Below are 144,179 nucleotides of genomic sequence, written 5' to 3'. Positions count from 1 at the left end.
TGACAGAATGTTTACCATTGATTTGGTGTTCTACCTGCCAATTGCTCAGACGGAAAACGATTGCAAAGAGTGAACATTATATCCAGGCACTCTGAACAATGATCGTGACTACGTGGATTGTATATTGCTGGGCAAGTGGAAAAATACACGGAGCAGGTTGTTCCGTTACCATCGAACAGATTGATGAAGTGAAAACTGGAGAAGTTGAAGATATTATCCCTGGTGGAGATCAGGCACAACGTGTCAACTGTCAAAATACTTCAGTTGCCGTTGTGTCTGTACAGGAGCCTGAAGTTGGAACCGAAGAATCAGACGCTGAGGATGAAGAGGAGCTGAACCTCCAGGCCCTCGTGTCAGAGATCGAAGGTCAGCTGCTGTGGAGGAGGGCGATCCTGGTAACCAGCGTACAGAATGACCAGCAGGATCTGGCAGTTTCCCTGGAGATCAGTGAAGGTGTGAGAGACTGTCAGATGATCGAGTGGACAAGCAGCTCACCTGAACCAATGTATCAATCTCTGACTCCAGCTGTTAGTCTTGATGACATTGAGGTCCAAATTGTGAGAGACTGTAACATGATCGAGTGGACATTCAGCTCACCTGAACCAATGAATCAATCTCTGACTCCAGCTGTTAGTCTTGATGACATTGAGGTCCAAATTGAACAGCAGGAATATAGCGTCAATGGCAATAGTGAGGCGGAAGTCAAATCTGCCGGTGAGGTCTCCTCTGCTACCATCGAACATCACCCAGAGGACCAAACCTCACTGCTCAGCAACACTGAGGGAGCCATTGTGGACAATACCCCAGCTGGAGCATTTGCAAATTTAACAGCTGATGAAGAAATGGAAAACATCGACGTAGAATCCTCATCGGACTCCGGGAGCATTGACTCATTCAGAGCTTCATGGTTGCCGTACCTGACCATGGGACATACTGAGTACAAGCCAGTTCTCTCAGCTAGAAAACCATCTCTGAAACAATCTGTTGAGAGAATGCAGTCGTGGCTGGCTGACAAGAGAGCTCAAGTGAAGAAGGGCCTGGAAAAACGTCAAGTCGCTTCAGACACCAGGAACATCGTTGAACGCTCGGCAGTGCGCATAAGAAGCTGGAAGGCAGAAGTTCAAGAGAAGATCCGCAGGCGGCTGGGAAGAGGACCGTCGAATTAGACTCATCAGAGGCTCAGACTGGAACGGCGAAAAGACAAACAGGGAAGTTATCGTGAATTTATCTCTCTTCTTTTAAAGTACTTGTATAACTATTGTAAATTTATTCTATTTGCGGAATGTTGCCTGAGTATGGAACCTTGGCAAGTTTGGTGGGGTTTTTCCCGTTGGCAAGTTTGGTGGGGTTTTTCCCGTTGGCTTTTTGTGTGAGACCCAGATTGGTATTCACCCAGACTTAATCATTTTTTTTTGTGCCTTAGCGAGTTTCTCCCTGGTCTAGCCCTCAATTTTTTCATCAGTGGAAAACTGAACTCGGCAGCGAGACTGGCTCCTGGATTAGATCGCCATTCTGAAAGGGTGCACAGGTGTTGATGTGAGTTTGAGGGTCTGCCACCACTCCCCCACTGATGGGTAATGCCACGCCCCACTGATATTGGCATTGCCAACACCCGCACCCTCCACCCGAAATGAGGACACCCCACGAGGGGTCACTGAGGGACCCCACTTTTCAGGCCACCCCATGCCCCTCTCAGGCTTCCCCCATTTCATTACCCTCCCCTTCACCACCCCAACCTTTTTGAGGGCCTTCATACCCCCCTTCACACCCTACCTTTCATAACATCCCTTTACCCCTTTTCATGGGCATGGCCCGCCTTAGGCTCTGAACTTGTCAGTGCCAATCTGGCACCTGGGCACCCTATCATTATCAGCCTGGTATCCAGGCTGTGTCCCTGACACACTAACAGTGCCCATTTGGCACTATGTACCAGATGGAGTGCCAGGTACTGCCCTATCCAACCTGGATGCTCCAGTGGACTACGAGACAGCCGATAGCCATCATGACTGGTCTCCACACCCCTTAACAGTAACGGAATCTGCCCAGGTGCCTTCTCCTGCATGGGGCGGCAGGGGGAGGGGCGAGCACAAACAACGATGTTGAGCTCCCAGGATGATAAAGGAACTGAAGTGTAAGATGAAGCAGAAATAGGGTGACTAACGTCAGCTAAATAATCAGGTGAGAAAAAAGCTGAATGAAGAAAATTCAGGGGAATTGATGGAAGAAATAAGAAGGGTAAAGCAAAACTATGAGAAGAAACTGGCAGCCAAATTCCCATTGAATTCAAAGACCGTCTGTGGTAATGTGAATAGGAAGAGGTAGAGTGGAGCTGATTTGTATCAAATAGGGGATTAATGCATGAGAAAGGACATGGCTGAGGTACTAAATGGGTGCTTTGCATCGGTCTTGAACAAGGAAGAAGATGCTGTCGAAACCACAGTGGAAGAGGAGGCTCTTAAGTCACTAGATGAGCTTAAAATTGTTGGAGGAGATTTTTGACAGGCTGGTTGCACAAAAGTTGATAAATTACCAGGATGCACAAGTTATGATTTTCCAAAGTTCCTTGGACTTGGGAACCGTCCTATCAGATTGGAAGTTTGCAAATGGTAGACTGCTGTTCAGGATGAGTAAACAGTGCTCTAGGAGGCCAGGCAGCCTAACATCATCCAGACATATGGACACATGAATTAGGAGCAGCAGGAGGCCATTGAGCCTCTCCAGCTTGTTCCGCCATTCAATAAGATCATGGCTGATCGGATTGTAACCATTTTCTGGAGGACAAAAGCTCACTTTGTTCATGCTTTTAGTTTTCAAATATCTGTCGAAGCTGATTCTAAAGGTTTTTAGATTTCTGGCTAACTTTCTCTTTTTTTCTAATCTTTTCCTCCTTATTTTCACCTTTGTAGGGCACGATCTAATGGAATTCGATCTAAACGTGGGTGTGAGCGGGAATTGGCGGGTGTTTCATGATGGACGACCCAGCGGGACCCTCAACGGTACCTAACATTAATTAGGCCAATTAATGATGCCCCACGGGCTTCACGTCGCAACTGACTGTCTACCAGCTGATTCGCCAGGAAGAGTGGCCGTAAGATGCTCAATGAACTCCATGGGTCGCGGGGGTGATTTAGCACCTGCCCCCTCCACTGCTCCCTGGTTGACCCCTTTCCCCCCACAGCCCTGCGGTTGGCACCGCAACCCCTCCAGCACATTACTACACCTTTGCCCCAACACCCCCTCGTACCCACCTATGCACCCTACCCATCATCAGCAGTGGTGCCAATGCCTGTCCGCGCCCAACCCCCGCATACCCCGCAGCCGGCGATGCATGAAGGGTGCAGCTCACAATGCTCTCTCTCTGTGCAAACAGGAAAAATTGGCCTATAACAGGCGGGAAAGGGCCCAGATGTTCAGTGATCTTGATTTGAGGGCAGCATGGTAGCACAATGGTTAGCACAGTTGCTTCACAGCTCCAGAGTCCCAGTTTCGATTCCCGGCTTGGGTCGTTGTCTGTGCTGAGTCTGCACGCTCCCCCTGTGTCTGTCTGGGTTTCCTCCGGGTGCTCCAGTTTCCTCCCTCAGTCCAAAGATGTGCAGGTTAGATAGATTGGCCATGCTAAATTGCCCTTAGTGTCCAAAAAAGTTAGGTGGGGTGACTGGCTTATGGGGATAGGGTGTGGGCTTAAGTAGGGTGCTTTTTCCAAGGCCCAGCGCAGACTCGATGGGCCGAATGGCCCCCTTCTGCACTGTAAATTCTATGATCTATGATCTTGCGGATTTAGTAAAGAAACATTACGATTCTAGTCTGTCCATAATCCTGCAGCATTACTGATTCAACACAGCTGGGAGGAACCCTGGGAAATTCAGGACAGAATTCCTGTCTAGATGAAGGAAACTGGCCAAATATTGCAAGTTTGCCCCACCCCTGACCAAGATGCTACATGATTCATGTGGGATCTATAATGTCACCATACAAAACAAATAGTTGCCAGAAACCACCCGAGACCTCAAAACGGTGAGAGAATTAGCACTATCCCTGGAGAACTACAAGAAAGAGGCCAAGAACTCCAAGGCATGATGGACACTAACATTGTCAGCTCGTGGGGGTAACAACCCTCATAGAGAAGAGCCAGAATTCCAGTGAAAGGTCTCATGTGCCTCACCCACCATCAACTCAACATTCAGCAAGGACATTCTGGCATCTCAAAAGACAGACACAAAACCCTAGGGGCTGGATTTTCCGATTTTGAGCCTAAGTGCAGACGCCAGCGTGGAAACAGTGGTGTTTCACAACAGGAAATACGGCACAACAGCTGCACCGATTCAGCAACTTGAAATGGGCTCGCACCATCGCCACGTGGAACTCAACCAGTTCCATGCAAAACGGCGCCGTATTTGCCAGGTCCGTGATTGCCGCACATGAGGCTCACATGTCACAGCCGCACTTAAACGATCCATTCGCCACGCACACCGTCCCAGCCAACAAGAATGCTGTAAGGAGAGCAGTGTCACGGTTCACGGACGCTTAGCTGGACATCTTCCTGGGACACCGTGGAGGAGAGGCGGATGACCCTGTACCCTGGCCCGGGAAGAAGGCAGCCAGGCTCCGCCGTTCACCATGCCTGGGTGCAGGTGGCAGAGGCTGTCAGAACCATGGGCTGGGACTGGGCAGCAGTGCCAGAAGAAACTCCAGGACCTCCTCAGGATGCCCAGGTTGAGTAGGCAGCACTGTGCCCCTGCGGGGGGAGGGGGGTGATGTTAGTGCCAGGGGCACAACACTGCCTACTCACCCTGGGCACATGAGGAGGTCCTGGAGTTTCTTCTGGCACTGCTGCCCAGTCCGGGCACCGTTGCCCATGGCGCTGACAGCCTCTGCCACCTGCGCCCAGGCATGGTGAACGGCGGAGCCTGGCTGCCTTCCTCCCGGACCGGGGTACAGGGTCATCCGCCTCTCCTCCACGGCGTCCAGGAGGGTGACCAGCTCAGCGTCCTTGAACCGCGACGCTGCTCTCCTTCTACCCATCTTGTTGGCTGGGACGGTGTGTGTCGGGGAAGAATCGCTTAAGTGCAGCTGTGGCGGGTGAGTCTCCTCTGCGCCAATCACGGACCCGACAAATACGGCGCCGTTTTGCATGGAACCGGTTGAGTTCCACGTGGCAATGATGCGAGCCCATTTCGAGTTGCTGAATCTGTGCAGTTGTTGCGCCGTTTTTCCTGTTGTAAAACACCACTGATTCCACGCCGGCGTCTGCATTTAGTCTCAAAATCAGAGAATCCAGTCCCTCGGGATTTGAGTCTGTCTTTTGAGATGCCAGAATGTCCTTGCTGAATGTTGAGTTGATGGTGGGTGAGGCACATGAGACCTTTCACTGGGACTGCCGGCTTTTCTCTATGAGTGTTGTTACCTCCCACACCCCGCGCTGAGATTGTTAGTGTCCATCATGCCTTGTTGTTCTTGGCCTTTGTCCTATTGTTCTCCAGGGAAAGCGTTAATTCTCTGCCGTTTTGTGGTCTAGGGTGAGATCTGCGAACAATTTGTTTTGTATCGTGACATTTTAGATCCCACACGAATCATGTAGCATCTTGTTCAGGGGTGGGACAAACTTGCATTGTTTGGCCCGTTTCCTTCTTCTAGACAGGAATTCTGTCCTGGATTTCCCTGGGTTCCTCCCAGCTGTGTTGAATCAGTAATGCTGCAGGATTATGGACAGCCTCGGATCGTAATGGTTCTTTAGTAAATCCACAAGATCATTGCACATCTGGGCCCTTTCCCGCCTGTTATGGACCAACGTTTCCTATGGCGACAGAGAGAGGGCATTGTGAGCTGCACACTTCATGCATTGCCGGTTGCAGGGTATGCGGGGTCTGGTGCGCGGATAGGTACGGGCACCGCTGCTGATCTTGGGTAGGGTGCACAGGTGGGTACGAGGGTGTGTTGGGGCACAGGTGCGATAATGTGTGGGGGGATGTACGGTGCAAACCGCAGGGCTGTGGGAGGGAAGGGGGTCAGCCAGGGTGGCAGGTGAGATCAGTGCCAGGAGGCGGATGCTAAATCACCCCTGCGACCATGGAGTTTATTGAGCATCTTGCGGCACTGGGTGACACTCTTTCTGGCGAATCAGCTGGTGGACAGCCAGTTTGACGTGAAGGCTATAGGACATCATTAATTGGCCTAATTAATCTTAGATACCATTGAGGGTCCCGCTGGGTCGTCCATCGTGAAACACCCGCCAATTCCCGCTCACTCCCACATTTAGAACAAATTCCATTAGATCGTGCTCTACAAGGACGAAAATAAGGAGGAAAAGATTAGAAGAAAAGAGAAAGTTAGCCAGAAATCTAAAAACCTTTGGAATCAGCTTCGACAGATATTTGAAAATTAAAAGCGTGAACAAAGTGAGCTTTTGTCCTCCAGAAAATGGTTACAATCCGATCAGCCATGATCTTATTGAATGATGGAACAAGCTGGAGGGGCTCAATGCCCTCCTGCTGCTCCTAATTCATGTGTCCATATGTCTGTATGATGTTAGGCTGCCTGGCCTCCTAGAGCACTGTTTACTCATCCTGAATAGCAGTCTACCATTTGCAAACTTCCAATCTGATAGGACGGTTCCCAAATCCAAGGAACTTTGGAAAATCATAGCTCGTGCATCCTGGTAATTTATCAACTTTTGTACAACCAGGCCGTCAAATATCTCTTCCAACAATTTTAAGCTCATCTAGTGCCTTAAGAGCCTCCTCTTTCACTGTGGTTTCGACAGCATCTTCTTCCTTGTTCAAGACCGAGGCAAAGCACCCATTTAGTACCTCAGCCATGTCCTTTCTCATTCATTAATCTCCTATTTGATACAAATCAGCTCCACTCTACCTCTTCCTATTCACATGCCCATAGACGGTCTTTGGATTGAATGGGAATTTGGCTGCCAGTTTCTTCTCATAGGTTCGTTCGCTTTACACTTCTTATTTCTTTTATCAATTCCTCTCTGAATTTTCTTCATTCAGCTTGTTTTTCACCTGATTATTTAGCTGACGTTAGTCACCCTATTTCTGCTTCATCTTACACTTCAGTTCTTTTATCATCCTGGGAACTCAACGAGTTGTCCTGCTTTTCCTTCTTGTACAAATAAACACTGTCGGTATTTCATTTCCAATTGGGACTGCAGTTCTGTTACAGTTTTGTTCCCAATAATTGGTTCAAATTAATCCGGCATAGATTTATTCTCAATCCGCTGAAATTGGCCCCAAGTGTTTTTATTCTAGGTTGTTTATTCTTCTTTTCCAGAGTTTATTTAATTATTATATGTTCTTGTTTTTACTGTTCCCTGAATGTTGAGGAGACCAGCAAGAAGCATAGAGAGCGGCGAGAGCAGGGAACGCTAGATCAGCGGGGATGGATAACGGAGCAGCGAGACCAGCGAGCGTGAGACCAGCAGCGCGGATAAATGGGTGGTGACGGCAGCGAGATGGACGCTAAGATCATCAGAGACCTGGTGCGATGCTTCAGAGCCCACCCACCACAATCACCGAGTGAAGACGCTCCACCTAAACGGACTGTTTGCTCAAATTGAACTTGTATTTCATCCAATTTCTTGATCCAGATATAGCTGTATATAAACTAATTTAAAATGTTTACTGATGTAATATGCCTTTGTTCGTAGATATACCATGTGTAAAATAGAAATCTTTATGTTATGTATTTAATTAAGTTCACTTTTTAATTAGGTTTACTTTATTGTTTTTAAATAATTAATTAATTGATCTAGCTTCTATTAGAGGTGTTTATATTAAATTTATAATGTTTACAGATTTAACCCTACACGTCTCTTTGTGTTGTGATGATCGATGTGAATATTTCTTCCAGCTCCAATCACACACTCACAGAGAGGGAAAAATGAGAAAGAGAGTGAGAAAGAGGAAGAGAGAGTGAGAGTGTGGGAGAAAGACTCAAGGCCTCAGGCCCTATGAACAGAACACTCTGCTCACAGCCTCAACCACAGTGTCCGCTCCCTCATGGCCTCTGTTTCAGTGCCCCTCCACTCAAATTCTCACCCACTGTCACCACACCACACCGCTCACAGACTCAGACTTTGTGAATGCTCCACTCACTGCCTCAGCCTCTGTCACCACTCGGTTCAGGACCACGGCCTCTGTGGCTGCACTGCTCCCATTCCCCCCATCCCATTACAGAGACACTCACAGCCTTGGCCTCTGTCACTGCACTGTTTGGGGCCTTAGCCTTTCAGACCGCACTACTCTCAGCCTTGGTCTCAGAGAACATTCCGATCACTGCACTGCCGTCTCTCAGACCATGATGTGGAGATGCCGGTGCTGGACTGGGGTGAGCACAGTAAGAAGTCTGACATCACCAGGTTAAAGTCCAACAGGTTTGTTTCGAATCATTAACTTTCGGAGCGCAGCTCTTTCCTCAGGTGAATTCACCTGAGAAAGGAGCTGCGCTCTGAAAACTAGTGATTCGAAACAAACCTGTTGGACTTTAACCTGGTGTTGTCAGACTACTTTCTCTGAGGCCATATGGGTTGAATATAGAGGAACAGAAACGGGTGTGTATGACAGATATCAGGTGGACCACACAATTGCGATTTAGCCTGAATATGGGAGGTTCAGAGCAGAAGCGAGAAAACAAATAAGAGAAGCAAAATACTGTGGGTGGAGACTGCCAGTTAGCAGATAAATGAATACAAAACACTTCAATTAGAATATAAAAAGTGACAGGGGGGTAAAAGGAGGATGGAGCTGATTATGGAACTGAAAGGGGGTTTAGACATGAAGGGAGGCAGAAGAGTACTGAATGAGTATCTGTCTATGGTATATGGTATCCAAGTCACAGTGAAATAGGAGATAGTCGAGACACCTGATGTGACTGGGGGGCTGCATCTCGAATGAGCGGGAACTCTGATGCCCCCTGTCTTTATAGTGTGTGTGCTCTAACTGGTGATTGGCTGCAGTGTTGTGTGTGTTGATTGGTCCCGCTGTGTGTCCATCAGTGTGTGTGTATCTGCACCATGATATACTGATGTATATTATGACAACACCGATGGGTTAAAAATTGGCAGTGAAGTATTTGATAGACTGACTTTACTTAAAATTGGTTCGTTACCAGAACCGGATGACACAGATTTCAGGATACAGGGTGGGATTTTCCATCAGCCGGTGCCAAAATCAGGAAAGCCGATTGGGCGGAGAATTGGTCCTGACGCCGAAATCGTGGCCAGGTTGGTTCACCCCAAATCGCAATTCTCCGTTGCTTAAACCAGTGTAAATACGTTCCATTCCGCACGTACACTAAACGCCATTGGCATATCATCAGAGGGCCTGAGCCGGTATTCTCCACGACCTCCTCGGTACTTCACCTCCGCCGGGGCGAACTCCCGAAGGCGAGATTTATTTGTGCTTTTACAAATTGGGAAACAGGCGCCCTGGCTGATCATTGGGAGAGAGAGGAGTTAGGAGATGGACAGGCGCGAGCGTGGGCTGCCGGTCCTGACACTCGCCAGGCTGGCCGGGGGTGGGGGGGTGGTCCTGCCAGGTCAGGAGGGTGGGGGGGCGGGGGGGGGGGGGGGGGGCATGGTGGATGAACAGGGGACAGCCGTGGGGCTGGAGGCTGGAGGGATCTTCATGTGGTGGTCACACACGAGTTAGACATCAGGCAATGGAACCTCTCTGAATGATGGGCGCTCTCGGACTGCAAATGCATGCAAGGTGACGTGTGTGCCATTTATTACCCCTTGGACCTGGGGCATCCCGGCGATGGAGGTGAATTGCTGCCCAGGCACCTAGTTTGGCTTGGTCCAGGTCAAAGTTTATATAGCCGTCTGCCCGGGCAAACAGAGCATCTGTGACTTCCCGGATGCACTTGTGGGCTGTTGGTTGGGAAATGCCGCACAAGTCCCTGCTCAATCCCTAGAATGATCCTGAAGCACTCCCTCCCTGGTCCACATACTCACCCTCTGGTTGCGGGGATGGTCCCAGTGCTGTAGCCCAACTCCTGGGTGTAAGAATGCTGGTTGCTGCCTCTGTGGTGTCGAAACCTCTGGGGTGCAGGCAAAATGTCCAGGCCTCACAGTGTGATTGGGATGCTGGGCAGCAACAACCACCTGCGGCATGACACGTGTACCCACGGAGATCCACTTGGGAATTGTGAGGTGCTCGCATTTCTAGAATTTCCAAATCCCTATTAGCAATAGCCTTCAGCTGAGCGGCCAGCAGCCGCCACGGTTATTGGGAGTTAAAGCGACCTTAACCATATTACCACGGACGGGGCTGTGTTCAGTGGGACAGAGAGGCAGCAGCTGGAGCTGCTCCCATTCTAGGTATCCACAATCCCAGGGGTGGAATACCAGACCTGCAGCTGCAGCGTCGCCCACCCCCAGAACAGGGGTGACCTCCTCAATGATGGCGGTCCAACTCTAACCAGCCACCTCCCCCCCAACCCCCACCCACCGGGACTTGGGCTCTCCGCCCCCCACCCCAAGCACTGTACCCCCGGGCTGACTGACCGATTTTGAAGATAGCTACTCACCTCCTTGGATCCCCACATCAGCCATTCTGCTAGCTCCACGTTTTTAAATGGGTGTCCTAAACGGCGCCCACGTGACTACTCGCTGGGGAGGCGGTTAGATCACGGGAGGCTGTTCGATAGGGGGTCCTTCCAGTTAATGGGATGAAGATTAATTGAAGATTATTGTTATATCACCATGCCATGGCAGGATCCGGATGAGGCCAATGAGAGTAGGCCGGTTAAATTGGAAACCATTGGTGCCTGGTGTGGTTCCCGATTTCGGCCTCTCTTGCTCTCCAACCAGTCCGCCCGCCCTCTCGCCTGCGCCGCGTGGCTGGTAGATCGTGCCCCATTTTTTGGAGTTTACATTTTCCAGAAATGTGCAGTTGCTCTTGATAATTTGGAATACAACTGGGAAGCACCAGTGTTTTTATGCTTTGTTAGAAATTTAAAATATATATTTATGTATTTTCCGCAATATGTGGTGAAAATGTAAAGAATGTATATGCTGAAATCCCCCAGTCCGGAGCATTTGTCTAGTCTTACGAGCAAAATGTTGGCGGCGCCCGGCTCCACTGCTCTGTCCGGTGGAAGGCTAGCAGCCGCGCCACATAAAGCTCCCAGCTTTACCTGCAGATACGGACAGAGAATTGCTGGGTCCGTGGCCGCGCATGCGCACGGCGGCGATCTGCGGCGGTCACGCCGTACAACATGGTGCGGCCGCGCACGGACCCGGCCTGCAAGATAGTGCCCCCCCCCCGTAACCTCCCTCGCCACCCTGGACCACCCCCCACCAGTTCCCCCAGCCTATGCCGAAAATTCTGAAACATGGAGGAGGTACATGCTTGGCACTGCTGAACGTTCTCATATTGCTCATCTGCCAAGAAGTATGCATGCTGGGGGATCTCAGGGATACTGTGATCATGATTATATTCAGGGAAGTGAGACAAGTCTGAAAGAGCTACCCCTAGAGCAGTCTCCTTGTTGTCTGCCACAAGGAAGGTCATTGCAAGAATTCTCCTCAATTGCCTCCACCCAATAATTGAAGAACCCTTCCCCATTGTAGTTTCCATCTATTGAGAAGCACCACAGACATGGAACGGGAACTTCCGTTCCGTCACACCCATTTTCTGATGTGGCCCGCCCCCACCAGCAGTAGGTTTCTCCGTCCGGCAACTGGTTAATGCGGATTGCCATTGTGGTCACCATCTACCCCGTCGGGAAATCCGTGGGCATGAGCTTGCGGCCGGCGAAATGGAGGATCACGCCGACGGAGAATCCAGCCCACGATCTTTATTACAGGGCAATTTCAAGAAAAACACGAAGAATGGAACAATCACTGTACATGATCTTTTGCAATCTCATGATAGCTTTCAACTCTGTTGACTGCAAAGGCTAATGGATCATTCCCCTCAAACTCAGTCATCCTCAAAAATGTGTCATCGCCCTCCACCTACGCCACGAATACCTGCAAACTGCGATCCTTACCACATGCACTGCAGCGATTCAAGAAGCAAGTTCACTACCCTCGTCCCAAAGGCAATTAGGGATGGGCAATAAATGCTGGCCCAGCCAGCAATGCCCACATCCCATGAATGAAGAAGAAAACGCAGGACCCTTTTCAGTGAAGACTGAGGTCAAACAACATTGTGTTGCTGCACTAACTCACTTCTCGTATTTACTGTGCTGCAATACTGCATCTCCAACAAATTATCTGCAGTGTGAAGATAAGACCATAAGACCATAAGACATAGGAGCGGAAGTAAGGCCATTCGGCCCATCGAGTCCACTCCACCATTCAATCATGGCTGATTTCAACTCCATTTACCCGCTCTCTCTCCATAGCCCTTAATCCCTCGAGAAATCAAGAATTTATCAACTTCTGTCTTAAAGACACTCAACGTCCCGGCCTCCACCGCCCTCTGTGGCAATGAATTCCACAGACCCACCACTCTCTGGCTGAAGACATTTCTCCTCATCTCTGTTCTAAAGTGACTCCCTTTTATTCTAAGGTCCTAGTCTCCCTGCTAATGGAAACAACTTCCCTACGTCCACCCTATCTAAGCCATTCATTATCTTGTAAGTTTCTATTAGATCTCCCCTAAACCTCCTAAACTCCAATGAATATAATCCTAGGATCCTCAGACGTTCATCATATGTTAGGCCTACCGTTCCTGGGATCATCTAGAGTCTAGCTAGTCTAGAGAAGAGATGGGAGGTGTTCAACCTACGCCACCTTCAATCCATAATCAAAACCATTCCAACCTCAATTCTTGAGTTTCAGTTTGCAGATGATACTTGTGTGTGCTTTCACTGAGAAACTGAGCTCCAGGTGTTTGTCGACTCCTTCTCTGAAGCATATGAGAAAATGCTCTTTTCATTAACCACTGGGTGACCAATCTCACTTGGCTGAGTTGTCTACTTCTTTGCCTCTGAGGTCCGGACTCAGGGCTGCCTTCTTACCCGCTGATTGGCCCTGCGGGTTTTGCTGCTGAGGTTGCTAACTTCGCTCTTTTTATCCAATTTTTTCCAGCATTCAGCCACATACACCGATGACCTGTTACCTGTTTTTCTATATGCGCACGTCTGTTGGCCTTGCTTTCCTTATCAACCTTTGTTTTAGAATTCTCAATTACCGCAGTGATTTCATCTTATCAGACTTGCTTGCAGAATCAATTGTGTTGTCTAAGGTTGGCTAACCTTCCCATCATGCTTTGCATAGGTTTAGCTATTGGCCGTACGGCTACACTCAGAACAAGTCCTGTGAACAAAAACCTGTCACTTAGACAAGGAAACCATCTCTCAGTATTTGGGACTTGAGCCCTGAGAATCTGCTACCAAATCTACCATGGTTGGCGCAAAATAAAGAAATGGTTAAAGGCAGCAAAAATGCAATTGATGTAGTCTGTTTTTTATAACCTCTGAATGATTAGCAAGCCTTGACACCTAATTAGACTGGACACCCCACACAGTAGTGGTACATGATAGAATAATGGAAATCAGCGCAGTACTGGCAAGGCTCCAAATAAACATTACAATGAACCATCTGCCCTTTTCAGTTAGGTGCTTCTGCTGCTATTGGTATCTGGTTAACTCAAATATATCCCCAAAAAGCATGAAAATAAAGGCCTCAGAATTCCTGAGTCGGGGGAGGAACTGTAACTTTGAGGAACCAGGGGCGAAATTCTCCGGAAACGGCGTGATGTCCGCCGACTGGCGTCCAAAACGGTGCAAATCAGATGGGCATCGCGCCGCCCCAAAGGTGCGGAATGCTCCGCATCTTTGGGGGCCGAGCCCCAACATTGAAGGGCTAGGCCCGCACCAGATGAATTTCCGCCCTGCCAGCATGCGGAAAAGGCCTTTGGTGCCCCGCCAGTGGCGCGGAAATGACATCTCCGGGCGGCGCATGCGCGGGAGCGTCAGCGGCCGCTGACAGCATTCCCGCGCATGTGCAGTGGAGGGAGTCTCTTCCGCCTCCGCCATGGTGGAGGCCGTGGCGGAGGCGGAAGGGAAAGAGTGCCCCCACGGCACAGGCCCGCCCGCGGATCGGTGGGCCCCGATCGCGGGCCATGCCGCCGTGGGGGCACCCCCCGGGCCAGATCGCCCCGCGCCCCCCCCCAGGACCCCGGAGCCCGCCCGCTGCGCCTTGTCCCGCCGGTAAGGTAGGTGATTTAATTTACGCCGGCGGGACAGGCATTTTAGCGGCGGGACTTTGGCCCATCCGGGCCGGAGATTCGAGCGGGGGGGCCCGCCAACCGGCGCGGCGCGATTCCCGCCCCCGCCGAATATCCGGTGCCGGAGACTTCGGCAACCGGCGGGGGCGGGATTCATGCCAGCCCCCGGCGATTCTCCGACCCGGCGGGGGGTCGGAGAATTTCGTCCCAGGTACTTCTAACCTCATTGCTGTTGAGATTCTGTTGGAGAAATGCGCTGGCAGAAATGTTTTTTTCTGCATCCAGTTGGCTGAGGAAGCATGAGCATAACTGTGGAATTCAGCTTCAAGTAACAGATTTCGGACGACACAGCATCAAGCATACTAAGGGTGTCATTCAATGGAAAGATTTCTCAGTGACATTTCTGGCGCATTTAACTGGGTGTTCCTCGACGGCCACGTTGGCTAGATCACAGCCTGTATTCAAAGGCATGTTGTGCCAAAAATGAGCCCCTCACGAGATTCTTGTCATTACTGGCTGTCTCCCCGTCTGATTTGCCAGACCCGCACCTCTGCTTCTCGCCGCTAACAATGGATAGCTGCTTTTAAATGTTCCCTCACCAATCACTCCCGCTCAACACACATGTTTGGCAGTGCACAGACCTGCTCCTCGCTTTGGAGATGCCGACCTGGCCAGGCTTCTTGACAGTGTGGATGAGAGGCGGGGCATCCTGTTCCCCCGAGGGGGACGGAGGACCAGCAGCAGGGTCAGCTATGCCGCCTGGGAGGCAGTGGCAGCAGCTGTCAGGTCGGGCAGCATGACCAGGAGGACTGCCGTACAATGTCAGAAGAAGACCAACGACCTCCACCGAGCTGCAAGGGTAAGTTACCACCTCTCTCCTGGTCTCCATCCGCCACCCCTCAAATATCAAATATCCCGCCCCACAAATCACTGGCTGACACCGTGCACCCTCCCCAGTTCTGATATTCGTGCTTGTTCCTCAGAACTCCCTGGCACCCACTAGCATAATCTCTTCATGTCCAGGTACAGTGCCCTCACATGTCACCTGCTCTAGACCCCAATGACCCATCAAGCGTGTGGCTCACAATGCCCTTCTCTTTGTCCTTGCAGCAGAAGATAACCCATAATAAGCGGGAAAGGGCAAAAACAGGGAATGGAGTCTCAGAGATTCAAGTCCTCACCCGCTATGAGGAACGTGCTCTGGACATTGCGGGATTGACCGAGGAGAGAGGAGTCACCAACAGTGAGGTTGGCCTGCGTCACAGAGGTGACGATCCACTGTCCCTTGAACCAGATAACCTGTCTCAAGAGAGAAGTTCATGTCAGACAAAATGATCCTTCCTCTCACTGACCCCATGTCCATTCTCTCGCAGTATCTCCATCTGATGAGGCCGGGCCATCCAGAGTTGTTTCCCCCCACCCCTGCCACCCAAGATACTACCTCGGAGGAGGCCTCCAAGGAGACTATCATTGACGCGTCACAGCTATCACCCCAAACTTCCACCAGCACAGAGACACACTCCTCGGTGGGTGACAGACATCTGAGGCATAATCTGGTGAGCACCACACAGTTGCTGAGTCACATCAAGTGGAGACAGGAACATCCAGGGAGTCAGCAGTTGGAGGTCTGTTGGATCCCAGCACTCAGGTGGGTCCCAGCCAGATGCAGAGCTTCTGGACAAGGTTCTCCCAGAGCTGATTCAGATGATAGGCCAGAACCATGACATTCAGGAGCGGATGTCAGGCACATTCCAGTGACTGCATAGCTGATTGGAGGAGTCCCAAAGACTTTGGGCGGAGGAGATGCTGCCAACAATGCATGGCACTGAGGCCAACACTGCTAGGGTGGCGACCACAGTGGAAAGCTTGGAGAACGACGTCCGCATCTTGAATAGTGGTTCCCAAGGCATGGATCAGTCTGTGATGACCATGTCTGAGGACCTTGACATCATGTTCCAGTCACTGAGGGACATGTCCCAGATGCAGGTAGACATTGTCAAGGCACTCCTGAGCATGGCCCAGTTACTGGGGACCATTGCTGAGGGCGTTGACACCATGGTGCAGACAATGGGGAGCCACCAGGACTGGCAGAGCCAGACGACTCAAAGTCCTCTGGAACTCACTCCAGCTGCCTCTCAGTCCCATGGAGTCCCCCACGGCCATATGGCACTGTCCTCTGGAGAGAGGAGGAAGTGCTGGAGGCCAACACGGGGCCTGCCTCCAAGGACACAATGGTCTCATCTCCAGTTCCTCCGAAACCTTCCTCCTGGCACAGGTGCATCTCAAGGGCAGTGGGCAAAATAGGGTGGCACGACGACTGATAGTTCGGCCGGGTCCCTCCGGCTCCAGGCCCTCCAGAGCACGTCCGCCAAGAGAATCAAAGGCCAAAGGCACGGAATGCAGTATGCTGCCTTCACCTCCGATGTGAATTCTGGGGACATACCTAGGTACAGCAGTGGACCACTAAAGACAAGGAGATTAAGAAGCACTGTGTGGGCACTGGGGGGCTCACTATCTGTAGCGAGGGAGAATTAAAATATTGAATGTTCCCGATTAAAACATGTTACACCTGATACATGTGAAGCCTCTGTCACGTTAATCTACACAGAGGGCCTGCCTGCACCCCCACCCCAGTTGCCCTCCACTCCCCCAATCCTCGCCCTGTACACAGTGGTCCAAGATCAAACGCCTGCGATGCAAACCCCAATCAGAGGATGTGTTTGAGCATGTCGACACCATGTATATTGTATATTGGTGCGCTGGCAGTGCCACTACAGGCTGGAGCGATGTTACACAGTCCCTTGGAAGGTGGAGCTGAGTGGTCTGTGAGGGGGCGGTGTGATGGGGGGATGGGGAATGGGGGGAGGGGGAAAGACGGAAATGAGGGTGTTGCCATGGAGGGGGAATGGGGTGAACTGAGGGATTGGGGGAAGGAGGGAAATGGAGGTGAGGGGGGAGAGGGGGAATATGGGGAGGAAGGAGGGAAATGGGGGAAGGAGTAAAATGGGGGGAAGGAGGGGAAATGGGGTGAGGAGGAGGGGAAGGAGGGATGGGGAGGGAGGGGAATTGGACAGGGGGTTGAGTTGACGGACATCGCCTCGACCACTGAGAATTGAGTGATAATGAGGGCCCCCCATGTCCTCCGGGCATTTTGGACCCTTGCTGCCGCCTGTCCTCCATCCTCTGGCTCCTCCTCTGGGATGGTCCTCCGCCCCCTCCTCAGACCAGGACGCATGTCCCTCCTCTTCCTCCAGCATTTCGCCCTGCTGTTGTGCTAGGTTGTGAAGGGCACAGCAGACCACCACAAAGCGGGAGACCCTCTGGGGGTGTACTGCAGGGCACCACCAGAGCGGTCCAGGCATCGATGCATTGCTCACTGACAGCATGGGTGGCAGCATGGGCCTCATTCTAATGGGTCTCCCCATCGGTGTCAGGCCTCCACCACTGCGTCATCAGCCAGCACCTTCGAGTGTCCTAGAATGTAGTTCCGTGCATGCTCCTTGGGTAGCGGGCACACACGTGCAGGATACGGAGGCATTGGTTTCACACTCTGAACATTCAAGGAGTGGAACACCTTCCAGTTAATAAAGGGCACCCCCTGGTGCCCCGATGCACATAGGGCTACATGCCTGCCATCGACTCCCCCCTGGAGCTGGGGCACACCAGCGATGACGGAGAACCCTGCAGCCCGGGTATCCTGGGCCTGGTCCAACCCACAGAAGATACAGTCTAATGCCTGGGAATATAGAGCACCCGTGACCTCCCGGATGCATTTGTGGGATGTAGGGTGTGAAATGCCGCACAGTCCCCCGCTCGAGCCCTGGGATAAACCAATGGTATAACAGTTGCGGGCTGCAGTAACCTTCATGGCCACCGGGAGTGGGTGTCCACCTTCTCCCTGGGGTGCCAAGTCCGAGAGAACATGGATCAGGTGCCACACTGTCTCACTCCCGAGACGGGTGCTTCCACGACACATGCTGTCTGGCATCTCAACTTGGGCCATCGCTGGCCTCCCCCTCTGGGTTCCTCCTCAGCCTGATGGGTGGCCAAGTCTTCAGGCCGTGCTGCGGCCCTCTGGACATGGGGTGCAGCTACCAGCCTGCCCCAACACTGCTGCCCTCTCCAGCATCTGGCCATCTGGGCTGCCACCAGCAACATCAGGGCAGCTGCCGCTGGACTGACAACACCATCCATTTTGACATCTGTAAGGAATTGGAGAAAGAGTTAGACTGACAATCAGTTAGGGCTTCAAGTTTGAAACCCTCAAATCCCACAAGCCTCCCACACCCTTAACATGACTGTCCTGCCTCCTCCCAGAGCACCATCCAGCGAGCCAGTTTTTCTGGCAAACCTCACTCTGCATACGCCCTGCCACATGAAGAGCCCCTCGACCCCAGACCTCTGCCGGGAATATTAGGTAGACCGTGATCAGGTGCTCTCCCCTGATCCACACACTTGGCCACAAGAGGATCCCCAGTGCTGATTCCCTGCTCTTTAGTGTTTGTTTGTTGGCAGTTGCCTCTATGGTGCTGATGCTCCTAGAGTTCAGACACACTATTCAGCTTTAAAGTTTGCGCCAAATGCACTATTTATCCTCTGAGTCAGGGCATGTGTACCTGTGATGAATGATAACTGTATCACTGTACCTTTAATGTGATGATCCCTTTAAGAAAGGGTTTGGAACCCTGGGAGACTCCGCCTCCGGCTCCGCCCCCCGGGAACTGTATATAAGGTAATGTTCAGTGGGCGGTGTGCAGTGAGCACACTTCTCGGCAGCTGTCTGGTTCTCTGCTAATTAAAGCCTTTGAATTATCAATCTTCTCTCTCGAGTCGTAATTGAGGGTATCTCAATTTAATTAGCAGAATACTTCGAGATGGACAGCGGACTAAAGCCGGAGAAGCTCAATCTGGACTCTCGGCCGCCGGAGGCCACTGAAATTTTTAAATACTGGCTCCGGTGTTTTGAGGCCTATCTGAACTCCTCAGAGACTGCAGTAGATGGACCTTGCAAGCTGAGCTTACCACATGCTCAGGTCGGCCACAGACTCTCCTCCGTGATCGAGAAGGTTACGACGTACGAAACAGCGGTCAAAATCCTACAGAAGCGCTTTGTTAAGCCGATAAACGAGGTACACGCCCGACATTTGCTCTCGACCTGCCGCCAGCGTTCCGGGGAAACGCGAGACGAATATTTGGAGAGACTCACTGCTCTCGCCAGGAACTGCGATCATAAAGAGGTGACAGCAGAAGTCCATATGAACTTACATATTCGTGATGCGTTCGTGTCCAGTATCCGATCCATGTACATCAGGCAGCGGCTCCTAGAAGACAGGGCAAAGGATCTCCAAGGCACGGTAACGCTCGCCTCTTCTCTGGAAGCGGCCCACCATAATCTCCGCACGTACTCCGCGAACCCCTCGCGATCCCCTCCAGACTCGGCCACGCTACAGGCCTGTGCCGCACGGCAACCCGCCCACACCGAGGGCACACCGTGCTATTTCTGTGGGCAAGGCCAAAACCCACACCTGCGTTGCCCAGCCCGCTCCGCTATCTGCAACGACTGCGGAAAGAAGGGGCACTTCGCAAAGGTCTGCCTGGCTGGGCCCAAAGGCCAGAAACAAAAGTCTCATCGGGCCAAGAAATTGAACTCCCGGACCCACAGGCCCCGCAACGCGGCTGTGCGCCGGCTGGACACACCCACTTCTGACGCGTCATCGGCCTCGTGCGAGTCATGGGGGTGGCCATCTTGGCGGTGGCCATCTTCAAAATCCGACACGTGCGACCGACGGTGGCGGCCATTTTGTGACTCCCGGCGGCCATTTTGTGAATCCAACTCAACCGAGGACTCTGACTACCCGCAACTGGGAGCGATCACTCTCGATCAATCACGGCCGAAGCACCCGCAGAACTCAATGATGCAGGTCCAAATCAACGGTCGCGACACCCCCTGCCTATTTGACTTCGGGAGCACGGAGAGCTTTGTTCACCCAGACACGGTAAGACGCTGCTCCTTGCGCATCTATCCCGCCTCCCAAACTATCGCCCTCGCACCTGGGTCTCATTCGGTCAAAATCACGGGGTATTGTGTCGCGGACCTCGCTATTCAAGGCGCCGAATACTCCCGTTTTAAACTTTATATCCTCCCTCACCTCTGCGCCCCCCTGCTGCTCGGTCTGGACTTTCAGTGCAGCCACCGAAGCCTGACACTGAAGATCGGCGGACCCCTGCCTCCACTCACGGTATGTAGCCTGGCGACACTCAAAGTTGCACCACCACCCCCTCTTCACGAACCTCACTCCTGACGAAAAGGCCGTCGCCACCAGGAGTCGGCGGTACAGTGCCCAAGACATGACTTTCATCAAGTCAGAGGTTCAGCGGCTACTAAAAGAAGGGGTCATAGAGGCCCTTTTCAACAGCCCTTGGAGAGCACAAGTATTGGTAGTCCGGTCTGGGGAAAAGCAACGAATGGTGGTGGACTATAGTCAGACCATAAACCGTTTTACGCAACTCGATGCATACCCACTTCCCCGCATAGCAGAAATGGTGAACCAAATCGGCCAGTATTGAGTATTCTCCACGGTCGATCTAAAATCCGTCTATCATCAGCTCCCTCTCCGCCCGGAGGACCGCCCCTACACGGCCTTCGAAGCAGCCGGTCGGCTTTTTCACTTCCTCAGGGTCCCTTTTGGCGTCACAAACGGAGTCTCAGCTTTTCAAAGGGCGATGGATCAAATGGTGGACCAGCATGGCTTGCGGGCTACATACCCGTACTTGAACAACGTCACCATCTGCGTCCATGACCAGCAGGACCACGACGCAAACCTGAGGAAGTTCCTCCAGACCGCCCGGGCCCTCAATCTGACATACAACAAAGAGAAATGCGTGTTCCACACAACCCGACTAGCCATCCTCGGCTACATTGTGGAAAACGGGGTCCTAGGCCCAGACCCTGACCGCATGCGCCCCCTTAAGGAACTTCCCCTCCCCCGTAGCCTCAAGGCACTCAAACGGTGCTTGGGGCTCTTTTCCTATTACGCCCAGTGGGTCCCCAGATATGCGCAGAAAGCCCGACCACTCATTAAAACCACGGTTTTTCCCCTGACGGTTGAGGCTCAGTCGGCCTTCAGTTGTATCAAGGCCGATATCATCAAAGCCGCCATGCACACGGTGGATGAAACCATCCCCTGCCAAGTAGAAAGCGATGCATCAGATGTCGCCCTGGCTGCTACCCTCAACCAGGAGGGCAGACCAGTAGTGTTTTTCTCCCGAACCTTCACCGCCTCGGAAATCCGGCACTCTGCAGTCGAGAAGGAGGCACAAGCTATAGTGGAGGCCGTGCGGCACTGGAGGCACTACCTAACTGGTAGGAGGTTCGCCCTCGTCACTGACCAACGGTCGGTCGCCTTTATGTTCGATAACGCACAACAGGGCTGTGGTGGTATGTATTAGGGGTAATGTGGTACCTGTGAAGCCGAGAGGCTATTGGCTGACAGGTCCCGGGTCCTGGTTGGATCTGCCGACTTTTAAGAGCCCGAGCTTCTTCCCGCAGCCTCATTCTGTTGCTGAGCTGCTGGGGACAAGTCTCGCTTAATAAAGCCTAGATCGACTTCATCGCTTCTTGTCTCGCGTAAGTCATTGTGCGCTACAAGGGCAAAATAAAGAATGATAAAATTCTGAGGCGGAGGATAGAACTCTCCACCTATACGTACGGTATTACATATCGTCCGGGGAAGCTCAACGAGTCCCCAGATGCCCTGTCCCACGGCACGTGCGCCAACGCGCAGAAAGACCGCCTGAGGGCCAGCCACGATGACCTCTGTCACTCGGGGGTCACCTGGCTTGCTCACTTCATCAAGTCCCGAAATCTACCTTACTCCACCGAGGAGATGAAGGCCATGACCAAGGCTTGCCAGATCTGTGCGGAGTGCAAACCGCACTTCTACCGACCAGACAAGGCTCGCCTGGTACAGGCCTCTGGGCCTTTTGAGCGACTAAGCGTGGACTTCAAAGGGCCCCTCCCGTCCACCAACTGCAACGTTTATTTCCTCACTGTCATCGATGAATTCTCCCACTTCCCGTTCGCTGTCCCCTGCCCCGATATGACCTCGGACTCCGTAATCAAGGCACTGCACAGTATCTTCACCCTGTTTGGTTTTCCTGCTTATATCCACAGCGACCGGGGTGCATCGTTCATGAGCGATGAGCTGCGTCGATATCTGCTCAACAAGGGCATCGCCTTGAGCAGAACGACCAGCTATAACCCGCGGGGAAATGGGCAGGTGGAGAGGGAGAACTCGGCAGTTTGGAAGGCTGTCCTTCTAGCCCAACGGTCAAGAAGTCTCCCAACCGCCCGCTGCCAGGAGGTCCGACCCGATATCCTACACTCGATTAGGTCGCTCCTCTGTACGGCCACGAACGAGACTCCTCACAACCGTTTGTTTGTTTTCCCCAGGAAGTCCACCTCTGGGGCCTCGCTTCCACGTTGGCTGACAACTCCGGGACCAGTTCTACTCCGGAGGCACGTGAGGAGCCATAAGACAGATCCACTAGTCGAGAGAGTCCAACTGCTACACGCAAACCCTCAATACGCCTACATCAAGCACCTCGACGGCAGGCAGGACACCGTTTCCCTGCGAGACCTGGCACCCGCTGGCTCTCCCACCGACGCCCCCCCTTCTACCGACGCTCCCCTCCCTGCACCGGCTGCCGACTCCGACAGCGCCCCCCCATAGTGACCCCTTCCCCCCAGCTGGCGTCGGCACCAATCACTCTAGTCACCCCAGATACCCCCCTGCTCCAACACGGGCAAAGGCTCAGACAACCGTGCTCCCGGATATACCCCCACCGAGTACGACCATATCCGCCGCACCACCGCCGAAGCTGAGAAGGTCGACACGGGCAATCAGACCACCCAAAAAACTGAACATGTAATTCCACTTCACCCCCGGCGGACTATGCGCTTTTTAAAACGGGGGTGAATGTGATGAATGATAACTGTATAACTGTACCTTTAATGTGATGGTCCCTTTAAGACCGGGTTTGGAACCCTGGGGGACTCCGCCTCCCCAGGGAACTGTATATAAGGTAAAGTTCAGAGGGCGGTGTGCAGTGAGCACACTTCTCGGCAGCTGTCTGGTTCTCTGCTAATTAAAGCCTTTGAATTATCAATCTTCTCTCTCGAGTCGTAATTGAGGGTATCTCAGTACCCTCAAGGAGGCACTTGAGAGTTGTGAATATATTGTTTATAAAAAGATCAAAGATTTGAAAATCAAGCACATAACATTCCACATATCACACTAACCATTAAACAACAAGGAAACGTCGCCGTTCCATATTGGTGCCAATACAAAGCTATATCAGCTCATTTTCACACAAAAACCCCCACTGTATCACCCCTCGCAGGTTCCTCAACAGAAATGGAAGATAAGCCTGAGAATGTGTCATCATGTCGAGAACTTTGTGGTAGAAATGATCTGTCCATCAATGTGTTACTTGTTCCACGTATCACTGCCATTCTCCATCCAGGAACCGCAGCTGTGCAGGCCCTCCCACACGGCCCAATTTCACGGGAACAAAATCCTGGCATCCACATATTCCACTGGTGTTCAAGGTGCTGTTGACTTCCAGCGTGTTTAACCCATGGTGACATCCCAGTTACATGCAGAACTCTCCAAACCAGCAACAAAAGCATCAGCAATTCTGCAAAAGCATTTCTTCAACGACGTTATCAGGTGGCCCATTTGGATCAATGTTGCGCATCAGGTCCCACAGCACCTTCTTGCTTCAAATCGGATTGCCTTCTGGCCCCATACGTCCCCTTGAGCCTGGTGTTATCAGACCCAGTTACCTTAGAAAAAGTTATCCTTCTTCCTGGCTACAGAAAAGGAAGGAAACAGCAACAGCGGCCTCCAGGCATCTGCGGCCACCAGCAGGAGCAAGCAGCAAACACAGCCTGCAGCTGTGACCTGGTCTCACAACTAACTAGGCTATGTCATCATTTGCAATAGCCTTGAGCTGTGAAACTGGAGGCTGGTCACAGTCAAAGGGAGTGTAATTGACTTTCAGCATAGAAGCCACAGCAGGGCTCTGACCTGGAAGCTGTGGTTGCCCCTGTTGTGGGTCTCCACCATATTTAAAGATGGTTTGAAGGTCTCACAGTCGCAAAGTCAATCAAGGCCACCCCCCCCCCCCCCCCTCCACCCCCAGGGGCGACCCTTGACCTGGAATGCTTCAGCCCCCCGACAAATCCTGACCCCCCTGAGGGGTCTCCTGACTAAGCCCAACCTCCCCAAGAGGTCCCCCGACCTCACCGAGCACTGCCAGCAGCTTCAGTGCCCTTGAGCTGCACACTGGAAAATGAAAATGGCTACCCCCCTCCTCACTTCCCCTCCGCAGTCATTGTGCCAGCTTCACGTTTTTGAGAAGGAGTGCTAAACAACAGCCCCGTGACTTCAGGCTGAGGAGTCAGATAATTCCCGAAGACTGTTGCATTCGATTTCAATTTCGCTAATGAGATTCAAATGAATGCAAATGAGGGTTAATGATATACATGCCATTTTGGGGCGAGATCTGGAACTCGCCATTGGGAGCGGGCCAGGTGAATTGTAAACTGGTTCGCGCCAGGCACAAATATCGATTTTGGCCATTCCTGCTATTTACTCGGCATATCCAGATCTGTGCTGGGTGTAATACAGTGATTAAATTGCGTCCTACATTTTGGGAGTTCACCTCCCCAGCCTCCTTTGGGAATTTGTGCCACTGTATCAATATCAGTTTGTCAAGCTTCATTCATTAAATAGGAACATTCTCCCCTCTAAGGCAGATAACTTGGGTTCAAGCCTCAGGACAGAAGCCTCTAACCTAGGATGACACTTCGGTACAGCACTGAGAGAGTGCTAAACAGCCAGACATGCTGGCAGGATTCTCCGCCCCGCCGCACAAGTTTTCTGAAAAATGAAATGAAATGAAATTGCTTATTGTCACAAGTAGGCTTCAAATGAAGTTACTGTGAAAAGTCCCTAGTCGCCACATTCCGGCGCCTGTTCGGGAAGGCTGGTACGGGAGCGGTTCTCTGTCCCGGCAGCCGGCCAGTGGGGGTTCCCGTTGTGGGCACCCCCACACCATTGGGAAATCCGCGGGCGTGAGTGCTCTGCCGACATAACGGAGGATCCCGCCGATGCAGAATCCAGCGCTCTGTCTTCCGAATGAAATGTTAAAAAATTTGTTCTCCAAATTGGAACTAAAAGATCTCCCGGCAGTTTTTGAAGAGGAGTCAAGGAGTTTCCCTTGTGCTCTGGACAGCATGTATACCCCAGCGATCATGCCAAATGTAGACCATCCAGTCATTTATCACATTGCTCTCCGTGCAGATTCTCGTGCTGAGATTATTGGGCAGCACGGTAGCACAAGCGGATAGCACTGTGGCTTCACAGCGCCAGGGTCCCAGGTTCGATTCCCTGCTGGGTCACTGTCTGTGTGGAGTTTGCATGTTCTCCCCGTGTCTGCGTGGGATTCTTCCGGGTGCTCCGGTTTCCTCCCACAGTCCAAAGACACGCAGGCTAGGTGGATTGGCCATGATAAATTGCCCTTAGTGTCCAAAAAGGTTAGGAGGGGTTATTGGGTTACGGGGATAGGGTGGAAGTGAGGGCTTAAGTGGGCCGGTCCAGACTCGATGGGCCGAATGGCCTCTTTCTGCACTGTATGTTCTATGTTAAAAGAGCCTATCCCCGTCTAAAAGCTCCCCATTACAGAGACCCCTGCCTGGAATCTAGAGAGCAGTCCAGACAGAGACAGAGAAGAAAATCACTGTTTTAAAACTCACCACTAAACCTGCTGGATCAGGCAGAGAAAGCACCACCTGTAAATTCCTAGAAAGGGAAAACCACATCAGCTTGGTTTAAACCCCCTCAGATATTTGACCTGCAAGACTTTCATTCAGTTTAACCGCAGTGATGGAGGATCTTCTGGAAACGATAATTTGGGACGAAATTAACAGTCTCTTGGGTAAATGCAGATTCATGAAGGAAAACCAGCATGGATTCAGCTATGATTGATAGCTCTTGGATCACATCACAGACAGTTAAGACCATAAGTCCATAAGACATAGGAGTGGAAGTAAGGCCATTCGGCCCATCGAGTCCACTCCGCCATTCAATCATGGCTGATTTCAACTCCATTTACCCGCTCTCTCTCCATAGCCCTTAATTCCTTGAGAAATCAAGAATTTATCAACTTCTGTCTTAAAGACACTCAACGTCCCGGCCTCCACCGCCCTCTGTGGCAATGAATTCCACAGATCCACCACTCTCTGGCTGAAAAAATTTCTCCTCATCTCTGTTCTAAAGTGACTCCCTTTTATTCTAAGACTGTGCCCCCGGGTCCTAGTCTCCCCTGCTAATGGAAACAACTTCCCTACATCCACCCTATCTAAGCCATTCATTTTCTTGTAAGTTTCTATTAGATCTCCCCTCAACCTCCTAAACCCCAATGAATATAATCCCAGGATCCTCAGACGTTCATTGTATGTTAGGCCTACCATTCCTGGGATCATCCGTGTGAATCTCCGCTGGACCCGCTCCAGTGCCAGTATGTCCTTCCTGAGGTGTGGGGCCCAAAATTGCTCACAGTATTCTAAATGGGGCCTAACTAATGTTTTATAAAGTTTCAGAAGTACATCCCTGCTTTTATATTCCAAGCCTCTTGAGATGAATGACAACATGGCATTTGCTTTCTTAATTATGGACTCAACCTGCAAGTTTACCTTTAGAGAATCCTGGACTAGGACTCCCAAGTCCCTTTGCACTTCAGCATTATGAATTTTGTCACCATTTAGAAAATAGTCCATGCCGCTATTCTTTTTTCCAAAGTGCAAGACTTCGCACTTGCCCACGTTGAATTTCATCAGCCATTTCTTGGACCACTCTCCTAAACTGTCTAAATCTTTCTGCAGCCTCCCCACCTCCTCCATACTACCTGCCCCTCCACCTATCTTTGTATCATCGGCAAACTTAGCCAGAATGCCCACAGTCCCGTCATCTAGATCGTTAATATATAAAGAGAACAGCTGTGGCCCCAACACTGAACCCTGCGGGACACCACTCGTCACCGGTTGCCATTCCGAAAAAGAACCTTTTATCCCAACTCTCTGCCTTCTGCCTGACAGCCAATCGTCAATCCATGTTAGTACCTTGCCTCGAATACCATGGGCCCTCATTTTACTCAGCAGTCTCCCGTGAGGCACCTTATCAAAGGCCTTTTGGAAGTCAAGATAGATAACATCCATTGGCTCTCCTTGGTCTAACCTATTTGTTATCTCTTCAAAGAACTCTAACAGGTTTGTCAGGCACGACCCCCCTTACTAAATCCATGCTGACTTGTCCTAATCCAACCCTGTACTTCCAAGAATTTAGAAATCTCATCCTTAACAATGGATTCTAGAATCTTGCCAACAACCGAGGTTAGGCTAATTGGCCTATAATTTTCCATCTTTTTCCTTGTTCCCTTCTTGAACAGGGGGGTTACAACAGCGATTTTCCAATCCTCTGGGACTTTCCCTGACTTCAGTGACTTTTGAAAGATCATAACTAACGCCTCCACTATTTCTTCAGCTATCTCCTTTAGAACTCTAGGATGTAGCCCATCTGGGCCCGGGGATTTATCAATTTTTAGACCTCTTAGTTTCTCTAGCACTTTCTCCTTTGTGATGGCTACCATATTCAACTCTGCCCCCTGACTCTCTGGAATTGTTGGGATATTATTCATGTCTTCTACTGTGAAGACTGACGCAAAGTACTTATTCAGTTCCTCAGCTATTTCCTTGTCTCCCATCACAAAATTACCAGCGTCATTTTGGAGCGCCCCAATGTCAACTTTTGCCTCCCGTTTGTTTTTAATGTATTTAAAGAAACTTTTACTATCATTCCTAATGTTACTGGCTAGCCTACCTTCAAATTTGATCCTCTCTTTCCTTATTTCTCTCTTTGTTATCCTCTGTTTGTTTTTGTAGTCTTCCCAATCTTCTGACTTCCCACTACTCTTCGCCACATTATAGGCTTTCTCTTTTGCTTTGATGCATTCCCTAACTTCCTTTGTCAGCCATGGCTGCCTAATCCCCCCTCTGATAACCTTTCTTTACTTTGGGATGAACCTCTGTACTGTGTCCTCAATTACTCCCAGAAACTCCTGCCATTGCTGTTCTACTGTCTTTCCCACTAGGCTCTGCTCCCAGTTGATTTTCGTCAGTTCCTCCCTCATGCCCCTGTAGTTACCTTTATTTAACTGTAACACCTTTACATCTGATTCTACCTTCTTTCTTTCAAATTGGAGATTGAATTCTACCATATTATGATCACTGCCTCCCAAGTGCTCCCTTACTTTAAGATCTTTAATCAAGTCTGGCTCATTACGTAACACTAAGTCCAGAATGGCCTGTTCCCTCCTGGGCTCCATCACAAGCTGTTCCAAAAAGCCCTCCTGTAAGCATTCAATGAATCCCCTTTCCTTGGGTCCACTGGCAGCATTATTTACCCAGTCCACCTGCATATTGAAGTCCCCTATGATCACTGTGACCTTGCCTTTCTGACATGCACTTTCTATTTTGTGGTGCATTTTGTGCCCCCGGTCCTGACCACTGTTAGGAGGCCTGTACATAACTCCCATTATGGTTTTTTTGCCTTTGTGGTTCCTCAACTCTACCCACACAGACTCCACATCATCTGACCCTATGTTGTTTAGTGCTATTGATTTAATTTCATTCCTAATTAACAAGGCAACCCCACCCCCTCTGCCCACCTCTCTGTCTTTTCGATAGGTTGTGAATCCCTGGATGTTTAAATGCCAGTCCTGAACCCCCTGCAACCATGTCTCTGTGATGCCTACCACATCATACCTGCCAGTCACAATCTCGGCCACAAGCTCATCTACCTTGTTCCGTACACTGCGCGCATTTAAATATAGCACCTTTAATTCTCTATTGACCGTCCCTTTTTGTTTTCTTAGTGTGGTGCACCTTGGTTTACTGAGCCTTTCCATACACTGTGTCATATTTTGTTGGATGGGGACAATCGTAACCACTCTTGAGTTTTGTCTGTTCGTGTTTTTTTGTATTCCTAAGCAGCTACGCTCCCCGCTGATTACTTCACCTCTTGGTTCCCTGACTTTCCCTTCCCCCCCAATCTCTCACTCTCTCTTTTTCTCAGCAGAAAGCACTTAACTGCCGTTGATGTGGTCCAAGGGCTGTCATTCATAGCTAAATGGTTAGTTTCACAGCTGGCTACTTGAGATGCACTCAAACATGAAGGGAAATGAGACTAAACAATCCAGACAGTGGTTTTGTGTGCAAACTGTCAATCACAACCTCATAAAATTAATTTCTTATCTTTCCTGAATGTTTCCAGGAATATTTAACTCCCAGGTCTTCCCTTCTTTGAGCCAGGTTTCTGTTATAACCATAACATTTCCACATGTCAACCTACACTTGTAACTCATCAATCTTATTTACCACACTCTGTGCAATCACATACATGCACAGTAACACTAATTTCGACATTATTATTTTCTCCATCACTTTGAACTCACCTTATTAACTTACGATTACCTCTCAGACTGTTCTTATCTAATATGGAACTATTTCCTTCTCTAGCACTGCCCAATATTCTACCTTCATGCACCTTATTCACCATATCTCTTTCTATGTACTGGTGCACCCCTCCTGTGAATTTTATTTAAACCCTCCCCAGCCATACTAGTGAACCTTCCAGTGAGGACATTGGAGGTGTAATCTGTCCCTTTTGAATAGGTGCTTTCTACCCTGGAATGCCCCAAGAATCTGAAGTCCTCTCTCCTGCTTCAAGCCATGGATTGACCCTCACCATCTGTCAATTTTTAGCCACTCTATCGTGTGCTACTGGGAGTAATCCTACCTTTGAAAACCGTCATGAGGTTGCAATTTAGAATTTTTTTTTTTTTCAAAATTCAACTGACTGGAAATTTTGCAATTTGAAATGAGGCAGAACAAGCTACTTAAAAATGTAAGGTCACCTTCCAAAGTGAAAGTGAAAAAGCAAACAAGACACTCTCAGGGGAGTGTGAAGAGAGAGACATTTCCTACAATTCAGAACTCACCACAGTCCAAGGAAAAACATTAAAATGCTGGATATTGAAACAATGGCTGCAATAGGCAGGCTTACCCCAAACCCCTTGAAAATACACAATGGGTGAAGTATAACAGGCCAGGCTACAGCCTCTCTCTCCCTCTCTCTCTTTTGGAAAAAGTGCATTAACCAGTTTGGAAGCCAATCTACTAGTAATCTACCAGTAAAGTGAGGTCTCACAGCAATTGCAACAGCTTCTACATCTGACTGCATCCAATAAACCAGTTAACCCAAATCGGACGCAGTGTTTAAAAATCCATGCCTCAAGTTAAAGCAAGGGACACTTATCTTTTGTATTGGACTTTAACTTCCTTGGTGTGTGTGTATATATATACGTGTGTACAAGCGCACGTGTGCATGCAGACATGCGTAGGTGTGTGGCAGCCCAAATGGCCATTATTTCTTCTCGTGTTTTGTGATAAATAAGTTTGCTTTTTGCCAACTCAAGAAAATTTGTTTGATTGTCTCCTTGCTGCTTACTGTATAAATAGCTATACCATTTGGATTCAGAAAAGGTATATCCTCTTGAAAAAGAAACTTAAACCTTTGTTGTGACCAACCGAGGTGGTTGGTTAAAGGGGAGCCAGTTCACTCCTTCTCACCTTCTCATTACAAGCCCTACTTTTTAACTTCCTTCATAGTCCCTTCTATTCCTGCCCTCCCTCTCTCTCGCTGGTACCACATAATGTGCACCACAACTTCCAGCTCGCACCTCTGCCCCTGCAGAATACTGTGCATCCTCTAACGTGATGTTCTTTATCCTGGCCCAGGGAGTCAATACACGAGTTGGAACTCACAATGACGGTTACAAAAATGTCTGTCTCCCTGACTATGAAAAGTCCAATACAACCATATTTCTATACATTGCTGCTCCCACCTGTACAGTTCCTCAGCCATTGGTGCCCTGGTCTGAACTGCACCTATTCAGAATATCATGACTCCCAATCGCCTTCAATGCAGAATATCTATTTGAGAGTAGCAGCACACATTCCAAAGTCTCCTGTGCTTCCTGCCTTTTCCCATTCTTCCCGAAGGCCACCTTCCTACTATTTTGAACTCTTACTGTCTGTCCGGTGGCCACCTCCTGAAACATTTGATTCAGGAAACACTCATCCTCCCAGATGCTCCACAGTAACTCCAGTTGCCCCATAAGCCTGGAAATCTTGAGCTGGAATCACTTTCTACACACATGATCACCTAGGACACGTGAAGAGTCCTGATGTTTCCATCTGGCACAGGAATTGCAAGCAACAGGCTATCGATATCTGCCCACGATGTAAAAAAAAACCTTCATTCACAATCTAGCTAGTGCCCTGGTTGAAATATTAATTTCAATTAATACCTCTAGACCTATTTTGTGCGTATAATCCTTAGAGGGCACCATAATTCCCCAGCTCTGGTGAGCTTTGGGGTTAAACGAGCCTTCCAACTTGAACAGCCAGCCAGCCATACACAATCTCTAGCAGCCTGGCCTCCATAACCAGTGTTCTTGAACTTGCGGACATGTCATGCCCTCGGGTTCAAAGTACAGCCTGAGTGTGGCGGTTCATTCTGACTACACTCGTCTTTCCCACTGTGTGAGGGTCTTTAGCCCTCATGAGGCTGGAAAACACTCCTTGCCAGAGTTCTGCACTCTGCCCATGCAGACAGACGTCTCACAGGACCCCACCCAGGGAACTCACAGGCACCCCTGAGCTGACCATGTGAATTCATCTTCTTCCACCCAGTTTCCAACATCCACTCTAGAAGGCCAATCTCTCAGTGGTGATATTGCCACAACCCAGCAAAGAGGACATGGGAAGTGATGTTTCCAAACCAGCCACCGGACCCTTTGAAACATTGAGGCTCAAAGCCATGTAGGGCTGCTGGGGCCTGTGACTCATCCAAACCCCTGAGATGCTGGGACCGAACCTACGAATCTTGGTCATGGTATTTACAGCAGAGAAATAGTTAATTCTACAAAAATGGTCGATGCTGATCTTTATGCTCCACATGAATCTCTTTCCATTAGTCTTCATCTCACTCTATCAGCATATCCTCCAAATCATTTCCGCCTCATGTGCTGATCAAACTCCTCCTTAAATTGATGTAAGCTCTTGGTCGCGACAATTTATTGCAAGTTTCCCACAGTCTTATCATTCTCCGAATGAAGAAGCTTTTTGTGAATAATAATTATTTTCAAATTTTAAGTTATAGCTATCTGAGTCATGAAGATCAGTCCCAGAAGACAGAGCGATGCCTCACATAGACAGCAGTTTCTTTTTGATGTTGTTCTCAAATAAAATTTTAAATTAATGTTGTGGAAGTATTCCATATCATAAAAAAAAAATTCTACTGAACACATGACCGTAATTAACCAATTAATTAAATGTGTTATATAGAAGTAGTGAAGAACATTCCTCATCTTAGCTGATCATTAGCCATGATCTTGCCACATATAGTGAATAGGGAAAATCTTCCTCGTACATATAACTTCAAATCTATCCATCAAAATAACGATCTATTAGATAATCACCGTGAATGAAAGTTATTTGGAATTTGACACAAAACTAGTTATTTCTTGGAATATTTTTTAAAGAAAATTGTGTAAACTGTTTGGGAAATAGAATACTGTTAAGGTAAAGATCGGTGACTTTGATTCCTGTACAGAATTAATTTGTCCAGTTGAAAGTGTATAAAATCAGTTGACTTGCAACAATCACATTAGTGTCTTTGTCGTCATTAACAAGTGCATTAGTGGCATGAAGTAGATATGCAGAGTCTCCTGAGGCAAAGTGAGCCTGCTTTTGTTGCTTACTAATTACCAAGTCCTTGTTCCACTTTACCGATCCATATTTTCATAGCGTAGTTGACACCCATGAAACCAAATACAGTCGTTAGAAATGCATTTACTGTCGAGTGCCACACTGAGTTATTTCCTTTGTGGATCATGTAACTCACCTTTCCTGATCACACAAGCCTGAACAGAATAGAAGTGTTATGATCCCTACATAGAACTACAACTTTAAACAAGAGATTTGAATTCCCCGGGACCAAAGTAAAGGATTGCATGGCAAGATTTCAGGTTTTAAGAGTTCTACTGTAACAGTCTAAACGTTACTTAATCAGCAACTAATATTATAAATTACAGGAATGATGCTCCCTATTAATGCCTGAAGACAACCGATAATACCACACTGTATACATGCACTGTACAGCACATTCTCCACAGGATTACAGTCTTTACAGGAAACAGTCCGGTATTCACTGTCAGCTTCCAATGGGTCCATGGTGTCTCCCCGTTTCACGAGTCGTAACATCCAGCAGCTATCAAAGGTCCTCTCCCTCAATTCTCTGAGAATTTCTGAACCACCTTTCACCAGTAAGCCCTACTCGAGTGATTTCTTCTCTGGGCCTCATCAGAATAAATCTTCCAGAGCCTTTACATTGCCACAAATGCGTTTCTGTAACCAGAGGATAAGACTGCCCACAACCACAGGGAGCGGGAGAGAACAGGAGGGGGGGGGGGGCACCTGTACTGCAGATGCAGGTGCACGCAGAACTAAGTCACACAATGAGCCAGTGGAGCTTGTGAAATTCAATTTTCAGCCATAACCACCTGCAATTATGTAGAGCTTCGAGTTCAATGTGAGAGTTCATGCTCTCGGAGAATCTATTGCTACTTTTGTAGCAAACCTGAAACAGCTTACCGAGTACTGTGAGTCTGGGGATGTCTTGAATGATATGCTGTGGGACAGGCTGGTAGTGGGGTGAATGATAACACCATACAGTGCTGTTTGCAGAGACTGTAACCAGAGACTATCCTCCCTCTCATATTCTGCCAGGTAGCTCACAAAGGACCAGCAAACGTCTCCTCTCTGTTGACCACATCAGCTGTAGCCTTTGTATCTATGGGCCTTTCTTTTTCTATCCAAAAAACTCTTGAGGCAGAAAGGCAGCCCAGTTAGTCCTGCCTTTGTTTCAGGTGTGAACCTTTTGCTCCTCGCTCTCCGCAGACTCAATCTGGGCCCCCGTTCTCCAAGGTAAACAGGCTTCTTCTCTGGCAGGACTCATAATGGATTATATGGCTGTCTTCATAACAGAATTTTACTTTGAATTAAAGAGACAGTTTAAAACACAATATTATAAAATTGCACCTTTGTAATTGTATCTTAAAGTTCTTTATTTTGCGCAAAATAGTTGTTGGCTATTGAACTAAAAAAATCGGTTATTCCATTGTTGTGCCTTTTAAAACAAAATTACACTGACCAATGTCCTGCAGAGGTTGATAAAAGCAAAATTCTTGGGTCGACTCATTTCATTCGCGCAAAGCTGGTGTAAAATGGGTGTAAATACCTGACCTATCCACAAACTTTCTTCCGTCTTTAAAGCATTATTCCCACCTGTATTCTTCAGTAGCAGATTGGGGGACAAAGAAAAGGGGGCGGGATTCTCCCGAATCGGCGCGATGGCCTGACGCCTGCGTAAAAATCTGAGTGAACCACTCCAGCGTCGGGCAGCCCGGAAGTTGCGGAATCCTCCGCTCCGGAAGATGCTGGAAGTGGTGTGACGGCAATCGCAATGGCGTCACCAGTCACAGACGCGCGCGGCATCGCTTCACAAAAGATGCCGCCGCCGGAGACTCGGCAAAATGGCCGCCCGCCGCGCAGCACCCAGGTTCCAGGAGTGGGACATCGAGGCGCTCCTGGACGCAGTGGAGTAGAGGAGTGTGGCCCTGTACCCCGGATATGGCCGCAGGGTCGCACCACATGTCAGCCGCACCTGTGGAGGGAGGTGGCAGAGACCGTCAGCGCTGTGGCCGTAACAGCCAGGAAAGGCAGCCAGTGCCACAAGAAGGTCAATGACCTAGTCAGGGCAGCCCCCCCCCCCGCCCCCCCCACCCCGCCCAAGATGGACGGCACAGCCCTAGCTGAAACCGACATGGCTGCACCCACCAATGCAGGCTGCAGTGGCAGGATGGGCTGTGGACCTGTCCCGAATTACACAGAACCACTGGTCTGCAAGTATATGTCTGCCTAACACTGTTGCCTTTTTTCTCTGTCACCCCTATCACCCACAACCCCCCCCTGCCCCCCTCCCCCCGCCCCAGGTGAAGCGCGCCCATAACAACCGGGAGCGTGAGAGGACCGGAGGAGGTCAACCTGAATTGCGCTCCTTCACCATTCATGAAGACCTAGAAGGCGGACCCGCGGACCGGGAGGCTGCGGAAAGAGAGGTCGGGGGCACAGCACCGAGTGAGACCCCCCCACTGCCTGCCCCACTTCCCCCTTCCCCTACCCCCATCCCCCCTCCCCCAACCCCCCTCCCCCCATCCCCATCTCCCCTTTCCCCCATCCCTCCTCCCCCTTGCCCCCATCTCTCCTTCCCCCATCTCCCCTCCCCTTCCCCCATCTCCCTTCCCCCATCTCCCCATCCCCCCCACCCCATCCCCCTTCCCCCCCCACTCCCCATCCCCCCTTCCCCTCCTCCCCCCACCCCCCATCCCCCCTTCCCCCATCTTCCCTTGCCCCCCATCCCCCCTTCCCATGTGGATGTGCAATGGAGGGGTGTTGTGCATGCAGGTGATGCGGTGGTGGGTGGGGTGAGGGTGCTGGGTTGTTGGCGGGGTGAGGGTAGATGGTGGTGGGCAGGGTGAGGGTGGTGGGCTGGTGACGTACTGTGCTGTCTGTGCCCATACTCGGTGATTCCCACCTCTCCCTAGTCTGTGAACCGTGCGGCTACCAACCCGTCCCGTGCCCGCTGGCCCAACCGGTGACAGTGGGCAGCCTCCCGTCCCTGTCCAGCCTGTCTGTCCCATACATTGCCCCCACCCTCCTCATCTGGGAGGCCTGCCCTTTGTCGTGTTGCGCTGCCCCCTCCTCTGCCTCCAGCACATCGCCCATCTGCTGGGCTATGTTGTGCAGGAAGCAGCGGACCACAACGATGTGCTGACCCTCTCCGATGGGTATCTCCGACAGGCACCTGAAGCACATCTTTAGCAGCCCAAAGCACCTCTCGACCACACCCCTGGTCGGTGCGTGGGCATCTTTGCAGCGGTTCTCTGTGTCAGTCTGTGGCCTCGCAACGGGTAACCCTTGTCGTCCAGCAACCAGCCCCTCAGCCGGGTGGGGGGGGAGGTTTCCCTCGAACATGACAGGGATGAACGATTGTGCCAATATGAATGAGTCATGCACACTGCCGGGCGCAGACGTGCAGGATCTTCATGCAGTGGCCACAGACCACCTGAATGTTCATGGAGTGGTACCCCTTCCTATTCAGGAACACGGCCCTGTTATCCGCTGGTGGCCACATGGCGACGTGCACCCCATCGATCGCCACCTGTACCATGGGCATCCTGGCCACGGCAGCAATGCCCGCTGCCCGGGCATCCTGATGGGCGTAGTCCACAGGGAACTGGATGTAGCAGTCCGCGATGTAGCGGTCCGCAGTGATGCACCGGTGCACCGATGCCTGGGAGATACCAGACAGGTCCCCATTCGGCGACTGGAACGACCCCGTGGCGTAGACGTTCAGGGCCACCGTCAGCTTAACGGCCACCGGGAGAGGGTATCCACCCCCAGTCCCACATGGTGCCAGGTGTGCCACCAGGTGGCAGATATGGGTGATGGTTTCCCGGCTCATCCTGAGTCTCCTCCTGCATGCCCGGCCCATGAGGTCCTGGTACGACGAGCGGCGCCAGTACACACGGAGCCTCATCGGGCACCTCCGTCGCCGTGGCACCATCACCCCCTCCTCGTCTTGTCGGGCGGGCGGCTCTCCAGCCTCGACGGTTGCCACTTGCCCCTCTGCGGCATGCTCCTCTGCGGCAGCCTCCGCTGCCTCCCTGGCACGCTCCTGCTCCAGCTCCCATCGGGCGACATGTGGAAGGGCGGCTCCTGCTACAGCGGCCAACATCGCTGCGTGATGCCCAAACATAACGATCTGCAGGGAGTGGGCGTAGACGACATGTCATCATTGTACATACCCCCTCCGCAGCCAGGTGCCAATGGCTGTATGGTTGCGACTGTTGACAGCTGGCACCTGGCCAGGCAAACCCCTCCCCCATCCCCGGCACTCCCATCCCCAGCAACCCCGATCCCCATCCCCGCCAGCCCCATCCCTGGCACGCCCATCCCCGGCATTCCCATCCCCAGCACCCCCATCCCCGGCACTCCCAACCCCGGCACCCCCATCCCCGGCACTCCCATCCCTGGCACTCCCATCACCGGCACCCGCGATACCCATCCCCGGAACTCCCAACCCCGGCACTCCCATCCCAAGCACTCCCATCCCAGGCACTCCCATCCCCGTCACTCCCATCCCCGGCACCCCCGATCCCCATCCCCGGCACTCCCATCCCCGACACTCCCAGCCCCGGCACCCCCATCCCCGGCACTCCCATCCCCGGCACTCCCATCCCCGGCACTCCCATCCCCGGCACCCCGATCCCCAGCACCTCCATCCCCGGCACTCCCATCCCCGGCACTCCCATCCCCGGCACTCCCATCCCTGGCACTCCCATCCCCAGCACCCCCATCCCCAGCACTCCCATCCCTGGCATCCCCGATCCCCAGCACCCCCGTCCCCGGCACACCCATCCCTGGCACTCCCATCCCTGGCACTCCCATCCCTGGCACTCCCATCCCCAGCACCCCCATCCCTGGCACTCCCATCTACAGCACTCCCATCCCCGGCACTCCTAACCCGGCACTCCCATCCCTGGCACTCCCATCCCCGGCACTCCCATCCCCAGCACCCCCATCCCCGGCACTCCCATCCACGGCACTCCCATCCCTGGCACTCCCATCCCCGGCACTCCCATCCCCAGCACCCCCATCCCTGGCACTCCCATCCCAGGCACTCCCAGCCCCGGCACCCCCGAAACCCATCCCCGGCAGCCCCATCCCCAGCACTCCCATCCCCGGCACTCCCATCCCCAGCACCCCCATCCCCGGCACTCCCATCCACGGCACTCCCATCCCCGGCACTCCCATCCACTGCACTCCCATCCCCGGCTCCCCTACCACTGGTAACAACACTGAAACTTTATTTCCACTGGCAAAACTACAAACTTTGGATTTCTTGTCCGCTACCCGTTTCATCACATTTTGTGCAACTTTCAAATGTTGTCTAGCCAAATCACCTGCTCTATTTAATCGTTCCCTAAAATTTGACACGTAACCCAATAGTGTAATTTCCGATTTCTCACCCACCAATTTTTCCTTAATCAATTTAAGTGGTCCTCTTACCTCATGACCAAAAATTAGTTCAAAAGGACTAAATTTGGTAGACTCATGAGGTGCATCCCTAATTGCAAACAGTATGAATGGAATTCCTTTATCCCAATCCTCTGGATAATCTTGACAATACGCCCTCAACATTGTCTTTAATGTCTGATGCCACCTTTCTAACGCTCCCTGCGATTCTGGATGGTACGCAGTTGATTTAAATTGTTTTATTCCTAAGCTATCCATAAAATTTGATCCTTGATCCCATTGAATTTCTATGGGTAGTCCCTATCTAGTAAAGAATTTAAGTAACTCCTCCACAATCCTTTTAGCTGTAATATTATGTACTGGAATGGCCTCTGGAAACCTAGTAGACATATCCATTACAGTCAAACGATAATGATTCCCACTTTTTGTTTTCGGAAGCGGTCCTACACAATCGATTAGGACCCTTGTAAAAGGTTCCTCAAATGCTGGACTGGGTATTAAGGGTGCTGGTTTTATCACTGCTTGAGGTTTCCCTATCACTTGACATGTGTGACATGATTGACAAAATTTAACTACATCTTTATGTAGTCCAGGCCAATAAAAATGTTTCTGGATTTTAGCTTGAGTTTTCCTTATTCCCAAATGACCTCCCACTGGTACCTCATGTGCAACTCGCAACACCTCCTTTCTATACCCTACCGGCAATACTACTTGATGAACTTCTGCCCACTTTTCATCCGCCTGCATATGTACAGGTCTCCATTTTCTCATCAAGACATCATTTTTACGGTAATAACACTCTGGTGTACTCTCAGATTCCTCTTCCGTATATGCTTTCTGATATATCCATTTTATTTCTACATCTTTCTGTTGTAACTCCACCAATTTTCCTGAACTAAAAATATCCACCTCATCCTCCACCTGTTCTTGTTCTTTTTCAACCATCTGATCAAAAATCGTTTCTGATAATTGCACTTCAACTTCATCTTCACTCTTTGATTTCTCCTCTTGTCTTAACCTGTGACTTTGCGACCTTGTTACTACACAATCCGGAAAAATCCCAGGATATTTGTCCTTCAACCCTTCAGTTGTCTGATTTTCCACTGGCTTATCAACCACAGTAGGCATCACTCCCACCTGCGATCCAGCTATATCATTACCCAAGATAAGCTGTATTCCTGGACAAGATAGTTTATCTATTACTCCTACTACCACTTCACCACTCTTCACTGGACTTTCCAACCTTACTTTATATTATGAAATGCGACTCCTCTCACCCTGAATTCCACATATCACCACCTTTTCTGGCAACATTCTTCCCAAACTACATAATTCCTCATCTCTTACCATTAAAGATTGACTAGCCCCTGTATCTCTTAAAATTGTGACTTCTTTACCTGCTCCTCCTGATACACATGAGTAAACTTTACCCACACAAGTTAATTCTTTAAAGACATCTGGCACCTTCTTAACAATTACTTCTTGAACAGGCTGTGCCATTGTTTGCACCTCCTTCGCTTCCCTTGGGCTTTCCTTTACCACTCGAACAAACCCCACTGTCTTATCCTGTTTTACCACATCAGCCTTCCCAGTGCTTTTCTTCAACCACCAACATTGTGACTTTACATGGCCTAGTTTATTACAGTGAAAACATCTGAAACTTTTCATTTCTTTTTCACCCTCCTGGATTTATCTTTTAATCTGAGGTACACTCTCTTTATTGTCTCCCATCAGATCACCTTTACCTTAACTGTCGTGTTGGGTGCTCTGCTACACAGATGAACCAACATGGTTGCGGAAGGTACAACTCAGTTGTATTACTAACTGTATTAACATTCGTAAACTGGTTACTGTGGTTCGTTCATTACCTGTGGACCCAGCCCTAACACTATCTTGGAGAGGAACTCAGCACCTGGTGAATGTCTGAGTGGCTTGCTGTGATCTCTGTGCCCTGAGCTGTCTCCTGCTGGAATGAATCAGAAGTGGCGTGTTCCCCGTTTTATAGTGTGTCTGCTCTTGCTTGTGATTGGCTGTGATGGTGCATGTGTATTGATTGGTCCATTGATCTGTCCATCAGTGTGTATGTGTGTTTGCACCATGATGTTTATCTGAATATCATGCCATCCCCCCTTTTTTACAAGAATATGTGCCTATGTGGTAATAAATATGGATGTGTACTGAGTGCAGCTGAATGTGTGTGTGTGCAATATCTACAACATGTACATGAGGCTAAACTATATACATAGGAAGGTGTCAGGTGCAACATAACAACGGGGTTGTACCATTAACAAAACAAGTGTAAACATCAGGCATCAAAAACGAACTCCTGTAACGACATAGTGGCATAAAACTTTTAGTGAGTCCAATGTTCAAACAGACTCATAAGTCCAACCTAGTAGGTGGGCGACGAATTTGGGTTGACCGCCTCAAGGGTGGGTCAGGAACCACCGGCTGAGGAATGGGCCTGGCCACAGGCAGCAGAGGAATGGGCATGGTGGCAGGAAGCTCCACAAATTCGACATCAGGAACAGCAGGAGGGCGTGGCACCGGCATATGATCACGTAGCGAGCGCGGAAGCAGACGAAGAGCCCGGCGATTGCGCCGGTGAATGGAGCCATCAGGCATGTGAACCAGGAACCAGCGGGGAGCCACGCGTCGGAGAACCTCGGCAGTTGGCGACCAGCCACCCTCTGGCAGGTGGATGCGGACGTTGTCTCCAGGCGCCAAGGCAGGAAGATCGTGTGCCACCTTCTGCTGAGCACGCTGCTGTCGCATCCTTTGCAGTACTGGAATGTGGTCGAGTGTAGGGACAAGAATGGATGGCACAGTGGTCCTGAGGGCGCAACCCATCAACAGCTGGGCTGGTGAGAGGCCAGTGGATAGTGGGGCCGAGCGATAGGCCAGCAGGGCTAAGCAGAAATCCGATCCAGCATCAGCAGCCTTGCAGAGGAGCCGCTTGACGATATGAACGCCCTTTTCCGCCTTGCCATTTGACTGGGGATGCAGAGAGCTGGACGTCACGTGTGTGAAGCCAAATGAAGCAGCAAAAGAAGACCATTCTTGGCTTGCAAAACAGGGCCCATTGTCCGACATGACAGTAAGCGGAATGCCATGGCGAGCGAAGATGTCTTTGCATGCCCTTATGACAGCGGACGATGTTAAATCGTGCAGGCGTATGACCTCTGGATAATTTGAAAAGTAATCTATGATGATTACGTAGTCCCTGCCAAGCGCATGAAAGAGGTCCACACCCACCTTCGCCCAGGGGGACGTTACCAACGCATGGGGCTGAAGCGTTTCGGGGGGTTGCGCCGGCTGAAACCTTTGGCAGGTGGGGCAGTTGAGCACCATGTTGGCAAAGGCATCGCTGATGCCCGGCCAGTTTCCAGCTTCTTGGGCCCTCCGTCTGCACTTCTCAACCCCGAGATGGCCTTTGTGCAGTTGGTCGAGGACCAGCTTGTGCATGCTGTGTGGAATCACAATCCGGTCCATCTTTAGGAGGACACCGTCAATGACGGCCAAGTCGTCCTGAACATTGTAGAATTGTGGGCACTGTCCTTTGAGCCACCCTCCCGTCATGTGGCACATCACACGTTGAAGAAGGGGGTGAGCCGCAGTCTCCCGGCGAATACGGGCCAGACTTGAATCGTCAGCTGGCAGATTGGCCGATGTGAAGGCCACATGCGCTTCGACTTGACAGACGAACCCCTCCGAATCGGGCGGTGTGCTTACTGCTCTGGATAGGGCATCCGCAATGATGAGATCCTGACCCGGGGTGTAGACCAGTTGGAAGTCGTACCTCCGGAGCTTGAGTAGGATGTGCTGGAGGTGAGGGGTCATCTCGTTCAGGTCTTTATGTATGATGCTGACCAGGGGACGACGGTCGGTTTCCACAGTAAACTGGGGGAGACCATACACGTAATCGTGGAACTTGTGTATTCCGGTCAACAAGCCCAGGCACTCCTTCTCGATCTGCGCAGAGCGCTGTTCTGTGGGGGCCATGGCCGGCGAGGCATAGGCGACTGGGGCCCATGATGCAGTGTCGTCCCGTTGCAGGAGCACTGCCCCAATGCCGGACTGGCTGCCATCAGTCGAGATCTTCTTATCCCGAGAGATGTCGAAGAACGCCAATACCGGGGCTGTGGTGAGCTTAATTTTGAGTTCCTCCCATTCCTTCTGGTGTGCGGGCAGCCACTGGAACTCTGTGGACTTCTTTACTAGGTGGCGAAGAGCCGTTGTGTGGGAGGCAAGGTTGGGAATGAACTTCCCCAGGAAGTTGACCATGCCTAGAAAGCGTAGCACTGCTTTCTTGTCTGCCGGCTGCGGCATGGCTGTAATGGCGCTCACCTTGTCTGCATCCGGACGCAGTCCCGACCGGGATATGTGGCCCCCTAGAAACTTTAGCTCAGTTTGGCCAAAGAACACTTGGCTCGGTTGAGGCGCAGGCCGTGTTCCCGTATCCGCGTGAAGACGCGCTGGAGACGACTGATGTGCTCCTGTGGTGTGGTGGACCAGATGATGACGTCGTCGACGTAGACGCGCACCCCTTCGATGCCCTCCATCGTCTGTTCCATGATTCTATGGAAGACCTTGGATGCCGAGATGATGCCAAACGGCATTCTGTTATAGCAGAATCTGCCGAAAGGAGTGTTGAAGGTGCACAGCTTTCGGCTGGACTGATCAAGTTAGATCTGCCAAAAACCCTTCAAGGCATCAAGCTTTGTGAAAATTTTAGCCCGGGTCATTTCGCTCGTGATCTCTTCCTGTTTGGGTATGGGGTAGTGTTCCCTCATGATGTTGTTGTTCAGGTCTTTCGGGTCGATGCAGATCCGGAGTTCGCCAGAGGGCTTTTTAACGCACACCATGGAGCTGACCCATGGTGTGGGCTCCGTGACCTGGGATAGCACTCCTTGGTCCTGGAGATCCTGCAGCTGCTGCTTGAGGCGGTCCCTGAGTGGTGCTGGGGTTCTATGAGGTGCGTGAATGACCGGGGTGGCATCCGGTTTGAGCCGTATTCTGTAGGTATAGGGCAGTGTGCCCATGCCTTCGAATGCCTCCTGGTTGTGGGCGAGGAGCGAGTGGAGCTGTGTCCTAAATTCAGCATCCGGGAAATCTGATGTGCCTTCTGGAGACAGAGCGTGTACCCGCTGAACGAGGTGGAGAACCTTGCATGCCTGTGCACCTAACAGGGAGTCCTTTGATGAACCAACAATCTCGAAGGACAGTGTGGCCTTATACGCATTGTGCGTCACCTGGAGCTGGCAGGATCCCATGGCCGGGATAACGTTTCCGTTATAGTCGACCATCTTACAACGGGATGGCCGAATTGGTGGTCTGACCTTCAAGGCGTAGAAGGCTGACCATGCTATCAGGTTGGCGGAGGCACCAGTGTCCAGACGGAATGTGATTGGTGATCGGTTGACCGTTAGGGTGGCACACCATTCATCACCCGGATTGACAGTGTTCACTGGCATCGGCTGGTGGGTCCTGCTTGGAGACATCCGGCTCCTGTCGATGACCGCAACGCGGAAGGCTTCCCGGTCGTCTGTATCGCTGGTCTGTATATCACCCGGGTATGGTTCGGAGTATGGAGGCTGAATGGTCCGCACGTCCCTGCGAGGCTGTCGGAATTGGGGAGCGTTGGCAGGTTGATCTGCTCGGCAGCAGGCAGCGTAGTGGCCCATCTTGCCACAGCAGAGGCATTGTCGGTTCTTTGCTGGACATTGCCGCTTTAAATGTGCGGATCCACAGTTGCCGCACGTTGTGATGTCATGGCGTTCGTTGCGCCATCGCGCAGTTCAGTCCTGCGTAGAGCGTGCCTGCGCGTCACATCCCTCTGCGTCGACATCTCTTTTGGCGCGTATAAGCGCGGGAGGCTGCGAAAAGCACGCAAAATGGCCGCCCCCGTCTGGGCCGCGGGCCGGGAGGAACTCGATGGACTGGACCCGCTCGGCCTTGTAGGACCCCTGCCCTGCCGATTCGGCCGCGTAGGACCCCTGCTGGGCCGATTCGGCCGCTTGGAATTGGGAGTAGCGGCTGGTCGCGTTTTCATGGAGGACGCAGGCTTCGATGGCGGTGGCTAGGGTGAGACTTTTTATCTTGAGGAGCTGCTGGTGTAGGGCGCCCGAGGTGACCCCAAAAACTATCTGGTCTCGAATCATGGAATCGGAGGTGGCCTCGTAACCGCAGGAATGCGCAAGGATACGGAGGTGTGTAAGGAAAGATTGAAAAGGCTCATCCTTACCCTGCAGGCGCTGCTGGAAGAGGTACCTCTCGAAACTCTCGTTCACCTCAACGCTGAAGTGTTGCTCGAGTTTGAGAAGGACCGTCTTGTACTTCGTCTTGTCCTCACCTTCCGCGAACACCAGGGATGTGTTTGTGGATGGCGTGTTGCCCTGCCGTGGAGAGGAGGAGGGCGATTTTCCTGGTGTCTGAAACATTCTCCCTTTCTGTGGCTTCTAGGAAGAACTGGAAGCGCTGTTTGAACAACTTCCAGTTAACGCTGAGGTTTCCAGCGATTTGGAGCGGCTGCGGCGGGCTGATGGTGTCCATGACGCAGGATGGCGGATTCTTGAGGATGCGTCGGTAGGTCTCACAAGTACTGGGTTCCAATTTTGGTACTATGTCGTGTTGGGTGCTCTGCTACACAGACGACCCAACATGGTTGCGGAAGGTACAACTCAGTTTTATTACTAACTGTATTAACATTTGTAAACTGGTTACTGTGGTTCGTTCATTACCCTCTAACCTGTGGACCCAGCCCTAACACTATCTTGGAGAGGCACTCAGCACATGGTGAATGTCTGAGTGGCTTGCTGTGAGCTCTGTGCCCTGAGCTGTCTCCTGCTGGAATGAATCGGAAGTGTCGTGTTCCCCGTTTTATAGTGTGTCTGCTCTTGCTTGTGATTGGCTGTGATGTTGCGTGTGTATTGATTGGTCCGTTGATCTGTCCATCAGTGTGTATGTGTGTTTGCACCATGATGTTTATCTGAATATCATGACATTTACCACTTGAGTATTTCTCATGTCCCCAGTTTCTATCCCTCACCGGCTGAAACTGATGTCAGAAACCAATCTTTGATTTATGAACTAATTCATAATCATCTGCCATTTCCGCTGCTAATCTCGCAGTTTTAACCCTCTGTTCTTCCACATGAGTTCTCACTACATCAGGAATTGAATTTTTAAACTCCTCCAAAAGTATAATATCTCTGAGAGCTTCATACGTTTGGTCTATTTTCAAAGCCCTTATCCACCTATCAAAATTACTCTGTTTGAGCCTTTCAAACTTCATGTATGTTTGACCAAATTCTTTCCTTAAATTTCTAAACCTTTGTCTGTAAGCTTCAGGCACTAGCTCATATGCACTTAAGATGGATTTCTTCACCTCGTTATATGTTCCAGATACCTCCTCCGGTAGTGATGCAAACACTTCACTCGCTCTACCTACCAGCTTTGTTTGAATCAGTAACACCCACATGTCCTGTGGCCATTTCATTTGTTTAGCTACATTCTCAAATGAAATGAAAAAGGCTTCCACTTCCTTCTCGTCAAACCTTGGTAATGCTTGGACATATTTAAATAGATCCTCACCACGTCTTCGACTATGAAGCTCTGTCTCACTATCCTCATCCATCTCCTCCAACTGTACGTGTCCCTTTACGTCTGCCAATTTTAACTGATTGTCATGTTTTATGGCCATTTTCTGAAGTTCAAACTCCCTCTCTTTATCTTTTTCTCTGACCTGTATCTCCCGTTTTTTTTCCTTTTGTTCTGCGAGGGCTATTCTTCCTTTTCTCCTTTCTTCTCTCTACTTTTCTTTTTCCTCTCTCTCTCTTTCTCTTTCTTTTTCCTCTCTCTCACTCTCGTATGCCAGCCGCTTTAATTCTTTCTCATGTTCCATTTGATTAATTTGCAACTGAATTTTTGCCATTTCCAATGAGTCAAACTCTATCTCAGGCAACTTTAAATGCTTAACCACCGCCATAATTACCTCATCTTTTCGCATTTTCTCAGGTAATGTTAACTGCAATGTTCTTGCCAAATCTAACAGTCTGCTTTTCGTGTCTGTCCGTAAAGCACTACGTGTGACATTCTCCACCCCCAAAAACTTCTGAGCCTCTGAAAGAGCCATTGTTCACAACACACTCCCCATTTAAACTAAAATACCACACCGGAAAAGCAACAATCCTTCACTGTCTTTAAGTTCACAAAAGCCAATCCAATAGATAGACTTTTATCTCCCTCGAGCCTCCAATTGTTATGGGCGAGGCTTTTCAGAACCCCAAAATGTATCATGGAGTTCAACCAACCTCACCCTTTAATGGATTTGTTGCTTTTCTGAGCACACGGCTTTTTCCCTAGGTGTGGGATTACAATTATGGACACGTGGGTTTTTAAACACAAAACACTGTTTATTACATGAACTCAACTTAACATCTTAAATAACCATTGGATCTCTTAACACCCCTTACTTCAAAGATAACTCAGAAAATATTGCAACAGTAAATACTTCCTTAAAATGTTCCTTCAAACTTCCAAGAGACTTAACACCTTTAAACAGTATCACATCAGGTTCAAGGATATATATATTTTCTGTAGAATGGCAGAGATATATTAGCTTGGTTGCCTTCAGCTCCAGCAAAACAGACAGGCACTTTCAAACTGCTCTCAGCAAAACCAGCCAGACACTTTTTAGCTGCTCCCAGCAAAACCAGCCAGGCACTTTTCAAATTGCAAAACCAAACTGCAAAACTTGCAGCTCTCTGGAAACACACAGACACATACACACTGCTTTTTAAACTGAAACTAAACACCTGTAAAATGGCCGACCTGAGCTGAGCTCCACCCACTCTGTGACATCACTGTTTTCTTAAAGATACATTGCTTAAACATCCAGTTCTTAAAGGCACTCTCGCATGACAAACTCTATTTGGATAGAAAGTTTGCAACAGGCACAGCAGATTCCAATTTGGACCTTCCAGCAGATCCCCTCCAGATCTGTTAAGTAAAATCTCTCTTTCAACACCCTTCTCCTTCACCAGGCAGCTGGCTACGTTTGTCTGCTGCTGCTCAATGCATTCTGGGTATTCCACCATGGATGCAGACATTTGTAGATTTGGTTTGCTTACTTGAACCAGGGAGGTCCAATAAATAAGCGGATGTGAGTGGGGAATGGTGGGGGGAAGCTATGAGGCAATTTGATGGATATTCGGGTTTGATGTGGAAGATTGTTCGATCTGGAAATTGAAGGTTTGAACATCTGTTGCTACTCTTGCTCTGAACCTGTGATCTGAGTCCATCCAGCAAATAATGGTCTAACCAACCCTTAGTTGGTTTCTGGGATGGCAATTATGCAGCAGCTGGTCTTAATGGGATGACATGATAGCATAGTGGTTAGCACTGTTGCTTCACAGCGCCAGGGTCCCTGGTTCGATTCCCGGCTTGGGTCACTGTCTGTGTGAAGTCTGCACGTTCTCCCCATGTCTGTGTGGGTTTCCTCCGGGTGCTCTGGTTTCCTCCCACAAGTCCTGAAAGATGTGCTGTTAGGTAATTTGGACATTCTGAATTCTCCTTCCGTGTACCCGAACAGATGCCGGAATGTGACAACTCGGGGCTTTTCACAGTAACTTCATTGCAGTGTTAATGTAAGCCTACTTGTGACAACAAAGATTATTATTATTAATGATCCCCTGCAGTTTAAATGAAACACAATACACCTAAATTATACTGGCAGCAGATCTTGGGTTCTAGTTCTGAAAATCTGCCTGTCAGGTCTCCAATTGGGTAGACAAGCCCGAGATTCACAGGTGAAGCTGGTACAAATGCTTCTGGTCCCAGTTAGGGAAACATTGCTTGGTTTAGAGCAAAGTCGAACCTTAAAGAATGTAGCAAAATAACTTTTACACTTGGTGACCAGGACAGCCTGTGCCTAAGGGGGCAATTTTCGTTTGCCTCTGCCTCCCCCCCCACTCCATGTTAAAACATGTGATGGTGAAACATTAACCTATTTTGCATGTCTTCCAATTCTTAGGTCCCCTAGCTGCGTGTTCTTGGGTGGCGGACATTCGTTGGTGGCAGGATTCTCTACTCCCACCATTGTAAATGGAATTCCGATTAAAGTTGCCCCTTACTGCCGGGAAACCCACAGGCAGGGGTGTGCTGCCGGAGGGAACAGAGAATCCCATCGACCAGAGAATTCTGGCCTATAATGCTGATGTCTGCAATCATTTTCTGTTTAAGTGCTGCACTGTTCCCCATGACATGATACCCACAGGGTATGACTTCTATTGAACAATTTCTATTTTGTGCAAAGTTGATGGAATATGTGCGGAGCTTAAATATTAAAGTGTATTTTTTTCAGCAACATACATTAGTAATCTTCAGACTAAGCACAAATATTTTCTCAGCAGACACTCACAACATTGTAATTTCGGTGATATTGCTAGGGGCTCACCTGATGGAACATTTCTCCTCATATCACTTTTGCTTCTTTTATCAATTACTTTAAACTCTGTGCACTTTTATTCTTGATTCTTTCCCAAACGGGAACAGATCATCCTTAGCTACTCTGTCCAGGCCTTTCATGATTTGGAATACCTCCATCAAATTTCTTCTCAAACTTATTCTCTCGAAGCAAAAGAGTTCCAATTTCTCCAATCTATCTTTATAACTGAAGTTTCTCATCCTTGGAACCATTCTTGTGGATCTTTTCTGCAAATACCTTCACATCGTTCCTCAGTTGCGGTATCCAGAACTGGAAAAATTTATTTAAATTCTTTGAGGTGGAAATGAGCAGGTTGATAAAGGGGGACCAGTAGATGTAATCTACGTGGGTTTTCAAAAAGCAATCGATAAGGTATCACACAATAGGCTACTTAATAAGAAAGGAGTTCATGGTATTGGGGGTTGTATATTAGCATGGGTAGAGGATTGGCTAATTGATAGAAGACAGAGGGCTCCCCGATCAGCGAGGTGGCCCGACGCCAGTGCAAAAAGCGGCGCGAACCATTCCGGGGTCGGGCCGACCGGAAGATACGGAATTCTCCGCACTTCGGGGGGCTAGGTCAGCGCCGGAGGGGTTGGCAACACGCCAGCCGTTGCTGAAGGGACTGCGCGAGTTAACGCATGCGCAGAACCGCCAGCATGGTTCGGCGCATGCGCAGAGCGGCTGGTGTATTCTGGCGCATGCGCAGGGTGGTGTCATCTCCGCGCCAGCCATGGCAGAGCCCTACAGGGGCCGGCGTGGAAGGAAGAAGTGCCCCATGACACAGACCCGCACGCAGATCGGTGGGCCCCGATCCAGGGCCAGGCCACCGTGGCCCCCCCCCGCCCCCCCCCCGGGGTCGGATCCCCGCCCCCCCCCCCCCCTGAGGACTGCACCAGCCAAATCACCTGCCAGGTCCCACCATGAGGGACCATGTCCAATCCACGCCAGCAGGACTGGCCAGAAACTGACGGCCACTCAGCCCATTGGGGCCCAGAGAATTGCCGGCGGGGGGGGGGGGGGGGTTGCTGCCAACGGCCCCTGACCGGCATGGCGTGATCCCCGCCCCTGCCCGAAAACTGGCACCAGAGAATACGGCAGCCGGCGTCGGAGCAGCGGTGCGGGATTCATTTCACCCCCCCCCCCCGAGATGGGCATTTTCAGGATGGCAACCCATAACTATTGGAGCGCCACAGGGATCAGTGCTGGGCCCACGATTATTTACAATATATGAATGATTTGGACGAGGGAAGTGAATGCACTATTGCCAAGTTTGGGAATCACATGAAAATAGGTGGGAAGACAAGTGGTGAGGATGGCACATAGAGTCTACTGAGGGATATAGGCAGGCTAGGCAAGTGGGCAAAAACTTTGCAGATGGAATATAATACAGGAAAATGTGAAGTTATGCACTTTGGTAGGAAGAATAAAGGAGCTGAATATTATTTAAATGGTGAAAGACCACAGAATGCTGCAGCACAGATGGATTTGGGGGTCCTCGTGCATAAAGCACAAAAAGCTAGCAAGCAAATTCAGCAGATTATAGGGAAGGAAAATGAAATGTTTGTCTTCATTTCGAAGTGAATGGAGTATAAAAACAGTGACATCCTGTTAAAACTATGCAAGGCACGAATTAGACCACTCCTGGAATAATGTGAACAGTTTTGGTCCCCTTATCTAAGGTGGGATATATTGGCATTGGAGGCAGTCCAGAGAAGGTTCACTGGTTGATCTTGGGTATGAAGGGATATTCCTGTGAGGAGAGGTTGAGTAGATTGGGCTGTACTCATTGGAGTTTAGAAGAATGAGAGGCAACCTTATTGAGGCACATAGGATTCTCATGGGTCTTGATAGGGTAGATGTTGATAGGTTGTTTCCCCTTGTGGGAGAGTCTAGGACCGAGGGGATAATCTCAGAATAAGGGGTTGCTTATTTAAGGTAGAGGTGAGGAGGAATTTTGTCTTTCAGACGGTAGCGAATCTGTAAAATTCTTTACCACAGAGAGCTGTAAAAGGCTGTGTGGTTGAATATGTTGAAGGACGAGATGGACAGATTTTTAATAAGTAAGGAAATCAAGGTTATGGGGATAAGGTGGGAAAGTGGAGTTGAGGATTGTCTCAGATCAGTCACGATTTCACTGAATGGCGGTGCAGACTTGAAGAGCCGAATGTCCTACTTCTGCTCCTATGTCTTATGATCTTATGGACGCAATACTCCAGTTGAAACAAAATCGCGACTTGCCCAAATTCAACATAACCTCCTTGCCCTTGTACCCTATTCCTCTATTAATAAAGCCCACAATAAGCTTCATTAAACACTCTCAACCTGTCTTACCATCTGATATAATTTATGTATATAACCACCTGTGGCGGCTTCCTGTCCTGCCGAAGGTGAACCCCAGCCACAGGTTTCCATGGTGTGGGATGAGTGGGAGGTGGGGGGAGCGGGGAGGGCGGGGTGTGTGGATTGAATGGGAAATCCCATTGACAGCAGCGGGATCAGAAGATCCCGTTGCCGGGCTATGGCAGGCTGCCTCCCACTGCTGAGAAGCACGCCACGGGTGCCGTGGAAAATTCCCGCCCCCCGACAGTGAGATGTAGTGCCGATTGGCCCCAGTGGAACTCAACCAGAGCAGGTTATAAAAACAAAGGAACATAGAAAATAAGTGCAGGAGAAGGCCATTCGGCCCTTTGAGCCTGCACCACCATTCAATACGATCATGGCTGATCATGCAAATTCAGTATCCCACTCCCGCTTTCTTTCCCTACCCCTTGATCCCTTTAGCCGCAAGGGCCACGTCCAGCTCCCTCTTGAATATATCCAGCCAATTGTCCCCTACAGCTTTCTGTGGTAGAGAATTCCACAAGTACACAACTCTCTGAGAGAAGTTCTTCCTCTTCTCAGTCCTGAATGGCTTACCCCTTGTCTTTCGGCCGTGACCCCTAGTTCTGGACGTCTCCAACATTGGGAACATTCTTCCTGCATCTAACCTGCTCAGTCCCATCGGGATTTGTTATTGCTGAGTAAGAGACACTGTTAATGATATCTTCTATCACTTAACATTAAGTAGACAGATGGGGCAGTAATTGGTCAGATTGGATGTGTACTGATTGTTTGTGGACAGGAAAGGCCAAAACAATTTTCCATATTACCAGGTAGATGCCAGTGTATTGGAACAGCTTGGCTGGTGATGTGGCTAGGCCTGGAGCGCAAGCCTGGAAGATGTCTGGGTCCATAACTGTTGCAATATCCAGTGTCTTTAGTTGCTTACTGATATGAAGTGGTGCAAATCACCTTTGTTGGAGACTAGCACTATGCAGCCACCTCTGGTGGGTCTATCGTGTCAGTGAGACAGGACAAACCCAGAAATGGTAATGGAGGAGTCTGGGGCATTGCCTATAAGGTATGATTTGCTGAGCATGACGAACACTTCCATGAAGGTCACTATTGAACCAGATGGGTTTTTAAAACAATCGAGTAATTCCATGATTATCATTACTGAGAGTAACATTTTAAATCCAGGTTTGTTAGCTTATTGAATTTAAATTCCTGCAACACTCATGGTGGAATTTGTACCTGGAGCAGTAGTCCAGGCCTCTAAATCGCTGGTCCACTAACATTACCATTATGCAAACATCCCATTATTAAAAACACAGTCTAAAAGCTAGAGTTCATAGTGGGGCTTTAAGTGGATATATAAAAACATTCATAGGAAAGCTTGTGGACAGGATTGAATATTTGACTGTCACAATATGAATTAGACAACATTCAAATGGAAAAGCCAGAAGATGGATGCTGTTGCATTAGAATATAACAGTAAATGGGTGGGATAGATTCAATAAATGCTTGAATTTTATTGTAATTTTTCATTTACAGAATTTAATATCTGCAGGAAAACAATCTAGAGCCCAAAATGATGCTGTGGGATGTGAACATATGCCTACCTCGTGCCTTTATCAAATAATAATCTTTATTATTGTCACAAGTAGGCCTACATTATCACTGCAATGAAGTTAATGTGAAAATGCTCTCGTCGCCACAATCCGGCCCCTATTCGGGTACACTTAGGGAGAATTCAGAATGTCCAATTCACGTCTTTCGGGACGTGTGAGAGGAAACCGGTGTTCCCGGAGGAAACCCATGCAGACATGGGGAGAGCAAGCAGATTCCGCACAGAAAGAATCCCAAGCCGGGAACCGAATCCGGGTCGCTGGCGCTGTGAAGCAACAGTGCTAACCACTGTGTTACTATGCCGCCCATCTGAAATTCCTGTCTCCTATTTTAGCAGATGCGTTAACCTTTAAAATAAATAAATTGAAAACAGTGAAAATCCTGGCTTTCAGAAGGCTTTGTTTCTTTTGAAAACAAATATATATCCCCTTTTGTGAATATTTGTACCATGTGAAGATCCAGAATGCTTGGGTTAGTGAATAAAATGCTTTTTTTTTGGCGTCCAGTGTCACCATGAAACACTCCCTCATCAGGGACAGGACAGATTAAATACAGAGCAAAACTTTGTGCAATCTGCTGAGTTAATCTCAACCTCAGCAGAACAACCCCTACTTATGCAATGTGACTATTTAATTTCTCATGGACAACAGTCCATGTGGTTTGTCTAACTGAGGCTGACAATTTAATGTCAGCTTGCACAAGTGTCATTGGTTTGTGCCAACATTCATTTCACTCAGGGTCCTTCAATTTGTCCGAACCATGAGAATTCCATCCCATCAGTCTTGGTTGGATATAAACTAGGCGGTGGAGGTGACAAACTGTGATTTTACTGACACCATTCACCGTCCACATTGTTGTTACTGGAACATATATGACATAATTTTTCTTTGTGTACAGAAGATTTTTCTTAATTACTGTAAGCAACGCACATTTGGAAATAGTTTTCATTAGTAACGTAATTGTAAATAAGCAGGGTTATAGTTTTGCATATCTCATGATATAGAAAGGCATGATGCACAATATTTAAAATTTCTGGTTCAATTCAATTTGTGAAAGGAAATAATTAAAGAAGTTGAAAGCTTTGCTGAATCCAATCAATCAATGCTATTAAACATTAATGCATAAGTTAACATGAAGTTTTAAAGGCGTTTGCAAGAACATAATTCTTTGGTCGATTTGCTTTGAATTACTGGTCCAAAGTGGCAGTATCTGCTGCGAGGCACAATTACAGTATTTGAATATAATTGTTGTACTACACGTCACATACAATTTGTGTTTGGCATTGCATAAAACTAATTCTTTAAGTGTTTAACCCAGTTCAGACATGCAAAGCCCAGCTAAATCTTTTAAACTGCTCACACTTCAATTCCTATTGCTTTCACCCATTATCTTAGTCCATTTGTCCCAGTCATGCAGGATGGAATATTTTGAGCGCAAAAGAATAAATAATTTCTTATTGAATAATAATAATGCACTTTAGCTGCCATTTTTATTTCAGTTCAGTTTACTAAAGTCTTTATGAATTACCTTGTAAGCTGTTCAGTAGTAAATTCTGTTCCTATTTTAACACCATGAAAGGTGTTTAGTAGAACTTATGAATCTGTCCAACATTGGATGAGACTCAAGTGCTTTGTTCGAGGTCACAAAGCATGCATTTAATGGACTAAAGGATCAAGTCCTAAATGCTATTTCTGCATGAACAGTCTGTTATTATAAATCAGTGCAACAGTGGTACCTCCCATAGCACTGACCTTTACCCTTTGATAAATAGTCTGACAGAGGTCATTGTCTACAAATGAACATGTTGGAAGCAGCCATTCATTCAGCTGTAATTTGAGGAAAGTCTAGGCCTTTAATAGGCTTATGCATTAATGTTATCTTGCTGACATAACCTTTCAATATTTACACATATTAATAAATGGATGCATTTCATTAAAAGAGGAAGAAAAAAAGCTTCTAGCTTTTAAAATACAAAACTGAGCAATTTCTGAAGTAATTTTAAGTAAAGACCACGACAAAAATGAATACGAGCCAAGTTACTTAATTTGCAATAAACTTTTCCAAAAAGAAATTTAAAATATCTTGAATATATCTGGAGAAACATATATGAAGTGATCCAATGAGATGAGAACCCTCCGATAGGAGCTTCCAGCTATGTCTTTTTGATATCGAAAATAACGCAAATATATGTTCACAAACAGGTTTGATTACACTGTGAACCAAACTTTCTTCGGTAACAAGTGCACAGGAATAAAAAACAAAGGTCGCAAAATTTGTCCCATTCTTGCAGGGCTTTTCAGTGCCATGACTACTGTCATGGTTCCAAAATGACATTCGTGGCACACAGTCACACTTGGGGTGTTAGACGTGACAGGGACCATTTTTATGAGGTGTGAAAATAGTGTCTAGCAGAGATATGCACAGTATACTGTGCACTGTGTAACATTGACTTGTTGCCATGCTGCCATTTTGGAGCTGAACACTCTCGATCTTGCACAGCTGAACACCTGTTCAGCAGCAGGAAGGGCACCCTACCACCTATTGAAAGGGATCACCAATTCCTGACAGGTTAGTGTAATAACCTGCATGGAACACACGGATTGATTGTTTTCCCCATGTGGCTCGAGGAGTATGAGCTCCCCTGTTAACTATGGGGCTGATACCAGGTTGCATAGAAGGTCAGCCAGATAGGAACTGACCGACAGAGAGAGAGGAGCTGGTGATGTTCAACTGGGCCCCTTTGTAAATAGTACATACTACAAATAAAAGTCTTCATTGTGTTGCTCATCCGACTCTCTTCGCCTTGATTAAAGTTAGCTGCTGATTCATTTCTAGAGACTGTTGCTGCAACTGAAGAAGTGTTTGTTGGTTTCTGTAAAGTTGCTGAAGTTTACAGGAAATGATGCTTAAGGGAATGTTCCTGACTTCAAGAATTCTGCATAAACCATTAAACTACACAGTGTTTGCTCCCACACAGCTTGTGAAGCACAGTGATTGGGGGAACAGAGTGCTTTGTAAACAGAGTGCTAAAGTCGGGTATTTGTTGTAAATAGGAATCTAGAGGGAGAAGGTGATGCTACTGGTTATCCTTTTAGTTTTATCTCCAGTAGCTGATGAGTAAAGTAAAAGTAAAGTTGCCATAATCCCAGATGACTATAGGCTGCTTTCCCCTTTGAGAATCACCACATCTCAGACAAGGGGCATGGTTGAGAAGGCGGGCCGTCATGAATAACCGAATATCTTGCTATTGTCTGCAAGTTAGAAGACACTTATTGTTTCTTTAGATTTCTAATTTACTAACTAATCAAATAAATAAATAAAGTTGTACAGAGGTGACAGAGAAGGTAGTGTGCCATAATTACAACATGTGGGATCTTGTGAAGACAATTGCAATCCCAGACAATCTGTAATAAGTGGCTGTAGCTTCGGCTCAGAATGGTTGAACTGGAGTCTGAACAACAAACATAGTGGGGCATCAAGAAAGGAGAGAGTCGCCTGGACACTCAGCAGGCAGTTACACCCCTTAGGTTAAGTAGAACTTTAGAGTTGGTCAATGGTCAGGAACAGAGGCTGTAACTATAAAAACAGCAGGTATGAGAATTCGGGTTGTCATGATGGAAGAGCCTCAGCCCTTGACTTTGACCAACATGCACAAAGGTACTTGCTACCTCTATGGGTGAGAACAAAAACTGCAGTGTGGATGAACAAGGTGACCAAAGCACTGTGGTGAAGCAAGCCATTCAAATGGGAGAATTGAGAAGAATGTGGTAGTTATATAGTATATGTCATGATTTGGTATAGTGATGTGTCATGGGGCTAGATACAGTTCTCTGAAATTGTGGCTGAGATTTCTGAAGAAAGAGGTCTTCTAAGGCTGGAGCTGAATTTGGAGTGGGAGGGGGAGGATCCAGTTACCATGGTCCATGAAACCAATTGCGTAGGTAGAATTAGGAATGTGGCAGGATTCTCCCTTACCCGGCGGGGCGGGAGGACCCGGCGCCGAGGAGTGACGTGAACCACTCCAGCGTCGGGCCGCCCCAAAGGTGCGGAATCCTCCGCATCTTCAGGGGCTAGGCCGGCCCCGGAGTGGTTTGCGCCGTGCCGGCCGGCGGCGAAGGGGGGCCGAAGGGCCTCCGCCGGCCGGCGTGAATTGGCACATGTGCAGGAGCGCCAGCGTGTGCTGGTGTCATCCCAGCGCATGCGCAGGGGGGGTTCATCTCTGCATCGGCCATTGCGGAGGACCACAGTGGCTGACGCGGAACAATAGAGTGCCCCCATGCACAGGCCCGCCCGCGGATCGGTGGTAGATTTACATGTACCGAGGTACAGTGAAAAATATTCTTCTGCATACAATCCAGCCAGATCGTTCCATACATGAAAACATAGGACAATAAATACACAATGTAAGTACTTTGGGTGAGGAATGTCAGGGAGACACTCTAGGGCATTCACCTTGTAAACTCCAAGGCTGTCCAGGTGTTCCCAATCACCATCAACTCTAGCTACTCAGGCCATGGAGGGTGCACCTGCCCCAGAGCAGGAGACCAAAGAAGACCAGAAGTCTCCAGGCCGTGGACCTCCAGAAGTTACCCACCAAAGTCATCACTAATTAAAGGGCATAGTAATCCCATCTAATCTTTGTGGACACTAAGGGGCAATTTATCACGGCCAATCCACCTATCCTGCATATCTTTGTACTGTGGGAGGAAACCGGAGCACCCGGAGGAAACCCACGCAGACATAGAGTGAATGTGCAAATTCTATACACACAGTCACCCAAGGCTGTAATTGAATCCAGGTCCTGCAGTACTAGCCACCATGCCATATCCTCATCGGGTATTTTACTAGTATTGTTGCGGAAGGTTTAAACTGACTAGGCAAGGGGATGGTAACCAGGATCTAGCAGCAGAGCGGAAAAACAAAGTGCTCAAAGGATTGAGAGAGTAAGTGATTACTAGTGTAAGAAAAATATGCTGGTCGGTTCAGTCTGACTAAAAGGAAATGCGATAACGTCGATTCCAAGATTTACACTGAATGTGTGTTGATGCACCTAATTTGGTAAATAAGATTGGTGGTGCACAGGAATATGATGTATTGGCAAGAAAGGAGATTCATCTCAACAAAGGGCAGGAAAGTGTACTAAATATTTGTACAAGGTGTTCAGGAAAGGTAAGGAAGGAAAGAAAGGAGGATGGGGTTGCAGTGTTCATTGGGGAGAATACTATCGTGCTGGGAAGAGACGATACGCTCTCGAGGTCAAGGGCAACATCTATTTGGTTAGAGTTACGAAGCAATGGCGGTGCCATTACCCAATTGGAAGAGATATAGAAAAATCAACCTTGAGGGAAATTACAGAGAGATGCACAAATTATAGCGTTGTGATAATGTGGCACTTTGATTATCCTAATATAGACTTGGATAGTAATGATGCAAAGGGCAGAAAGGCAGAAGAATTTCTGAATTGTATTCAGGAGGATTTTCTTCACCAGTACGTTTCCAGCCAAACAAAAAAGGAAGCATTGCTGAATCTGGTTCTAGGTCAAATTGATTTAGTGTCACTTGGGGTAAAATTTAAGGAACAGTGATCACTGTATGTAAAGGTTTAGGTTAGCTATGGAAAAGGACAAGGAGCAATCACAGTAAAAATACTTAATGGGAGAAGGACCTCTCTCCAAGTAAACTGGAAATAAAGATTGGTAGGCAAAATTATAACCTAATATGGACTGCCTTTAAAGAGGGGATGCTTTGGGTCAAAGTAAGACCATAAGACCATAAGACATAGGAGCAGAATTAGGCCACTCGAGTCTGTTCTGCCATTTACATGAAGGGAAAAGATAAGTCAAACAAAGTCAGCGCTCCATGCGTGATGAATGAAATAGAGACTAATATGTAACAGATAAAGGGGATTTATGACAGATATCAGGTTGATAATAATTTGGGCTAAGTAACCTTCATGCCACACAAGTGCTAAGCAATGACTATCCATAATCATCTTTTCTTGACATTCAAAGGCATTACCATTGCTAAATGTTCACCATCAACATCCTGAGGGTTTCTATTGACCAGAGTTTCAGCTGAATACCAGCCAAATAATACTGTGGCTACAACAGCAGGTCAGAAGCTGGGAATTCTGCATCTCCTGACTGCCCAAAGCATGTCCAACATCTTTGTAGCACAAGACAGGAGTGTGATGGATGTTGGAAAGGAGACCGTAGGAAGCTGTTCAGGGTTGGGGGACAATGAGGTTGGAGACTGTGGAGGGGAGATTTCCAGAGATGTTGAGTCCATTGACAGCCCTGGATACAATGGCTTGAAGTTCGGTCATGGTGCAGGTCACTTTAACTCCCACTGACGGCTGTGGCCTCTGGCCGCACAACTGAAGGCTATCTCTAATAGGGAATTGACAATGTTCGTAATGTGAGCACTTCACAGCCCCCAAGTGGCTGCAGGTTGTGTATGCACTGTGCTCCTTGCCTGAAGGCTGCTGTGGCTGAGAGCTTGTTTGCTTGTTGCTCTTGTTGCTGACTTGCAAATTCCTGAAGGCTGCTGTAGCTATGAGTTTATTTGCTGCTTGATTGTTGCTGCCTTTTTCTGCTAGCCTTCTGCCTCTTCCCCTTGGACTTGCATGCTGCTTTCTGGATGAAGGGAAGGAGGAAAGAAGGGAAGGAAGAAAGAAGGTAGTTGCCTTTCGGTCTCTTTTACCTGGAGTGGGGTGAGGGGAGGATTTTGGCAGGCCTACTACTGGCTTGAGGATACAGGAGGGCTTGCTCGAGCAGCCTGTGGATCTATATTTTTAAAGGTCTGCTTTGTGCATTGACTGTATTCTGTTTTGGACTTGTGGGTAACCTGTTAATGCCCCCTGTGTGTCTGTGGCCTGGTGCTCGGGCATGGTAGTGACAGATGATCTAACGGCAATACTGTAGGAGAGGGATGGCGGCCCGGCTCGACTGCGCAGCCCAAAGGCTGCACTGGGACACTATCTTTTTAAAAATAAATTTAGAGTACCCAATTCATTTTTTTTCCAATCAAGGGGCAATTTAGCGTGGTCATTCTACCTACGCTGCACATCTTTGGATTTGTGGGGGTGAGACCCATGCAGACACAGGGAGAATGTGCAAACTCCACATGGACAGTGTCTTGGGTCCTTGGCGAACCCGGGTCCTTGGCGCCGTAAGGCAGCAGTGTAACTACTGCGCTACCATGCCGCCATTGGGACACTTTCATGGACTACTATGACTGTTTATGTTTAGTGGGCATCTGCTGCTCCCGTTATGGGAACCATGCAGGTCACTGGTGGTCCCTGCTTTCTCATCTGCTCTATGTTTATTAAGGGAGAATTGTATAATGGATATACCAGGGGCGGGATTCTCCGACCCCCTGCCGGGTCGGAGAATCGCTGGTGGCTGGCGTGAATCCCGCCCCCGCCGGTTGCCGAATTCTCCGGCACCGGATATTCGGCGGGGGTGGAAATCGTGCCGCGCCGGTTGGTGGCCCCCTCCCCCCTGGCGATTCTCCGGCCCGTGATGGGCCAAAGTCCCGCTGCTGGAATGCCTGTCCTGCCGGCGAGAATCAAACCACCTCTCTTACCAGCGGAACAAGGCGGCGCGGGCGGGCTCCAGGGTCCTGGGGGGGCGCGGCGCGATCTGGCTCCGGGGGGTGCCCCCACGGTGGCCTGGCCTGCGATCGGGGCCCACCAATCTCACCGGGCGGGCCTGTGCCGTGGGGGCACTCTTTTCCTTCCGCCTTCACCATGGTCTCCACTATGGCGGAGGCAGAAGAGACCCCCTCCACTGCGCATGCGCGGGGTTGCCGTTAGCGGTCGCTGACGCTCCTGCACATGCGCCGCACGGCAAAGTAATTTCCTCGCCAGCTGGCGGGGCACAAAAGGCCTTTCCCACCAGCTGGCGGGGCGGAAATCAGTCCGGCGCGGGCCTAGCCCCTCAAGGAGAGTGCTCGGCCCCTCAAGATGCGGAGAATTCCGCACCTTTGGGGCGGCGCAATGCCGGACTGATTCGCGCCGTTTTTGGCGCCGGTCGGCGGACATCCTGCCAATTGCGAAGAATCCCGCCCATGTACCTGCAGATTATATTTTTGCCAGTTGCAACCCTTCCCCTCTCTGTGGCCTGGGAGTCGCTGGTAGACTCTGCCAGTGTTGGAGAGGGGGAGATGGTTTTAGCTCTCTCTCATTCTTCCGCTATACTATAGGTCGGTGAGTCCCTCTGGTGTTTGGCTTCCCATGTGGCCTTCCACTGATGCAGGTCCACTGTAGGGGCTGGGTGGTGGAGGGTGGGAGTGAGTTGTTTTGCACCGTTGGCAGTGTATCGTTCTTTTCCTAGCAGCTGTGTGTTTAACTGTTGCGACCCCTCTCGCTTCTACGGTCTGGAGCCCGACCAGTTACCAATGCTGAAGAAAGGGTGGGGTGTTCCCTCTCCTCCTTCCACGATGCCCCATGTTGACGTGACTTTTGGCAGTAGCCTGTGCTGCTTGCTTTCATGCACATGCACACTAACTGGCTCGCATGCGCAGTCATTCACACCTATACTCTTTTATGCACGCAGACTCTTGCATGCACTGGCGTTCACACACACGCTTACCAGTATAAACATTGGGCACCTTTCCACCGATGTGGGTCTGCTGTTGGGGCTGTGGGAGGAAGGAGGGAGTGGCTTGCCTGGCTTGGCAGCTGGCGGTGTTGTATTATTTTTGTTTTTTGTCTTGCCTTTGTCTTTGGTGTGCAGCTGGTGTCCTTGTTATATTCCTGCCTGTTTTAAAGTTTTCTTTCGGTGCATTCTACCAGTGCTGGTGAGGGGGATGGTGATTTCTCTCTCCTTCCGCTGCACCTGTGTCGGTGTCCTTTTCCGGTGGTTTGAGTTGCTTCGTAGCACCCTCACGTCAATGTAGTCCGATGCTGGGGTCGGAGGGGGGGTGCTTGTGCTGCCTCAGAAGCTGGTGGCGTTGTTCATTGTTCTTTGTTTTGTTTTTTGTCCCTGGTGTATGGCTGGTGTCTTCATTGTCTTCTTGTCTGTTTTGTGTTTTCCTTCAGCGGTATCACTGTATTTGGTTTTGTTTATAATGTGCCAGACCTTTTCTGGGCTGAATCGTGGAATGGTTTTCTCTCTCTCCTCTGCCGTGCTCCATTTTGGAATGGCCTTTTCTGGTGGGCTGGTCCTGTTGATGTGGGTCAGGGAGGGCGGGGGGGTTGGGGGGGGGGGGGGTGAGTGTGTTCTGGGTGCCAAGTGATTGGCATCCTCATTATATTGTTTTTTGCATTTTGATCTTGTCATGGATGCCAAGTGATTGGCAGACTCATTATGTTGTCCTTTGTTTTCTGGATAGTCAGAGGCTTTTCCCCAGGGTAGAGGGGTCAATTACTAGGGGGCATAGGTTTAAGGTGAGAGGGGCAAAGTTTAGAGTAGATGTACGAGGCAAGTTTTTTACGCAGAGGGTAGTGGGTGCCTGGAACTCACTACCGGAGGAGGTAGTGGAAGCAGGGACGATAGGGACATTTAAGGGGCATCTTGACAAATATATGAATAGGATGGGAATAGAAGGATATGGACCCAGGAAGTGTAGAAGATTGTAGTTTAGTCGGGCAGTATGGTCGGCACGGGCTTGGAGGGCCGAAGGGCCTGTTCCTGTGCTGTACATTTCTTAGTTCTTTGTTTTGTTCTTTGTTTTTCGATGCTGTCAATGAACGAGAATATTCCCAAATGACTGCAGATTGTGCTCTGTGTTCCTACTGTTTTGGCTGCAGAACCGCTTGAAATATTGTTTGCTGCTACCTTTTCTACTCCTGAAGCCTGGTGGGGCAAAGGAAAGCTGTGAACAAGCCTACTACCAGTCAGAAGAAGGGGAAGAAGTACTTTCTCATTCCTCGGCTGTGCTTTGTGTTACTGTGGCTTTCAGGTACTGACTGTACATGTTTTGAGATTTTGCTACTGGAAGCTTCCAGTGGGGGAGAGAGAGGATGAAGCCTGCCTGCTACTGCAATGCTTGGGGCTATGTTTCTGCTTGCAGCTGCCCTTCAGCTTCTTTGACCTGGAGTGAGGCAAAGGGAGAATTTTGGCTGCCTGCTCCTCGACTGAAGATGAAGGAGGGTTTGCCCTTGCAGTTTGTGATATCTAAATTGGAATATTTTGCTTAATGACGTTTGACTGTTTATTGACTTATATCTGAAACTGTGTGTCACTTGTTAATGCCCCCAGTGTTCCTATGGCTAATCCTAGAACTGGGTGGTGTCGGGAGACCAGATGCCAGTACTGTAGGAGAGGAGGGGCGGCGTCTTGGTTTGACTGAGCTACTCAAAGGTTGTGTCGCAATGCCTTTGTGGACTACTGGTGACTTTTTGTATTAGGCCATCTGCTGCTCCCGCTTTGGGAGCTCTGCAGATTGCTGGTGTTTTTTGTTTTCTTTTTGTACTGTTGTTGGTTTATGTTTAACTGGTGGGGTAATTTCAGTGGACTGCTCTTTGCTCTGCATTCTGCTTTGTCTTTTTTTAATTATGGAACTGTTATTAAACTAAAATATACCCAAGTGGCTGCAGTTTGTGTGTGTTGTGCTCCAAACGTTTGGCTGCAAAACTGCTTGAGGACCTAGTTTTTTCTTTGCTGCTGCCTTTTCTGCTTCTGAAGCCTGGAATGAGGTGAAGGAAAGCTGGAAACAAGCCGACTAACAGTCTGAGAAAGGAGAAGAGGTGATTTCTCACTCCTCTGCTATTATTTTTGTTAGTGTGGCTTTCAGGTAATGATCGTTTCTTCTTTGGGAGCCTGCTGCTGGAAGCTGCCAGATGGGGTGATAGAGGGGGATGCCTGAGTACTATTGCTGCCACTTGGCCACCCAGTCTCCTTGCTTCCACAGCTTTGCTTCTGTTGCCTGGAGTGAATGAAGAAGGAAAGGTGGTGGCTGTTTCAATTGAGTGACTTGCTGAAGGTATGCAGTTTGCTGATGCTTTTATGTGTGTTTCATGTCCGGAAGGAATGTGTATCTTGATACTGCCTCTTTCTCTGTGGCCTGGGGAAAGGAGAGGGAGGAAGTCAGATGGCCTGCTGCCAGTGCTTTGGAAGGAAGGATGGTGGCCTGATTCAACTGTGCAACTTGCTGTGGGTTTGCAAATCTGTTTTGCTATTAGCTGGCATTTTTATTTTGTACTGCTGTCTGCTCATTGTTTCATGCTGGAAGCAATGTGTTACTCCTGCCTCTTCTGCTTCTGAGGCCCGGACCAAGGACTGGGTAGAGCAGGTGACCAGATGCTGGAACAACAGGAAGAGAAATGTGTCGCTGGCTCATTTCAACTGGGCACCTTGAAGGCTATGCAGACGTGCCTTTGAAAGATGTTGACGGCTTTATTGAACTGGAGGCCGTGCAAATTGCTGGTGCTTTTCCGTACTGTTGCCAGTTTTTGTTTAATGTTCGGAAGCCGTATACTTGCTATTGTATTATTGCTGTTTCCTGTTTAATGTCTGGTGGTTGTGTGCTTGTTTGTTGCATCCCTTTTTTGCTTCTGTGGCCTGGAGCAAGGCAAGGGAGGAAGTAAGATGACCTTCTGCCAGTGCTAGAGGGGGAGAGGGAGGTGCTCTCTCACTCTCTTGCCTGGAATGTGACTGTGGGGAGAGGGAGAAGTTTTGTACTGTTGGTTGTTTACTGTTTGATGTCTGGAGGCCATGTGTTTGTTAGCCACAGCCCTTTTGTTGGCGGTTTCAAATTCAGAAAGGGGTCTTCACTCGTTCTTCTGCCATGCCTTGCAGCTGGGAGCTACAAGAGGGGAGAGAGCACGAGTTAGCTCAGATGCAGATGGTTTTGTTACATTATTGACTGTTTGATGTCTGGAGGCCGTGTATTTGTTAGTCACAGCCCCTTTTGTTGATGGTCTTGAATCCGGAAAGGGGTGTGCACTCGCTCTTCCACCATGCCCTGCGGCTGGGAGCTGCAGGCAAGGAAGTGAGCATGAGTTCGCTTGGATGCTGGTAACTTGACTATACTGTCGCCTGTTTCATGTTTTCTTGTAGATTCATGGTTATTGTGATATGTGAACTGTTAATAAACAAAATGGAGTGACTCTCTGACCTCATTACGCTCTCGCTCAAGCGAAAGAAGGCCGGTGATTAGCGGGAGAGGCCAAAAACGAGAACCTGCTAGGTTCTGTAGGTGAAATCCTCGCCAAAGTGTGGCGAGAAACTAATTATCACCACTTAAGCCTCATTTCCATATAATTAACGGGAACCACCCCATACCCTCTGTCCTTCTGTCATTCAGCGGCCTACCCAGCAAGTGGTCACGCAGGCGCCAATTAGGCGGAGAGATGGCAGATGGAGTTTAATCCGGACAAATGTGAGGTAATGCATTTTGGAAGGTCTAATGCAGGTAGGGAATATACAGTGAATGGTAGAACCCTCAAGAGTATTGAAAGTCAAAGCGAAGGGCGAGACAAGCAGTATACTGACCAGGAATAAATCGGGACATAACTGACATGATACTAGCATGTGAGACATGTCAAAAGTTTCACCCTATAACGTGAACATGCAATGTAACAGATGGTAGGCGTACCGGAAAGAATGTGAACCTCGACAACCTGAACCGATCAGGCAAGAGGGGAGGGGACTGGGGCGACGGGATTAGGATAAAAGGGATAGAACAATTGCCGTAGAGTGTGCTTCTCTAGTGGAGGCACCCGACTCTGCAGACTCGAAACTAATAAAGGAAATTGCTTCTACGACTTTGTCCTTGGTGTCAGTGATTGTGAGCACATCCACATCTCACAGTAACGATATATTACCAAAGAGTAATATAACACATCCTAGTGTCTGCATCAACTCAGGGATAACCTGATCCAGAGGCTTGACATCTGACAGGGACCCGGCTGGGTCCTGAGATCCAGCAGACCTCTGACTGCTGTCCCCCCTGGACATTACTGCCTCCACCTGATGCGCATCTTCAACGGTTTGGTGCTCACCAGATTGTGCTCCAGAAGCCTGGCCACTACTTTCACCCACCGAGGTGTGTGTCTCTGCACTGGTGGAGGGTGGGGATGACAGCTGTGGAAGGCGGTGAGGGGGATGCCACCCTGGATGGGCCGGCACGGTCAGATGGAAATCCTGCGGGAGATTGGACATGTGGGTCAGTGGGAGGGAATGATCATTATTGTGGCATGAAGAGCACACGTGTGACAAGTCACCTGGGTGTAGGCCGATGGACACTCACCTCTGTGGTGCACACCAAGCTCAACGTCGGTGACCGATCTGTCCTCGTTCACCCCATTACCTCCAGGGCCTGTTCCTTGTAGGGGCTGTGGACTCTGATGTCTAACGCCTGTCTGGGCCCTCTCCCAGCTGTTATGGGCCAACTTCTCCTGCGGAGACAAAGAGAGGGCAATGTGAGCCGCACACTTCGTGCCTCATGGGAGGTGGCTTTGGTGGGGGACATGAGTGGGCACCACTGCTGGTGATGGGTAGGGTGTGCTGGTGGGTGCCAGGGTGTGCTTGCGCACAGCCATGGTATTGTGCTGGGGATGGGTTGTGCTGCGGCGGACAGCGGTGGCAGAAGGGAAGGGTGCCAGGGGGCGAATGACAACTCACCCGTGCGGCCCGATGGAGGTCATTTAGCTTCTTATGGCACTGAGTGGTGGTCCTCCTTGTGATGTTTCCCATGCTGATGGCCGCTGCCCTGTGGCAGATCCTCTGACCACCTCGGGGGAACATGGTATCCTGTCTGGACTCCACCGCGTCCAACAGTCGAACTGATCTGCGTGGTGTCAAGGCTATGCGCTGTCTGGGGTTTGTCTGTGGGATCGGTTTAAGTGCTGCTCTCCCTCATTAGCAGAGAGCTGCTGGGCACCGTCCATGCAAATCAGCTGGCGTGACAATCATTTCTGACAGGAAGCCGATGGGGCATCATTACTGGCCCTGATTGGCGATAGATACCAGTAGCGGTCTCGCCGGGTTGGCTGTTGGGAAGCACCTGGCAATTCCTGGTTGCTACTACACTTCGAAAATTTGCTGTTAGATTGCATCCTCTGTCTCCATTTCTGGAGATAGGTTATCAACTAATATTCAATGCAAGCTCACGGACTCCCTGTGACAGTAGGCCACTTTATTTTACAAGCCCTCTTCCTTCAAATACACCAGCATGGGGTCATAAAATTGACTCCATTAACTGTTTCTCTCCACAGATACTGCTAAGCCTGATGAGCACTTGCAGCATTTGTTCTTTTGGTTGCAGTACTGAAATGTATTAGCATATTGCACAGTAACAGGGGTAGTTTTCAACATGCCACTGAAGAGTTAAATAGACGTTGCAGGTTGAGGGGTTTAGAGAAACTATCTGATTAATAGGCACCCAATACTCAATTGCCAGTTTGATGTTCCAGTGATAAGACTACAGCTGTTTAAGAAGGCGGCTCACCACCACCTTCTTAAGGGCAATTAGAGAAGGGCAATAAGTGCTGGCCTAGCCACCGATACCCGCATCCCAAGAACGCATATGAAAAGAAAGTCGAAAATGATCCCATGGTCCTTTGCTTAAAATGGCCTTTGCTTGGTCTGTTTTTAAGATGCAGAGGTTTCAATTTTCCTCATTCTCCCATAGTGTGACAAGACTTTATTCACTCATTCATTCTTCTAAAGATAAATACCAATCATCACAATGCGCCCGCGCAAAACATCAGTGCAGCCTGTCTGATACTTGCTCAGATTGAGAATTTTAACCTACTTGCAGGAACCTGGCTGCAGGGCAAAGGTGAATTTCACTTTTAACGTGAGATGCTCATTAAAAGACTAATTGTAATCGATACTTTCATCCTATCACAAGGTTTTTTCTTACCTACCCCAAATAAATTAAAAACAATATTGATAAGTTGTCACACTTCTCATACACAAAGCAAAACTCACAGGTTCGAGTAAATATAAATATTCAAACAAATTCACAGAATCTGGCGGAAGGAATCCCGAACAGCAGTCAAAGAAGATTAAAAATAGCATCATGAATACATAACAAGGAAAGGTCATTAAACCCAACCAGCTAGGTTCCACTAGATTCCATAACTGAGCTTTAATTTATGATGTATAACATATTAATGAATTCTAAATATACTCCAGACAAGGATTAAAAGCTTCTTAAAGTAAAATTAGCAGAATAGATTGTCTGGTTTCGAGCTGTTGGCAGCTGAGCTTCAATGGCAAAAATAGCACCTGTATAGTCATAAAAATCTTACCAACATGGCTTCATAATTTATTCAGTGTACTGAAACAAGTTAATGCTATGTAAAATCTGTCACTTTAATGCGTGATTCTTACTTGAATAGATGGATTTTTAACTCTTCCAGATGTGAAAAATGCAGAATTGTGGAACTGTTTTGCCACACTGCAGCTAGTCACAGCATTGAGAAACTCAATGAAGGATATACTGTTGGTCAGGTGCAATGTAGGACCAGACCGAATTCATAATATGCTTGCCTGTGTTTAAAAGTAGATCATTTTCAATAATTTGCTGACAAACTTAGTTCTCTGTCTGGTGTTCTAAACCACATGCCTGTGATGTGAATGTATTTAATTAGCATTATTGATTCTGGGTTGTTGTGTCAGTTCCTTCATCCAGTTCATTGTGAGAAAAATTCTTCAGAACTGTTATACGTTTTTTGCCAACTTTATTTTTGTTCCATAATTCCAGCAGAATCTCACAATCCACTTACTTTATCATTTAATAGAAAACATGCATTCACTTCCATCAAAATAACCTAAAAATTAAAACAGAAAGCGCTGGAACAACTCAACAGGCCTGGTAGCATTTGTGGAGAGAAACAGTGCGCAATTTAGCGGTACTTCTCAACAGCCGCTTTGGCAAGATTTCAGCCCGTATTTAACGGCACTTGATTTGTTATGTTGTAGGTGTAACATAAGCGGCTTCCTTGTGGTGCATTTGACCAAACAAGGTTCAGACGTGGAGATAACTTCAACACGTTTATTAAACTATTTACACTTCTATTACTCGGGTTCAACACTACTGCTAATCCTACTATAGCTACCCAGACTGACTAACCAGTTGCTGCAATCCACGTGGTGGGTGTAATATTGAATCAACCCTGTGTCTGTACTCACTGACTGTCTCCACTGGAAAGAGGCAGATCATGTGTGTGGTGTTCTTTATATATGGATTGGTGTAATGCCCCCCTGTGGTCGTGTCACCTCCGTGTGTATCGTGAATGTCCATTGGTCGTGTCCTATCTACCTGATCTATTGGTTGAGTGTGTGTGTGTGATGTTTCTGGTGCTCCCTCTAGTATCTAGCTAGCCTATGTGCATTTACATTGATGCACATCACCACAGCACTTAGTGCCGGAAATGAGCCCCTACAAGCTTGTCACCATTACTGGCTATCTGGATCGTCTGATTTTCTGGACTCACACCTCAACATCTTGCTGCTAACAAGAGGGAGCTGCTTTTAAGCAGTCTCTCACCACTCAGTCCCTGTCAATGCACAAGCATCGCCCCCATGGTGATGTCGACTTGACCAGGCTTCTTGACGCTGTGGATGCGAGACGGGCATCCTTTCCCCAAGGGGGTCGGAGGACCAAGTTGTCAGTTCAGGCAACATGACCAGGAGGACCATCGTCCAATGTTGGAAGAAAACCAACAAAACTGCTACGGTTAGTTATTCCCTCTTTCCTGCTATTAGTTCTGTCTGCCACCTTACAAATTCCAAACCACTCCTCTCCTGTATAAATCACTGACTGACACCTCAGAACTCACTGGCACCCACCAGCACAACCCCTTCATGTCCAGGTGATGTGCCCACACATGCCACCTGCTATAGAGCCCCCTCCCCCCCAACACATCATGCATGCGACTCACAATGCCCTCTCTTTGTCCCCCATGAGAAGGTAGCCCGTAATAAGGGGAAAGGGCCAAAGTAGTGATGGGGAGGGGTTGGAGTATCTGAGATCCGAATCCTCACCCGTTTCAGGAGCGGGCCCTGGATATCGCAGGATTGACCCGGGAGAGAGCAGTCACCGACAGTGAGGTGGGCCTGCACCTCTGAGGTGTGGACCCACTGCCCTTTCATCCAGATGACCTGTCTCAAGTGAGTAGTTCATGTCAGACAAAATGATCCTTTCCCTTCACTGAACATATGTCCATTGACTCGCAGAATCTCCATCTGACGGGGCCAGGCCATCCGGAGTTGTTTCCCCACCCCCCCCTGCCACCCAAGAGACTACCTTGGAGGAGAGCTCGGAGAAGACTACTATTGACATATCACAGCTATCATCCCAACCTTCCACCAGCGCAGACACACAGCTTGGTGGGCAACATTAGTGGACAGGCCTCTGGGGCACAATCTGGTGAGCACCACACAGTTGCTGATGCACATCAGGTGGAGGCAGGAACATCCAAGCAGTCAGGGATCTGCTGGATCCCAGGACTCAGCTGGGTCCCAATCAGATACCAAGCCTCTCGACAAGGTTATCCCAGATCTGAAGCAGATGATAGGACAGCACTGTGAGATTCAGGAGGGGATGTCAGCTAAGGATACAGACGCAGGAGATGATGCCGACAATGCGTGACACCAAGGCCAACACTGCTAGGGTGGTGACTGCAGTGGAAAACCAGGAGCACGATGTCAGCGGCCTGAGTGATGGTGTCCAAGGCATGGCTGAGTCTGTGACGACCATGGCTGAGGGCCTCGATATCATATTCCAGTTGTCATGTTCTGTAAACTGGCCAAAGTAAATAATGAACTACAGAACATTTAGTTTAAATAATTTATTGTAGAACAACTGCGTGGTAAGATAACCAGGTTAAATAAAATAATAAACTACTGACACTAATTAACTATTATGGAACTACTGCAAAATCCGTCTATGATCCAACACAACCTACTCCCCACTCCGAAGACCACAGGGTCACGTGATGAGTTTACACTGCCACCTAGTGGTCAGAGGTTGTGCATAACATTATCACATCCCCTTTCCTTTGTAAAAGTGAAATTATTTACATGCATGAAAATATTTTTTACATTTCATCATGATATGCATAACTATATACATGTCCAGAATTTTCTTTTTACAGTCTGTCAGTTCAGTCTTTTTAGTTTGCACCTTAATCTTGTAGAACTGCTCAGTGTCTTCTGAACTGGCAAAGGTTCTTCATCTTCTTCAGTGGTTGTTGTTTGACTTTGATGTTCTTCATATATCGATGTATTTTCCTCTTCTTGTATTTGTTTCGTATGTTCTTCAGATGTTTTAGGACTTTTGTATCTGCTTCTGGTGGTTGCATCACAATGGTTTGAGGCATTTTCTAGACTCATCGGCAATCCTCTTTGTGGATTTGGTGTGAAATCTCTCCCATACCCCCTTTTTTGACTGAGCGGTTGCCTCTCTGTTTCTGAATGAGCAGATTTCTCCAACACTTGGTACTTTTTGTAAGGGCCCCGAAGAATCCAGCACGAGTTTTAAGGATACAAAATAATAAAGTTTATTTACTATAACAATATATACATAGCAGTAGCAGTAACTTCCCTTGCTACCTTCTCCTTCCTCCTGGTTTCTGGACTGGCCAGCTTATTTATAGTAGGAGTTTCTCCGCCCCCCTCATTGGGGAAGTTCATACTCCCATAGGATTGTGGGATAATCATTAGTCCCCAGCCAATCGTCAGTAGGCAGGTTATAACATCCCTCCCCCCCAAAGTCCAAGGAATCCACAGTAGGCCCTGGCGAAGGGAGGCGTCGAACTCGTTTGGCCGCAGGCCGGACGGCATTTGCACGCGGCGCTGGATCAGGCGGCGTATAACGAGACGGAGACCGGCGCTTCCATGATGAACGGCGCGGTTGTACATCCACGGCCTGTGGACCCGAGGATTCCCCCTGTGTCTCCATCTCGGAGTCAGAGTCTGCTGCCTCCGTCATGTCAGCGTCTCTGTCCCCATTCGGTCCCGTCATGACCTGCGCAGGCTTTGTGTGAGGCACCAGTGGAAGATTTGGAGGACTACCTTCCCTTGTTTCTGGTCTTTGCCGCTGTTGAACTGAGCTCCGGGGGCGGGGAATCTTTTGCGGGAATGATCTTCTGGACCGGACGTGGTCTACATGTTTTCGCTGGAGACGACCCTGGGCTTGCACTTAGTACGATATAGGGCCCGTTTGGCGAAAGATTACCCCAGGAACCCATTGGGCACCACCAGCAAAATTCCGCACGAATACTGGGTCACCGGGCGCAAACTGCCGAATCGGACGATGCTGAGACAATCCCGGTCCCTGCCGTTCTTGTGTGCGGCGTACTTTTGCGCCAATGTCCGGGAAGACCATACTAAGGCGGGTGCGAAGTCTCCGGCCCATTAGGAGTTCTGCGGGAGCTACCCCAGTCACTGTATGGGGGGTGGTCCTGTACGTAAACAAAAACCGAGCCAGTCTCGTGTCCATTGATCCGGAAGACTGCTTCTTTAGGCCTCTTTTGAATGTTTGCACTGCACGCTCTGCCAACCCATTTGAAGCCGGGTGGTAAGGGGCAGTGCGGATATGGCGGATGCCGTTCATCTTTGTAAACCTAGCAAACTCCTCACTCGTGAATGGAGTGCCATTATCCGTGACCAGCACCTCGGGGAGGCCATGCGTGCTAAATGATAAACGCATTTTTTCAATTGTTGCGCAGGACGTTGTCCCCTGCATCTTATGCACCTCCAGCCATTTGGACTGGGCGTCAATTAGTAGAAGGAACATGGATCCCTGAAAAGGGCCTGCGAAATCTGCATGTAAGCGTGCCCAAGGCCGCCCTGGCCATTCCCAGTGATGTAGGGGCGCGGCCGGCGGAAGCTTCTGATGCTCCTGGCAAATGGAGCAGTTTTGGGCCACCTTCTCAATGTCGGTGTCGAGGCCTGGCCACCAGACATAACTCCAGGCCAACATTTTCATCTTGGTCACGCCCGGATGCCCATTGTGCAAGTCTGATAATATCAGCTCCTGGCCTATTTCCGGGACAACCACACGCGTCCCCCACAAGAGGATGCCGTCTTCCACGCTGAACTCTGACAGCTTGGAGGAAAATGCCTGTAACTCGCCTGGGAGCTGTCTATGCTGGCCACCATACAGGACTATGTGCCGAACCTTTGACAGGACTGGCTCCGTCTGGGTCCACTCACGGATCTGTGATGCCGTGACAGGCAAGGTGTCCATAAAATTTAGGGTTGCGACCACCTCACCGGTCGTGGGGGTCGACATGGGGCCGGTCGATAAAGGCAATCGGCTCAGTGCGTCGGCATTTGCTATCTGCGTACCTGGTTTGTGCACCAGAGAATACTCATATGCAGCAAGCAACAAAGCCCAGCGCTGGATCCGTGCAGAAGCAATGGGCGGTATCGGCTTATCCTCTCTGAAGAGTCCCAGCAGGGGCTTATGATCAGTCACGATAGTGAAATGGCGGCCGTACACATACTGGTGGAAGCGTTTCACTGCGAAAACCACTGCCAGGCCCTCCTTCTCGATCTGCGCGTACTTCTTCTCCGCTGCAGTCAATGTGCGGGAGGCGAAAGCTATCGGTCGCTCGGCCCCGTTCTCCATCTTGTGGGACAGGACATCCCCAATACCATACGGGGATGCATCACATGTGACGAGCAAAGGCTTTCCCGGATCATAGTGGGTTAGTAACCCAGACGACGACAATTGTTGCTTTACCCGCCGGAAAGCGGTTTCTTGCGGCTGACCCCAAACCCAGGTGTGATTTTCTTTAGCAGCAGGTGTAAGGGGGCCAGCATAGTTGCCAGATTGGGGAGGAACTTCCCGTAATAGTTTACGAGACCGAGAAAAGAACGAAGATGCGAAGTGTCAGTCGGGGTGGGGGCATGTTGAATTGCACGCACCTTCTCTGCGACGGGGTGCAGACCCTCGCGGTCCACCCGATAACCTAGGTAGACTACTTCTTTTGCCTGAAATACGCACTTTGTGTGACGTAAACGGACTCCAGCCTCCGAAAGGCGTTTAAGGACAGCCTCCAGATTTTCCAAATGCTCTTGCTCCGACGTCCCTGTAATCAACACGTCATCTAGGTAGACAGCCACACGTGGTAAACCTCTCAAAATGCCCTCCATAACACGTTGAAAAATTGCGCAGGCAGAGGATACTCCAAAGGGCAACCGTGTATATTCATACAGGCCCCGGTGTGTGTTAATTGTTACATATGGTCGGGAGGCAGGGTCCAGCTCCAACTGCAGGTAGGCGTGACTCATATCTAATTTTGTGAATGAGAGTCCGCCTGCAAGTTTCGCGTAGAGATCCTCTATGCGAGGCATTGGGTATCGGTCGAGTCGGGAAACTGTATTCACTGTAAGTTTATAGTCGCCACACAAGCGAACTGTGGCATCTGGCTTCATTACTGGCACAATTGGTGCTGCCCAGTCAGCAAAACGGAGAGGCCTGATAATACCCAAACTCTCCAAACGAGTGAGCTCCCCTTCTACCTTCTCGAGCAAAGCGTAAGGCACTGGGCGCGCCCGGAAATAGCGCGGTGTGGCTCCTGGTTCAACTTGGATACGGGCTACGGCCCCTTTTATTTTCCCCAGACCAGGCTGGAATACCTCTGGGTATCGTCCTAGCACCTCAGTCAACCCTCCAGAAACTGTTTGGAGGATGTGCTGCCATTGCAACCGCAAATGGCGCAACCAGTCCCGACCCAACAGGCTGGGCCCATGGCCACGCACTACGATAAGTGGGAAACGCCCCTCCTGGCGTCCATAGACAACAGGGGTCATTGTAGTTCCTGCAATGTCCAGTGGTTCCCCCGTGTAGGTGGCCAACCTGGCCTGTGAGTCAGTTAGTGTAAGGGTCTGTATACCCTGCTTGATGCGGTCGAATGTCCTCTGGGCGATCACGGAGACCGCTGCGCCAGTATCCAACTCCATCTCCAGCGGGTGGCCATTGACCCGTACTGTCACCTTAATGGGGGCCACACGGGGAGCTGCCACACAATGCAGCTGCAGGCAGTCGTCCTCCGTCTCCACGTCCTCAGGAGTGGTCGCCGCAGGTTCATCCACATGGAAGGTACGGCCTCTGGGCTGGTCCCAGTTACGGCCCCTGGGCTGGTCCCAGTTTCGGTCGGAACGACGGCGCCTCTGGCGTCCCCAGGACCGCCGTCCGCGACGGGGTCGGCGCCTACAAGTCTGACACGGACATGGCTCCTCATCCATTGGCTCTGGAGAAGGCTCCCTTCGGGGAGGAATGTCCGATGGCCACTGGCATCGGTCTGGTCGTTGCCTCGCCCAAGGTACCGCAGGAGTGCGGGGGGACGTTTTTGGGCGGAAAGGGTTTCGCCCCAAGGCATGCACTTCCATTCCCTGTAGCTCCTGTACTCCTCGCTCTGCGCTCTCTCGGGACAAGACTATTTGTATTGCCTGTTGAAAAGTCAATGTTGGCTCCGCTAACAACTTTCTCTGGGTGGCCGCATTGTTAATACCGCAAACCAAACGGTCGCGTAACATTTCTGACAAGGTCTCACCATAGTCACAGTATTCCGCAATCCCGCGTAGCCTGGATAAAAAATCGGCAAGGGATTCTCCAGGGGTCCTCTCAGCGGTATTAAACCGATAACGCTGGACTATCGTGGACGGGGTTGGGTAAAGTGTTGCCCCACTATATTCACAAGTTCGTCAAACGTTTTGGTGTCGGCGCAGCTGGGTGCGTAATGCTCCTAATTACCCCAAATGTATGCGGTCCGCAGGCGGTGAGCAATATGACCACCTGGCGCTCGTTTTCAGTGATATTGTTTGCCCGGAAATAGTAACGCATCCGTTGCGTGTACTGGTTCCAGCTTTCCAGCGCAGCATCAAAAACATCCAAACGTCCGTACAGAGGCATGGTATAATAGAAAACAACTTCCAACCTGTATCCAACAAAAATCCAGGGAGGTGGCTTCAGCAGTGTAGACAGCTATTCACTTTTACCTTCGTCGCCAGTTTTGTAAGGGCCCCGAAGAATCCAGCACGAGTTTTAAGGATACAAAATAATAAAGTTTATTTACTATAACAATATATACATAGCAGTAGCAGTAACTTCCCTTGCTACCTTCTCCTTCCTCCTGGTTCCTGGACTGGCTTATTTATAGTAGGAGTTTCTCCGCCCCCCCTCATTGGGGAAGTTCATACTCCCATAGGATTGTGGGATAATCATTAGTCCCCAGCCAATAGTCAGTAGGCAGGTTATAACAGTACTGAAGCAGTTTTCACCGTGTGCTTTTTGTTGCTTCCTGCACTGTGTGCAGACGTTCACTCTCCTGCACCGTGTGCAGTTCCGTACCATTGTGTTGATATCCCGGAGGATGCCCAGCCAATTGACCATGTTTTCAGCTTTTTAAAAAAACACTTTTTCTTTCCATTGCGTTATGCAAGGAGTTCGCTCAGAATCACCAATCTTAAAGATTTTGGAATTACTATTCGATTTTTTTTCAGCAAAACTCCATCTGCAACACTCAACTCTGCTCTCACATTGTAGAAACCGGAGCAAGATTCTCTGGGCCATCCTTCGCGAAGATATCTTCTGCAACATTGGGTCCTTAGTTTCTTCTCTTAGCTTGACATCATCTTAATTAAATTAGTCACACACACACACACCAGGGGCGTCATTCTCCGACACCCCGCCGGGTCGGAGAATGGCCGTTGGCTGCCGTGAATCCCGCCCCCGCCCCCACCGAAGTCTCCGGTACCGGAGATTGGGTGGGGGCGGGAATCGGGCCGCGCCGGTTGGCGGGACCCCCCGCTGGATTCTCCGGCCCGGATGGGCTGAAGTCCCGCCCAGAAATTGCCTGTCCCGCCGGCGTAAATCAAAGCTGGTATTTACCGGCGGGACCAGGTGGCGTGGGCGGGCTCCGGGGTCCTGGGGGGGGGGCGGGGCGATCTGACCCTGGGGGGTGCCCCCACGGTGGCCTGGCCCGCGATCGGGGCCCACCGATCCGCAGCGGGCCTGTGCCGTGGGGGCACTCTTTCCCTTCCGCCTCCGCCACGGCCTCCACCATGGCGGAGGTGGAAGAGACTCTCCCCACTGCGCATGCGCGGGAAACTGTCGGCAGCCGCTGACGCTCCTGCGCATGCGCCGCATTTCCGCGCCAGCTGGCGGGGCACCAAACGCCATTTCCACCAGCTGGCGGGGCAACAAACGCCATTTACGCCAGCTGGCGGGGCGGAAATCTCTCCGCCGCCGGCCTAGCCCCTCAATGTTGGGGCTCGGCCCCCAAAGATGCAGAGCATTCCGCACCTTTGGGCCGGCGCGATGCCCGTCTGATTGGCGCCGTTTTTGGCGCCAGTCAGCGGACATCGCGCCGTTGCGGGAGAATTTCGCCCCACAATCCTGCTTTACAGAATATCACTGCAGACCCCTGAAATATTTTTAAAAAACATTTTCTTCACGGAAATACAGACAGACTTTAAAATCACAAGAGCTGTGCCAGATTTCCCCTCAAACCATTAATAACTGTCAACTGTCCATTAATCATACTGACAACTGTTTCATGATATTAAAATGTGGCCCTTTCATAAAAATGATTTGGGGTTCCTGTTGTAGTCATTGGGTTGTAATTTTGCACTACTGCCCTGTGGTAGTCACCACTAGTAGTATATTACATGTATTACGGCACTGCCCGTATATTAGAGGTACAAGGGTAAATCCCTGCCTGCTGGCTCCGCCCAGTAGGCGGCATATACATGTGTGTGCTCTCCTGTGCTGCAGCCATTCTGGTTCCAGCTACAGGAGGCACAACATCTTGCTGAATAACGCCTCGATTGTTCCACTATTCTCGTCTTTGTGGTAATTGATGGTGCATCATGCCCAATGAACCCTGCAACACAAAATTAGTACTTAAAACCATTTTTTTCTCCCAGAATGTTACAAATCACTAATAGGAAGGAAGATATTTGGTAACAATAATGTATAATATTCTTCTACAATGTAATTTTGCTGGCTATTTTATGATGGAATCTCATTTATTAAAATTGTGGATAATATGCTCAATCTTATGTTTCAAAACTTTTTGAGGCTTTGATGGCATTACAAATACAAAAAACAATGGGGTACAAATTGATCTGGGCTTGCTTACGGACCCAGAATGGTCCTCAACAAGGAGGCCAGCGATCAGTTCTAAATTAGGCCTGGGCCTCATTTCAATAATTTAGGCTAGTCGCTGTTCCTTTTTAAAATTCATTTACGGCATGTGGGTGTTGCTGGTTAGGCCCAAATTTATTGCCCATTCCTAGTTTCCCTTTAAAAGGTGGTGGTGAGCTGCCTTCTTGACCCGCTGCACTCCCTGAGATGTAGGTACACCCATAGTGCTGTTAGGGAGGGAGTTCCAGGATTTTGCCCCAGGTGTGCCTCCAGAGGTAGTTCAGCCTAAATTCCAACCTTTTACCTTGCCAGCAGTAGCTGTCAGTAAGCTGTTAGCACTGAAAACCATTTTATTCTCCCAGAAGAGTTATAAATGACTAATACGAAGGAATATATTTGGTAAAAATATTGCATAATATTCTTTTACAATACAATTTTTCTAGATATATGATGGAATCACATTTATTACATGTGATTTAACAATCACACTATTAACTGTGATTTTAATAATGACAGTGGTAGGGGACTGATTAATTCTGGCAGTGGCCATGTTGTGGAGCAGGGAGGAGTACGTCTGTCACTTATGAATCCACAGGAGTTCTATAAAAAGTGGAATCTTTTCTTTTTTGGTGGTGGCCAGTTCCCATTCTGCATCAATATCCAGAAATCCTAAATTTCATAGAATTTACAGTGCAGAAGGAGGCCAGCCAGCCCATCCAGTCTGCGCCAGCCCTTGGAAAGAGCACACTACCCAAGCCCACACCATCACTCTATCTCCGTAAACCAGTAACCCCACCCAACCTTTTTGGACACTAAGGGCAATTTAGCATGGCCAATCTACCTAACATGCACATCTTTGGACTGTGGGAGGAAACCGGAGCACCCGGAGGAAACCCACACAGATACAGGGAGAACGTGCAGACTCCGCACAGACAGTGACCCAAGGGAATTGAAGCTGGGACCCTGGAGCTGTGAAGCAACTGTGCTAACCACTATGCTACCGTACTGCCCTCCATACCTGCTGCACATATAACAAAACAGACTCCATACCTGCTGCACACAGAGCAGCTCAATTTCTGGGAATAATCCTAAAATCGATGCTGGGCTCCTCTTTAGCTTATGCACCTGCATCAGGCAGCCACTTCGAAAGCTTGAAATCCTCCAAGTTGAGGATGATTTTTCACAGGCATTTTGTAGCAGAGGAAATAACCCTGCAATTTTTGCCACCGTTTTTCATGTTGAAAATGGTTGCAATGATCCCTAATTTATACCCACCAGCAGTTCTTTGTTCATAACGTATGACACATGTTAATGAACTTGATAGAAAACATGTTGCTGTGTTGCAACCCACAAAAATGTAGTGCAGGGTTATGCTTCCATCTCAAGACAGATATGTTTCCTCTAATGGTCTCAATATTGATCAGACTTTCACAATTAGGCTGCTGCCATGATGTAACATTTATTAATCTGCTGGGTGATGTATAAAGTAGCAGTGAAATGTAAATGGGGGATAGTCACCTATTAGCTAATTGCAGACATTACATTAGATTAGGTATGCTAACCTTTCAGTACATTCAGCTACCACTTCCAATTATCTTAACAGAATACACTCCTGGCTCATTGGCAAGCAACAGAAACTATGTTAATACAATAATTAAAAGACCTCATGTGTGAAATAAAGCAGAATGGAGGATGTGTGTTACCGTATTAATTAAGTGACTGGAACCATTATCGGATTTTATGGCAATTAGCAAGTCATATTTAGCTAAAGCCAAATGCATCATTAGGAAGAAGAAACTCGTCCTTTCCTGACACTTTCTATAACACATTGTAACAGATGAAAAGTCTGACAAAAAGCCACACAACCCTAATTAAGGGCCTCTGAAGTTGTAGAAAAGATCATTGCAATCAATACAACATTCCATATGTGGACCACTTAGCCCAGTCACTCAGTAATCATAGTAGTAAGGAGACAAGCAAAAAAAGAGTGATGAGTTTAATATCATACTCTGCTACTGTATTTTCATTATCCATTTTGTAAATCATAAACTTTAGGAATAAATTGACATAGGATGTCTAATCAATTATTTAAATCCCCTGTCTAAATGATCTGTAGTTAACAGATCAAGCAATAACAGCAATATTATAACTTAGCTCAATGGAACAGCAATTATACATGAAAGCATTAAAAAGACTTGGAGCACTAATTAGCACAGTGTCTGATGCGGACAAGCCACAGTTAATTGCTCATGATTCCTCACTAATACATGAGGATCAATCCTGAACAATATGTAGAGGCTGCTTCTGCTATGTGACTAGAAAAGCTATGTTAACTGTTAAAGCATTAAGCCCGACAGCTACTATAGTGTCGGTGTGAATTATGCATTTATTTTCACAAGTATTATGGGTTATAAACTAATTTAAAGTAGTATAAACCAGCAATTATTCTCCTAAAAATGTATTATTGAAACATAAATGATATTTCTAACCTATCCTTTAAAACTGCTTTTTAAAATATTTTCTTTGTGAAACGAAATGAAAATTGCTTATTGTCACAAGTAGGCTTCAAATGAAGTTACTGTGAAAAGCCCCTAGTCGCCACATTCCGGTGCCTGTTCGGGGAGGCTGGTACGGGAATTGAACCGTGCTGCTGGCCTGCCTTGGTCTGCTTTAAAAGCCAGCTATTTAGCCCTGTGCTAAACCAGCCCCTTGCTGGTTTATAGGAGTTTTTCCATTTTTACAAATAACGTAACAAAATCCTCAAACTGGTTCAGCACAGAATAAATGCTTCAGCAGATGTAAATACAGAAAAAGACAGGAGAACATCAACACAGTTCAGCTTAATCATTAATCGTGGTGCCTCCATTTATACTTGAAAAGACAGTAAGTGGATAAACTAGAGAATGAGGAGAAGAGGATAAAACCATGTAAAGATGATAAAGTGACGCACACCCTCACGGGTCTCAGAGACACGGTTCAGGCCCCACCATTACCGGAAAGCTTAAACCCCTCTCCACCAAGGAAACCCCACAGACAGGGAGAAGAAGAATCATCAAGGCACCCATCAACAAGGTATCTCAGGGAAAAATACAACTCTCCTCCTCTTGACAGGAGAAGGGACTCCCCCTAAAACCAAGTATAACAAATTGTTCAAACAGCCCACAAGAATATAAGATAAGATTTCGGCGTCACACTTGAGTGCGCACCTAAACACATCGACCCCAACTCCACCCCAAAGGCACCAATGACACATTATGACCTCTTTCCTTCGATATGAAACTTGCCTGTACCTTTGCAGGAGCCAGTTAAGGATTCTTTCACCACAAAATAAAGAAAAGAAATACAGGAAAAAAATCACAAAGACATTAGTTCGAAAAGGATATTTTATATATAACCACAATACGCAACAAAACCCCAAAATCCAGTACGCTACAGAATAATCATTATCCCACATATTCACACAGAGTAGACCAGCAAATATTCATACAACTGATTCAGATTGTAATCATTGTGCTCAGCATCTCCTTCACAAAGACCATGACAAGAATGAAAGATATCAAAAAGAAAGGGGATCTGATCATAACAGGACACCAGGATGAAGCCATGACCGCATGGCCCCATGATGCACACCTCTGTCCATAAGACAAAAAACAACAAAGAAATGTACAGCACAGGAACAGGCCCTTCGGCCCTCCAAGCCCGTGCCGACCATGCTGCCCCACTAAACTACAATCTTCTACACTTCCTGGGTCCGTATCCTTCTATTCCAATCCTATTCATATATTTGTCAAGGTGCCCCTTAAATGTCCCTATCGTCCCTGCTTCCACTACCTCCTCCGGTAGCGAGTTCCAGGTACCCACTACCCTCTGCGTAAAAAACTTGCCTCGTACATCTACTCTAAACCTTGCCCCTCTCACCTTAAACCTATGCCCCCTAGTAATTGACCCCTCTACCCTGGGGAAAAGCCTCTGACTATCCACTCTGTCTATGCCCCTCATAATGTTGTAGACCTCTATCAGGTCGCCCCTCAACCTCCTTCGTTCCAGTGAGAACAAACCGAGTTTATTCAACCGCTCCTCATAGCTAATGCCCTCCATACCAGGCAACATTCTGGTAAATCTCTTCTGCACCCTCTCTAAAGCCTCCACATCCTTCTGGTAGTGTGGCGACCAGAATTGAACACTATACTCCAAGTGTGGCCTAACTAAGGTTCAAGACAGCTGCAACATGACTTGCCAATTCTTATACTCTATGCCCCGGCCAATGAAGGCCAGCATGCCGTATGCCTTCTTGACTACCTTCTCCACCTGTGTTGCCCCTTTCAATGACCTGTGGACCTGTACTCCTAGCTACACATTTGAAACCTAACTCAGCCTCCCAAGGCCTCCGGGCAATGAAAGGATACCCCAAGCGAAGGGGAACACAGGATACCGTCCTTAGTACAAGACATGGCTTGGCAGTGCACTCTCTCGTATACAGGAGCCAGTGAGCTAAGGGTGCTTACCCCATGCCAAGACCCACCACACAAGAGTACTCATTACTCTCCAGCCAAATTAGTGGCAATGCTTAGAACCCCCTGACACTGGAAGACTTAAACTGTCTGCCAATGAGGAAACCCCACCGAAAAGGAGAAGAAGGACTGTGAAAATGCCCGTCACCAGGGTGCTTCGAGAGGGGTTATGTCTCTTCGCCCCCCCACCCCAACAATACACTAAGGGAAATGCTCTAAAACTAAATATAATTAATCAGAGCCTGTATTAGCACCTCACCTATCCAGATAAAGAAAGGAAATCCCAGACACAGAGGGACACAAAGACAAACCATCAAACCAATTCTAACAGTGTGCACCTTCGCAAAAGGGATACAAAAAACCAGAATAGCATAAGAAACAGGATACTGCCTCCCCAGGTGAGCCCAAGTCTCAAGAAGGTCAACAGTCTGGACGTTCCTATATAAGGCCACTTGGAGGAGGGCGCCTTACTCCTCCATCCAGGCTAACCTCCAACCGAAGAAAGACTGCAAGACCAACTCAAGAAAGGTTAGATATCCGAGGGTGAAATGACTATGCCCGGGCATGTACCAAAAATTATTTCCCCTACTCCAACAACACTAGAGGTGCTAACCAGAAAACAAAAAAGAAAAGGAACCTAGTGTTCTTTAGGATACATAGTCTGTTTGCACCTTCATAGGAGACAACCAAGGATTCCATAATCCCCAAATAACAAAAGTACAAAAGAAAAACAGTAAACTAAAAGTTCTTATGGGGGCTTTCCTTACCCACAATGAGGATTTAGAAGGCCACACCAACCACGTCTACACCAGACTGTCCACCTGCCACCCTGTTATGATGCTACTCATCTTCTCTGTAAACAAAATCTGAAAAAAAGTGTGCTCACTCATTATAAAAGCAAGGAATACAGCACATATATAAAAGCAAAACAAAGTAAATACTGCACAACCCCCAGGATAATATCACCGTCCACAGAGTTTGGAAAGGTCAACACCATGAGGAATCAGGAGTAACATGACAAAGGAACAATGTTCAGGATTAATGATGAATTCCAGGATAATGTAACCATTCATGGAGCTTGGAAAGGCCATGACAGGATCGTCAAGCAACAACCGGGCTCCATCCAGGGATTCAATGAAACCCCGCCATGTTGTCATCCTGAAGGCCTGGTAAAAAAGACACCTAGGCCCAGTGGGTGACAAAGACCCTTCATGACTGGCCATGCCAAACCCCACTCAATAAACACTGGGGACAAGGCACAGTAAGACCCCAGGCCTCAAAGACCAGATACAATGTGCTCCATCAAACTCAAAACGTTCAACCTTCAAATTGAAATTGTGAAAACATTGGAACCAGTTCCCAAATGTGGCTGGAAATTCATCCCCGGCTCGCCTCGGGAGACCAGGGGCGGGATTCTCCGACCCCCCGCCGGGCCAGAGAATCGCCAGGGGCTGGTGTGAATCCCGCCCCTGCCGGTTGCCAAATTCTCCGGCACCGGATATTCGGCGGGGGTAGGAATCGCGCCTCGTCGGTTGGCGAGCCCCCCCCCGGCGATTCTCCGGCCCGCGATGGGCCGAAGTCCCGCTGCTGGAATGCCTGTCCCGCCGGTGAGAATCAAACCACCTCTCTTGCCGGCGGGACAAGGCGGCGCGGGCGGGCTTCGGGGTCTTGGGGGGGCGCGGGGCGATCTGGCCTCGGGGGGTGCCCCCACGGTGTCCTGGCCCGCGATCGGGGCCCACCGATCCGCGGGCGGGCCTGTGCCGTGGGGGCACTCTTTTCCTTCCGCCTTCGCCATGGTCTCCACTATGGCGGAGGCAGAAGAGACCCCCTCCACTGCGCATGCGCGGGGATGCCGTGAGCGGCCGCTGACGCTCCCGCGCATGCGCCGCACAGCAAAGTCAGTTTCGCGCCAGCTGGCGGGGCACCAAAGGCCTTTCCCGCCAGCTGGCGGGGCGGAAATCAGTCCGGCGCAGGTCTAGCCCCTCAAGGTTAGGGCTCAGCCCCTCAAGATGCGGAGAAGTCCGCACCTTTGGGGCGGCGCAATGCCGGACTGATTCGCGCCTTTTTTGGCGCCGGTGGGCCGACATCGCGCCGATTGCGGAGAATCCCGCCCCATGTGCCTGAGCGCTGCTTTCGGGCCTCATCTACCCGAATCAACCAGAATGTTCGACATATCTTGCAGCAGGATTTCTAAGGACCAAAGTTGTGCCCCCACTGGGGAGACTGTCCTCTCGCCTGGCAGGATTCTCTTCTCCACTTCATCCTTTCTCTTTAGGATATCTCCCAGTTCGTCAAAGTGAGCACCAACATTCTGTGCCGGGGAGTCGAGACTGTCACTCACCACATCACTCCCAATGGCAGCCATCATCTTGGTGCCAACGGCATCGCCGAAGTGCAGCCCCGCTCACCAATGAAACCACCGTGAACTGGACTTTGCCCTGGCTGCTTCTGACTGCCTCGACCAAACTAGGATTTTTTTGATTTAACTCAGCTCCCTGCTGCCTAAGTTTGACCAGGATCTTCCAGGAACATAGCACAGATTACATCTCAGGATCAAATAAGTATGCATTGTGCAGGGCAGCACGGTGGCGCAGTGGTTAGCATTGCTGTCTCATGGTGACGAGGTCCCAGGTTCGATTTGGCTCTGGGTCACTGTCCGTGTGGATTTTGCACATTCTCCCTGTGTCTGTGTGGGTCTCACCCCCACAACCCAAAAAGATGTGCAGGTTAGGTGGATTGACCACGCTAAATTGCCCCTTAATTGGAAAAAATGAATTGGGTACTCTAAATTTAAGAAAAAAATGATGCATTGTGCATTAGGATAATAAAAAGAATTGAAAGATGAGTACCACCAGAACTCGCAATAACGCAGCCACGCCTGCGTTTACATTATGTGATCCCCCATTGTGCTTATTTGGACAAAAAGAATTGCAGGATTTGTAAGTTCCAGCAGGACGTACTGGCACTGGAGGGTGTGCAGAGGAGATTCACTAGGTTAATCCAAGAGCTGAAGGGGTTGGATTACGAGGAGAGGTTGAGTAGACTGGGACTGTACTCGTTGGAATTTAGAAGGATGAGGGGGGATCTTATAGAAACATATAAGATTATGAAGGGAATAGATAGGATAGATGCGGGCAGGTTGTTTCCACTGGCTGGTGAAAGCAGAACTAGGGGGCATAGCCTCAAAATAAGGGGAATTAGATTTCGGACTGAGTTTAGGAGGAACTTCTTCACCCAAAGGGTTGTGAATCTATGGAATTCCTTGCCCAGTGAAGCAATAGAGGCTCCTTCATTAAATGTTTTTAAGATAAAGATAGATAGTTTTTTGAAGAATAAAGGGATTAAGGGTTATGGTGTACACAAAAGATCAGCCATGATCTCATTGAATGGTGGAGCAGGCTCGAGGGGCCAGATGGCCTACTCCTGCTCCTAGTTCTTATGTTCTTATGTTCTATGTATGATTGTTTGACGAAGGCACTGCCAAATCTCATACATTTGGATGAAGGATGCAATGTGTGATCCTTCTTTCTGTGCTGTTTCAGGTAAAATATGTATGAAAATGAAAAGCTGTAACGTATGAGTCAGTTGAATTGCATATATTGTTTTGAACACTGGAAGAATTTCATCATCTTATAGAGTTTAGCTTTGATATTATATTATGGGCAGGATTTCCCAGTGTTCTCCCTCTCACCTGCTCTAGCTTTGGTCACCAAGAGACAGAAACCTCTGAAACAAAATAAATGGTGGAAACACAATTTCCGTCTGGTTTCTGCAACTGTTTTGCCAAAGATATGCTGGCCAAGGTAGAGAACCTTGAGGAAATTCACCCCTCATCATTCTTCTGAAAGTGTTCCAGCCTATGCCTGCTGAAACCCCAGCACATGTTCAGCAGATCAGCCAGATTTTAGGCCAGGACTGGAATGTGCTAAAGGACAGACTGGCACTGAGATTAGTGGGATGACAACTGAATGCTCCAAGCATGACCATATGTATAAGAAGACGCTAAACATAAGGAGAGGCCAGGGTCATTGAGGGTGGAGGGTCAATGGAGGAGGTGGTTGGGGGGTGGGGAGTGGGGTTGTGTGCATGTAGGGAGGTGGACCATGTGTTTGTCGATGCTCGGATTTGGAAGGTCCCATGCCTTTGGCATTAATAATGCTTGGGAACTAGATGACTGAGGTGAACAATATCAGTGATTTATACAAGCATATATACATCACATCTATTGATATATTTTACTATACCGCTCATTTAGAATCATAGAATTTACAGTGCAGTGCAGAAACCGGAGCACCCGGAGGAAACCCACGCAGACACGGGGAGAACGTGCAGACTCCGCACAGACAGTGACCCAAGCCGAGAATCGAACCTGGGACCCTGGAGCTGTGAAGCAATTGTGCTACCCACTGTGCTACCGTGCTGCCCATTTACATGGATTTCCTTATTTACTTGGATTTCATTTTCTGAAATCTCCAGCATCATCTGAAAGTTTTATAATTCATCTTAATATTCAGTTGCCTCCAGTCATCTTTTTAATTTCTATGAGCATCACAATGATACATTCTCCATTGTACCACCTATACTTGCTGCCCTTATCAAACTAGGCCTGAGCTTCCATGGAGTGACAATCAGAGTCGGATGCCCACCTCCTACCTTCTTACTTATCACCTCTTTCTCACTCATCCTTACAAATCAAGCCGGGCAAGAACTGTGCAGCACGATACCTGCCTGCGGCCTTCTGGCGAGTGCTTCAGCATCGATGTAGCGAGTCCATGCCCCCTTTAATTCAGGCACTGGCTGCTGTAAATCATGTGCGTCTAAAATTCCAGCCACGTTCAAGCCAGGGGGAAGATGAATTTGTAAGATAAGTGTTTAGAATTTGGGTGGTTGGTTTGGGAAGGGGTGGGGAAGGGTTGGGACTTTGGAGGGGTGATTGGGCAGTTGGGAGAGGTGTCAGGTCATGCCAGGCTCTGGAGGGGATGTGTTGGTGGGTGGTCGGAGGCTGAGAGGAGTCCTGTGAGGAGGGGAAAGCCCCATGGGATGCAGGGTAATCTTGTTGGGAGGGGAAGAGAGTCCCAAGCGGGGGGAATTGCCAGGAAGAGGCGAGATCCCATCGAGGGGAATGGGGTGCCCTTGGGGGAAGGTAGTTGAGGAGTGGGAGGAGTCCTGTGTGGGTTCCCATATGTAGGTGGGGTAGTCAGGGCATAAATGTTGGGGGCATCGCCTGGAGGTTTGGCGGGTGTGATCAATATTCCCAGAAGCAAGAAGTGGATTTAATTATTCTAACTTTTTCAGGTTAACTATTAGTGTAACACTGTCGGGACGACCGGAAGTTCTATTTTTGGCTTGTTCCCAGTGCAGGACAGTTGCCCATTGGAGGTTTGAACTTTCTGGGCAATTGCCTGAGAAATCTTACGTGAGAATGTCCGGGAAGGAGGTGGGGGATGCGGGTGGGTGCCCTGAAGCACCTCTCTTGGGTATCCCCCAGGTACAGTGTCCAGTTATCACTTGTCTGCTATTAGACATTACTAGGTCAAGCAGTAATTCAAATCAAAAGATATGCACAACAGAAAATTAATGGCAATGGTGTAATATTATAAGTAACTGAGATATTAAATGGTTATGATAATGGCCAGTTGAGGATTGCTAGGCGGTCTCACTGGGCTCAAACATGAAAGAGTGGGACAATCCCCGAGTGTGCTTTAGTGCTAGTAATGAGCTTGTAACATGAACTCTATAACAGTGGAAAGTACAACACAAACAACAACCTATTCGTTTAGGCCTGTAATCTGAGAGGGACACTGGGTATTACAGTGTTCCCAGATGAGAATTGGATGACTTATCGATCTTTTAATTCAGCAGCTTTCAGTGCTTGAATAAATACACCATTCTACTGCAGGATCTACATGGCCAAGAGATACACCAGAAAACAGAACTAAAGTGGGACAGAGAGCCAAACCTGACAGAGCATATACATGATTCAAATCAAAGGTCATCTACAGGTTTCTTAGTAATGCACTCGTGAACACTTTCTCGTGTGATGAACTCAACGCATTCTACGCTTGGTTTGAGCAGGAAACTATCAAACCGCTGTCCACAACTTGTCTGGGGGAGTTTGAAGGATTAGATGATGCCAAATATTAGAATTTGAGATTTATTTTGCAGGAATACAGAAGCAGTAGAAAATTAAAATATGAAGATTATGTATTCTTTGAATCTTTTAGTATTCAAAACCAGGCCTTATGTCTTTATATATTTCAGATCAAAATGTTTCCTTAACTATTTTTCTGAAGTGCACATTTTAAGGAGCATTGGAATGTGAACAAAAAGGTGCTATTAATGGTTAATGTTCATATTTATGGAATCAAAGAATCTAGTATACCAATAGTATTATATATGAAGGATTAATCAGGCAATGTTATAGATGTTGGATGCTTATGAAATGGGAGAGGGCAAGATTGAGTAGACTGCTAAGGGATTTGAAAGGGAGAGAATTAACCACACAAGAAGTAAAGAATTATGGAATTGTTCATTCTTATGTAAGAAAAAATGGTTTATTTCTTCATAGATAAGAATATTAAAGTGCATTGAAAACATAGACAGAATACCATCATGATCATAGCCACTATGGGCTCAATTTGATTCTGGGGGCAGAGCCTGTTACGTTCTGGTGTTTGGCCAGTAGGAATGATGCACAGAAGAACGTTTAGCTCTTAACCAGTTAAAGCATTTTATTATAAAATAAATGTGTGGTAAAGATAACTATGAGGAATATATTACACAATACTAATACTGATAAACTATCCTCGAGCTACTGCAAGTACGACTATCCACTAACACGACTAACTCCCAACTCCCCGAGGTACAGAGTCACATGGTAGATTTACTCTGCCATCTGCTGGTCGGAGTTCATTCACATCATTATATACATGATTGCTATGCATATCATTACACCCCTTTATTTTGGAAATGTAACTATTTACATTCAAGACTTTGTGTTACAATACAATATGATATGCAGAATTCTTTCGAACATTTAACTATTTACAGTCCATCACAAATTCCGTCTTTGTCTTGTTACACAAAAGTCAAGGGTGCCTACCGATCCATCCCCCGACCGCACTTCGGAAAATCGGACCACATAAGACCACAAGCAGAAACTGAAGGGGAAGAATCCGGTTAAGAAGGTCATGCAGTGCTGGTCCGAGGCAACAGAAGAGCTCCTACGTGGCTGCTTGGAGTCAGTGGACTTATTTAAGAACTCAGTGACAAACCTAAATGAGTATGCCACCACCGTCACAGACTTTATCAGCAAATGTGTAGACGACTGCGTGCCAAAGAAAGTAGTACATACGTTCCCCAACCGGAAACCATGGTTCAATCATGGGATTGACTCCCTACTGAAAGACAGGTCTGAGGCATTCAAATCAGGCGACCCTGACATAGACAATAACTCCTGGTACGACCTCCGCAAAGTCACCTAGAGATGATATCAAACCAAGCTAGAGTCACAGACTAGCATTGCAAACTCTCGCCGGTTGTGGCAAGGCTTAAACAACATATGGGCTACAAAGCGAAGCCGAGCAGAATCTCCGGCAAGCAGCGTACCCCTCCCTGATGAACTCAACGCATTCTATGTTTGGTTCAAGCAGGAAACCATCAAACCGCTGTCGACAGCCCCAGCAGCCCATAACACACCCATACCCACCATCACAGCTTCGAAAGTCAGATCGGCCTTCTTGAAAGTGAACCCTCGGAAGGGTCCAGACGGGGCCCCTGGTCGTGCATTTAGATCCTGCGTGGGCCAGCTGGCAGATAGATAGATATCTACAACCTCTCCCTTTTCCGTTCCGAAGTCCCCACCTGCTTCAAGAAGGTCACTGTCATGTTGGTGCCAAAGAAGAATCAGGCAACGTGCATCAATGTCTACCGTCCGGTGGCCTTAACATCAATCATAATGAAGTGCTTCGAGAGGTTGGTCAATGGGCACATCAACTCCGTACTCCCAGAATGCATAGATCCACTGCAATTCGCATACCGCTGCAACCGGTCCACAGTAGACACCATCTCCCTAGCCCTACATCCCTGGAGCCTCTCGACAACAAGGACTCCTATGTCAGACTCCTATTTATTGACTACAGCTCCGTCTTCAACACCATAATCCCAGCCTCATATCAAAGCTCCAAAACCTAGGACTTAGCTTCTCACTCTGCAACTGAATCCTCGACTTTCTGACCCAATAAACCAATCAAATCCAATTGACCTGAATGATTGTGGAATTGCAATCCTTTGTTGTTGAAGCAAAAAACCATTGGCATTGCTTAATTCTGCCCTTACATTGTAATAGCTGGAACAGGATCCTTTAGGCCATCCCTCTTGGAGATATTTTATCACCTTTTGTAAGGCTGTGTCTTTGGTCGTTACTTCTTTTATCAATCTTGATAAGGGACTCAAGTGATCATATTTACATGGACTTGAACATCCTCACCCATCTGGTGTATCTGTTCCATGTCTGTGGCTCGAGATTGTGCATCGGCTTCAATGACATGGTTGCCTGGTGTATAAATTAGATCAAAAATGTTATCTTTGTAGCTTCATCATCATGCGCTGGATCCTCGGGGACATCTCGTTCAGATTTTTTAAACTATTGCTACCAGTGATCTGTGGTCAGTTTCCATAATAAAAGTTGGTCGATCATGGGCGGGATTCTCTGCTCCTGAGGCAAAGTGTTGACGCCGTCGGAAACACCGTCACGCTTCTTCATGGCGTCAACACGGCCCCAGAACCAGCAATTCTGGTCCCTACAGGGGGGCCAGCAGGGCGCTGGAGCGGTTCATGCCGCTGCGGCTGCTTATCCGGCCGTGGAATAGGTGCCGGGGAATGTGTGCATGCGCTGTGGGTCCGGCGCAAACCCGTGCGCATGCGCAGTCCCACTGGCGCGATTTCTGCGCCTGCGCGGTGTCTCCCTTGTCCGTGCCGGCCCCGACCCACCATGGCGCAGGAGTACAGGTGTCGGCGCGGAAGAAAGGAGGCTGGGAGACAGAGAGGCCGGCCCGCCGATCGGTGGGCCCCGATGGTTATATCGTCAACATGAACTCTGACTCCCGGAATTCCTTCAACCATGTGTTCCATTGCCCGATGGAAAATCTCTGATGCAGAAAGTATACCAAATGGCATCCTTAAGAAACAATTTCACCCGAATGGAGTCATTAAAAGTGTGCAGCTTTGTGCTCTCCTTATCCAACCTGAGTTGCCAAAAACATTATGAAGCGCCTAACTTGCTAAAACAGGTTGCTCCTGACATCTCACATGTGATTTCTTCCCTCTTCGGAATCGGATAATGTTCTCTTTTACTGTTGAGATTCAGGGGCGAGATTCTCCGAGCCCCCGCCGGGTCGGAGAATTGCCGGGGGCTGGCGTGAATCCCGCCCCCGCCGATTGCCGAATTCTCCGGCTCCGGAGATTCGGCGGGGGCGGAAATTGTGCCGCGCCGGTAGGCGGACCCCCCCCCCCCCCCGCGATTCTCCGGCCCGGATGGGCCGAAGTCCCGCTGCTAGGATGCCAGTCCCACCAGCGTGGATTGAACCACCTACCTTACCGGTGGGACAAGGCGGCGCGGGCAGGCTCCAGGGTCCTGGGGGGGGCGCGGGGCGGTCTGGCCCCGGGGGGTGCCCCCACGGTGGCCTGGCCCGCGATCGGGGCCCACCGATCCGCGGGCGGGCCTGTGCCATGGGGGCACTCTTTTCCTTCCGCCTCCGCCACGGCCTCCACCATGGCGGCGGCGGAAGAGACTCCCTCCACAGCGCATGCGCGGGGATGCCGTGAGCGGCCGCTAACGCTCCCACGCATGCGCCGCCCGGAGATGTCATTTCTGCTCCAGCTGGCGGGGCACCAAAGGCCTTTTCTGCCAGCTGGCGGGGCGGAAATTAGTCTGGCGCGGGCCTAGCCCCTCAAGGTTGGGGCTCGGCCCCCCAAGATGCGGAGGATTCCGCACCTTTGGGGCGGCGCGATACCCGACTGATTTGCGCCGTTTTTGGCGCCGGTCGGCAGACATCGCACCGATACCGGAGAATTTCGCCCCAGATCTTTGGTATCCATACAGATTCTTGGGTCATTATTTCTCTTCTTAACACAGACCATGGAGTTTACCCAATCAGTCGGTTCTTTTGTGCGTTTGTTTACACCTAAAGCCATCATTCTTACTAGCTCATCCTTCAATCTGTCTTTCAATGGAGCTGGAACACGTCTTGGCTCGTGTATTATTGGTTGCACGTTCTCTTTCAACTGGATTCTATACGTGAAAGGAAAAGTGCCAATGCTTGAAATATTCCAGAAAATTCCTTCAGTATGTCATCTGCTGATCCATTTTGTCTGTTCACAGCACAGTCTGCACAGTAACTCGCTTAACTAGCTCAAGTGCTTCACATGCTTCCACTCCCAGTAGAGATTCATGTCCCCCCTCTACAATGGAAAGTTTTACTGTGTGAACATTGTTTTTCACATTTACATTGAGATCAGTTTCTTTAACAATATGAAGCAACACGATCAATCTGGCAGAACGATGAAAGCAAGGACAGAGGATGAAGCCAAGCAAAAAGACAGTTTATTATTTTACTTCAAAAAGTTTGAAGTATTGAACAGTGCACATCACCATCATCCAGATGTATGGGTGAACTATCTGATGACTTCAACTTGCCAATTCCTGGAGATCCTACGTGGCCTGAAAAAGTTAACGCACATTTTAATGCACTAAACCTACAATGACTCATCACTATGATGGCCGAGCGGTTCAGAAACCAATTCACTAATAAAGTAAAAGATGCCAAATACTATTCCATAATAGTTGATTTGTGAGTCACCTGAACCAATTGACATTAATTTTAAGATACGTCACCAGCAATGGTGAAGTTGTAGAGCAATTACTTTGTTTTGTCCAGCTAAAATCCCACATTCCTGAGTGTCTGGAGACAACTGTTTTGGAAATCATTGCAAATTTAATATTAATAGTAATAATCCTCATTGTCACAAGTAGGCTTACATTATCACTACAATGAAGTTACTGTGAAAAGCCCCGAGTCGCCACTTTCCGGCGCCTGTTCGGGTACACAGAGGGAGAATTCAGAATGTCCAAATTACCTAATAGATCGTCTTTCAGGACTTGTGGGAGGAAACCGGAGTATCCGGAGGAAACCCACGCAGACATGGGGAGAACACCGCACAGTCAGTGGCCCAAGCCAGGAATCGAACCTGGGACCGTGGCGCTGTGAAGCAACAATGCTGCCCACTGTGCTACCATGCTTTGGACACCAAAAATTGTCTTTGGCAGAGCTTCGATAATGCCGCAAATATGGCAGGAAAATATTTAGGTCTACAAGCAAGCCTGAACAATGCAAGCCCCTGTACATTATTCATCCCATGTTCCAGTCAATCCTTGAATTCAGTACTGCAGCTGAATCCTGTGAGGTAGCTGTACATTTTTCTGACTTTTTACAAAACATATTCCTTTTTTCAGGTTTCCACGCAATGGTGGAATATGTTGCAATCACGCTTCAGGCAAATGAAAAACATTGGACAGTAAAAAAACATTTGTGACACCAGGTGGACCGCTCGTGTTGATAACTTTGACAATGAACTTCGCTGATGTAAAGGAAACCTTATTAGGCAGAGCTACATCAAATTCAGTAAAATCATGTGGACAAACTGGAGCAAAATCCTTAGCAGAGAAGTTTGAAAATACAACATTGTTTTTACTCTTTTGTGGAATCATTTATCTCAAAGAATTAACATTGACAAAAAATATTGGTCCCTCTGATAAACCTGATGAGGAACAAGATGCAGGAAGTTATTTTTCGATGAAACTAGAGATAATGAAATCAATTGAAAATGGAAAGAGAAGTTCATCACTGAGACTATCACTATTATTTGTGACACAATAATGGTGCAATTGCAGAGTAGAAGTGAATCTCTAAGTTGTTGATTTCTTTTTTGAGCTTTTTGGCAGAGGTTTGGATGAAAATGCTAAAATCTACTGCAGTAAGTAATTAAGTGAATTCTACTGGGAGGACAGAGAAACAAATCGTTTTGAAGATGAATCGAAACATTTCATTCATTTAACCGAGAAAGATGAGCTCTCTTCTTCGAGATCACCAGCTGATTTGCACAGACTTGTATGTGCTGGTTCGCAGGCAACATTTCCAAATGCGGAAACCATTCCGAAAATATTTTAAACTACACCCGTCACAAATTCTTCCGGTGAATGTTATTTTTCTGTATCGAAAAGAGTTTTTAAAAATTATTTGCGAACTACGATCAGTCAGGAACATTTGACAAGTTCAGCAATAGTGACAATTGAAAGTGCTTCTTTACAAGATTTGACCTCTGATGATGTAGTTAATGATTTTGAATTAAAAGGCTATCTAAATAGCCATTCCAACAAGGGATGAAGCAAGAAAATCTTAAAAATCTGTTCCTCTTCAATATTCTCTTCTTTAAATTCTGTTTTTCAAAATGGTCTGATATGCTGGCTGCAGCTGGTCACATGCTGATAGTTTGAACCACCATCACTCTCAGAACTGGCCTTCTAGGCCAAAGAACGGAATCCTTTTTTTTTCGAAATTTAGAGTACCCGATTCATATTTTTTTTTCCAATTAAGGGGCAATTTAACGTGGCCAATCCACCTACCCTGCACATCTTTGGGTTTTGGGGGCGAAACCCACACAAACAAGGGGAGAATGTGTAAACTCCACACGGACAGTGATCCAGAGCTGGTTTCGAACCTGGGACCTCAGCGCGGTGAGGCAGCTGTGCTAACCAGTGTGCCGCCGTGCTGCCCTACAAAGAATGGAATCTTGCTACAGAAAGCAATTAATATTGGACTTGGACTTACTGGGCACTCCTCTCACATGAATCTATTACAATAACTGTATCGTTCTATGTTCTATCCAACATTGAGGGCATTTAAAAGTTTATTGGATAAACATACGGATGATAATGGCATAGTGTAGGTTAGATGGCTTTTGTTTCGGTGCAACATCGTGGGCCGAAGGGCCTGTACTGCGCTGTATTGTTCTATGTTCTATGTAATAACGTCTTTGATCTGGTGAGAGTAAGTAAGTACGTTAACTTTTATTTTTGAAACTGAATAAGACTGTGAAATATCCTAAATGGCAGCATATGCATCTTGTTGATTGGAGTATTTATTCCTGCACTGGACTGGCTCATTCTGTCCTGCACTGACCTATGCGGCAGTAATGTCATCGGCTGATTTTTGCATCTCATTGCTCATCAGCAACTTTCATGTTTGTTCATCTCAAAACTCATATTGCAATATTGACCATCTTTACTGTTATTTTGTCAAGAGGTAAGCCTGGATGGCAGCAATTATACATACAGTCACGTTTTTACAAGTAAAAAAGCAGTGATCAGTTGTGAATTTTTGTGACTTGCATCTTTGCAATCTGTGGGGCAATGGTGGGTGTGGAGGCCATGAAGTTGGGGGTGAGGCAGAAATGAAGGTGAGTGAGGGTCCCACTAACTATAAATCCACCTCTGCATATGGAATACTTGCCTTTATTAGCCAAGGCATAGAATATAATAGCAGGGAGGTTGTGATGGAGGTGTATAAAACACTCATTAGGCCACAGCTAGAATACTGTGTGCTGTTCTGGTTGCCAAACTATTGGAAGAATGTGATTGCACTAGAAAGGGTGCAAAGTAGACTCACCAGGTAGTCGCCTGGGCAGGAGCATTTCAGCTATGAAGAGAGGCTGGATAGGCTGGTTTTATTTCCTTAGAGCACAGAAGATTGAGAGGGGACCTTATAGAGGTGTACAAATTTAGCAGGGATATAGATAGAATAGCTAGGAAGGAACTTTTCCCCATAGTGGAAGAATCAATGGCCAGTGGGCATAGATTTAAGGTAAGGAGCAGGAGATTTAGAGGGTATTTGAGGAAAAACCTTTTCACCCAGAGGGTGGTGGGAATCTGGAACTCACTGCCTGAAAGGGTGGTGGAGGTGGGAACCCTCACAACATTTAAGAAGCATGAATTTAAGAAACAATTATTGTGATTTATCAGACCCTCCTTTCTTTAACAAAGCATTTTCCACAATACTTCTTAAATATTTCTGAAGCTTGAAGTTCACCAGGTTTTAACTGAAGATCAGCATTTGCTAAGTTTGCCTTTTTCAAATTTATCCTTCAGGCTGCTCAAGTCCGCAGTCAAATGGTCCACTTTTCCACTTCTTGATGGGAAGGCCATTGTTGAACCAATGGTGGCATAGTGGGAATGTCAACACACTAGTAATCCAGAGGTCCAGACTAATGTTCTGGGGATATCAGTTTGAATCCCACCATTTGAATTTGAATTCAATTAATAAATCTGGAATATAAAGCTACTGTCAGTAAAGGTAACCATGCTAACTATCATCAATTATTGCAAAAACCCATCTGCTTCACTGAGGAAATCTGCCCTCCTTACCTGGTTGAGCCCACATGTGGCTCCTGATGCACAGAAATATGTGCTTGACTCTTACCTGCCCTCTGAAATGGCCTAAACAAGTCATTCAGTCAGTTTAAGACAAATGCTGGCCTTACCAGTGATGCCCACATCCCATGAAAGAACTAAACAAAAAGCGGAAGGTGGTTGGGCTAGACTGAAAATAATCCCTGAGACATTCCTGCAGCAACCTCCTGACTGTGTTGAGTACTGTCTAACAACCATAACCATCTCTTTCCACTCACATATGACTCCAGACCATTGGAGCATTTTCCCCTTGATCCTCATGGCCTCCATTTTGCTAAGACTCCTTGGTGTCATATTTAGAAATAACAAAGAAAATTACAGCACAGGAACAGGCCCTTCGGCCCTCCCAGCCTGCGCCGATCCAGATCCTTTATCTAAACCTGTCTTCTATTTTCCAAGGATCTACTTCCCTCTGTTCCCCGCCCGTTCATACATCTGTCTAGATGCATCTTAAATGATGCTATCGTGCCCGCCTCTAACACCTCCACTGGCAAAGCGTTCCAGGCACCCACCACCCTCTGCGTAAAAAGCTTTCCACGCACATCTCCCTTAAACTTTCCCCCTCTCACCTTGAAATCGTGACCCCTTGTAATTGACACCCCCACTCTTGGAAAAAGCTTGTTGAGGGAATTATTCTCACTTCTCCACCATTCACTGCTGCCTCACAGTGGCAGGGACCCTGGGATCAATTCCAGCCTTGGGTCACTGTCTGTGTGGAGTTTGCACATCCTCCCTGTGACTGTGTGGGTTTCCTCCAAGTGCTTCGGTTTCCTCCCACAGCCCAAAGATTCCAAGCGGGACTCCCGATCTCCCTGGTCCCAGTCTGGGCTGGCTTTTATGAGGCGATTTTTACGAGCCCCAGCTGATGGGCATTGCTGCCCTTGCTTTTGTTGTTGAATTAAACTTTGTTTGAATTTCCCTTCTTGGGCCTCCAGAGATTTTTAGAATAGATTCATTCACAAAGTCAGAGATTACAGATATATACCTCCTCGCATGAACCACATGTGTCAGTGCTTCTCTTGGGCAGCACGATCGCACAGTGGTTAGCACTGTTGCTTCATAGCACCAGAGTCCCAGGTTCGATTCCCGGCTTGGGTCACTGTCTGTGCAGAGTCTGCACGTTCTCCCCGAGTCTGCGTGGGTTTTCTCCGGGTTCTCCTGTTTCCTCCCACAGTCCAAAGGCATGCAGGTTAGGTGGATTGGACATTCTGAATTCTCCCTCTGTGTACCCGAACACGGGTCGTAGTGTGGGGACTAGGGGATTTTTACAGTAACTTCATTGCAGTGTCAATGTAAGCCTACTTGTGACAATAACGATTATTATTATTGTGTGTACTCAAGTCACCATCCAATCAATGTCCTTCACAGTGTATCTAATTAACAAGCTGCTCCAGAGGAGTGGATGTCCAATTTAAATGGTGCTCAGGTTCAGCTGATGCCACTGGAGTCATGTATGCTATTTTAACCATAGGCCCAACTATGACACATACAGTATCAAATTCATGAATTAATTTTTGCACTAGGATCCTGGCCATGACAATTCTTCTTCTTATTTTTTAAAGATTTCTTGTGGCCAGGAGGGGTAGGTGTATTCCCAACTCTCCCGATTACACACATTACTAACACCCCCCCTTCCCCATTTACCTTGTCTGATATTGTTTCCATGGGCCGCTGGCGATGGCCTGACCCTCCACTGGATCCCTGCCTGTTATTGGTGGTATTATTCCAGTCGGCTTCCATCTGGAATCGATGTCAGAGCATGTTCATGAGGCTGACCCTTTCAGAACCTGCACACCGGATTCCTTCCTTGAGTTAAAATCGAGGCTTACATTTGTGATATCAGGCCATAGCCTTTGCTGCATCCAATGTACACATCCATTTATAAAACCATATCCCCCAAATTGCTTGGGTATTGCCCCCATGATGGCCAGATCAAGTGGGATCATTCACTGCACCTTTGCATGAACACACTTGCATATACCTAATTTTCACATTTGTCTACAGTGTTGCACTGGGCGGTGAAGGCTGTGTTGAAGCCGTTGGCCCTAACCGTTACTTTCTCCTCCGTATCGTCAACCTGATAGACAAAAAAAACTCCAAGGGGTGGGTCCACTATGTCACAGCAACTTAGTTTTTCAAAAATGGGGGCACCATTTTGAAACAAAAAAGTAAAAACAGGATACCCCTTTCCTCCCAGCACTGCACCCTGGAACTGCCTGGGCACAGCTCCCTGGCACAGACCCCTGGCAGCACCAGGGGTAGTGCCTAAGGACTGCCAGATATGACCCCCCTCCCCCACCTCCGAGCAACGCACTTACCTGAGCTCCTCTGGCACGTTCTGCCCACCAGGTGCATGCCACGGGAGACCTGTCACAATTCACTTTGGCGCGCGCTCACACTGACGTGAATGTAACCGTGAGGGGTGGGGGGGGGGGGGGGGGGAAGGAGATAGATTATGAGGCATAGAGGCTTGATAATCAAATGAACATTTATTGTAATGGGTTTCCCGACATTGAATGTTGCGATTCCTGTTACGATACTGGTGGGGGGGGCAGGGAAAACCGCGTCTTTATGTCAGTGTGAAATGTGATTTGGGCCTCTCACGTCATTTCTAGCTCCTGTCGCCGACCCCGGCTGACGAAAACAGGAGCAGAAAATCCCTCCCCTTATCGGGAAATACGTTCCTACGGTTATGCGTCACATGGTGTGTCGTGACGCCAGCAGAATGTTTGCTCAGCCTTTGAGCAGATCACCATCTTTGATTGTCTGAGCAACATCTCTTAATAAACCTCTCATCATGTTTTAAAAGAATCCAGAGTACGGGCACCTCAATACCTTTTCCCTTTGCGGCAACAAAGAAATATAACAAGAATGAAGGTATTTGTAGATCTTCACCCTCCCTTTAGTTGTCTGATTGTCTATCAATGGGACATGCTAGAGCTACAGAGCTCTGCTCTGATCTATTGGTCTTAGCTCTGCCTACACTTCCGAAGTAATTTACTGGATAGGATATATTTTAGACACTGTGAGGTTGTGTTATATTGCTATGTAAGAAACCACTCTTTCTTTCTTTTTCTCTTTGAATTAAATAAAATAGTGCATATTTTATAGAGATGTTCAAAATCATGCTCAGGATAGATAGAAAGAAGGTTCCTATTGGTGGGTGGATTGAGGACCAGGAGGCATTGATTTAAGGTGTTTGGCAAAAGAAGCAAAGGTTACATTTGGAAAACCTTTTTTGTGCAGCAAATAGTTTGGATCTGGAATTGACTGCGTGGAATTTCAAAAGAGAATCGAATCATTGTCTGAAGAGGCAAACTTGTGTGGCTACAGGCAAAAGGTGGGGAAGTGGCACTAAGTGAATTTCTCTTGGAGAGCGCTGGCACAGGCACGATGGGCCAAATGGCCTCTTTATTTGCAGTGAACCATTCTACGATTCAGTGTTTTTAGTCCTTCAAAGTATGGTGAATATTGGAGGGATGAAATTTGGTGAGATAAGGAAAGGCCAGTGATTCATGAGGGGAGTTTGAAAATGCACCATACTGCGCTGTCGCAGTGAAAATTTTCGACAAGATCAATAAAAACTATCCCAACAGAAAATCAGACAAACCATTGTTTCCACAGCCAGTGTGCTATAAATTACCTATCATCTCAAGGAAGATGAAAACTGACAAATAGAATAGTTGAAATTCTGATCTGCTAACTTGCAAAGTCAAGCTAAAAAACCTGAGGTTCCTCAGCTCGTGTCCCCCCAAAATTACTCTACCAGAGTTTGCAGGGTCAGTAGACACATATGCAAGGGTAGATAGACACAATTGAGTGACATCGTGAGCACACTTCTTGCAGCCCCTCTCTTTACCTTCACCTTCCTGGCTCCCTGCATAAAAGACTGAGAGGTGTTACTAATTTAGATTTTTCTTTGGAAGTGAGGCTGCCTGGATTCTATTGGGAAGACCAATTTTACCCACCTATAGCTCTGTACACCTCAACTCACTTGGTATGCTGATCTCCAGGCATACTGCATTTGTACTGCAGGCACACCAGACAAATGAGAACTCCCAGTGCTCTCGCACTATTCCTCAGCAACGTTTGCTTTGTGAGTGATGAGGATAATTGGGAATCTGTACTGGTCTTTTGTTTCAGTTACAGCAAGAGAGTAGCGGAACTCCTGTGCAAATTCCATCAGAGAATATTTAACCAGAATTAGGTGGGAAGATTCCTCATGCTTCCTTGTAGGAACATAATTTGCCATTGAATGTACTTGATCAGTTATACTTTACACAGAACTCTGAGTGCCAGAAGGTTTGCAATTATTCTCAACCATATTAATATCATCCCTTTCTTGATTCATTGATTTGCAGATGATAATATTTATACTTTTCCCAGTTAATCCTTAATCATGGCGATAGATTACTTGTTTAGATATCCAGGAAGGCAACATTTAAACCATACAATATATATTGTTATGATTATATGTTGATTGATTGATTTGCCAACAAACAAGAATACCTCAGTTCATGACAATAATTATTTAGCTGTCTTCAGCTGTATATAAAGGATGGCACAGGCCAGGCAAGGTTAAGGAAGTCATTAGGAGCTGATGACCTTTGTATTTAAGGACACAGAACAGAGGCTGTTGTGGTTCTGTTCAGAGCTGACCTCTGCAACCACATTTGTGCAAATTGACTGTACATCTTTGAAGAAAATCAATAGTACAAGCAGAAATGTGATACTAATGGACACAGAATTAAGGTGCTGGATCAAGGGGCTAAAACTCATATTAATATGCATAATCAAGGCCACAGCTCTTGTGTTATGAGAGGGTAACAGGTCACTGTGACAGCTTCAGCCATACCTAATGGAAATTTATTGACTGGACACTGCAAAAACCACAGAGAATATTACATATCACCTTCTAGCATGGAGTCACGAGGTTTATAGATTTATGTGTTTCAGTAGTTTGAGCTGGAAATCTTTTTCTTTTTTTTTCTTTTTTCCTGCCAAGATCAATAAATTGTTTTTAGCAGAACATTATCACCAACATTAAAAACAGCATTTTCTCTGGAGGCTTTTGTAAGTGAGAGATTTTCTGTTTTTAAATTGAGCGAAAAGGGGGGTGGAAGAAATGTGGAGACACCTGATATCCTGAGTTTTCACATCAGCATTAAGTGGCAATTTGTGCTCTCTAAATGAAAACTTTAAAGCTAATTTGAAAGTCACTATTAGTGTCAGCACAAGTGCCTACGCCGCGAGCTTGCTCAACATGTCCACCGTATTATCCGATTAGATGGTGCGAGCCTATGGAAATTGCTGCCACATGGAAATAATCATCTTCAGCCACGTTCAGTGTACCCGCCACTTCTGATGCTGCTCACGTTGGGAACATGGCATGGTCTGGGTTTTTTCTTTCTTTTAACCTGAGGCAACTTTCATAGAGACTTAACAGTGCTGCCACTTCACAGTTTTATTAGCTGCTGTCTGGGTCAAAGGCTGTTCGAAGCTGAAAAGAAATCTCGAATCCTGTTGATGGCAATTGATGAGCTCATGCAAACTGATACCACTGTTTCTGTCACTGCAGTAAAACCCAGTGACCTGACAGTAGGCAGAAGAGAATAGCATTACCATTTGTGGCAGAACTGACAAGGAACCTAAGCATGATGGAATGGTAGTCCCCTGAATTCGCTGAGTCTGGATAGCATTCTGAGACACATCGACTAACAAAAATGACCACATTAGAGAGAGGGACAAAAACAAAACAGGGAATATATTCATAGGTGGCACGGTACACCAAAAGTTTGCACTGAATATTTGACTCAATTATACAGAAATTCAGAGGCTGCCTCTGAATTTGCCATCGAATTAAGAGTGATGGGTAGGTTTGTGAGGTGAGAGACCCAATCGGGGGCCCACAGCTCTGGGTGTCCGTCAGCCTCACTGGGAGTGCTGGGTGCTGCTGGGGTAGTAGAATGCTCTCAGAATATTTAAATTAAATAATGACCATAGCCGTCTTGGTCATTGATGTGGAGAGGGAGCCTGGAATGGCAATTTGGGTCTTTGACCTGCTGCCAGGAGATGACTGTCTCCAGATAGCTGCCAGGCTTTGGTCTCAGTGGGTGGCCTGTCCAGCACTGGTAATGTGCCCCCAGGTACTTAAAATGTCAGATGGACAAATTGGTTGCCCGCGCCCCCGTGTGATGGGTTGTTGATTCTCATGGCAGCTCTACCCTGAGAGATACATCAGGAGATGGGACAACATTGGGGAGCTGACCTAATGCTGAGAACTTTCAACTAACAACTTTCAAAAACGCCCAGATTTCTGCAAGTCTATTTATTATCACTTTATCTTCTTTTACAGTTCTCAGTAGGGATGACGCACATCGCCACAATCTTCACCGCAGGCGGGGCAAGGAGGCAGGTCCTGAATCCACCCAGCCAGAAGGAAGATTGATCCCCCTGTGCTGTTGGCACCAATATGATCCACATTGGCCTCTCGCCAACTGACCCAACCAGCTTCACCTACCACCCCCACCCCCATAGGAGTCCAACTTATCATGGCAACATGCATTTTTACACATGCATGCTGTGGTTCAGACCTATGCATAGTGATGGTAGAGGCCCCAATTTTCATTCCATCACATGGCTAACCAGGAATCACTCGCACCTCCACTGTGTGCTGGAAGGATTTAGAGTTAGTTACACAACTTAGTTGTTTCCAGTTAATTGACTTCACCAGGAGAATTGCTAAACTGACACATTTTACATCTTCATATTATACTGAGCTGTAAAGAAGGTCTTGTACACAATGGATAACACCCCTGCATCTGAACCAGGAGTTCAAGTTGATAGTCAAACTTGTTTGGTCACATTATGTCTGCACCTGCCTTGACCATCAAGTCCTGGTGTAGAACGTGGGAAACATCGGAACATTGGAACTTGAACACAGAACCTCCAGCTCGGAGGAGGGGATGCTACTACCCACTGCACCACAAGCCCTCCTATCACATTTTGTATAATATGATGAAGTAAAAGGTGTCAATTCAGCAAACCTGCTGGTAAAATCAATTAACTAGTGCTATCTATCAAGTTGATTGATATGTGAAATATCATCAACTTTTCAGACTTTGAAGTATTTACAAGAGTGGGAGGTTTTTGTATGCCACTAGTGAGTCAGGAGATTAATCCACCAACGGACTGCTGGTTAAAATTATAATCATGAGTTCCCCTCTGGGCACCTATTAGGGAGGCACAGCAGACTTTGTAGAAGTTAAAACGAGTAAGAGCATTTCATCTTCAATTGTCAAGGGACCACTGCTAAGTGAAAAATCTGATTTAAGCTGAATGAACTCAAAACAGCATTTTCTCGTCTCCCTTTTTACTGTGATATATGATAAGTGGACTAGTAAAATACTCAGTCGAGCCTAAACAAAACATAGCAATACACATGCTTTAATGACTTTATGATAAAGACAGATAGAAATTGGTAAGCTAGTGCATTTGTTCCGCCCCATGGAAACAGGACCAACTAGATAATATAGCAGTCAGTACTCACCCACACACCATTAGCACCCCTAGCCCCTTAGCAAATGTTAAAAAACCTAGACAATGCAGGGAAAAAATAGTCTTGTGACATTCCTCTCCAACTCCTGAAGGGAATCAAAAGTATAGGAAATAACAATGACCATGAGCTAAATACCCAGCATTCCATCTGCCTTTAGCACACAGCCTCCTTCTGGATTTTATCCAGGTGCCTTGCAAAGGTTTGGGGCAAATTCAGATGCACTGCAAGAGTCATGAACCCATTCCAAAGGTCAATAATTTCCTGGGATTAAGAAAACTTGAAATCATATCGATTGGTCATTTTTATGCAGGGTCCTTCAGTCTAGCAAATACATATAATACAAATAATCTGTTCACAGTCAAATCTCTCCATCATATTGAATGTTTCAGTTAAATCTCCACAAAATCTAAATTCTCCGAGTATAAAAAGATCCAATTTTCTGGGTCTATCAAAATAGCTAAGGGTTTTACTCTATGAAAGATTATTATTAATTCTCCTCCTCCAAACCTTTTTGAGGGTTCTTATCTCTTCCACCACGTGAGGAGATCAGAATTGGGCATAATATTCTAGATGGACCTAAGCAAGATCATGTCCAATTACACTGTAACGTTTTGTATCAGATGGCCCCAGCAATGGAGCCTGGTTAACTTTTTCTGTAGCCTCTTGGTTATAGGGAATATAACACTAGCTTTTCGGTGTCAGCTTTCACCCTGGCTGCGGTGTTGTGTGTGTTGATTGGTCCCACTGTGTGTCCATCAGTGTGTGTGTCTGCACCATGATATACTGGTGTATATTATGACATCCCCCCTTTTATAAAAGAATGTACATGTGTGGCAATAAATAGTGTATGGTGAGAATGTTCCTAACTACGTGTGGGGTGCGAAAGACATATTTACAGGACTATGTACATGAGAACTAAGCTATTTACATGGGAAGGTGCCTGGTGCCGAGAAACAGTATGCAACAAGAATAACGAGTTGAACACAATATACAAACCAGGTAAACGATCAAACAAAGCAACGAAACAATTCAGAAAGTCTATAAGTCAGCAAAGTTCATAAATTAAGTCTCTGAGGTGGGCGATGAATTCTGGTTGACCGTCAGGGTGGCACACCACTCATCGTCTGGATCGATGCTGTATACCGACAGCGGTTGGTGTCTTTGCTTCGGGGACACCCTGTTTTTTGTTACGATACCGACTCGAAACGGCGCCTTGGGTATCGATGTTGTGTGGTAAGTCCGCATCGGACTCGGTGACCGTGGGTTGAATGGCCCGGACAGTCCTGTGCGGCTGGCTGAACTGCTCGGCATAAGGCAGCATAGTGGCCAAGTTTGCCACATCTCAGGCATTGTCGGGATTTGGCAGGGCATTGCCGTTTTAAATGGGCGGAGCCACAGTTGCCGCACGTCATAGCGTCAGTACGTTTGCTGTGCCACCACGCATGTGCGGTGCGGTCGTACGTGGTGCGCGCCTGCGCATTACGTTCGTCGACGACGCCGTCCCCTCTTTTGGTGCGCACAAGCGGGGAGTCCGCGAAAAACGCGCGAAATGGCCGCCCTCATCCAGGCTGAGGCCCTGGAGTTGCTCGATTGCTTGGACCCGTTCCGCCTCGTGGGGACCTTGCCGCGCCGTTTCAGCTTGGATGTGGGAATACCGACTAGTGGCGTGTTCGTGTAGCATGCAGGTCTCGATGGCGGTCGCTAGGGTGAGCTGCTTTACCTTGAGGAGCTGCTGGCGTAGGGGGTCCGACTGAACACCAAAAACGATCTGGTCGCGTATTATGTAGTCGGAGGTGGGCCCGTAGCTACAGGACTATGCAAGGATGCGGAGATGAGTGAGAATGGATTGGAAAGGTTCATCCTTACCCTGCAAACGCTGTTGGAACACAACTCGCTCGAAACTTTCATTCACCTCTACGCTGCAGTGAGTATCAAACTTGAGGAGGATCGTCTTGAACTTTGTTTTATCTTCATCATCCACAAAGGTGAGAGAATTGAAAATGTGGATGGCATGGTCCCCGGCCGTGGACAGGAAGAGCGCAATCTTCCTGGTATCCGAGGCATCCTTCTGGTCTGTGGCCTCAAGGTAGAGCTGGAAGCGCTGTTTGGATATCTTCCAGTTGGCCCCTAGGTTACCGGTGATACGGAGCGGCGGCGGGCAGATGTTGTGCATTTTGCAGGATGACAGTATGCTGGCGCAAGGCAGATCACTTGCAGGTAAGTCTAAGAAGTTCTAATATCCCTCCACTCCTGGTATCATGTTGTGTTGGGCGCTCTGGATCCGTGGAACACATACAGGCCACCAACACTTAAAATAGTGCAACACTATTTTATTAAGTCGGAAACTGTTTAACATACTTTCACTGTGGGTTAACACGATATTAGATTGAACTAAAGACCTATGCCTTGTCCTAACCAGTCGATGCACTCAGCATATGGTGAAGATCTGTGCTGCAGGCTGTGAGCTCTGTCCTACTAGGAAGCTGCAGCTCGAATGAGTGGGAACTCTGATGCCCCCTGTCTTTATAGTGCGTGTACTCTAACTGGTGATTGGCTGTGGTGTTGTGTGTGTTGATTGGTCCCACTGTGTGTCCATCAGTGTGTGTGTATCTGCACCATGATATACTGGTGTATATTATGACATCTGTGGGTAGTATGCTTTCTTGAGTTAGACGGTTGTAAGTTTAAATCCCACTACAGAAAATTGAAACCACAAAAATCTAGGCTGACACTCCAGTGCCTTACTGATGAAGTGCCCCACTGCTGGAGGCGCTGCCCTAGATGAGGTTTTAAACTGAGGTATTGTCTGCTCTACCAGGCGGATGTAAAACCATTCATGACACTATTTTGACCAAGAGCAGGGGAGTTATCACTGGTGTTCTGGTCAATATTTCTTTCTGAATCACCATGATTAAAATCAGATTATCTGGTGATTGGATAAAAGCAAATTACTGCGGATGCTGGAATCTGAAGCCAAAGAGAAAATGCTGGAAAATCTCAGCAGGTCTGGCAGCATCTGTAGGGAGAGAAAAGAACTAAAGTTTTGAGTCCAGATAGCCCTTTGTCAAAGCTAAAAGGCAGAGAAAGTGGGAAATATTTATACTGTGGAGTGAGAATGAGAGATGAGTCATAGCCACAGAAACCCAGGGAACCGGGTGCTAATGGCCACAGAAACCAAGGCGAAAGAATGCTAATGGTAGTCCCCAGAGAGAACAAAAATGTGCAGCGGGATTCTCCGCAATCGACGTGATGGCCCGACGCCGGCATCAAAAACAGCGCGAACCACTCTGGCGTCGGGCCGACCGGAAGTAGCGGAATTCTCCGCACTTCCGGGGGCTAGATGGACGCCGGAGGAGTTGGCGCCACGCCAACCGGCGCCGAAGGGACTGCGTGAGTCCGCGCATGCGCCAAAGGGCCGGCATGATCCCGTGCATGCGCAGAACCGCTGGCGTATTCTAGCGCATGCACAGGGGGGTGTATTCTCTGCGTCGGCCATGGCAGAGCCCTATAGGGGCCGGAACGGAAGGAAGAAGTGCCCCCACGGCACAGGCCCACCCGCAGATCGGTGGGCCACGATCATGGGCCAGGCCACTGTGGATCCCCCCTGAGGACTGCCCCAGTCGATTTACCTGCCAGGTCCCGCCACTGTGGAGGAGCCATCTACGTAAATTCTCAATGCTTTGTCTGTGGGCTGGGTCGTCTGTGATCGGGTACCTGTCTTCTTTGGTACCGACTTGGGAACAAAGGGGCCTGTGCTGTGCTTGGGGGCTATGATCTCCCACTCATGTGGGGTTCCTGCATAGTGCAAATTATCAGCCCGAGACGTGTGCGTTTTTGTCTGTTTTACGGTAATGGCACATCCCTGTAAGAGTAGGGTCCATCGCGCTGCTCGAATTTGGCTTACTGTGCCATCTTTTAGTCTGCCATCCAATAAAAGCTGTGTCGGGGTGTGCTCGGTCAAAATGGTCACTGGGTTGAGTCCGGTTATGTATCAGAAGTACTGTACCACCCAGAAAACTGTTAACAGGTGCCTTTCGCAGGCGGAAAATCCTTGTTCCACCGGATCTAAGACTCATGAGGCATAGGCTACGGGACCTAAACGATCGTGCCATTCCTGCAGAAGTACGGCCGAAAGGGTTCGGTCGGTGGTCACTACCTCTATCGAGTGTGGCTCTGGGGCTTGCAAAGTGGGGGCTGTGATCAGGGTGTGTTTTAACGCATCCACGGAATCTGTGTGCTGTGGAAGCCATTTCCATGGGGCCTGTTTCTTTAGGAGCTCGGAAAGTGGGGTTGCTTTGTGGTGAAACCGTCTATGTGGTTTCTACAATATCCAACCAGTCCTAAAAACCACCGGAGTGCTGTAACATTCTGGGGCAAGGGCAATTTTACAATGGAATCTATGCTGGAGGATTTGGGCTTTCTTGGGGTTAATTTTGCATCCAATTGTTGTGAGTAGTTCTAAGAATTCGGAAGTTGTGGAAGCCTTGTGGAAGGCCCGTTCACGTATACTGTTGTCCCTGGAAAGTGAACACAAATTTATACTGGTATGCTTTGTCCAGTGGTATGGACCAAAAGCCATTGCTGATGTCCAATACCGTGAAAAATTTTGATAGGAGTCCCTGTTTTAACATGGTCTCGGGACTCGTGGCAATGGTGGGGGCTGCTAGGGGAGTCAATTTGGTCAATTCCCTATAATCAATGGTCAGTCGCCATGAACCATCTAGTTTTCTTACTGGCCAAATCAGGGCATCATTCGTCGATGCTACGGGTCGAATCACACCTTGATTTAATAAACTTTGGATTACCTTTTCTATCTCCCCCTCGGCTTGCTGGGGGAAGCCATACTGCTTCTGGGGCTTAGGATCGGGACCTGTAATGTTAACCACTCCTGGGATTTTGCCGAAGTTGTGCTTGTGCTTTGCAAACACTGCTTTACGTCTTTTCAAGACCTCGCTAACTGCTTTGTCTGTGGTAATGGTTTGTGGATCAAACCAGTACTCTCTTACTGAGCTGATTCTATGGGCATAATCTCCTACTGTGAGCATGGTGGGGGCTTGCGCTGCTCTAGCCATTTTCCATACACATCTGTTAACTGGGTCGAATGAAAGGTTGTATGCATTCATGAAATCTATGCCTAGGATGTGTTCTGCTGCCTGGGGTAAATCAACTAAAATGACCGAGTGTTTTGTTTTAATATTGCCAAGCTGTACATCCACAGGGGCTGTGCTGTGTCCCTGCTGGAGGTGACCTGTAAAGCCACTAAGGGTAATGGAGTCGGTAGTGGGCCGTATCTCTCTCTGGTACATGGTGGAGGGGTGCTGCGCTGTACCTCTACCTTCATTGACCCATGCGGGGTCTTGATGTGCCCTTACTGGATTCATTGTGGCGTCTACTCTCTCCTGCTCTGTCTTTCTGTCTACGGACTGTTCCCAAGCTCTCGACAAGCGTTTTAGAACCCACACTTCATTGTGTGCCAGGTCTGAGGGGTCGTAACTGGCACATGCTTTCTGTCATGCCCCAGTGGAATGGGATCCTAGCGTACGGGTCCATTTGGCCGTATTGTCTGCTGATAACTGGGTGCAGGCTAATTCACCAAATACCGCAGTAAAATGGATCCAAAGGGGTACAGCGAACGCTGTTGGATGCTCTGCCTTTTTCTGCCTGCACCGGTTGAGTCCTTCTACCGGATCTCCTCTATTATAGCCATAAGACCATAAGACCATAAGACATAGGAGCGGAAGTAAGGCCATTCGGCCCATCGAGTCCACTCCACCATTCAATCATGGCTGATTTCAACTCCATTTACCCGCTCTCTCTCCATAGCCCTTAATTCCTCGAGAAATCAAGAATTCATCCGCTTCTGTCTGAAAGACACTCAACGTCCCGGCCTCCACCGCCTTCTGTGGCAATGAATTCCACAGACCCACCACTCTCTGGCTGAAGAAATTTCTCCTCATCTCTGTTCTAAAGTGACTCCCTTTTATTCTAAGGCTGTGCCCCCGGGTCCTAGTCTCCCCTACTAACGGAAACAACTTCCCTACATCCACCCTATCTAAGCCATTCATTATCTTGTAAGTTTCTATTAGATCTCCCCTCAACCTCCTAAACTCCAATGAATATAATCCCAGGATCCTCAGACGTTCATCGTATGTTAGGCCTACCATTCCTGGGATCATCCGTGTGAATCTCCGCTGGACCCGCTCCAGTGCCAGTATGTCCTTCCTGAGGTGTGGGGCCCAAAATTGCTCACAGTATTCTAAATGGGGCCTAACTAATGCTTTATAAAGCTTCAGAAGTACATCCCTGCTTTTATATTCCAAGCCTCTTGAGATGAATGACATCATTGCATTTGCTTTCTTAATTACGGACTCAACCTGCAAGTTTACCTTTAGAGAATCCTGGACTAGGACTCCCAAGTCCCTTTGCACTTCAGCATTATGAATTTTGTCACCGTTTAGAAAATAGTCCATGCCTCTATTTTTTTTCCAAAGTGCAAGACCTCGCACTTGCCCACGTTGAATTTCATCAGCCATTTCTTGGACCACTCTCCTAAACTGTCTAAATCTTTCTGCAGCCTCCCCACCTCCTCTATACTACCTGCCCCTCCACCTATTTTTGTATCATCGGCAAACTTAGCCAGAATGCCCCCAGTCCCGTCATCTAGATCGTTAATATATAAAGAGAACAGCTGTGGCCCCAACACTGAACCCTGCGGGACACCACTCGTCACCGGTTGCCATTCCGAAAAAGAACCTTTTATCCCAACTCTCTGCCTTCTGCCTGACAGTCAATCGTCAATCTATGTTAGTACCTTGCCTCGAATACCATGGGCCCTTATTTTACTCAGCAGTCTCCCGTGAGGCACCTTATCAAAGGCCTTTTGGAAGTCAAGATAGATAACATCCATTGGCTCTCCTTGGTCTAACCTATTTGTTATCTCTTCAAAGAACTCTAACAGGTTTGTCCTAATCTGACCCTGCACTTCCAAGAATTTAGAAATCTCATCCTTAACAATGGATTCTAGAATCTTGCCAACAACCGAGGTTCGGCTAATTGGCCTATAATTTTCCATCTTTTTCCTTGTTCCCTCCTTGAACAGGGGGGTTACAACAGCGATTTTCCAATCCTCTGGGACTTTCCCTGACTCCAGTGACTTTTGAAAGATCATAACTTATGCCTCCACTATTTCTTCAGCTATCTCCTTTAAAACTCTAGGATGTAGTCTATCTGGGCCCGGAGATTTATCAATTTTGAGACCTCTTAGTTTCTCTAGCACTTTCTCCTTTGTGATGGCTACCATATTCAACTCTGCCCCCTGACTCTCCGGAATTGTTGGGATATTACTCATGTCTTCTACTGTGAAGACTGACGCAAAGTACTTATTTAGTTTTTCAGCTATTTCCTTGTCTCCCAGCACTAGATTACCAGCGTCATTTTGGAGCCCCCAATGTCAACTTTTGCCTCCCGTTTGTTTTTAATGTATTTAAAGAAACTTTTACTATCATTCCTAATGTTACTGGCTAGCCTACCTTCATACTTGATCCTCTCTTTCCTTATTTCTCTTTGTTATCCTCTGTTTGTTTTTGTAGTCTTCCCAATCTTCTGACTTCCCACTACTCTTTGCCACATTATAGGCTTTCTCTTTTGCTTTGATGCATTCCCTAACTTCCTTTGTCAGCCATGGCTGCCTAATCCCCCCTCTGATAACCTTTCTTTTCTTTGTGATGAACCTCTGTACTGTGTCCTCAATTACTCCCAGAAACTCCTGCCATTGCTGTTCTACTGTCTTTCCCACTAGGCTCTGCTCCCAGTCGATTTTTGTCAGTTCCTCCCTCATGCCCCTGTAGTTACCTTTATTTAACTGTAACACCTTTACATCTGATTCTACCTTCTTTCTTTCAAATTGGAGATTGAATTCGACCATATTATGATCACTGCCTCCTAAGGGCTCCATTACTTTAAGATCTTTAATCAAGTCTGGCTCATTACATAACACTAAGTCCAGAATGGCCTGTTCCCTCGTGGGCTCCATCACAAGCTGTTCCAAAATGCCCTCCTGTAAACATTCAATGAATTCCCTTTCCTTGGGTCCACTGGCAGAATTATTTACCCAGTCCACCTGCATATTGAAGTCCCCCATGATCACTGTGACCTTGCCTTTCTGACATGCACTTTCTATTTTGTGGTGCATTTTGTGCCCCCGGTCCTGACCACTGACTGTTAGGAGGCCTGTACATAACTCCCATTATGTTTTTTTTGCCTTTGTGGTTCCTCAACTCTACCCACACAGACTCCACATCATCTGACCCTATGTCGTTTAGTGCTATTGATTTAATTTAATTCCTAGTTAACAAGGCAACCCCGCCCCCTCTGCCCACCTCTCTGTCTTTTCGATAGGTTGTGAATCCCTGGATGTTTAAATGCCAGCCCTGAACCCCCTACAACCATGTCTCTGTGATGCCTACCACATCATACCTGCCAGTCACAATTTGGGCCACAAGCTCATCTACCTTGTTCCGTACACTGCGCGCATTTAAATATAGCACCTTTAATTCTCTATTGACCGTCCCTTTTTGTTTTCTTAGTTTTCTTAGTGTGGTGGACCTTGGTTTACTGAGCCTTTCCATACACGCCAATGGCGTCTAAAATGGCTGTTTTCATCTCTTGGAGGCTACCTCCTCCTAGATTTTGTGTGTCGGGAAGGGCTGAACTAACTGACTGGTCAAGGCACATAACTATGAGCTTTACCTCTTCCTTTTTGTCTGAACCATACATGAGGGTCTGTTGCTTTATTAGTTCGAAAAAGTGGTGTGAGTCTGATATGGGGTGGAAAGTCTCTATCTTATCGCGGGCATCCCTTAACGGGGTGACAGTTAATGGGGTTGTATACACAAAATCGGGTTGACCTTCCGTGGTGACCCTGCGCTGCGTAGTGATGGGGTTCATTGGGTTGGGTGCTGCCTGTGCAGTCGATGGTGCGGTTGCTTTTCTTTTTGGGGCCTGGGGGGCTCTATTTTGATTTGCGGTCTCACTCACATACCTGTTGGGCCGTTTCACTGAGTTCCTGCTAATCGGGGCCGTCTTCCTGGTCTAGCTGTGGGCCAAAGGTGTCTCTGAACCCATTTTCAACAGTTAGCAGGGATTGCAACTTTGCAATTTGCTGCCTGCACTTGGCATGATCCACCGAACTCTGCCTCTGTTCCGTGGTGGAACAGTGGAGTGCTCGGAGGGCTGCCTTCAAATCATCGCACTGTTTCCTCAACTGTTCTACCTAGTTCTCTGATTTTTCTCTTACCATTACAGCATGTTGCGTCTCCTGGTAGGCCTTACCATACTGAATTTGGAAACTGCTAAGGTGGGCTAGATAAGATTGATGTGCCCTCTTGACATCATCCATCTCCTTGTCCTTCGCCGCTAACTGCTCCCGGAGCTGCACATTTAATCTCTCGCTTTCACTAATGTCTCCCTCTCTACTTTTCTCCTTCTCCTCAAGTTGCATACGAAGCATCCCCACGACATCCTCTGTGCCTCGCAATTGTGCCAGACAGGACACGATTGCCATCGGCTTACGAACGTTAGTTAAACTTTTCTTGTGAATCTCGGTCATGCTGTCCCACCAAGTCTGTCCTATGCTGCCAGGAACTGGGGCGAAATTCTCTCCCAACGGCGCGATGTCCGCTGACTGGCGCCAAAAACGGCGCCAAACAGACGGGCATCGCGCCGGCCCAAAGGTGCGGAATGCTCCGCATCTTTGGGGGCCGAGCCCCAACATTGAGGGGCTAGGCCGGCGCCGGAGGGATTTCCGTCCCGCCAGCTGGCGGAAATGGCATTTGTTGCCCCGCCAGATGGCGCGGAAATGCGGTGCATGCGCGGGAGCGTCAGCGGCCGCCGACAGTCTCCCGCGCATGCGCAGTGGGGAGAGTCTCTTCCGCCTCTGCCGTGGTGGAGGCCGTGGCGGAGGCGGAAGGGAAAGAGTGCCCCCACGGCACAGGCCCACCCGCGGAATGGTGGGCCCCGATTGCGGGCCAGGCCACCGTGGGGGCACCCCCCGGGGTCAGATCGCCCCGCGCCCCCCCCAGGGACCCGGAGCCTGCCCGCGCCGCCTGGTCCCGCCGGTAAATACCAGCTTTGATTTACGCCGGCGGGACAGGCAATTTCTGGGCGGGACTTCGGCCCATCCGGGCCGGAGAATTGAGCGGGGGGGCCCGCCAACCGGCGCGGCCCGATTCCCGCCCCCGCCCAATCTCTGGTACCGGAGACTTCGGCGGGGGCGGGGGCGGGATTCACGGCGGCCAACGGCCATTCTCCGACCCGGCGGGGGGTCGGAGAATGACGCCCCTGTTTCTTCATTTGTGCAAAATTCCGACCATAGGGGCCATCCTATCCCCTTTAGGTATCTCCTGAGCTCTTCTTCCCAAATGGGACACTGTTCTGATCTATTGGTCGCTGCGACCTCGGGCTCTTGTGGATGCATAAGGCGTTCCATTGCCTTTATAGATATCTCTATAAATACTTCTGTCTACCAGAAATTTGGAACAAGGGGGAATAAAGCGGTGGTGCAAACACAGGTACGGCTTAAGCTTTTTTCCGGTTTACGCAACTCCCGAAAGTTTCACGCAACAAAATCTATCGAGTTTACCTTATATCCCTTTGTTAATACGCATGCAAATTACACACTTCCGAATTTTGGAGGTTTGATGGATACTGGTTTTGCTTGTGGTTTCTTTTACTTTACCAAATTTGGATTCTAATTCAAACACTTTTGTGGGTTCTCTCGGAGTGACACAGTCACTTCTGGGTCGAGTCCCGTCAGATGTCGCCAATAACTGTTGTGAGTTTCTTTTCCTCTGTCTTGTCTATTGGGTCTGTTCCAATTGTGGCAATCAGTGAGGTTGCCCTCCTTTCTTTTGATATCTATATTCTAATGCTCAGAGTCGCCAGGTATCGAATGATACCACCACAAGGTTCAACCGGCTATCGATCAAAGAGCCGAACACCAGTTTGTTAGTTCAAGGTCAAGGGTACTTAATTTACACAGAATTAGTCATGCAATATAAACATACTCATTAACTACACCTATCAACTAAGACAACCTGTACTTAACTTCAGGCACCCGGCTTAGGTCAGAGAAACAGTGGCCGCTGTTCGATTCTGGATCTATCAAGTCCGAAGGAGTAACGGCTGCTCAGCTAGGCTCATCCGTTGAACTTGGACTTGCTTCTGGTGTTGCTGCAATTGGAGATGGTCGTGACTGGGGCACCAGGTCCAAAAGAGGACGAACATCTGGCAAACCCTTCTTCTTATACTTGGGGGTTTTCGCGCTCTTTTGGGCCCCACTAATTGGGTGATCCCTGATCACTCTGTTCGATTCCTAACCAATAAGTGGGCGGGGATCTGGATGGCTGGGCATGTCCCAAGTGGTCACTGGCCCCGTTGTTGTCGCTTCCCCTGAAAGTGGCGCCGAAATGTCTGGGACTGTACCGGTGGCTCGAGTACCAGTCCTTTGTTCTGGTGAGGATGGGCCATCAAATGCTAATTGGCCCCATTAAAATGCTAATTGGTCAGAGTTTCAATACCGTCTGGACTTCTTGCTTGCAAATATACATTTCAGGCTCTGAGTCTGCCTGAGCCTTGCCTTGTCCATTTTACCCACTAGGCTTTGCGAGTTTCTCTGTCCCTAGTTGTAAGTGGCCATCCCAGATGGCTACAAGTAAATATTAAGAAAGACAAGAAAGAAAGAAAAGGTAAAAGACAGTTAAAATGAATAGGATGAAAACAAATGGGTTGAGGTGGGGTAGAGCTAATCATCTGAAGTTGCTGAATTCGATGTTGAGACCGGGAGGCTGTAGCGTGCCTAACCGGAAGATGAGATGTTGTTCCTCCAGTTTGCGTCTCGCTAATGGCCATTAGCGCCCGGTTTCTCTGGGTATCTGTGGCTATGACTCATCTTTCATTCTCACTCCACAGTATAAATATTTCCCACTTTCCCTGTCTGTTAGCTTTGACAAAGTGTCATCTGGACTCAAAACGTTAGCTCTTTTCTCTCCCTGCAGATGCTGCCAGGCGTACTGGGATTTTCCAGTATTTTCTCTTTCGTTATCTGGTCATTACCACATTCCAGTTTGTGGGAACAGGCTGTGCACAGATTGGTTGCCATGTTTCCCATATTACAACAGTGAATACACTTAAGAAAATGTGCTTAATTGGTTGTAAAATACTCTGAATGCCCTGAGGTTGGCAGATATTTGCAATATCTGCAAATATAGCAGAAGCTGGGAATTTAAAATAAAAACGGGAAATGATGGAAATGCTCAGCAGTTCAGGCAGCACCTGTGGAGAGAAGTTAATGTTTCTAGGCTGTGACCTTTCATCAGTTCTGACCTGTAGCCTTTTTAGAATATTGAAGTATTCAATGACTTGATCAATCGGTGTTTGATTATGTTAGTTCTTTGATCCATGTAATTGTACTTGAACACTTAAGCCTGTTAATAATAACAATCTAATCTAATAACCTTTATTACTGTCACAAGTAGGCTTACATTAACACTGTAATGGAGTTGCTGTGAAAATTCCCCAGTCGCCACATTCGGTGCCTGTTCGGGTACACAAAGGGAGAATTCAGAATGTCCAAATTACTGAACAGCACTTCTTTCGGGAAACCGGAGCACCCGGAGGAAACCCACGCAGACACGAAGAATGTGCAGACTCTGCACAGACAGTGACCCAAGCCGGGAATTGAACCCAGGTCCCTGGCGCTGTGAAGCAACAGTTGTAACCACTGTGCTACCATGCTGCCCATTGCTACCGTGCCTGTTAGTGGAGCTAGATAATCAAAAAATCTTCCAGAAAGGAAGACCGGGGGAGGGGTTGTCCGGCTCTCCCCCCCTCCCCCCCCCCCCCCTCCCCCCCCCCCCACCCCCCCTCCCCCCCCCACCCCCCTCCCCCCCACCCCCCTTCCCCCCCCCACCCCCCCTCACCCCCTCCCACCCCTCACCCCCTCCCCCCCTCCCCCTCCCCCCTCACCCCCCCCACTCCCCCCCTCACCCCCCCTCACCCCCACCCCCCCCTGCACCCCCCCCACCCCCCCCTCCTCCCCCCCCCTCATTCGGGACTGGGGGCAATGTAGGTGGGCGGTCCGTGGTACTTGCGGCCGAAGGAGGGCACTACTTTTGCGGTTCGGGTCCGCGGGCTTTTAGTCCGTCATGAAGCACGGCGCGGCCGCTGTAGGCCGCTGTGGTGTGCAGGCATGACCATGGAACCGGAAATGCTCAGAGCCGTATCGGTAGCTAGAGCTGCAAGCTCTACACTGCCTCCCTGCTAGCCGCCCGCAAAACAGTGAATCGATGGCCAGTTTGCGCCAGTTTTCTGTGTGTAAAAGACCACAGTTTTCACGCCGGCATGGGGACTTAGTCTCCCAAACGGAGAATCCAGCCAGTCATGTTAGCTTCGAAGAGGTCACAGAACAATGTACCCTTAGGTTCAGCGTTGCTGATACAGCCGGCCCAACAAACTCAAAAGAAAGGGGTATGGACAAGGAGACCTCAGCAGCATTCTCAACATGGGCGATCATGGTCAAATGTCTTCAAATCTGTGTCCACATTGTGGAAATGCTCATCAATTCACAAGGCCGTGTCCAGCTCAAGGGAAGAAGTGCCACTCATGCGTTAAGCGGAACTATTTTGCAAAGAAGTGCAGGCCATTGAAGTAGATGATGTCATCAGTTCAATATGAAGAATGAATGGGCAGCACGGTAGCATCGTGGTTAGCACAATTGCTTCACACTCCAGGGTCCCAGGTTCGATTCCCGGCTGGGTCACTGTCTGTGCGGAGTCTGCACGTTCTCCCCGTGTGTGCGTGGGTTTCCACCGAGTGCTCCGGTTTCCTCCCACAGTCCAAAGATGTGCAGGTTAGGTGGATTGGCCATGAGAAATTGCCTTTAGTGTCCAAAATTGCCCTGAATGTTGGTTGAGTGGGGTTACTGGGTTATGGGGTTAGGGTGGTGTGGGCTTGGGTAGGGTGCTCTTTCCAAGAGCTGGTGCAGACTTGATGGGCCGAATGGCCTCCTTCTGCACTGTAAATTCTATGATCTGAATGCCCGACCAGTTTCCCTACTGTAACAAAGCTTCCAGCAGGAATGATGGATTAAACATTCATAATGGAACACGCATACAAGTAATAACTTTACCATTTTCCCACAATGGAACAGGGCTTTAGTCAGAGAAGGGACCAAAATGAATATATGTGGGGAATAATTACAAGGATTCTTTTCCTGTGATGTTGATCATCCTCCTCATCAATTTGACCAGGCAGAACCGCAACATCCAATTTATATGTCCAATTGTAGATCAAAGGGACCTTCATATCTCAAAGACTATTTCTATACTATTTTCTATACACAGAGAAAACAGGCAAGTTGAACTCAATTCACCTGAACTTAGTCATCAGGAACCATTTCAGGTTCTAGTGAACCAAGAGCGACATTGAACATTGTTGACAGCGCAGCAGCATCAACAACCTCCACAGAATGGTAGATATATTTAGGCATTTTCAAGGCTAAAACAGAGGCATGTGGGGAGGGAGTAAAAATGCTGGATGGCATGTCAGTTGCAACAGCCTGTTCCTGGCATGGGCATTTTGAAAGAAACAGGGAAGGCTGTCAGCCGTCACAAGATAGGCAGGCAAGTGGGCTTATTAAAAGCTTTGTTAAAGATAAGTTTCATAGAATCCCTACAGTGCCATTCGACCCATTGAGTCTGCACCAATGCCCTGAAAGAGCCCTCTAACTGGACACATACCCCCACCCTATCCCCATAACCCCACCTAACCTTTTGGACACTAAGGGGCAATTTAGCATGGCCAATCCACCTAACCGTCACATCTTTGGACTGTGGGAGGAAACTGGAGCACCCGGAGGAAACCCACGCAGACACGGGGAGACATACAAACTCCACACAGTCAGTCACCCAAGGCTGGAATTGAACTCGGGTCCCTGGCGCTATGAGGTAGCAGTGCTAGCCACTGTGCTATCGTGCCGTTTGAGAGATGGGCTGCATTTTAGCCAGACGACCTGCAATTTCCCGATGCAATGGGATGCCAGATCAACTACCTGCAGGCTGGGGTGCCAGTGCCTGTGGCAGGCCTACAGGCTCCCTTCTCTGCATGGCAGGGTTAACAGCCAAAGGCTGCTCTATCGAGGGGATCTTGTAACCCTCCCCCACCGCCACGCCCTCACCAGTGGTCAGTGGTGGTCTGGCTGTTTTCTGTATTTTCTTACCAATGATTTTTTAAAAATGGCTAAGAGGGCACTTTCTCATTGAGACACCTGCCCTGTAGCTTACCTTGTATTGCAGTCAGATGTTCCTCTAAAACTGGGAGGCTGTTGACAGGGCATCCAGCTTTGCGAGTTCGGCTGTTGCACTTAATTGGACTGGAAACCCACCTCCATGCTAATGAAGGGCTCACACAGTTAAAAATATTAACTTTAATCAGTTTCCCATGCAGGCAGGTTTCTGCAGTGAAAACAAACCCAACTCCTGCTTTCCACTTCCTTGGAGGAAATTCGGTCCCCAGTTGACAGAAACAAGGAGCAAGAAAGGAAGAGGATGGGGCAAAAGATGAGTCGAATAGAAATGGTTTTCTGTGAATATTTGGAGGCAGGGAGGTAGGAGGTAAAAGTAAAATTTGGAAGGAGGATATCTGAGAATATGGGATCAAGGTTGCTGAAGAAGCAGTCACCAGTGTTAGAAAGGAGAGTGCAGAAAAGAAGTAGACCAGTATTAGAGGACATAGTAGGAATATAGTATTGGAGAATGTTACACAGGTGAGGAGAGGTGATGGCTGAATGCATTTGAAGGCAAATCAAACATTTTAAATTCAATCCTCCTCGAAAAAGGAAACAAATGGTGGATGGAGATGATGGGGATGCAAGCTCCATTGTCGTGAACACATGAGCTGCAATATTCTGCATGACTTGCAGGAAGTACCTATTATTTCAGCATGGGCAAAAACTCAAGCACAATTCATATTGTCCGCGCCCTACACACCCTGCTAAATCACCCCTCCCAGGTGTGAGGTGCAGAATAGGTGGTCTGTCCGATATCACACGTTTGCAGCTCCTGTCAATGCTGATAGCTACCGCATGATTTTTCAATGGTGAAAAGAGAGTAGTCTAGCTCTGAAGGGTTAAAGACATGTATTAGCATTTTCATGGTGGTGTGGGAGGGCTGAGGGGAGGGGGAGGAGGAGAAGAAAAGTGGTCAGTAACAGACTGAATGTGGTGAAGAAATCGGAGTTCAACAGTATGGCAGGAGCTGAAGCTTCCAGAGTGATTCCTGGTGTTCTAGAGCAACCTTTACTAATTTGAAAAATGTCTCAGGCAAAAACTGGAGAGATTGCACCTATCCATTTGAGGGTGATTGCTAGAGTATTAATTCAATGCCGGCGGAAACGTTGCCTATGTAATGCTTCAACAGATGGATGGAGCACCACTCTCCAAATGGTCAGACTTTGAATGCTTTGAAAACAATGGGAATCGTATCTACTGCCCCAGAACATTTAAATACGTTTCAGCCCAGAAGGTTCAGTGGGCCTCCAGATCATTTTCTTAACTCAGCTTACTGCTACACTGGAGTTTTACACTATGTGGTGTTATATAAGCTCCTGCAGCATGAGGCTGCCTTTGCCCCTGGCATCTCACATGGATGGATTCAAAAGCCAGGTCAGACAGTATAACTGCATTTTAGGTTACTTATTAGCAAGTTAAAATCTCAGTCTTGAAAATCTAAAGGCGAGGGTAAGTGCCAGGTTTCATACACCCGCTGACCCTACCGGTGCTTTTTAGATTAAAGAAGGCTTCTCGTTTAGCATGATACTGGTGGGTTCCAGCATGATTTTTGACACACCTTTGGTGTAGCCCTGAGGGGTGGGGGAATGGGGGCAGCAGCAGCCTACCACTAGATGCCACCTCAGAAGAGTTGAAAAAAAGAGTGAAAGCCAGAAGAGCCCACTGTTAAACATTTCTTCAGGGATCGAAGCAGGACCCACAGCTGCATCCTGACTAGGCAGGGCAGCACGGTGGCACAGCAGTTAGCACTGCTCCCTCACAGCACAGCGCCAGGGATCCAGGCTCAATCCGCACCTTGGGTCACTATCTGTGTGGAGTTTGTACGTTCTCCCCATGTCTGTGTGGGTTTCCTCCGGGTGGTCCAGTTTCCTCCCACAGTCCAAAAATGTGCAGGTTAGGTGGATTGGCCATGATAAATTACCCCTTAGTGTTCAAAAGGTTATGTGGGGTTACGGTGATAGGATGGATTGTGGGCCCAGGTAGGATGTTCTTTGAGAGGGTCGGTGCAGTCTCGATGGGCCGAATGGCCTCCTTCTGCACTGTATTGATTCTATATGCTGGCACTGTGCTGTATTGCTGCTACTGGACTGGCTGGCTTTCTCTGGCTCAGGGGATCATATATGGGGCAGACAGAGGTTCCACCCAAATCAAGGACCAGTGCAGGTTGGCACAGAAGAAACTGTGTCATGTTCAGGGCCTAAGTTAATGCCTACCATTGGTCGTCCACCCAGTGCTTGGCAAGAATGTATTGGAAGGCTCCTGAGTTTTTAGGTTCATAATATTGAAGCCATTGAGGAAGAATTAATTCACAAGTTCATAGGTTTATATGATATGGTAGCAGAATTAGGTTATTTGGCCCTTCGAGTCTGCTCCGCCATTTGATCATGGCTGATCTCATACTGGCATTAACTCCACCATCCTGCCTGTTCTCCATAACACTTCAACCCATTACCAATTAAAAATCTGTCAAATGCCTCCTTAAATTTAATCACTGTCCCAGAATCCACCAATTCAGAGCCCTTTGGGAGAAGTAGTTTCTCCTCAAACCTGTTTTAAGTGTGCTACCTCTTATCCTAACACCAAGACCTCTCACTTTAGAATGCCCCACAAGAGGAAGCATCTGCTCCACATCAACTTTGTCCCTACCTTTTATCAACAGCTGGTTATTTTGTAAGCAAACACTGTTAAAGTTTGCTCTTCATACTGATCACTTTGTGCTTCCTCGTGATTCAGTTGGGACAAGAAACACCGTACTCTGCACCAGCGATACATATTTGCACAGGAATAATTTCTTGCAAACTTGGGCTTAATGATTTTGTTTCACTTCCTGCCCCATTTACTGGAAGCAATCCACTTATTGCAAATATTGGACAGCCTCCCGATTGAATGGGAATTAAAGGGATAAGTGGTTTGTACTGAAGCAGGAAGGTGTTATAAGTGACCTGTGAGATTCCTGTACATGGATATTAACAACAGGAAAAGCAGGATTGGCGGACGAGCTATTCTCACTTTCATATCTGAATGATCGGACAGTGAATAGAATCATACAAACAGTTAGATAATTTTTCTCCTCACACAGGAAATGCATATCAGAAATTCAGACACATTCTGAATACAGACACTGGTGCCTAATACCTGGATTATTGTGTGTTATAGTTCACTCAGAGACTGCATTGCTGTGGCAACATGCACTTTTAGATGCATGTTTTAGTCTTGAGCTACTAGCTGTCCTGGCCATGAAGTATAATGATGATAGAGACTCTAACTTTCTTTCCATTTCATAATTGACTAGGAATCTCTCCCAATTAGCATGTTCTGGAATGATTTGCAGATTGTTAATTAGCTTGTTTAGCCACATTATGAATGAACCTCCCTTGGTATTAAGCCACGGGGTGAGACTCGTGCCCAGAGCTCCTGGTTCAGAGGCAGGGACGCTACCCACTGCACCCCAAGACCTCCTGATCTGTATTATATATAATGTTAAATTTTACCTGGGAAATAACTTTCAACTTCAATCACTATGTTACACTGCATACATTAGATTAAAGATAGTTACTTATGTAAATCCTGACAGACAGGTGACCACCAAGTAGATTGACGAATGAACGAAAAGTAAGAAACTAGAAACAGAGAGTGAGATAAAAGTTACTTTCTTAAGGGGCAAAGAAGAGTCCACACCAAGTTGTGGAGAAAAACAAAACTTATTTTATTTAACATGTTGACTATTAGATACAGCTTCAGTAGTTCCCTTCTGGGTCTTCTCTAGCTGGTGCCTGACTGGTCAAATCTATTTATACAAGGCAGATGAACCTTGTTATTTATACAAAGACACATGAGCCTTAATCAGGGGAGCTCATATTCTGCAGTCTCCCGATCTTGTAAGACCCGCGAAGTGGCAAAGGCATGGAGGGATCTGAAAGGATGAGAATTTTAAAATTGAGGCCGAGTTTGACAAGGATCACCAAGAACAGGGGTAATGGGTGAATATAATGTGAAGCGATTAAGATGAAGGCTACAGAGTTATGAATGAGCATGGGTGCACAGGAGGTGGAGATTAGCCATCAGAAGCCAGCTAGGACTGTGTTGGAATAGTCAAATTTAGATATAACAAGGGCATGGATGAAGGTTTGGGGCAGCTGATGAGCAGAGGGAAGTTTGGAGTCAGGTAATGTTATGGAGGGAGAAATTGCTCTTCTTGATGCATGTACACAGCTATAAATGCAAATCTGAGTCAAAACAAAACACAAAAATGCTTTAGCTGGTCAGCTATTTAATTGCTGTTTGTGGGAGCTTGCTGTGCATAAATTGGCTGCTGCATTTCCTACATTATAGCAGTGATTCCACATAAAGCACTTAGCGCCATCCTGAGGTCATGAAAGATGTGATAGAAATGCAAGAACTTTTTTTTCCCAATCGGCCAAATTTTTGATCCTTATAGCTAGGCACAAGTTTTCTTAAACTATTAGGAACGTGAATTATTCCCTCCCCATCTCCCTTGCTGCTGAGTAAAACACCTGGAAGATCATGTAAATTAGAACCTTCGGTTGATACTCGTGGCTAAATGTTGAATACATCCAGTTTGCTAGTTTGGTTGAGGCATTAAACATTTAAATTAGATGGGTTGACAAGAGAGTTAAAATAGCAGACAGAGGAATGCTTTGAGAATATGTGTCGATAAAATCAATTACAATGGACCAGATTTTGCGGTAAAAGTAACACTAAACAGATCAATGTTCACCATTATTGAAATGTAAATTGGACAACAGCTTCCCGTGATCGCATAGGCACAGTTCAATGTGGAAATGAGAATATTGAGGTCTCGATTGGCTTGCTCTTCCAGGAACTGTATTATTACAGTATCTCGTCAAGAGACTCGACATTGAAACACATGAAGGGTGTGCGGTTGTGGCGCTTACGAGATTGATAGCCATTCAACAGGCAGGAAAATAATTAAGCCTTGACCATTCCAGTATACGTACATTTTTTAATGGCATGATAGGTTTTAATTACTCCCAAACAGTCTCTCAGGCACTGTAAATCAACTGTTACAGGTGTGAGGTCTTATTCGATCAGATGTTAATTACTGGTGATTTTAAAAGAATAAAACAATCCCTCTCTTTATTTTGCATTCCGCACATGACTTGGCATTAAATTAACTCTTCTCATTTACACTTCCTGGTTCAAATTCTGTGGGGATTATATTGGCAAATCCATGAAAGTACATGATTAACCTACTCCGGTTATTGTGCTACAGGCACCATTCATGCTGGCTTCTCTTTTGTATGATTTCTGCATGCAGCCAGGACTACCAATGCTGTTCACCAGCTGCATGGATTTTAAAGGTGAAATGCACTGTGGTTGGAAGAAGTGGTGGGAACTTTGCTCCAAAAGGCAATCTGGGTTGTGATACTTTGATTAATGCTCGCATATCTGGAGAGAGTGAGAATTAAGGTTTTCAGATACTGTACTGGAGGTATTGGTGACAGAAGTGGAAAGAAGGGACGTTATCTATGGGGGTCATCAGTGGGCCAGAGGGGGACAGAGTGCAGAGACCTTCCATACAGGGGCTCAGGTGTTAGTGGGAGTAGCAGTACAGGTCTATACCAGAAATATTGGATACAGTGCAGGAAAAAGTTTAACGATCTACATGAGTTGTTAAATTCATCCACAAATGGTATATCCTACCAACTGCATCAACAGCCTCATCCACTGCTCAACTCATCTACCAACCATCTCTATCAATCTGTACTAAAACCATTAATTCATAAGTTCCTTCACCCTCACTGGCTTTGCATTTTTGCAAGGCTAGTGCAAACAACTGACAGCTAGCACATAGAGGCAGCTGTTCAACCTTGACAGCCACTGCATGAAGACATTTGCAGGTACTCATTAACATACCTCCATCTGCACAGGGCTAAATCGCTAGATTTGAAAGCAGACCAAGTCAGGCCAGCAGCACGGTTCAATTCCCATACCAGCCTCCCCGAACAGGCGCCGGAATGTGGCGACTAGGGGCTTTTCACAGTAACTTCACTTGAAGCCGACTTGTGACAATAAGCAATTTTCATTTCATTTTCATCTTTCTTGCAGGGGAAGATGGAACAAAACAGCAGGCAGTGGGAAAGAAATGGAGGAAAATAAATGTGCCTTCCATGTTTAACTGCTGTGGAGGAAAACATGCTGGCCATCATGGGAAGACTGACCACTGACATGGCTGAAGCAATTGATGATGAGGTTGGCTGTGCACCTCATCCCACTTTACTCATCCTATTTCTCCCTCAATCTCTTTTGATTTAAAAGTTGCAGATGGTGAAAGCATGCACATTTAACTTCTCCTCTCATCATAATTCAATGCTTGTCCCTTTTTTGTCAAGAACTGGAAGCTGCCTTAACAGAGGACACAGTGGAAGAAGTCAGTGAAGATGAAAATATAGCATCACTTGATCGTCGACCCCCGCAGACACCATCTCAGAGACTGTGTGCTTTAGAGCGAAGGTAGAGTGAAGATCTACACTGGCCGTGTGTGGAAGTTGGGGGTGGGTGGAGGAAAAATAGAGCTGGTGGAGTTAGTGAGGACATCGATGGCTCGACTACAGAACAAAACTGATATGTTCATAACCAAAGGCTTGGTGCATTTGAAAGCGTGCGAGAAAGCCTGCGCTTTCAAGGAGCATAAAATAATGCTGCTCCAACTTGGCACAGGGCTTTACTTGACCTTTGAACCCATCCATCCCAATGTTGAATAGGTAGTCACCTCCATCACACACCTGCGGGACACACCAAGTCACAGCATCCAATGAACAATGACACAGCTTCCATTTTAGCACAGCTTCCATTGTGGCACAAGCAGCTTCAATTAAATCTTCACTGCCTGCTTCCACTGTATCCTCTGTGTGATGTAGTGAAAGCCCAGGTTGCTGCCTTCGGGGCTGTGGATGTCTCTATTAAAAGAAGCTTCTCTCAGCAGTCCGTCAACCTGTTCTCCAACAAAATACTAGGATTTCTGTGACTCTGTCCCAGGGGAGTGGCAGTAGTTCCATGGAGCACAAAGTTGCTATCTTCTTGCAGCGTGGCAGCATTCCTCCCCTCAGCCCTGCCACACTGCCAATCCCTTTGCTGTTGCCTGCTAGCCAGCCTTCAGACAATGTTATGGTCAGTGATTGAGGAAAGGGAAGGAGTGTGGGACTATAAGTGAATGGGGAGGTGTAGTTAAGGTTAAGGTATCGCTGATGAATGATTCGATCACATAGAGCCTCTGCAGAAAAGGATTTGTTATGTTGTAGCCACTCTTCCTCAGCCTGTTCCTCCATTTCCTGTTGCAACTCTTCTTCCTTCACTCCATCTTCCTTCTCCTCCTCTTCCTCATACCCCTGCATCACAGCAGCTCCCCTGATAGGTGGTGGCCAGGCCACCCCTCATAATGACCAGATTGACCAACCTGCATCATTCAACCACAAGTGCATGAATCACAAAAGACTAGTATACAGGTACAGTAAGCAATTTGGAAAGCTAATTAGAATGTTACTATTTTTTGTGAGGGAAATTTGAATACAAAAATGTGAAGATTATGATTCAGTTGTACAGGGCATGGGTGAAATCACACCTGGAGTATTGTGCACAGTATTGGTCTCCTTATTTAAGGACATTTGTAAATGCATTAAAAGCAGATCAGAGAAGGTTCTCTAGACTAATACCAGGAATGAGCGGGTTGCCTTATGAGGAAAGATTGGAGAGGTTAGGCTTGCATACATGAGAGTTTAGAAGAGTAAGAGGTGACTTGACCAAAACCTTTAAGATCTTGAGAGATACTGATAGGGTGGATTGTTTCTTGTCAGATAATGGAAAACTAGGGATCACTGTTTCAAAATAAGGATCGTTCATTTAAGACGGGGATGAGGAAATAATTTTTTCTCTCAGAGGGTTGTGAGTCTCTGGAACTTTCTTCCTCAAAAGACAATGAAAGCAGAACCTTTGAATATTTTTAAGGCAGAGCTAGATATATTCTTGATAAGCAAGTGGCTAAAAGGTTATCGGGGTAGGCAGGAGTGTGGAGTTGAGGTTACGTTCAGATCCACCATGATCTTATTGAATGGCAGAGCAGGCTTGAGTGGCCGGGTGGCCTACTCCAGTTCCTAATTCGTATGTGCCTTGATGTACATCGTGGTGATTATCACAGGGCTCCTTCAGAACAGTCCAGGCAGGAGAAGGACTGCTTGATGCAACAGTATGTGTGCTCTATAATAGGAACATTGGAACATAAGAATTAGGAGCAGAAATAGGCAATTCATCCCTTTGAGACTGCTCCGCCATTCAATCAGATCATGTCTAATCTCTTCCTGGTCTCAAATCCACCTCCCTGCCTGTTCCCCCTATCCCTTTAACCAGTTTTTATTTTTATTAGAAGTATATTTATCTCTTTCGTGAAACCATTTAATGATTCAGACTCCACTGCACTATATAATAATAATAATCTTTATTGTCACAAGTAAGCTTACATTAACACTGCAATGAAGATACTGTGAAAAGCCCCTAGTCGCCACATTCCGGCGCCTGTTCGGGTATACAGAGGGAGAATTCAGAATGTCCAATTCACCTAACAGCACGTCTTTCGGGACTTATGGGAGGAAACCGGAGCACCCGGAGGAAACTCGCGCAGACACAGGAAGAACGTGCAGATTCCGCACAGACAGTGACCCAAGCCGGGAATCGAACCTGGGACCCTGGAGCTGTGAAGCAACAGTGCTAACCACTATAGGGCAGCGCACTCCACAAATGTACCACCATCTGCGAGAAGTAGTTCCTCCTCATCTCAGTTTTAAATCAACTACCTTTCAACCTATATTTGTGACCTCTCATTCTGGATTGCCCCACAAAGAGGACTATTTGGTCTACATTTACTTTATCAATCCTTTTTGGTATTTTATATACCTTAATCAGATCTCCTCTCATTCTTCTCAACTTCAGCGAGTGTATGTTCAAACAGTTCAATCCCTCCTCATACGTCAACCCTTGCATCACCGCAATCAATCTGGTGAACCTCCTCTGAACTGCCTCCAGCGCCACCACATCCTTCCTCAAATAAGGAGACCAAATAATGTATTTTTTGACAGCATGGCTCCCATTGTGGACGTGCTGAGCATGTCTGGGTGGGTTCTGCACCAGGTTCATGGGCCATGACATGATTGGGTAACTCTTGTCCCCTAGTATCCAACTTTAATTTGACTTGCTGCGGTGGGTCAAATACTGGTGGCATAGAGGTCTGTCGCAAAATGAAGGAATCATGATTACTGCCAGGATAATGGTTATTCACCCACATCATGGGCTGCCAGTGATTGCATACCCAGCTGCACATTGAAGGAGTAACATCTTCTTCAGCTTATAAAATCACCCAAGTTCAGATGAGGCATCATAAGGCAAAGTGCACACAGTCAATATTGGCCCGTAACTTCCTGCATGATTCGCGACTTCAGTCACTGGTGCGCTGCACATGAGCGGCGTGATGACCTGGAAGTGCGGGGGTTCAGGCATGTGCCTGAAACTCCCGGACATTTGTTTTTTACAGTTTGAAGCCCTGCGCTGCGCTGAAGCAGCTGAACAAAAAATCCAGGTGCAGTATGTGGTGAATGTCTTATGCCAATAATCCACCATTGTATTTGTATCTGTGCTGTTGCCCTTGTATTTGTATCTGTGCTATCCTGTTGCCCTTGTGGGCTCCTCCTATGGGCCATTGTATGGCATTATCCATAGGGGAACATGTTGGGGCCTGTATGGGTCCCGTCCATAGCTCCTCCCCTTGAAGAGAGGTATAAAGAGCAGTCGACCTGTAGGTGGTTCTCAGTATTGGATCAGTCGCAGGCAGGCACTGTTCTAAGTTGATTAAAGCCGCAGTTTACTTCTACTCCCGTCTCGAGTGAATTGATGGTCGCATCACAGGGCTAACTTGGGTCACTTACTCAGATATTTTGTGAGTTTTTACACCTTTTTATTTACACAGACGTTTTTCAGTCCAGCAGAGGCAGGAGACAACGGGAGATATTCTTTGGGTCGGTTAACGTTTTATATTGGTGTTTAGCATTTATAAATATGTTCAAAATGCAAATAAAATGAAAGGAAGATATATATATATATTTTCAATCTTTGCTTTGTCATGAGGCTGTTAAATCCATTAAAAGGGTACTTTACTATATAAAGTGAGTTTGAAGTCACAGAAGGTGAATTCATGATTTTTTAAAAAAACTTTGGTTTGTCATGAGGATGTTAATTCCATTAAAGGAACTATAATGGACAGAATGCGGTGATTACGCACTAACGAGCGTGATTGTCCATCTAAGATACTCCTCGTTACTCGCCATGGGTTCTCTGGGTCCTTGCGTGGCTGATGAGCCACATCCTAGAGCCTCATCTTCAATCACTCATTTGGCAGGAGTTTCCAAAAGGTGAGATCAGTCCTTGGACGCTAATTCAGGGATATTCCTTTCTCAGGCTCCTTCTCTGTGCCTCCTCTTGCCATTGGGTGTTCTTTAAGAATTGTGATCCTTCTATCAGGAGGTTCCTCCAAGTAGGTCTCTTCTGAACAAAGGTATCCCAGGCATAGATGTTCATGTTCCATTTCTTGAGGTAAGCCTACAAGGTGTCTTTGAAGTGCTTCCTTTGTCCTCCTCTTGTTCAGGATCCTTCCTTGAGCTGGAGGAAGGAGACTTTCTTTGGCAGTCGGGACTCTGACATCCTAAACATATAGGTGGCCCAGCAGAGTAGGTTTCGGATGATAATGACTCCTTCAAGGACACTAATGTTAGCCCGCATGTCGTCCCAGCTGATTCAGAGCTAAAGTACATTTGGATTTTGTAAACTAATGTAAACTATCTGTTTGACAGGTATTGCAGCAAATCAGTCACCCTCCCTAAGAGTGTACTACCAAAGGACATCCCAAAATGATGTCAGAGGAGATTTGCGACACTCCGCTTCAGCAGCTGCTGCTTTCAGACGTTGAGCTTGTCAATTAACAGTTGTCAAAATCCTCCCTGTTCCCTCCCCTTCCCTCCCACAAACAGACAGAACTGTTGTGTTTAACTGAAAAAATACATTTTATTGCAAGGTATTTGTAAAAGTTGAGGTAGTTTTATACCATTGTTCAGCTAAAAAAGTTAAAAATTAAGTTAAATGTTAACGGGTTTCAAAGTTTTATATTTTTATAATTATTTTTGTTCGTAAATGTTTTGCATTAAACTTTATAATCTTCTACAAATGTTTAACTGAAACATCAGAACACAGCATTTAATTGTGATAACTATAAAGGAGTGGAGTTTGAGGTGCCAGGTTCCGGTATCTGCAGGTGAGGGATTTTGTGCGGAGGCAGGTTTCGACCTTCCTGCACCTGCCGCCCCAGGGGCTACAGGATAAGGTGGTGTCGAGAACAGGAGTAGGAGAGTGGAAAGTCTCAGAGATCTATAAAGAACTGACGGAGTGGGAGGGAGCCCCGATAGGGGAGATGAAGATAAAATGGGGAGAAGAGCTGGGAGGGGAATTGGAGGCCGGGTTATGGGAGGAGGCCCTGAGGAGAGTTAACGCATCCTCGTTGGGCGCCAGTCTCAGCCTGATACAATTCAAGGTGGTTCATAGGACACACATGACTGTGGCCCAGATGAGCAGGTTCTTTGAGGATGTGGAGGATAGGTGTGGGCGCTGTGCAGAGGGTCCTGCGAACCATGTCCACATGTTTGGGCATGTCCGAGGCTGAGGGGTTTCTGTCAGGGATTTGCTGATGCCATGTCAGAGGTCTTACAAGTGAGGGTGGTGCTGAGTCCAGAGGTGGCGATCTTTGGTGTGTTGGTAGACCCGGGAGCCCAGGGGATGAGAGAGGCCGACGTCCTGGCCTTTGCCTCCCTGGTGGCCCAGAGGCAGATCTTACTCGGATGGAGGGACTTGGAACCACCAAAGTTGGGGGTATGGGTTAGTGACATGGCGGGGTTTCAAAGACTTGAGAAAATTAAATTTGCCTTGAGTGGTTTGCTGCAGGGGTTTGCTCACAGTTGGCAGCCGTTCATCGACTTCCTGTCTGTGCGGAGTCTGCACGTCCTCCCTGTGTCTGCGTGGGTTTCCTCCGGGTGCTCCGGTTTGCTCCCACACTCCAAAGTTGTGCAGGTTAGGTAGATTGGCCATGCTAAACTGCCTTTAGCGTCCAAAAAGATTAAGTGGGGTTACTGAGTGACGGGGATAGGGTGGAGGCGTGGGCTTGAGTAGGGTGCTCTTTCCAAGAGCCGGTGCAGACTCGATGGGCCGAATGGCTTCCTTCTGCACTGTAAATTCTATGAATTCTATGATTCTTTGAGAAAAATTAAGCTGTCAGAAGGGGGGAGGGGGAAAAGGGGAGGCACAGGAGAGACGAGTAACAGGAGGAGAACCAACTGAGGAGTGGCTGGGGAAGTTGGCAATGTTTGTGTAAGTCATGTTAACTGGGGTTTGAGCTTGGGGGGTTTGTTGGTTATATTGTTGTGTTTTTGCTTTTGTTAAAATTTGATGTTGGAAATTGGGACCAGATCGTTTTTGGCGTTGCCTCCAGTGGCCTACGCCAGCAGCTTCTTAAAATTAAAGGCCTGACCTTAGCATCTGCGGTGGAAGCCTGTGTCCTCCATGAAAATGCGACCAGCCGCTTTGCCCAATTTCAGGCGACCGAATCGGCACGGAGGGGGTCCCTAGCGATCGAATCGGCAAGCCAGGCCGCCCACATGCCGAACGCATCCAGGCAATCGAGTTTCTCCTGGCCCGCGGCCCGGACGACGGCGGCCGTTTCGAGCGCTTTTCGAGGTCTCCCACGCTTGTGCGCGCCAAAACCAACGGCAACATCGAGGGACGCACTGCGCAGGTGCGCCCGACGCAAGTCCGAACTGCGCATGCACAGTGGCATAACGAACGCCGTGACGTCATGACGTGCGGCAACTGTGGAGCTGCACATTTAAAAGGGCAATGTCCTGCAAAAAAACGACAATGCCTACGCTGTGGCAGGATGGGCCACTACGCTGCCTACTGCCGAGCGGCTTAACCGATGGATCCTCCACATCTCCGACAACCTCGCAGACATGTGCGAACCGTCCAGCCTACACATCACGACATCCAACCCAACGACACAGATGACCAGGATGCCTTCCGGGTTGCGGTCATTGATGTGAACCGGGTCAACACCATCAATCCGGGCGATGAATGGAGTTCCACCCTGACGGTCAACCGATCGCCGATCACTTTCCGCCTGGACACTGGCGCATCTGCCAACCTCATAGCATAGTCAGCATTCTGTGCCATGAGGGTCAGACCACCTATCCAGCCATCCCGGTTCAAGATGGTCGACTACAACGGGAAAGTTATCCCGGCCTGGGGATCCTGCCAGCTCCAGGTGACACACAAAACACACACGGCCACACTCTCGTTTGAAATAGTTGGCTCATCGAAGGACTCCCTGCTGGGCGCACAGGCATGCAAGGCTCTCCACCTTGTGCAACAAATTCTTTCTCTCCCTCCAGGCGGCACTTCTGACTTCCCGGATGCTGAGTTCAACGCACAGCTCCAATCGCTCCTCGCCCACAACCAGGAGGCATTCGAAGGCATGGGAACACTGCCATACACATGTCAAATTCGCCTCAAACTGGACGCCATCCCGGTCGTTCACGCACCTCGCAGTGTTCCTGCGCCACTTAAAGACCGCCTCAAGCTGCAGCTGCAGGATCTCCAGGACCAAGGGGTCCTATCCAGGGTCACGGAGCCCACGCCATGGGTCAGCTCCATGGTGTGTATCAAGAAGCCCTCTGGCGAGCTCCGCATCTGTATAGACCCTAAAGACCTAAATAATAACATTTTGCGGGAACATTATCCCATACCTAAACAGGAGGAGATCACCAGTGAAATGGCCCAAGCCAAGATATTCACCAAACTGGATGCTTCCAAAGGATTTTGGCAGATCCAACTGGACCTGTCCAGCCAAAGCTATGCACCTTTAACACCCCTTTCGGCAGATTCTGCTACAACCGGATGCCATTTGGCATCATCTCGGCATCCGAGGTCTTCCACAGAATAATGGAGCAGATGATGGAAGGCATCGAAGGGGTGCGCGTATATGTGGACGATGTCATCATCTGGTCCACCACACCGCAGGAGCACATACATCGTCTCCAACGCGTTTTTGCCTGCATACGGGAAAATGGCCTGCGCCTCAACCGAGCCAAGTGCGCCTTTGGCCAGACTGAATTGAAGTTCCTGGGGGACCACATCTCCCGGTCAGGGGTCCGTCCAGATGCAGACAAGGTGAGCGCCATCACAGCCATGCCGCGGCCGGCCGACAAGAAGGCTGTCCTACGATTCCTTGGCATGGTCAACTTCCTAGGGAAATTCATTCCCAACCTTGCCTCCCACACAACGGCTCTGCGCCATCTCGTAAAAAAATCTACAGAGTTCCAGTGGCAACATACACACCAGCTGGAATGGGAGGAGCTCAAACACAAACTTGCCACCGCACCAGTGTTGGCATTCTTCGACACGTCTCGTCCCACCAAAATCTCAACTGATGCCAGCCAATCCGGCATTGGAGCAGTCGTCATGGGCCCCGGTTACCTATGCATCATGGGCTATGACCCCCACAGAGCAGCGCTACGCGCAAATCGAAAAAGAATGCCTGGGCTTGCTAACTGGTTTGGACAAGTTCCATGATTATGTATATGGTCTTCCACGATTCATGGTCGAAACTGACCACCGCCCCCTGGTCAACATAATAAACAAGGACCTGAACGACAAGACCCCTCGCCTCCAGCGCATCCTACTTAAACTCAGGAGGTATGACTTCCAACTCGTCTACACTCCAGGGAAGGACCTCATCGTGGCGGATGCCCTATCCCGAGCACTGAGTACACCACCAGATTCGGAGGGGTTCGTATGTCAGGTCGAGGCGCAGGTGGCCTTGACAGCGGCAAATCTGCCGGCTGACGACTCCAGTCTGGCCCGCATACGCCGAGAGACAGCGGCCGACCCCCTTTTACAGCGAGTGATGCGCCACATGACGGGAGGATGGCTCAAAGGGCAGTGCCCACAGTTCTATAATGTACGAGACGACCTAGCCATCATTGATGGGATCCTTCTGAAGCTAGACAGGATCGTCATTCCGCACAGTATGCGCCAGCTGGTTCTCGATCAAATACACGAAGGCTACTTGGGGGTCGAGAAGTGCAGACGGAGGGCCCGAGAGGCGGTATACTGGCTGGGCATCAGTGACGATATTGCCAACATGGTGCTCAGCTGTACAACCTGCCAAAGGTTTCAGCCGGCGCAACCTCCTGAGACGCTTCAGCCCCATGAGCTGGTGACGTCCCCCTGGGCGAAGGTGGGTGTCGACCTATTTCACGAGCTTGGCATGGACTATGTTATCATAGTGGACTACTTCTCCAATTACCCAGAAGTCATACGCCTACACGATCTGACGTCGTCTGCTGTCATCAGGGCCTGCAAAGACACCTTTGCTCGCCACGGCATTCCGATGACTGTCATGTCGGGCAATGGGCCTTGTTTTGCCAGCCATGAATGGTCGTCCTTTGCCACCTTATATGGCTTCACACACGTGACGTTCAGCCCTCTGCATCCCCAGGCCAATGGAAAGGCGGAGAAGGGCGTTCACATTGCCAAGCGGCTCCTCTGCAAGGCTGCTGCTTCCGGATCGGACTTTCACCTCGCCCTGCTGGCCTATCGCTCGGCCCCGCTAGCCACTGGTCTCTCGCCAGCACAGCTGCTGATGGGTCGCACCCTCAGAACCACTGTGCCTTCCATCCTGGCACCAACAACAGACCATGCTCCGGTACTGCATTAGATGCAACTGCAGCGTGATCGCCAGAAGAGATAGTACGACATACGGGCAACTGATCTTCCCCCCCTGGCCCCTGGAGACAAAGTTCGCATTCATCTACCAGATGGTGGCTGGTCAGCACCTGCCGAAGTTCTCCGACGCGTGGCTCCCCGCTCGTTCCTGGTACGCATGCCGGATGGATCCGTGCGCAGGCGCAATCGGCGAGCCCTTCGCCTACTTCCATGCTCGCAACGGAACCATACACAGGCGCCGTGTCCTCCACTGGTTCCTGATAGTGACTTCGTGGAGCTGCCATATACCATGCCCCTTCTGTCGACGCCCGCGGCCAGGCTCGCACCTCAGCCGGTGGTTCTAGACCCACCCTTGAGGCGGTCAACCCGAATTCGTCGCCCACCTACTAGACTGGACTTATGAGACTGTTCACACGTCAAAGTTTAGCAAATATTGTATTGTAACATGTTACTGTTTTATTGTTCCAGTTCTCGTTTGACCGGACCATACTTCAAAGTTTTTCTTCTTTTGTTATGGTACAACCTCGTTAGCATGCCACACCTGACATCGCCCCATGTACATAGTTACGCCACATGTACATGCTGTAAATATCACGCACACACACCTTTAGCTGCACTCAGGACACATTCATATTTATAACCACGTAGGCACATAATCTTGTAAAAAAGGGGGGGGTGTCATGATATTCAAACACACACATCATGATAGACAGACCAACAAACCAATTAGCACACATAACAGCCAATCACAGACAAGGGCAGAGACAGTATAAGGCAAGAAACACGACACCTGGTAGTCAGTCCATCTGGAGACAAGGACAAGGACAGGACCTGATTAACAAGACACTCAGACAGTCACCACGTGCTGAGTACCAAGACAGATCTGTAAATAACAAGTTGGAATAAAACTACGTTGTACCAATCGCAACCGTGTTGGTTCATCTGTACCTCAGAGCACCCAACACCACACTGCTTGTGTGTTTTTGTGCTTCTTGTATACATTGCATGCAGGCGCCATATTTTCAATGTCTTTGTATGTACCTATCCATGCTGATCTGGCTCTGAGCATACACTTCTCCATTACCACGTAGCGTTCATGTATCTTCTCCAGACATTCTTCCTGTATTGTTTGGGGTATCATTATTCTGGATCCGGCTCGCAGAACAGTACCTTCCAGTGAGATGACCTCTGATAGACCACTGCTGTCATATTGCTGGCTATGTTGGCTGTAACTTATCAGGCCATTTCTGAGGGAGTATCTGTAACTCCTCATCTTTGCTGGTCTCATCTATAATCTGACTCACTGGATCTTATGCCTAAATCGTGGGCGGCATTCTCCGTTGCCCGACGCTGATATCGTTATCGGCGATTGGGCGGAGCGTTTGACGCCGGTTAGCCATGCTCCGCCCACTCAGAAGTGGCGGAATTGTGTGGTGCACCGCATGCCGTTGCAACGGCATTGGCAGGTCATCGGCAGGCTCTCCCGCGATGCTCCGCTCCCGATGGACCAAGTTCCCGACCAATCGGGGGCCCGGCTGGCAGCTGCGGACTGTGTCCAGCGCCGCCACACTCGGCTGGGATCTGTGCCGCTGGCCTGGGGGTCTTCAGCGAGGGCTGGGGGGACTGATGTAGGGTGGCCAGAGGGTGGCCAGGGGTGGCCTGTGGGTCACGGATGGCGGATTGGGTCCGCGCACGGCCCGTGTCATGCTCTACGGTGCGACCGCTGTAGGTCATTGCCGTGCACCTACGCGGTCAGGGACCCGGCCATTCTCCGGCCATTTTCGGCGCGGGTGCCGGGACTTTCACTCGGCGCAGCTGCTGGCCCCTCACCAGTCCCAGAATCGATGAGGGTTCGGCCTGCCTCACTGACTACTGATAACTCCCACCAACTGCAGAGGCCTCTGGTTGCGCAGCTGAAGGCTATTGCTAATAGGGAATTGTCAATCGTAGTTAAGTGAGCACTTTACACATCCCATGTGGATCCCTGTGGGTAGGTGTGCCATGTAGCATGTGAGGTTTATTGTCTAGCACCCCAATCAGACTGTGATATCTGGACACTGTGCCTGAACAATACAGGAGGCAACACCACAGATGTATCGGCCAACATCTGGACACTCAGGGTCTGGGCCCCCCAGCACAGGGGATATTTCCGCGACCAGAGGATGGGTGTGTGCACCGGAAAGGGGATTAGTGCCTGTTCCTGGTACCATTACGTGTGGGTGTCTGAGGTGTAGGGCGTGGGGTCCGGTGAGCAGGGACTCCACTGCGGCTGGGGGTGCGTGGCTGGTAAATTCTTTTTCTTATTTATCAAATGAGTCCCCAACTGCCCCAATGCCCCAATGGTGCCATCTCCCTTTCCCCAGCCGTCCCAGACAAACCCCCCCCCCCCACACAGTGCACCTAACCCCCCTTACCCCCTCCCGACACCCTCTCCCCCAGAGTTTACTCTCAGCGATCCTCGACTTGCCTAACCTTCCGTGCCCTACCGCTGCGTCTAGGTGAGTTTGCAGAATGCACATCAGAAGTGAAGGCAGCCTGCTGCCTACCACGGGCAATGGCTTTCGATACCCCTGGCGGGCTTTATCTGGGGGGCCCTGGGGCTGGGGGGTCCCGGCGCCGTGCCACTCTGTTCCACGTGCTGAGTCTGAGATGCGCAGCTGTCAGTGGGTGGGTCTCAGGGGAGCGGGTGGCTGCCGTCACCACTCCGTAGATTCATCAGATTGATTCCTCGGCTGACAGGATTGTCGTAGGAGGAGAGATTGGATCAACTGGGCTTAGAATTCACTGGAATTGAGAAGAATGAGAGAGGATCGAATTGAAATGTATAACATTTTGACAGGATGTACAAACTGGATAGAGGGATACTGATTTCCCTCGCTGGAGGGTTAAGAACAAGGGGTCACAGTCCCAGGATATGATGAAAAGAAAGCTCTTCACTCAGAGGGTGGTGAACTTGTGGGATTCTCTGCCACAATAGCTGTTGTGGCCAAGTCACTGAATACATTTAAGAAGAAAATAGAGAATCTAGCCTCTAAAGGTGCCAAGGGGTATGGGGAGAACATGGGAGTATGGTGATGGGATAGATAACCAGCCATGATCCTATTGAATGGCAGAACAGCCTTGAATGGCTGAATGGCCTACCCCTGCTTTTATTTTCAATGTTTCTATGAAATCTTACCAGGGAAAGTGCTATTCACGTTACAGATTGATTAATGCTGTGTGCATGTGTGTGTATTTGTGTGTGGGTGTGCATGTGTGTGCCTGTGTGCTCGTGTATGTCTGTGGCCCGTGTGTTATGCATGTTTGTGGGTGTGTGGGCTTGTGTCTATGCATATGCATGTGTGAGTATACATGTAAGTGTATGTGTGTACGTGTGTACGTATGTGTGTGTGTGCCTGCATGCACATGTGTGTCTGCAGCTTGTCTATGTGTGCATGTGTATGTTTGTATGTGTGGCTGTGTGGGAGCATCTGTGTGTGTAATTGTGTGGGTGCTTGTATGCGTATGTGCATCTGAATTTGTGTGTGCATATGTCTGTGTGCATGTGTGTGTATGGCTGCATGTGTGTGCACGTGCGTGCATGTATGTGCACTTGTGAATATGTGTTTGTGTATGCCTGTCTGTGTGCCTGAGTGTGCATGTCTGTGTGTGCATGTGTTTGTGTATGCATATATGTGTGTGCATGTGTCTACATGTTCATGTGTTTGTCTGTGTGCATGTTCTCTTTGTATGCACGTGTACACGTGGCTGTGTGCATATATTTGCTGTGTTTGAGTGTGCATATGTGTGTGTCCATCTGTGTGTGTACAACTGTGTGTGGGTGCGTGCATGTGCCAGTGTTTGTTTTTGCGTGGGCCTGGCTGTGCGTGTATGCTGGTGTGTGTGCCTGTGTGTATGTTTGCATGGGTGCCTTTGCATGTGTGCACATGTGTGCAGGTCCATGTGCATGTGCCTCTGTGCCTGTGAGTGCTTGTGTGTTTCTGTGTCTATGTCTGTGTGCATGTGTATGCAGGTGTGCATGTTTGTGTGCAAGCATGTGGCTGCATGTCTGTGTGTCTGCACTGCATAAATGTGCATGTGTGTGCATGTGGGTGTGTACATGGTTGTATGTGTGAATGTACATGTGTGTGTATATGTGCATGTGTGCACATATGTGCATGTGAAGGTGTGCATGCACATGTGTGCATGTGTGCGTATGGGCATGTATTTGTTTGTATGTGCATGCGTTAATAGAGGCATAGAGTCATAGAGGTCTACAGCATAGATAAGGCCCTTTAGCCCATCGTATCTGCACCGGCCAAAAACAAACACCTAAGTATTCTAATTCCATTTTCCAGCACTAGGTTCATAGCAGCCACAGTGGTTAGCACTGCTGCCTTACAACGCCAATGACCTAAGTTCAATTCCGGCATTGGGTGACGAGTTTGTTTGGAGTTTGAGCAGTTTTATGAGAAATAAGATGCCACTCCAGGGAAAGCTGTGAATGATGTGTTAAGTAAGTTGGTTCAACGTTGACTGCAACTGGATGCAGTGAAACTAGAAACAGGCTTGTGACACAGGAGATGGTCCAACACTGTTTTATTGAACTTCCTGATTGCTGTACATAGTCTGCTGTGAGTTGACACTCTATCAATCTAACTGATAACCTCCTACTGGCTTGACCAGACTAACTCTCTACCTCATGGTGATAGTGCTCACTGGCTTGTGCACTCTTACTATCTCAGTAGCTGTGTCCTGTAGAGAGAGGGAGAGTCTTAATGCCCTGTGTGCTTTATAGTGGTGGTGTCCTGTCTGGTGATTGGTTGTTATGTGTCGTGTGTGTTCATTGGTTATCCTGTGTGTCAATTACTGCCTGTCTGCATCTCATTATATACATGAGTGGATATTATGACATCTCCCCTTTTTGAAATAAATTTTGGAACGTGGCGATATACATACATGCATGATTATATACAAGTGGTGAGTGAATGAACATATCTACACGGGAAGGTGTCTATCGTGCAGATACAGAGCAAACTGAACAAAATTTACAAGATTTAAGTCTATAGATTCAGTCTTTGTGGCGGGCGACAAATTCTTGTCGATCGCCTCAGAGATGGAGGGGGGTGTCATAATATACACCAGTATATCATGGTGCAGACACACACACTGATGAACACACAGCCAGACCAATCAACACACACAACACCGCAGCCAATCACCAGTTAGAGCACACTCACTATAAAGACAGGGGGCATCAGAGTTCCCCCTCATTCGGGATGCAGTCTCCTGGAAGGACAGAGCTTTCAGCTTACAGCACAGATCTTCACCATGTGCTGAGTGCATAGACTGGTTCGGACAGGCATAGGTCTTTAGTTTAATCTAACATTGTGTTAACCCACAGTGAAAGTATGTTCAACAGTTTCTAGCTTAATAAAATAGTGTTGCACTATTTTAAGTGTTGGTGGCCTGTATGTGTTCCACGGATCCAGAGCACCCAACACATCATGATACCAGGAGTTGAGGGATGTTAGAACTTCTTAGACCTACCTGCAAGTGATCTGCCTTCCACCAGCATACAGCCATCCTGCAACATGGACAGCGTCCGCCCGCCGCCGCCGCTCCGCATCACCGATAACCTGGGGGCCAACTGGAAGATATTCAAACAACGCTTCCAGCTCTACCTTGAAGCCACAGATCGGGAAGCTGCCTCAGACACCAAGAAAATTGCTCTCTTCCGATCCACGGACGGGGACCATGCCATCCACATTTTCAATTCTCTCATCTTTGCTGATGGTGAAGATAAATCAAAATTCAAGACGGTCCTCCTTAAGTTTGAGTCACTGCGACATCGAGGTGAATGAAAGTTTCGAGCGCTATGTATTCCAACAGCGTTTGCAGGGTAAGGATGAACCTTTCCAGTCCTTTCTCACCCACCTCCGCATCCTTGCGCAGTCCTGTAATTACGGGCCCACCTCCGACTCCATGATACGCGACCAGATCATTTTAGGTGTTCAGTCGGACCACCTACGCCAGCAGCTCCTCAAGGTAAAGCAGCTCACCCTAGCGATTGCCATCGAGGCCTGCGTGCTACACGAACACGCCACTAGTCGGTATTCCCACATCCAAGCAGCTGAAATGGCACGGCAAGGTCCCCACGAGGCAGAACGGGTCCAAGCAATCGAGCAACTCCAGGGCCTCAGCCTGGCGGAGGGCGGCCATTTTGCCCACTTTTCGCGGACTCCCGGGATGTCGACGTCGATGAACATACTGCGCAGGTGCGCACCACATACGACTGCACCGCGCATGCGCGGTGGCGCAGCGAACGTACTGACGCTACAACTTGCGGCAACTGTGGCTCCGCCCACTTAAAGTGGCAATGTCCTGCCAAATCCTGACGATGCCTGCGATGTGGCAAACTTGGCCACTATGCTGCTTTATGCAGATCAGCTCAGCCGGCCAACTCTCGTCGCTCCAGCCAGCCCCGCAGGAATGTCCGGGCCATTCAACCCACGGTCACCGAGTCCGATGCAGACCTACTACCCAACATTGACACCGAGAACCCGAAGGCGCCTTTTCGAGTCGGTATCATTACAAAAAACAGGGTGTCCCCGAAGCAAAGAATCCATCCGCTATCGAGAGACAGCATCGATCCAGACGATGAGTGGTGTGCCATCCTTACGGTCAACCGGTCCCAAATACGATTCCGCCTGGACACCGGTGCCTCCGCCAATCTCATTGCGCGGTCTGACCTCCAAAGCCTTCGTATCAAACCAGCCATGCTGCCATCAGCCTGCAGCTATTAGATCATAATGGCAATGCCATTGCTGCCAGCGGCTCATGCCAACTTGAAGTGACGCACAGGTCACGCAAAGCCATCCTTCCCTTTGAAATCGTGGGCTCCTCGAAAGCCTCCCTGCTTGGCGCGCAGGCATGCAAGCTGTTGAACCTAGTTCAGAGAGTTCACTCTCTCTCTCCTGCTGACGCGTCTGCCTTTTAGGACACTGACTTCAGGGCGCAGCTCGACGCCATTATCAACAAGTACCACGATGTCTTCGAGAGCATGGGCACGCTCCCGTACACCTACAAGATTTTATTAAAACCGAATGTGACGCCTGTGGTGCACGCACCTCGCAGGGTCCCAGCATCCCTTAAGGACCGCCTCAAGCAGCAGCTGCAGGACCTCCAGAACCAAGGAGTGATTTCCAAAGTCACGGAACCGACCGACTGGGTCAGTTCCATGGTATGTGTAAAAAAGCCTTCCGGCGAATTGAGAATTTGCATTAATCCCTAGGATCTAAATCGCAATATTATGAGAGAGCACTATCCAATTCCCAAGCGCGAAGAGCTCATATGTGAGATGGCTCGCGCCAAGCTCTTTACCAAACTAGATGCCTCAAAAGGATTCTGGCAAAACCAGCTCGATAAATCCAGCAGGAAACTCTGCACATTTAACACCCCCTTTGGAAGATATTGTTACAACAGGATGCCGTTTGGGATCATCTCTGCATCAGAAGTGTTCCATAGGATTATGGAACAAATGATGGAAGGTATTGAAGGTGTTCACGTCTATGTCGATGACATAATCATTTAGTCCACATGCAGGAGCATGTTAGTCGCCTCCAGCGCGTATTCAGACGTATACATGAGCATGGCCTCCGCCTCAACAGGGCCAAATGCTCTTTTGGTCAGACAGAACTTAAGTTCCTCGGGGACCACATCTCCCAATTGGATGCGGACAAGGTAGCTGCCATTACAGCTATGAAAACACCAGAGGACAAGAAGGCGGTCCTCCAATTTCTGGGCATGGTCAATTTTTTAGGGAAATTCATCCCTAACCTCGCCTCTCATACCACGGCTCTCAGGAACCTGGTCAGGAAGACGGCAGACTTCCAATGGCTTCCTGCCCACGAGCGCGAATGGAGGGAACTCAAGGCAAAACTGACCACGGCCCCGGTCTTAGCCTTCTTTGATCCAGCAAAAGAGACCAAAATTTCGACCAATGCCAGTCAATCTGGCATTGGGGCAGTGCTCCTTCAACGTGATGAGGCCTCATCATGGGCCCCCATTGCATATGCGTCACGTGCGATGACCCCCACGGAGCAGCGCTACGTGCAGATAGAAAAGGACTGCCTGGGCCTTCTGACCGGTGTTGTTAAGTTTCACAATTATGTCTACGGACTTCCTCAATTCACCATCGAGAATGACCATCGCCGGCTGATCAATATAATACAGAAAGACTTGAACGACATGACGCCTCGCCTCCAGCATATTCTTCTCAAGCTCCGGCGATATTACTTCCAGCTGGTAAACACCCCAGGCAAGGACCTCATCATTGCCGACACTCTCTCCAGGGCAGTCAACACTCCATGTGACCCAGC

General features: G+C 48.4%; 1 long non-coding RNA gene across 2 annotated transcripts; it reads left to right on the top strand.

Annotated features, from left to right (window-relative positions):
• The first annotated feature begins 59,506 nt into the window (after nucleotides 1-59,506).
• On the top strand, nucleotides 59,507-130,089 carry LOC140408548 (uncharacterized). 2 transcript variants are annotated; one of them, XR_011940131.1, is made up of 2 exons: nucleotides 59,507-59,652; nucleotides 126,061-130,089. It is a non-coding gene; the product is annotated as an uncharacterized lncRNA (long non-coding RNA). The 2 variants fall into 2 exon arrangements; XR_011940132.1 differs by lacking the exon at nucleotides 59,507-59,652 and adding an exon at nucleotides 69,978-70,044.
• The last annotated feature ends 14,090 nt before the right edge of the window (nucleotides 130,090-144,179 follow it).

This window comes from Scyliorhinus torazame, chromosome 3, assembly GCF_047496885.1.
Source record: "Scyliorhinus torazame isolate Kashiwa2021f chromosome 3, sScyTor2.1, whole genome shotgun sequence".
Lineage (NCBI taxonomy): Eukaryota > Metazoa > Chordata > Chondrichthyes > Carcharhiniformes > Scyliorhinidae > Scyliorhinus > Scyliorhinus torazame.
The sequence above is the reverse complement of the archived record's forward strand: the minus strand, read 5'-3'. Positions and strand labels throughout refer to the sequence as shown.